The following is a 144,179-nucleotide window of genomic DNA, read 5'->3' as shown; positions in this document are numbered from 1 at the left end:
ACAAGTATTTATTGTGCACATTACATGTGCAGCGCAGTATATAAAAGGCGAAAGCATAAAAGTCCTTCCCAGTCAATATGTAGGCACGGTGGAAAACACACTGAACTGGGAATCAGAAAAATCAGAATGTCCTGACTCCTCCTCGTAGGAACCGAGTGTCCCTGGGTTACATATTTAAACCCTCTACCTAAATTCAATCATCTGTGTTACAAGAATGGGAATAATACCTACCTCTGGGTGGATGATGGAACTAAGTAAAATAAGCTCCATGAAAGTGCCAGACATGTAACAGACATGTAATAAACAGTGGTGTCTGTACGGATATTAGAGTTCAATTGGGAGCTCAACCAAGACAATGAAAGTATAATATCAGTATGGGTCGTGTCTTGTGAATCTTAATTTCACAGTGCATAACGCAATGGATGCCACATAGTAGGTGGTTGATAAAGCTACTAAATGAGTACTTGCAGAGGGGAAAGGAAGAAAGGGAGGGAGGGAGAGAGGGAAAGAGGGAGGAATGGAGAAAGGGAGAAAGAAACAGAGGAAGGAAGGGAGGAGGGGGAGGGGGAGAAAGAAAAGAAAGGGAAAGAAAAGAAAAAGAAATGAAAAGAAGCAATCCCATTCCAGTAAATGGCACAGCGACTTCTATTTTTGGTAAAACCAGTGAATGGTATAAATACCCCACAGAGGGGCTCAAGCAGAACAGAAAACCCTTCTGGCACTCTTCTGCCTGCGTCATAAGAATCACTTTAAACCAAAACTTACAATCCTCAGGCTGTTTTCACTGCAGTGACAGAACTTGAGAAAAAGAGACCAGAAGATGCCTGAACGTGTAACAAGAGAGGCTGAAGCTCCCCAGCCGAGGTCTGCCGGCAGAGACATGGGAGTGAAACAAGACAAATGCAGAGACAGAAATGTATCTCAGCAAAAATTCACATCCCCGGCGCCAGAATATAATGGAACCTGCTGAAAATTAGGCTCCCATCTTTGTGTTCAGACTAGGTGACTTGTTAAGTCTGAAAAGTTTCTATTTGTTTTGAGCTCTTTGATGTGACCTCCCTCTTGGAAAAAATTGGATGGGATTTTAATCAGCTATTGATTTCCTGCTTTCCCTTAGTGTTTGAACTGCTGTGGGTCTTCATTTTCTAAATCTCTTTTTGGGGTACACTTCCCAAGAAAAGCTCATTCTACTGCGAATTTTAAACGCTGGCACCTTGGAGAAGATCTACTGAAGGTGCTTATTAAACTGAAGTTCTCTGGGTTTTACCTCATTGTCTTGGATTGTTCCTTCTTTTACTTTTGGCTCGTTTAATTCACTTGCAGCCTTTGTTCCCTCAAGATCTCTGCTATTTACTAGGCACTATGTTTTAAGATTTATCTTTTCTTAAGGCATGGAAACATATATCTGATTTTGCTCTTGCTATAACTGTCCTAATAAGTCACTTGCTCTGGTTCATTACATTGAAAAAAAAATTATAACATTACAAGTATATTATAAACTCATCCTAGAAAACTTGGAAAATAGAGAAAATACAAAGAAATTTTCCATAAGCTCACAACCTCCCCCAAACCACTGTTTACACATATACAACACACACATACACACACAATACATATATACATATATGGATTTACTTCCAGTGATATAAAGTGTGTGTATGTGTGTGTGTACCTTAAAGTTGACTTTTATTAACTACTTAACATGTACCGAACACTAGGCTTTACCTACATTATCTAATTTAATCTTTATAACAGTCCTATGAAGTTGCTTCTATTATTTGCTCTCTTTGAAGGTGAGGAAACCAGTGTCCAGAGAGGTTGTGTCACTGTCTCAAGGGCACACAGCTGTATGAGGCCGAGGAAATATTCACAGCCGGCTGATACCTAGGCCCCCTCCACTTACCTTCCACACCATACACTGTGTAGTTAAGAGTCTACACTGCACTCTGTGTCAGAGCTGGTATTCAAACACCATGATCACTCCACAAAACAGCACCCTAAATGCCAAGCGATTTAAATAATTCAATAGTTGGTATTGTCAAGACATTGGTTATGTAAGATATGAACATATATATGAGCAATATGAGTTAGATTCTACATGACTTGACTTATTAAAAATTCTGAACATGTGGTCATTGAAAACTCAGATATGCCCTGTCTTCTTGGGGTTTTGTATGAAAACTGCTTTACTGTGATTACAATTGTTATTAGTGCCAGACAGTATCAGTCTGTTTTTAAAATTAGGAGCTCATCAATAAGCTCAGTGTTTGGGGGTCTGCTCAGGGCAGAGAAGTGCCGAGCTGGAGGTGGGAAAGTAAATTCAAGACTTACTTTTCCCATTTAAAGATCAATAGAAGCTCATATGTCCGTTTGCACTTGGCTCACAAAGCGTTCAAATTTAAATCTCTTTTAAGTCATGGTAACCTCTTCACTCCTTCCCTCCCTAGCTTAAAAGGTTGGATCACCTGGAATAGGATTTCTCATTCCTTTTTATAAGAAAGACAAAAAATGTAAACTGTGGGCCCCTCGCTGCTTATGTCAGAGTAATACATGTGTGCTTTATATAAACTAACCATTTGTCTATTAATGTTTGTAAAGCTTCATAGACATAAGGTATTTGGGACACACTCTCTAGAGAAATGTGGTGCCTTTGGAAAAAGGATCAGAGAAGGAAGAAACCAATGGGAAGAGAAAGTCCTTTATCCTCACATCCAGAATGTGAAAGGACATCTCCAAGATGAGCATCAAACTGCCTTTCCCCCTATATTGAAGGCCATGGCAGGAGGAGGAAACTTCCAAGGAGACTAGGCAGCCTGGCCTGTAATGTTGGTTTCTAGATTCCATGTTACTTGTCTGTGTGATAAGAAAAAGAAAAATACAGAGGACATACTTTGGACTGGACAACATGGCAGTGTGTCCCCAGATACTGGCTTTCAGATGATCTCCCAGAGGTTTCCTGGTGACTGGATACCCCATCAGCCTGAGTGGTGAGGGGATCTCAGGATCTCCCAGGGGCATGTGTCTACCTGCCCACAGGCCCGCCATGTTGTAGGGAAGTGCAGGGCTGAGCACAGGCTCTTAAAGACTATAAACCATGGACAAAACAACGTAGTGAATATAACAGAAAAGAAGCAGACTCACAGATATAGAGAATAAACTAGTGGTTACCAGCGGGGAGAGGAAAAGGGGGAGGGGCAATATAGGGATAGGGGAGTAAGAGGCACAAACTATTAGGTATAAAATAAGATACAAGGATGTATTGTACAACACAGGGAATATAGCCAGTATTTTATAATAACTATAAATGGAGTATAACCTTTAAAAATTATGAATCACTATATTCTACACTTGTAACATATAATAATGTACAGCAACTATACTTCAATAAAAAATACTGTCAAGCATGGTTCTTAGTCACTGTTGCATAGAGCTAAAAAAGAAAAACTTTCTGAAAATAAACCATGATTCCTGCTGCAGCTACTCTGCTAGCCAGAGAGATCCATGAGGCTGTGGACAGATTAGGAAGTACTTTCCCTTGACACATCTCTGTGGCCACCTCTCAACACCAGCAGCCTCAAAAAGCCTGCCTAACCAAAACCTCACGACACTAGCCTGAGCCCTTGTTAGGTTGCCTATATTCTTGAAAGGATGGAAGGGTGAGAGGGAAGGAGAGAAGGAGAGAAGAGATCACACCTTTTAAATAAGAAAGACATTATTTCAGAAAACAACAGCTTCCCTTATTTGGTACCTAAACTTTGGCTCTGTCATTCTAAGTGTCTGTATTAATAGCAGTGATTGCTATGTGAGCTCTGTGCTGTCAATCTAGGGAAAAGAATCTTGCCCTAGGAAGAGGAATTTCAGAGTTAGAGTTTGCTTTTGATACAAACATTTGATACAAAGTTGCACAAATACAGCAGAGGAGGATGGGAAAGGAGCTGCCAGTGTCTGCTGCTGCCCCAGGGATGCTCTCAGGCTCATTTTCTGCAAATCCAACACTTGAGCCAAACTGGACCAAGGGCTGGTCCCCAAATACATACCCAGATCCCCACTTCCGGGCTTTTGCTCCTGCTGCACCTTCCACTTAGAATTTCCCATCCTCACATCTTTCTTTTAAATTCCTACTTCTACTTCAAGGCTCCTTTTCAGACGCTTTTAGCATTTTCTGTGATTCTAGTCACATTTCTACTTTGTTTTAGTTGCATGTTTATTTGACATATTTTGTCCATGGAACACAGACTCCCTGAGGTCTGGCATCATTTCTTTCCTCATCCTTGAGTTCGCTGTGGGCCTAGGGCTGTGTGCTGAGCAAAGAAGTTGTTCACTCAGTAGATGTTCGTTGAACTGGAAGCCAGGATTTCACTTAAAATAAAGGAGGCTGAGTTGAATAGTAACAAAAGTGCCCCAAATCTCCCTATTGTTTCAGTCTTCTGTTTTATCCCATCACCTGTGGGAACTCTTGTCAGAAGTACTAAGCGCTAGCGTTCATCCACCAGCTAGTTGCTGGTGGTGGCCGTTAAGGTGCTGAGTTTGAGCCCAACCCATCTCTTTGCTTCCAGCACCCCAGTCCAGGTCATGGACATTTCTCTTCTGGACAGATGCAGTGTCTTCTTTACTGACTCCTCTCCTCACTTCCACCAACACTGACACAGAACTGTTGGAGTCAACTTCTTAAATCACATACCAGAGCATGTCGTTCCCCAGCCTAAAAGCTTTCTTCCTAGCTCTTACTGAACTTGCAAATTATTCAGTTTGTTAACTTACCTCATTTTTGTCTGTCTCCTCCACAAGCTGTGTGAGACACGAACCATCTCTGGTTCCCTGTCTGCCTGGGCCCTAGCATGGTGCTTGGAATATAGTAGATGCTCACAGACATTTGTTGAATGAATAGATAAAAAGCGCAGAGTTATTATCATTCTCCTTCACTTTAGAAACCTTGTGCTACCTCGCATTTTCCTGGTTTCTGCACTTTGCCTGGATCTCACTGGACAAATGAGCGTGCTATGGCTCTGGATCTGAGTCTTCCAGTGGAACCTCAGTTTTTAGTTTTGTTTTGGAATCAGAGATCACATCCCTGTGCTCTGTGTGTGCCCCACCCATTGAGGACCAGCCAGCAATGATGGCACAGACTCACTCTGGGAACTTCAACTGCATCCTAACATCCCTTGTAAAACCAATCATGGGACAACATTCCAAGACCCCAGAGACGTGAAGAAGTTTCATCGCCTGCCAGATAGGATAACATCCACTCCACTAAAAATATCATGGTAAAATTTTGTGAGAATTAATAATACACTGTTCCTCTTGTGTTTGGTGGAGGCCTTAAAGATTTGCTGTAGGCAGATGTTTTTGTTTTCTTAGCCTGATGAAATAGGGCACAAAAGAAGAAAGTGATATTGAATGAGAGAAGGAACATTTGTGTATGTGGCCAGGAATGATGCACATTTTGCCACTGATTTTATATTTTACTCTTTGTTTTGAAGCACGGTCTAGTAAGTACACTTTCAGGGCATCCATATTTCCAAATGCCTCTTCCTTTACTCTTTTTTTTTTTTTTTTTTTTTGGCTGCATTGGGTCTTTGTTGCTGCATGCGGGCTTCCTTTAGTTGTGGAGAGCGGGGGCTGCTCTTCGTTGTGGTACGTGGGCTTCTCATTGCAGTGGCTACTCCTGTTGCGGAGCACGGGCCCTAGGTCGCACGGGCTTCAGTCATTGTGGCGCATGGGCTCGGTATTTGTGGCAAAATAATCAGTGGCTCAGTAGTTATGGCATACGGGCTTAGTTGCTCCACGGCGCATGGGATCTTCCTGGACCAGGGCTCGAACCCGTGTCCCCTGCACTGGCAGGTGGATTCTTAACCACTGCACCACCAGGGAAGCCCCCTAATTCATCTTGAGGAGACAGGATATAGTGACAGCATTTTATCATGGTGGTTGTGGCTTCTGAAAGCACATTTCCAAACCACAGGAGTATCCAATTGCCATTTGGAAGGAAGTGGGCTAGTTAGAAAGGTCTGGCGTCTCAGAAATAAATTCAGGTGATGCTAAGGCATATTTTTCAGATCTGGTAGAATTTTGTGAGACTGACTGTGGTTGGGTGTAGTTTTGCCCACTGCTCACACAGCAGTGGAGTGCCTATATTCCACCCCCTCCTCTCCTGGCCTCTTCAACCATTCTCACACTATGTCTGGTCATAATTGTGGGCATTGTTTCCCCAAATGGACCATGCAGCAGAGTCATTGGAGGAACTTACTTTTTTTTTTTTTTTTTTTGATTCTCAGAGCTTGCTCTAGACTATTGAATCAAAATTTCCTGGGCTAAGGCCCAAGAATCTGTTTTGTTTTTTGGTTTTCTTTTTTTGCGGTACGCGGGCCTCTCATTGTTGCGGCCTCTCCCACTGCGGAGCACAGGCTCCGGACGCACAGGCTCAGTGGCCATGGCTCACGGGCCCAGCCGCTCCGCGGCATGTGGGATCTTCCCGGAACGGGGCACGAACCCGTGTCCCCTGCATCGACAGGCGGCCTCTCAACCACTGCGCCACCAGGGAAGCCCAAGAATCTGTATTTTTTTTTTCTTTTGCCGTACGTGGGCCTCTCACTCTTGTGGCCTCTCCCGTTGCGGAGTACAGGCTCCGGACGCGCAGGCTCAGCGGTCATGGCTCACGGGCCCAGCCGTTCCGTGGCATGTGGGATCTTCCCGGACCGGGGCACGAACCCGTGTCTCCTGCATCAGCAGACGGACTCTCAACCACTGCGCCACCAGGGAAGCCCAAGAATCTGTGTTTTTACAACACTCTTCAATGATTCTGACAAGTAACCTGGATTGGAAATCACTGGTGTGGCAGAAAGAATTCTATTTGTCCCTAAACTCAACCACCAACTGCCTAACCAACTTCAGACAAGTCACCTCTAGGACTATCATGAAAACAGAAGAAATGACACCTGCATAACAAGGATGCACAGAATTAAAGGAAATTACATACAGGATCAATCCTCATGGGTATTTAATAGGCCAAGTTAGTTAATACTCTGCTGGTGACCTAGAGGCTTCCCAGAATCTTTTTCTGAAATAGTGTTTAGCTTCCTCTTCTGTGTTTAATTCCTTATGGAACTTCATTTCTCCCTTTGTCAGTCACTAAGAATAAGGCCATATGTAGATGAATCATAAGACCATTATGCCATGTGTTCTGAGAGCCTTCCAATTTCATTGATGCAAGAAATGCTCAACATTTAATGCGTATTGCTTCTCGCTATCTCTTTCCAAATTGCCAGTACAGTTTCCATTTCTGGGAAATTACATAGACATGTCTGGATCCAACTCTTTTATCTTTGCATTTCCAACTGCTCTGTTTTCCTTCTTTCTTCCCATCAAATTCTCATATTTTGACAGTTTTAAGACCAGCTCTTCCTTGATCTTTTCCTTTCTATAATATATTGAATTGAAATGAGCCCATTCTCCTTGGTGTGCATTCTCTCCAAACACAAAATATTCTGAAGCTCAGATTCTCTGTCCGTGAGTGGGTTAACATCACAAAAAGTGTGGTTTCCTCCATCATAAACAAGAATGTTTTAAATGAACTCTGTTTCTTTCCTTCCAAACATCACAAAAAGGTTGGGACAAAATGAAATGAAGTTTCAGTAAGAAATGTTACGTGTTAAAAATAGTGACAAGAAAAGTATGTAAATTGATTCAGGAGAAAGAATTTGTAAAATGCTTTAACTTAAAAGGAAATACTCTGGTAGACATTCACAATGAATCAGGAGGAAAACACTCTAGCCTCTTGAAAAAAGCTGTTACACTGTTTAGTATTGACAAAATGTATCCCCCCAAAAAAGCCCTTTCCTCTAATGATGTGAGGGAAGGAGACAAACTGCATGTGAGAGCATCTGATCATACATACTTCATTTGGGAATGTGTACACACTTGATCTGAGCATATTAACAAGCATAGTATTAGCTGCTGACAGTGTTTTGTATTGAACACACCCATTTGTAAAAATAAAAGAAATACTCTATTCACATTTTCAATCCTCCTATTTAAAAAAAAACTGCAATGTGGTTTGAGTTGTGAATCTATTGAAGACAGCTTTGATGAATCAACAGTCAAGGCATATGTAAAAAGTGATTTGGAAATTTTCTTCTGGGTTATGGGGGGATGGATAAGACATTGGGGCATCTCTCCACACTCTTTCTGGCTTTTCCATTGGCCCCTTTCACTCTCTAAGTTCATCTGCTGTTACAATAAAAATAACTCCCTCCCTCTGATGCTAAACTCAGAGTTTTCTGGGGGTATGATTGACTAATGGAAAAGTAATCTGACCATTTTGGATAATGGGTGCCACCTGGATATGATAACAATTCCCCATCAGGCACTCTAAAATAGCATCATCCAATTTGAAAGCTTCCCAAAGCTGTGGAGGACAAATAAGGTAACAGCCCAATCCAAACCTCAATCAAAAAAAGGACAAAGTATAGTGAAAAATGAAAAAGAAAACTCTCCATTTTCACTTTTTTTCATTCATACCATTGTACAAATGGGGGAGATGGCTCTTACATCAATACCAATGATAAAGCTTGAGTCTGATTACATCTTTGCTGCAATTACTCATTTTCTTTAGAATACATTTTTAAATTTTATCAAACAAGAATGTTGTTTAAAAAAAAAGTAGGGCTTCCCTGGTGGCACAGTGGTTGAGGGTCTGCGTGCCAATGCAGGGGACACGGGTTTGCGCCCCGGTCCGGGAAGATCCCACATGCCACAGAGCGGCTAGGCCCGTGAGCCATGGCCGCTGAGCCTGCGTGTCTGGAGCCTGTGCTCTGCAACGGGAGAGGCCACAACAGTGAGAGGCCAGCGTACCGAAAAAAAAAAAAAAAAAAAAAAGTAGTTGAAAATTCCACAGTCTAGTGTTTGGCCAGACTTTCTCCTATGGAGTTATTATAAAATGATGAACTGATGGCTAAACTGAGGTCAGGTCCACAGGCTCTACTTGGACCTTTGACAGAGCATTCAACAGACCTGTGCTTCAGCCACTCCTAGATGGACAATATATATTTCCTGATGATTTACTTGACAGAGTGGAGCAAGGAAATGTGATGTGGACTACCTTCACTTCTAAGAATAATAGCTTATGAATGCTGGCCTAAATTTGTATATCTATTAATCATGATGATTAACATTTAAGATCTCTTATGTCAACACTGTGCTAAGTAGTTGAAACATTGGATGTGGTCAACTGGCACACGGTATTTAGTCCCATCACCTTCCATGCACCTTCTTGTATAGCAGGCACTGGAAAACTCAAAACTGCATTTGCTAACTTGTGGGCAGTGAGGATTCTGGAAGCAAAACAGAACACCAGGTAGATGCACTCCCACAAGTTTTGGAAGAGGAGAGAGAACAACTATTTTTCTGCTGCTGTTCTGCTATGAGAGACAGTAGCTGAAGGCAAACTCGGCACACTTGTGTCAAGACAGTTGCTTTGGGGGTGTCATAGCAGGGTGGTGTCGGCAGTTACAACAGTCACCATTCCTGACCTCTGGATCCTGGTTATGCTGTTAACCTTGAACTGGCTAAGCCCAGCCATGGGTTCCTGCCTGCTCCTCCATATCTTCAAATAATTTTGTAAGCACCTAATTCTTTTCATTAAATTGCTTTCATCTGGAAATATCCAGAGTAAGGAATTCCCTGGTGGTCCAGTGGTTAGGACTCCATGCTCTCACTGCTGAGGGCCTGGGTTTAATCCCTGGTCAGGGAACAAAGATCCCACAAGCTGCATGGCATGGCCAAAAATTTAAAAAAAAGAAAATTAAAAAAATGGAAACATCCAGAGTAAAGACTTTGTTTCTCATAGTTTAATCTGACTAATTCTGAATTTGGCACCCAAATAAAGGTTTAATACAGGTGTGGTATCACAAGGAATTTGTCCTCACATCAGTTTAATGATCTAAGTATTATATTTCCCATTTGACAGATGAAAGAATTAAAATTCGGTGAGATAAAATAACTTGGTCAAGATTGGTTCAAGATGGCAGAGTAGAAGGACGTGCTCTCACTCCCTCTTGTGAGAACACCAGAATCACAACTAGCTGCTGAACATTCATCAACAGGAAGACACTGGAACTCACCAAAAAAGATACCCCATATCCAAAGACAAAGGAGAAGCCACAATGAGACGGTAGGATGGGCACAATCGCAGTAAAATCAAATTCCATAACTGCTGGGGGGGGGCACTCACAAAATGGAGAACATTTACACCACAGAAGTCCACCCATGGGAGTGGAGTGAAAGTTCTGAGCCCCACGTCCGGCTTCCCAACCTGGGAGTCCGGCAACATGAGGAGGAATTCCTAGAGAATCAGACTTTGAAGGCTAGTGGGATTTGATTGCAGGACTTTGACAGGACTGGGGGAAACAGAGACTCCACTCTTAGAGGGCACATACAATGTAATGTGTGCATCGGGACCCAGGGGGAGGAGCAGTGACTCCATAGGAGACTGAACCAGACCTACGTGCTAGTGTCAGAGGGTCTCCTGCAGAGGCGGGGGTGGGTGGCTGTGGCTCACCATGAGGACAAGGACACTGGCAGCAGAAGTTCTGGGAAGTACTCCTTGGCGTGAGCTCTCCCAGAGTCTGCCATTAGCCCCACCAAAGAGCCTGGGTAGGCTCCAGTGTTGGGTCACCTCAGGCCAAACAACCAACGGGGAGGGAACCCAGCCCCACCCATCAGCAGGCAAGCAGATTAAATTTTTACTGAGCTCTGCCCACCAGACCCTCCTATCAGGAAGCTAGCACAAGTCTCTTAGGTGGCCTCATCCACCAGAGGGCAGACAGCAGAAGCAAGAAGAACTATAATCCTGCAGCCTGTGGAACAAAAACTACATTCACAGAAAGATAGACAAGATGAAAAGGCAGAGGGCTACCAGATGAAGGAACAAGATAAAACCCCAGAAAAACAACTAAATGAAATGGAGATAGGCAACCTTCCAGAAAAAGAATTCATAATAATGATAGTGAAGGTGATCCAGGACCTTGGAAAAAGAATGGAAGCAAAGATCGAGAAGATGCAAGAAATGTTTAACACAGACCTAGAAGAATGAAAGAACAAACACCTAGAAGAATTAAAGAAAAAACACCTAGAAGAATTAAAGAACAAGCAAACAGAGATGAACAACACAATAACTGAAATGAAAAATACACTATAAGGAATCAATAGCAGAATAACTGAGGCAGAAGAATGGATAAGTGACCTGGAAGACAGAATGGTGGAATTCACTGCCACTGAACAGAATAAAGAAAAAAGAATGAAAAGAAATGAAGACAGCCTAAGAGACCACTGGGACAACATTAACTGCAACAACATTTGCATTATAGGGGTCCCAGAAGGAGAAGAGAGAGAGAAAGGACCCAAGAAAATATTTGAGGAGATTATAGTCAAAAACTTCCCTAACATGGGAAAGGAAAGAGTCACCCAAGTCCAGGAAGTGCAGAGAGTCCCAGGCAGGATACACCCAAGGAGAAACACGGTGAGACACATAGTAATCAAATTGACAAAAATTAAAGACAAGCAAAAATATTGAAAGCAACAAGGGAAAAATGACAACATACAAGAGAACTCCCATAAGGTTAACAGCTGATTTCTCAGCAGAAACTCTACAGGCCAGAAAGGTGTGGCAGGACATATTTAAAGTGATGAAAGGGAAGAACCTACAAACAAGGTTACTCTACCTGGCAAGGATCTCATTCAGATTCAACGGAGAAATCAAACGCTTTACAGACAAGCAAAAGCTAAGAGAATTCAACACCACCAAACCAGCTCTACAACAAATGCTAAAGGAACTTCTCTAGGCAGGAAATACAAGAGAAGAAAAGGACCTACAAAAGCAAACCCATAACAATTAAGAAAATGGCAATAGGAACATACATATAGATAATTACCTTAAGTGTGAATGCATTAAATGTTCCAACCAAAAGACCCAAGCTCACTGAATGTATACAAAAACAGGACCCATATATATGCTGTCTACAAGAGACCCACTTCAGACCTAGGGACACATACAGACTGAAAGTGAGGGGTTGGAAAAAGATATTCCATGCAAATGGAAATCAAAAGAAAGCTGGAGTAGCAATACTCATATCAGGTAAAATAGACTTTAAAATAAAGAATTTTACAAGAGAAAAGGAAGGACACTACATAATGATCAAGGGATCAATCCAATAAGAAGATATAACAACTGGAAATATATATGCACCCAACATAGGAGCACCTCAATACATAAGGCAACTGCTAACAGCTATAAAAGAAGAAATTGACAGTAACACAATAATAGTGGGGGACTTTAACACCTCACTTACACCAATGGACAAATCATCCAGAGAGAAAATTAATAAGGAAACAGAAGCTTTAAATGACACAATAGAACAGATAGATTTAATTGATATTTACAGGACATTCCATCCAAAAATAGCAGATTACACTTTCTTCCCAAGTGCACACGGAACATTCTCCAGGATAGATCACATCCTGGGTCACAAATCAAGCCTCAGTAAATTTAAGAAAATTGAAATCATATCAAGCATCTTTTCTGACCACAACGCTATGAGATTAGAAATCAACTAGAGGGAAAAAAACGTAAGAAACACAAACACATGGAGGCTAAACAATACGTTAATAAATAACCAAGAGATCACTGAAGAAATCAAAGGAGAAATCAAAAAATACCTAGAGACAAATGACAATGAAAACATGATGATCCAAAACCTATGGGATACAGCAAAAGGAGTTCTAAGAGGGAAGTTTGTAGCTATACAAGCCTACCTCAAGAAACAAGAAAAATCTCAAATAAACAATCTAACCTTACACCTAAAGGAACTAGAGAAAGAAGAACAAACAAAGCCCAAAGTTAGCAAAAGGAAAGAAATCATAAAGATCAGAGCAGAAATAAATGAAACAGAAACAAAGAAAACAATAGCAAAGATCAATAAAACTAAATGCTGGTTCTTTGAGAATATAAACAAAATTGATAAACCATTAACCAGACTCATCAAGAAAAAAAGGGTCAAGACTCAAATCAATAGAATTAGAAATGAAAAAGAAGTAACAACTGACACTGCAGAAATACAAAGGATCATGAGAGATTACTACAAGCAACTATATGCCAATAAAATGGACAACCTGGAAGAAATGGACAAATTCTTAGAAAAGCACAACCTTCCAAGACTGAACCAGGAAGAAATAGAAAATATAAACAGACCAATCACAAGCACTGAAATTGAGACTGCGATTAAAAATCTTCCAACAGGGCTTCCCTGGTGGCACAGTGGTTGAGAGTCCGCCTGCTGATTCAGGGGACGCGGGTTCGTGCCCCGGTCTGGGAGGATCCCACGTGCCATGGAGCAGGTGGGCCCGTGAGCCATGACCGCTGGACCTGCACGTCCGGAGCCTGTGCTCCACAATGGGAGAGGCCACAACAGTGAGAGGCCCGTGTACCGCAAAAAAAAAAAATCTTCCAACAAGCAAAAGCCCAGGACTAGCTGGCTTCACAGGCGAATTCTATCAAACATTTAGAGAAGAGCTAACACCTATCCTTCTCAAACTCTTCCAAAATATAGCAGAGGGAGGAACACTCCCAAACTCATTCTATGACACCATCATCACTCTGATAAAAAAAAAAGACAAAGATGCCACAAAAAAAGAAAACTACAGGCCAATATCACTGATGAACATAGATGGAAAAATTCTCAACAAAATACTAGCAAACAGAATCCAACAACACATTAAAAGGATCATACACCATGATCAAATGGGATTTATACCAGGGATGCAAGGATTCTTCAGTATACACAAATCAATCAATGGGATACACCATATTAAAAAACTGAAGAATAAAAACTATATGAGTGGGCTTCCCTGGTGGCGCGGTGGTTAGGAGTCCGCCTGCCGATGCAGGGGACGCGGGTTCGTGCCCCGGTCTGGGAGGATCCCACATGCCGCGGAGCGGCTGGGCCTGTGAGCCATGGCCGTTGGGCCTGCGCGTCCGGAGCCTGTGCTCCGCAGCGGGAGAGGCCACAACAGTGAGAGGCCCACATACCACAAAAAAAAAAAAAAAACATATGAGTATCTTAATAGATGCAGAAAAAGCTTCTGAAACGTTCAACACTGATTTATGATAAAAACTCTCGGGAAAGTAGGCACAGAGGGAAACTACCTCAACATAGTAAAGGCCATATATGACAAACCCACAGCAAACATCATTCTCAATGGAGAAAAACTGAAAGCATTTCCTCTAAGATCAGGAACAAGACAAGGATGTCCACTGTCACCACTATTATTCAACATAGTTTTGGAAGTCCTAGCCATAACAATCAGAGAAGAAAAAGGAATAAAGGGAATACAAATTGGAAAAGAAGAAGTAAAACTGTCACTGTTTGCAGATGACATGATACTATACATAGAGAATCCTAAAGATGCCACCAGAAAACTTGTAGAGCTAATCAATGAATCTGGTAAAGTTGCAGCATACAAAATTAATGCACAGAAATCTCTTGCCTTCCTATACACTAATGTTGAAAAATCTGAAAGAGAAATTAAGGAAACACTCCCATTTACCATTGCAACAAAAAGAATAAAATACCTAGGAATAAACCTACTTAAGGAGACAAAAGACCTGTATGCAGAAAACTATAAGACACTGATGAAAGAAATTAAAGATGATACAAACAGATGGAGAGATATACCATGTTTTTGGACTGGAAGAATCAATATTGTGAAAATGACTATACTACCCAAAGCAATCTACAGATTCAATGTAATCCCTATCAAATTACCAATGGCATTTTTTACAGAACTAGACAAAAAAATCTTAAAATTTGTATGGTGACACAAAAAACCCTGAATAGCCAAAGCAGTCTTGAGGGGAAAAAACGGAGCTGTAGGAATCAGACTCCCTGACTTCAGACTATACTACAAAGCTACAGTAATCAAGACAGTATGGTACTGGCACAAAAACAGAAATATAGATCAATGGAACAGGATAGAAAGCCCAGAGATAAACCCATGCACTTTTGGTCAACTAATCTATGACAAAGGAGGCAAGGATATATATAATGGAGAAAAGACAGCCTCTTCAATAAGTGGTGCTGGGAAAACTGGACAGCTATATGTAAAAGAATGAAATTAGAACACTCCCTAACACCATACACAAAAATAAACTCAAAATGGATTAGAGACCTAAATGTAAGACTGGATACTATAAAACTCTTAGAGGAAGCATAGGCAGAACACTCTTTGACATAAATCACAGAAAGATCTTTTTTGATCCACCTCCCAGAGTAAAAAATAAACAAATGGGACCTAATGAAACTTAAAAGCTTTTGCAAAGCAAAGGAAACTACCAACAAGACAAAAAGACAACCCTCAGAATGGGAGAAAATATTTGCAAACAAATCAACGGACAAAGGATTAATCTCCAAGATAAATAAACAGCTCATGCAGCTCAATATCCAAAAAACAAACAACCCAATCCAAAAATGGGCAGAAAACCTAAATAGACAACTCTCCAAAGAAGACATACAGATGGCCACAAAGCATATGAAAACCTGCTCAACATCACTAATTATTAGAGAAATGCAAATCAAAACTACAGTGAGGTATCACCTCACACCAGTTAGAATGGGCATCATCAGAAAATCTACAAACAACAAATGCTGGAGAGGGTGTGGAGAAAAGGGAACCCTCCTACACTGTTGGTGGGAATGTAAATTGTTACAGCCACTATGGAGAACAGTATGGAAGCTCCTTAAAAAACTAAAAATATAATTACCATATGACTCAGCAATCCCACTACTGGGCATATACCCAGAGAAAACCATAATTCAAAATGACACATGCACCCCAATGTTCATTGCAGCACTAGTTACAATAGCCAGGTCATGGAAGCAACCTAAATGCCCACTGACAGATGAATGGATAAAGAAGATGTGGTACATATATACAATGGAATATTACTCAGCCATAAAAAGGAATGAAATTGGGTCATTTGTAGAGATGTGGATGCATCTAGAGACTGTCATACAGAGTGAAGTAAGTCAGAAAGAGAAAAACAAATATCGTATATTTACGCATATATGTGGAACCTAGCAAAATGGTACAGATGAACCAGTTTGCAGGGCAGAAATAGAGACACAGATGTAGAGAACAAACGTATGGACACCAAGGGGGGAAAGCGGTGGGGGGTGGGGGTAGTGTGATGAATTGGGAGATTGGGATTGACATGTATACACTGATGTGTATAAAATGGATGACTAATAAGAACCTGCTGTATAAAAAAGTAAATAAAATTCAAAAATTCAAAAAAAATAACTTGGTCAAGGTCACTCAATATGGAAGTAGCAGAACCCAAGGTCAAATGTAAATTTAATTACAAAATTTTTGTGCCTAACTACTCTGATGAACTCTGATGGTACAGGGTCAAATACATAATAATACTGTACAAATAGCTGAAGATTTTTTATTATTTATTTGTTTATTTTGCTACAAAGTACATGAGGGAAGAGTCTACATCTTATACATCTTTGTATAAGAAGACTCCCAAATCCCAGAGCATGGCTCAGTATTTGGCACCTAGAATAGTTCCTTCCTAAGTTACTGCTGAAAGAATAAATGAATTAATAAATGAATGGTATTGTGATGAATACTACCAAGGAAAGTGACACCAAAAGATGACAATTCATATGATGGCCTGCTTGTGGTTTTATTAAGTTGTCAGAGTGGTTTTATTAAGATGTTTCTCACTCCTCATGTGTTCAATTGCCTCTACTAAGAGCTATTACAAATATTTTTCTCTTTCCTGTGTGTATATTTTTAGTTTCTATTGGGAGGAATAGCTAATCGACAAGCTCTCCTGCCTCATCAAAGGGATCAAACAATACAACATTCAGTCTGTTAGGATGGACTTCCAGGTCTATTTATCTCATCCCATCCTGTAGCAGTTCTTTCTTAAAAAACCTCTTTTCAAGGACCTGTTTCTACTAGAACCTTTGCAAACACCTTGCCTTTGCTTCTGAAGCCAAAGTGTGATATCCACAAATCTCTTTCTAGTTTTCTCCAGTGTTTCCTCCGTGCCCATTAGCAATCCAGTTTTCTTTCACTAGTTATGATAGTTTTCAGTGGCCCCTGCCTTCTTTTAGGGCTGAGAGCTCCCAGATCTGCTATCTTCTATACATTTTCTTTTCATTGCCAAACCCATGTGTATCGTGGGAGGAAATTTGATCCATCTCTTTCTGATTCATCTACAACTCAGTCACCAAACTGGGGAGAGCAGCCTGACAGCCACAAAGTCCTGGTAGAGTCTCTTTTTCCCTTTAGAAACAGGAAGTTATGGATGTGAAGAGTGAGCACTCTGAATCCTACCAGGCTCAGGCTGTTGGTAAAACCAAGGTTTCGGGAGGCTTCAGGGAATGATACTTTCTCAAAATATATGCCTCTTTAAGTAGGGCTGGCTTTCATTATTTTTTGTGATGAATGTCCTGGGAGTTGCTTTTGAGGGGTGATGGAACTGACCTACCCTCCTGACTTCACCTTGGGGCTCCTCTGTGTGCTAAGCAAGCTTCCATGGATTGGCCAATGTTTCCCAAGGTCTCACTGTTCTAATTCCAAAAGCAGTTACCGTAGCACTTGATATAGTTAAAGGCTGACATATGCTCTGAGTGCTGCCCACATGGCTACTGGATATTTCCCTGGTCAGAGGAGCACTGGCGGTTGAAAGGCCATGGTATAACCTGAAGCTGAGGCTGCCCAGAGATCTGCCCTTGTGGTAAGCAGGACCACTACACTGGTCTGGTCTATTTCCCTGATGATTAAGTCATGCACAGCCATCGTTTGAGTACAGCAAATAGAGGTGCCTGACACTCCCCAGCTGTCGACATTTGGGCGGTGACTCAGGGAGCAGTCGTATCAGATGATTTTTAAAAGGACCTGACAATCGTATACACAGCTATTGTCAATCTGTCAACCAATGCAAAGTGAGAGGTAATGCCAGTAATACCTTTCCTTCTTTTTTTTTTGGCCACACCGAGCAGCTTGCAGGATCTTAGTTCCCCAACCAGGGATTGAACCCGGGCCCCAGCAGTAAAAGTACTGAGTCCCAATGACTGGACCACCAGGGAATTCCCCCACCCTTCCTTCTTTATACATAGTCTAAGATATTCAACCTTATATGACTTTTAAAAACATTCCATAATATCCATTCATTCAGCAGTTATTGCATTTGTCAACACCTAGGTAAGTACCATGATAGAATGAAAAATAAGACATAGTCCATGGCCTCAAGGAGTTTATGACCATGTAGAGTGAGGCTGACACATAGTAAGCAAACAAGTATTGGGTAGCCGTGTGGTACAAGGAAAAGAGTATTAACTGCGGAGATCAAGAGACTAAAATTCAATTTCCAACTCTGCCACATACTAGTTGTAGAGTTTTGGCTAAGTTATGTAACCTCTCTGCCTCAACTGCTTCATCTAGAAAATGTAAAGAGGGAGAATTAAATGAACCACGTATACATAAACTGCTCTACATATATAGTAACTCATTATTATTATGCCCTGTTCTAGGGACTGAGTGGAAGTATATGTGAGGTCTCCTAGGAACACAAAGGGTTATAAAAGGGTCAACACTACTTGATGTTGGGGGGAAGAGTTACCTCTGACCTGACTGTATTTCCAGGTGAAAGTTGCTGGGAAGAATATCTACCCAGTATGTTGGAGTTCATATCCTTTTAGAATGAGCCTTAACTATTCTGACATAGTGAGGTGGAGATGGTACACTAGCCCAGCCCTGAGTCCACTTAGCTTTACAAATAGCTCCCAGGCATCACAAAACCTGGAATTTCTATTTGCCCTGACATTTCAGTATTTCTAGTGCCCTTACCCCCTTCTCCTGTTTTTTTCTTGTCTAGATTATAAACTTGAACAGCCTTTGGCCTGGTCCATACACTATCACCAGCGATCTTTCTAAAACATGAACTTGGTAATGTCCCTACCGCTTATGAGACCCTCCTGGGACTTTTCATCCTTCGGGATGAAATCCATACTCTTTAGTGTGGCCCATATGGCTCTTCATGACTGTCTCTTCCTCCTCACTAGACTCCTCTCTTAGATTTCCCCTCCGTGTTACCCTTAAAACTATCACCAGACTGGGCTCCCTCCACACGTTACTGCCTCTCTCTCCTCTGGAGTTTTGAACATGTGCTCCCTTGCCTGAAATATTCTGCCTTCCATCTCCTTCCTGGCTTTGAAGAACTCTTTTGAGACTCAGCTCGGGTGTGACCTTCCTGGCTTCCTTTCCTAATCCTTTCCCTTGATAGACCCCAGAGGTGAGGTAAAGACCCTTCCAGCATCCACTCTGAGTCAGCTGCCCCACTTCTGGGTCCTCGTGATACCTGCATGGATTCTGCCATGACTCCTGTCACCCTATCAGTCTCTCTACATGGGGAGTTCCTCGGGCTTATAAATCATTTCTGTCTCCCCACCTGGCTCAGTCCTGACTCATAAAATACTTGTAATTGTATCACAGAACCTGAGAGAACCTCAGCCCTCATCCTACATGGAGGTGCAGGAATGCCCTCTCCAGAGATTAAACTGAGTGCCTAACCAAAGGGCTCCTTCAAATGTCAGCCTCTTCTGTGTTTAGGGGGAGAGTTTGAAGACTGTCTGGAACAGAGACCAAAGATGAGAACCATTATGGGGTGAAAGGCCATTGGCTCTTCTTGAGTATCTAAGTGTCCTAGGAAAGGGTGTAACTGGACCTGATCTTTGTTAGTGTGGTCCTTGGAGATCGGGCGGGGGAGAGGGTGATGGGGTGGCGTGTGTTGGAGCAGCTCCACATGCTCCTGGACTGTGCTCTAGAGAGCAGCTGTGACTGTGAATTGAGAATATTTAACTCCACAGCCCAATCGCGGAGCCACATATCAGCCATCCTGTGGCCTGAGACTGGCATCCCACTAGGCAAGTGTCTATACATTAGGCAAGACCAAAGATTTACCAACAAGGCTGTGTGGTAGCAGGATGCCTGCAGTAGCGGACAAGGATCCAGAAATCCCACCCCACCCTACTGCAGACTGATGAAGCACCCTGGGGTCCTTAAACTGTTGTTTGGAGGGGCGCAGAGGAAGGAGATTCTGGACATACCTGCTAGGTATGTGCTTGAATGGTTACTGAACATATAAAAGAACTCCGGAGTTGATGGAGGGTTCATGTCGATTGCACAGTGGTGAGGAACCCAGTAGCCCACCAGGTGCCCCTTGCAGTTCTGATGCTCTGATGGAGCATCTTTCCCTCTGAAATAGGTGTTCACTGACTCCCAAAGGGCTCCAGATGAGGTCTGGCTAAACAGGATATAGCTAAACTTAGAGTTCTTAGGTGTCAGAGGAAGCACAGTATCTATTTTCTTTTGGTTTGCTTTAATTTTGTGGGAATCATGAGATTACTAGAGTCTAGAAGTGAGGGCTTCTGCAGATATGGAATGAACTAGGCTCTGAACTGCAGCTGCTACAACATCCTGCCCAATCCCCCCCTCTATCCCCAGCCCCAGCTCGGCTCCAAGACTCCATCATCTTTATTCATTATTCCACTTGACTCTGCAATGTCACCCCGATAGGTGGGTGTAGGCTTATCTGAACCCTCACGTGCCTTTGCACTCTGCATTGGCTTTATTGCTTTAGTTTTACTGCTGCTACCTTCCCATCTTTTAGTAATGTTCCTCTCCACCCCACACACGTTATATCTAGATTGGTATTTTCTGTAAGTCATTTAATGGAGAATCCCCAGAAACAGGGCTTCTCAATCTTTTTCAACCCACACCCACTCCTATGTTTTCTCACTCTCTCTTCTGTGCATGCCCGCCTGCCAAGTAGTAGGTATCTTGTTCTCCTTGTGAGTGTGTTGGGGGAGAGGGTGGGGATCTACAACCATCTCCCCCTTTTTTTTTTAAAGATCCTTGGCTGAAGCATTGTGGAAAAATTGATAGACCCCAGAGGTGAGGTAAAGACCCTTCCAGCACCCAGAAAATTTAGTATTTCTGCTGTAGATGCAGCCCAAACTCCACCAGAAGGAAATGGCCTTTCTGAGTCTGTCTTTCTGATGGAAGGTCCCTTTCTTTCCTGCCTCAAGTCGTCATCCTCTTTCCAGGAGGATCTCTTCTCCTCCCAGGGACTCTGAGCCCTCACCATCCAGCTCACCGCCACCACCAGATTCTGTCTCCTAGGAAACCCCCTGCTACTTCCTTCCCCAGCACCCCAGAGAAACATCAGTCTCCGTTTTTGCTTCCTCACATTTTCTACAGCCTTACCCAGTAAAACTTTATACCTTGTCCGACATTGCTATTTTACCATTACTTGTGGTTTTATTGTGGAAAATTTCAAATACACCCAAATGTAGAGAAAGAGATTCAATGAACCGCCATGTGCCCATGACCCAGCTTCAACAATTACCAATTTATGGCCAATCTTGATTTATCTATACCTCCAATTCCCTCCTTCACTATCACTATTATTGGATTATTTTAAAGCAACTCCAAGATATCTTATCATTTTATCTGTAAATAATTCAAAATTTATCCCTAAGAGAATTGTTTTTTAAAAATATAGCCATATACAGAAGCAGGCACACGGAGCAATGGAACAGAGTAGAGAGCCTAGAAAAAACCCCACCCACCTACAGTCAATTAATCTATGACAAAGGTGGCAAGAATATACAAGGGAGAAAAGACAGCCTCTCTAACAAGTGGTGTTGGAAAAACTGGACAGTCACATGTAAATTAATGAAGTTAGAACACTCCTTCTCACTATACACAAAAATAAACTCAAAGTGGCTTAAAGATATGACATGATACCATAAAACTTCTAGAAGAGAACATAGGCAAAACATACTATGACATAAATCATAGTAATGTTTTCTTAGGTCAGTCTCCCAAGGCAAAAGAAATAAAAGCAAAAATAAATTAATGGGACCTAATCAAACTTAAAAGCTTTTTTACAGCAAAGGAAACCATAAACAAAATGAAAAGACAACCTACAAAATGGGAGAAAATATTTGCAAATGATGTGACCGACAAGGGCTTAATTTCCCAAATATACAAACAGCTCATACAGCTCAATATCAAAAAAACAAACAACCCAATCAAAAAATGGGCAAAAGGCCTAAACAGACATTTCACCAAAGGAGACATACAGATGGCCAACAGGCACATGAAAAAGTGCTCAACATTTCTAATTATGTGAGAAATGCAAATCAAAACTACAATGAAGTATGATATCACCTCACACTAGTCAGAAGGGCTATCATCATAAATCTACAAACTGGGCTTTCTTGGTGGCGCAGTGGTTGAGAATCTGCCTGCCAATGCAGGGGACACGGGTTCGAGCCCTGGTCTGGGAAGTTCCCACATGCCACGGAGCAACTGGGCCCGTGAGCCACAACTACTGAGCCTGCGCGTCTGGAGCCTGTGCTCCACAACAAGAGAGGACACAACAGTGGGAGGCCCGCACACCCAATTAAGAGTGGCCCCCCCTCGCTGCAACTAGAGAAAGCCCTTGCACAGAAACGATGGCCCAACACAGCCAAAAATAAAAATAAATTAATTAACTAAAAAAAATCTACAAACAATAAATGCTGGACAGGGTTTGGAGAAAAGGGAACCCTCCTACACTGTTGGTGGGAATGTAAATTTGTACAGCCACTATGGAGAACAATATGGACGTTCTTTAAAAAACTAAAAATAGAGCTATCATGTGATCCAGCAATCCCACTATTGGGCATATATCCAGAGAAACCATACTTCGAAAGGATATATGCACCCCAGTGTTCATTGCAGAACTACTTATTATACAATAGTCAAGACATGGAAGCAACCTAAATGTTCATTGACAGACAAATGGATAAAGAAGATGTGGTACACATATACAATGAAATATTATTCAGCCATAAAAAAGAATGCAATAATGTCATTTGCAGCAACACGAATGGACCTAGAGATTATCATACTAAGTGAAGTAAGTCAGACAGAGAAAGACAAATGTCATATGATTTCACTTATATGTGGAAACTAAAAAAAAATGATACAAGTGAACTTATTTGCAAAACAGAAACAGACTCACAGACATAGAAAACAAACTTATGGTTTCCAAAGTGGGAAAATTAGGGATAATTTTAGGGATAATGAGAGATAATGAAAATTAGGGATAATGAGAGGGATAAATTAGGAGTTTGGGATTAACAGATACACACTATTATATATAAAATAAATCACAAGTTCCTACTGTATAGCCCAGGGAACTATATTCAATACCTTAGAATAACTTATAATGGAAAAGAATCTGAGAAAGAATATATATATATGTATAACCAAATCACTTTGCTGTATACCAGAAAGTAACACAACATTGTAAATCAACCGTACTTCAATAAAATAAATAATAAAAAATTAAAATCTCATAATATCTCATAATACCTAAATACCACCAGTCATTACACAAATTTCCCCAGTTGTCTGATCAGTGTCTTTTTCATTTGAGTCAGGATACAATTAAGACTCACACATTGTATTTGGATTGTAGGTCTCTTAAGTCTTTCTAAATCTATAATAGTAGTTCCCCATCTATTTTTTTATTCCTGCCATTTATTTGTTGAAAAATGCTGGGTCGCTGGTCCTGTCGAGTCTCCCCCATTCTGGATTTTGGTGATTGCTTCCTAGTGGTGTGTTTAACCTGTTTCTAGTAGCAGGGAGTTAAACCCAGTGGTTCAGGTAAGATTGTTTGGGCAAGAGCATTTCATTGACAGTGCTTCATATTAATCACACCAGGAGGCACATAATATCTATCTCTTGTTTGATCTGATTGACTAGTGGGTTCAGGTGCTGCTGGCCTGGTTGATCTATTAGCAATTAACTCTTCAGTCTTTCACCTGGTGGTTAGAAGCCATTGATGATTATTGGCCATGACAATTTTCTTTTGAAATCCACATAGGAGAAGTTACTCTACCCTCTTCTTTCTTTCTCAAGGGCCCCTCACGACAAACTTGACTGTTCCTCAGTGAAGACCAACGTGGCTCACACTACTCCTCTCAGCAGTGATTTCTAAACTTTTGTGAGGTCACAGATCCCTTTAAGAATCTAGAACTTCTAAAGAAAAAAAAACCTACCAGGTATGCATGGGTATGCATAGGCACACAGAATGCCAGTGTCAGAGGCTCTTGGACCTCAGATTCAGCCTGCACTCTATAAGCTTGTGTGCAGCTTTGACCTCATACGGAATCTTACTCCCCTGACCTCCCCCTCTAACTCGAGGACTTTACCTCTCGCATTAGTGATCCTGTCTTTTGTTCTCCGACTTTACAGTTTTTCTACTTCCTCAAGCCCATTGATCTTCAGCTCCACTCAACTCTATTTCCTGTAGTTGCCAGAACGGAGATGTGATTCATTGTCCCTCGAAATTTTTCCTTTGCCGAGAATCCAAACTCAGCTTCCCTCAGGTAACCAACTCTTTACCTTTCCCTCTTGTTTTCTTTTGTACCTACTGAAGCTTATTTCAAGCCACCTCATTTCCACTAATCTTTTGACCTTTCTCAGATCATTGATCCAACCTGACCCATTACAGAGCCTCATGTCTATAATGGGGCATCTCAGAGTTGCTTTCCCTCATGTTGTAGAATCTTGACTCCTTGGTGCTCTACCGTGTGCCAGTCTGTGGGGTTCACTCTCACGTCTGCCCTACCTGCCCTTCCTCCCAAGATGCTGACAGTGGCTGGAGAAGGTTACTAAACAATGTTGGCAGGGTCCTTACGAATTCAGACTAAGTTATTAACTGGGCTCTCAGAGGAGTTCTTGCATTTTCATTCATCCTCTCCTAATTTCCTATTTCTGTGCAACTCAAGATGTTGCCCATGGACCAGCAGCACCAGCATCACCTATGAACTTATAAGAAATGCAAAATCTAAGGCCCTTCCTGGAACTACTGGGTCAGAGTGTGCATTTTTAACAATATCCCCATGTGAATCATATTACATTAATGATTGAGGTGCACTGTCCTCTGTGTTCTCCACAATGCTTGTTCTAAATTTTTCTCAGAATACTTTAACTTATTCTTGATTTCCCCTATGGATGACTGCATCAGTCAGGGACCAACCAGGAAAACAGAAAACACTCTAAAGATTCCAAACAGAAATAATTCAATGTGGAAAATGGGTTATACAGGTGATAGAAAGGCCAGGAAGCCAAACAGGAGTTGGTGAAATAACCCAGAGATTAACAATATGGCAGAAGCCATGGCCTCCTTAGGCTGCAGGGACCAGTGGAAGAGGTGACATGACTGGGGCCCAGGGGCCAGGCTTACCTGGCAGGAGATGGAGCCTCAGAGAAGATGCAGCTACCGGGAGCAAAAATGAATTACCTTAGGCTTCCCTGGTGGCGCAGTGGTTGAGAGTCCGCCTGCCGATGCAGGGGACACGGGTTTGTGCCCCGGTCCGGGAAGATCCCACATGCCGCGGAGCAGCTGGGCCCGTGAGCCATGGCTGCTGAGTCTGCGCGTCCGGAGCCTGTGCTCCGCAGCAGGAGAGGCCACAACAGTGAGAGGCCCGCGTATCGCAAAAAAAAAAAAAAAAAAAAGAATTACCTTGTTTTCTCCCATTTTCTCACCTTCTACTCCGCCCACAGTGACCTCACATTAAACCCAGCCAGAAGTCAGCTGACAAGGCAGCCTGTGAAACAGGGGAGGGCAGAAAAGGCATTGGAAGGCGAACAAGCCTAACCCAGGCACAATGACCTCCCCTTCTCCTGCTTCACTTCTACTTCCTTCCTCATGACCTCAAAGCATGTCTTTAGCCATTTTCCTTCTTTCTGTCCAATCTTGGAGAAAGAGATGTCCTTTGTCCTTTTTCTAAGAGGACTGGAACTGGTATAAAATGTAATTTAAATGCCTACAAAACACAGAATCCATAAAGGAGACCCTCCCAGCTCTATACGTCTCTAGGACATGAGGGAACTCTCTCTTAAAATCAGGTGATAATGATGCTTCTGAAATGACACTATGGGTTGTGGAGAAATTGCCTGGTGAAGCACTCTAGGAAAAATGCCTCCTGCCGTAAAACAGGGGCCAATACCTTTCTTGATTTGTATAAGTAATAACAGACTCACATGCTAACTAAATATGGACAAGCTATTTCCATTAGACAAGTCACTGACATTTGGATTTAATATGCAGTTATTAAAATTAAAATCAAGAATGATCTTTCTCCCTGAGTCCTTTCTCACTGCTGTCTCCCTCTTATAGACAACGAAATTGAGGCCGATGATATCAAAGCCTGAAACCATCATCTCTTTTACAGTGAGGTATAAAGAGCACAAAAATAATCTTACCAGTGAACCGATTCCTGCCAGCCTTTCACTGATTTTTCTGACTTGGGAAGACTCGGCTGAAAGAAAATTGCCTGCCTCTTCAGAAGCATGCAGGAGAGCACGTCTGCATCTGCCATTCCAAGCTTTGAAAGCAGCATGGAGCTGACTGACCTACTCAGAGCTCATGGATTGGATGCTTTTCTGCCTGAGGACCTGGCTGGTGTCAGTGTGAGTCCCCAGTGAGCCCCCCAGAGCCCAGCCCTGTGCCTGGCACATGGTAGAAACAATGTTGGCTGAATAAAAAGTCAGAGTCAGCAGACCTTAGTCCCCGAGTACTGACTGTGTCACTTTCAGCTTTTCGTGGAAGCTGAGTCTCAGTCCCACCATCTGTAAAATGGGAATAATAATACTCCCCCCTTTTACTTCACCGTATTTTTGTTAAGATCAGATAAGATCATACTTGTGAATTTGTTCTAGTAAGCAAAGAGTTTTTATAATGCTCTAAATTAAAAAGAAATTCACATATTCATTCTTGCATACACATTTATTAAGATGCAGCCAAGTGAAATGTGTCAGCTCCTCCTGGGTACAATCTTCTTTATTGGTGTGTAATAATGCCCAAGGGCTGGATTAACTACATAATCAAAATCAAATGCCAGCCTTTTACAGACTTGGCCAAAACAGTGCCACCCGAAACACCATTTTAAACTGTAAGAAATCGGAGGACATTTCATTCATTTGCTTTTTATTGTTATTGACACATACATTTTAATTTTAATGCTCACTGCAGCTCCACATTTAAAGAAAAAAAGCTCTAATTTAGCAGTAGGCAGAGCTATCAGTGTGAAGGACAATAGGATATCAAAATACAGCTGCTTTTCATCCATACTTGTCTAAATTAGAAACATGCTGCCATTCACAAGGGCTCTAACAATGCGTGCACATAAGCAACACCAAGGAGGTCTAACAGGTCGTGTGGGTTTCCACTCAGCATCTTCACTTTACTCTGGGTCCTTATCCTCATCTGAAAAATGAGGGACTGACTTCTTCGCCACAACATTGTCCAGCCTCTGTCCTTGCAGATATGGATTGACACTCTGAAAAATATACATGGTTGGAGTCATACGTGAACACCGGATACAGACATCGCACAGAAGAAGTGAACGAGAATCGTTTCTGGCCTACTGGGTTAACAAGGTAACAGTGGTGCCTACTACCTACCAGATGATTACTCCGGTGCACTAATCAATACCTCAGTGGCCAGAGAAACATTGACTGACAGATGTGTCTGTCTTTCACACAACTATTTCACACAGCTAGGTATCAGATACAATTTGGCTCCATCCCCTTTTTTGGCATAAAGATTTGAAGTGAACCAGCTAAGAAACCCTCACTATTAGCTTAGATACAAAGCCTCACATGAAACAGAATTATTATCCTATGGCCTTATTTTAGGGGAGAGAGAATGTGAACTGCATTAAATCATTTTACAAGAAGAATGTCCTAAAGACAATGACAGAGCAGGGCCAGATGGGAATTAGTATCTGCAGAGTGGTCACAGATCACCTGTTGCTGTGATTGATTCTTTCAAAGCAGTATTCTACTTAAACAGGATGCATCAGGGGCTCTAGCAATCATTTTCACCTTCCCTCAGTCAAATTCAAAACACGAAGAAAAGAAGGAAGTTATACAGAGAGTTCCTTTATTTTTGACTCAAGACTCCACCATCTGAAATCCTTTTCAGCTGTTGGTATTCTGAATAAGTCAAGGTTTTTCCATTCCTTCTCTAATCCATATCTATTTTTTGAGGTTTGGATTTGAACTAGTAACTGGAGCTTTACAACATAGTATTTAGCAAGCAGAAAAAATTCAGAAGTTTTGGAAGATACTTGTTTATTGAAGTTGCCTGCCAATAAGTGAACAAAAACATAAGAAAGAAGCTGTAGTTACAAATAATCAGCAATCCCATCACACCTCTAGTCCCCATGGATGAATGGAGGCATTTTGCAGGGGGTCTGTCTTGCCCACGGGACGTTGTCTGCCATAACTTTTGAAGGGTGAGCAGACATTCTCCAAAAGAGAAGGCCTGGAATCTGAGTTTAGTATTTATGAATGTCCTTCCACATTCTGACAGGTAAAAGCATGAATGATGAAATGTCCCACACATTCTGCAAAAATGCATTCACGAGAATTGCAAGCAGAGAATTACAAAGTATGCAATGTCCTCATATATCTGAAAAGTGATATGTCACCAAATAACAGTACTTTGCTGGGAAGCATCTTTAAAATATTTTAAATAACTAAAATACCTTTTTATATCAGGAATTGTCAACTGGAATGGCCTGGCCTATCCCAGGGAATCGTATCAGAATCTCTGGCTAGGTGGAGCATGTGTGGACTGAAAAAGCATATTTACTATTATAAATATTTTGATTGTTTTTTAGTAAAAATATATTTTACTAAAAATTCTAATATATTTTAAAAGGATATGAGATATTCATGTTATCAAATATGGGAATAAAGGGTTGATAAACTCTTTAAATAATAGTAGATCTCAAATAGCAACAAGATACATCTTAAGAGTTAAACAGTTTGCGAAGTCATTTAAAAGGTGAATTGACCCTTTACTCTTGAAGCAACTAGGAATTCAACCAGATTTGAGCAAGTATAGAAATTTGCATAAAACCACCTGAGGCTCTGTTGTAACTCTGGGGAGAATCCCTCCTGGTAAGGGACTGTCATGGCAGCAAGTCCTTTGGCCCAGACCCAGAACATGCCAAATGATAGAGGGCAGGGGAAGTGAAGTAATGAGGAAGTAACAGGAGCAATCACTTGTTTTTTTTTTTTAAATTTAAACTACAATAGTATTTTTTTTTAATATTTATGTATTTATTTATTTATTTGGCTGCACTGGGTCTTAGTTGCGGCATGCGGGGCTTGAACTTTCTTGATAAATGTCTATGAGTATTGAATCCTACACATAAGAGTAATAATAATGATGATACTTGGTTTTAATTATCCTCTGAAGAACTCAAGGCATTTAGATATTTACCTTCTCCCTTGGGTGAGAGACTGGCTAGGTTACACAGAGAACATTATTGCCACTTCACAACCGGCAGAACCACTGGGATGGGATCCCTGCTTTTAGTGACCTCTGGAAACCACAGCAGATGCTGAGCTTCACTGGAGAAAGCCTTGATTTTTCACAAAAGCCCATAATTTCTTTATATTGATTCGCACACTTGAGGGAGTTGTTTAAAGTCTTCAGTCAAGGTGGGAACACCACCTGAGGCCTGATGACAGGGGAGGCAAGCTCTGTTTCTCCACCAGACCTGAAAGGCCCCTGGTTTACGGCATGAGCATGGATCTTTGTATCAATAGATGCCTGAGAGTAGGAAGAACTTGATACCTCTGGGTCAAAGTGATCGTTATTTTCATAAACTCTAAGCGTTTCCTATGTGGAGGAAGTTGAAGCCAAAGTAAAATCCTTTATCACATGTTCTAGCCAGAATCCTGAGCTTTGGTAATCACTGGTCTCATGGAAAAATGACCTAAATCATGACCCACAGTCATTAACTGAGTCAGGGCAGAAGGAATAGTGAGGCAGGAAGTAGAGGCGATTAAAGCTTCATGCTAAGTAACTCATTTTGGTACGGTCATTGGTCTGATTTGGAAATGTCCTTGTTGTGCCATGGGGAGATGCTCAAGCCATCTTACTGGTAAATTAAGGGTATTCTGAGCTCTTGGAATAGAATTTCTTGATGTCCTCTCAAGACCGCATTATACCCTTCGGACAGTTCCTGGCATCATCTGCCACTAGAAACTGTAATCACCCAAGAAAAACCCCTAATAACACCATTAAGTCTCTGAAGATCTGTTTACTAGCAAAACTTTGCTTCTCAAATAGAAAACTGGCCACGGGTCTTGTGTATTTTCTCAGGCAGCACAGGGGCTTGGAACTTTCTGTTTCAGGGACCTGAGGAATTAATGTTGAGTCCAGGAAATCCACACCTCTCAAAGCATTCTCTGCCTGGATTCGGCAAAACTATTCAGAATGGCCACAATTACCACTGTCCAGATTCCCAAATTTTGCCAGGATCCAGGCACTTGCTATTCTAAATAAACAGTCAGTAGCCTTGGGTATACAGTTTGGTTTGTATATTTTAACTAAAACAGTTACTCCCTGGCAGCACTTGGCTATGTAATAAGCAGGACTTTAACTTTTTCTTCCATCTGATCCAAAACAAATGGCAGGTGGTTTTGTCTAGTAAGGCACCAACCACTGACCACTTGTTCAGTCTCAACACCATAAAATGCATTGTAAACCCAAAGCAAATTGACATCAGCTTCACAAGAGGCGTCACTGTAGTGGGTAAATGCACAGCACCTTGGGCAGCTCAGAGATGGTTAATAACTAAGCCTGCAGTAAATTCACCAGTCAGCGAACAAACATAATGGATCTAGTGAATCTTTACATCAACCTGGCTAGAGCAAGGGAAAAAAGTATGTAGAAGGAATGAGGTTTGTTCATCTCCTCTTCTGCCCCTACATTCCTTCAAAATTATTGCCTGGAGCAGGCAGTTCAACACTTCCTGGCTCCTGTCTCGAGTTTTTATATAATTGATGCAGAGGTGTGAGCAGTTTCCCCCAGCGGCCTACAGACCCTTTGAGGAAAGACATACCCTCCTGTACTCCCCGCATCCCTACACCCATGGTAGGGATGCAATTGACATTGTGTGAGTGCAGTGGAGCTGGCGGAATTGCCACAAAACTTAGCATGCCACTAAAAATCACATGCTAAAGCTTGGGGAAGACATCGCAGAAACCAAGGGCAGACTTGTTAGGCATGGCCCTTGTCACTCGGGACCACTGTTCAGCACATGAAAGGATTATGTTACTTTCCAACCACTGAGGCTAACGGCCTGTCAACTGCCCCCGCTCAGAAAGCTCCAGGCATCCCCACAGCCCGCCAGCCAGCCAGGCGTTACCCTCCGCTTGCGTGTCTGTCCTCCCTTCATCTTCTCATAAAGGAGCTTCTTGTTCTAGAGTGGGGAGAAAAGAAAACACAAATGCAGAAGTATGCATCACATTTGGTCAACGTCTATTTTACACCTGGTGTGTCCCCCTGGATATTTGCATACACATATTTTGGAAACGAAGCCAGATGAAAGGAATGCCATGGCAGAAAGATAGACCACGAGAGAAAAGCCGGTGGTTGTACCGATTTTAATAAAGTACTCTGCAATGCCCCGAGGCACACCAGTGTCATCAACAATCACAGAAACAAGAAAATACGACATTCTAACACACAAGGGGCACTGGAGACCCATCTCCTCACTTTGAACAGGCTTTGTTTAAAACAAACAACTTTATCTTATTTTACTTTGGTATCTAACTCCCTTTTTATGAGCTGTACACATAAATCGTTCTCTAGAGTAGGGTCTGACTATTAGTAACAATCCTCTGTGTAAGCAAATGAGACACCTGACTTCTGTGACCCTTCCTCTTGTGGCTTGAGTCAGTGCCCCCAGTCAAGGCAATGGGAAAACCATTCGGTCTATAACATTTTTAATAGAGTGAACCTTTTAAAAACTGCCAAAAAACTTCTTGGCAGAAGGAAAGTTGTGTTGGGCTGGGCGGTGGGGACAGGCTCCGTTACCAAGTTTGTGTAAGTGTTTCCTCATAGTGTTGGATTTCAAACACGTAGTGGACTTAAATGAGCTCTAGAATATCAGACGCATGCTGAATAGATTTCAATTCTGTTGGGATTGCAAGAGACAGAACACTTAACCTGAGGGAGAACGGGAGAAGGGGAATTGGGGGCTTTCTTAGGTTGTTGTTCTATTTGATTTTTTAATCAGAAGGGAGATAATGTATAAAACAGGTGATTCATCTTACTCTAAATAAAATACCCTGACATTGATTGAAAAAAAAAAAGGGAGACAACAGAGTTCTGGTAAGGAACAAGTTTCTACAATCCTAGTATCTCCTGAGCTGTCTGGATATCAAATTTTTTTCACGATAGGCTTGCAAATGAAAATGACAAATGCCAAGAATGAGCTTCATAGTTTTCATGTTCATTAAAATCTACTCCACCCACAATTTACAATGTGCATCTCTTGCTCAACCTCAGCTATGCACGGAGGCCGTGTCAGGGCGTCAAGGAGCCTCCACAGCCCCAAAGGCCGGTCCTGGCCACAGCTTCCATCTCATGCTCATTTGGAGAACTGATCAGTTTAATCTCAGAAGGGAGAAAGGACGGACTTGCATATCATTCACTCCAGGAATGAGGATATTGCTGTGAAGCTCATTCCCATTGTCTGTACTTGCCTTTCTGTGGATGAAACAATTCCTGATGCAAAAGAATGTCCTGGGAGTTCGTGCTAAAGCTGGGGAAGGGGGTTGGGAGATAGGGGGCCAGGAAAGAGGCTTCTTCATGTGCATCACCGGGATCAGCGCCTGAGCGGGAGGGAGGGCACAGGGGCCCACGAGCTGGTACCATGGGGTGGGACAGACAATCAGCCATGGCAGAGGTCCACTGTGCCACCAGCAGGGTTAAAGACAGCAGCATTTTAGTTACTCCCCTTTAGAAGGTCGTGGGACAGGTTATACTCATAAGAGCCTTCATTCAAAAAGAAATGCAAAGGTCTGTCAAGTCTTCCTCTCAAGGATGGTCCCTGTGTTTCCCTAAGAGCACAGGTTAGGATTAGCAGGATGCTTTCCAACCCCTGCCTGACAGTGGCCTTGGCATTCCCGATTAGCCCCGCTATCACATGGATTTAAAGGTAGGGACTGGCAGGGGGGTGAAAGAAGTATACAAAAACGAATGAGAAGAAACCAGCCCCTCTCCTGACACCCATTCCCTATTGGTGGGGTGGGGAGTGGGGAGCAGTGAGCCTGTTTTCCAGGTGAGTAGCAGGTTTGAGTTCATGGAGAGAGCTTTCCATGGTGCCATCAAGATTTTGGACAACTGCCCAGATCTTGGCTTCAAATTCCATTCCTAAATGGAACCAGAGAGGCTTCTTAGAGAAATGTCTGATTCTAGGGCTAGGGCAGGGAAAGTACAAGGATGAATGAAGTTGGGATATCTAATTGGGCCAGAAAGTAAGGAAGTACTCAAAAGTGATGAGACATAGTGAAAGGAAGGAAAAGCCAGCCTGCAGAAACTCCCACTGGCTAAATCTAGGACAGTTTGAACAGCAAAATAAATAATAATAGGAAACAATGAATCTATACTGATAATAAATTTTAAAACAAATAAATAAATGGGGGAGCAGGGAAAAAATCTTGTTTTCCAACCAAGAATGCCAACCAAGAAATGCCAAAAGAATAGTAGAGTTTTTTAAAAATCACCATTTTACAACTACCATAGTTATCATTGATTCTGGTGAGTGTCATCAATGGATACTAAAATTGTTAGTTGAAAGTTTAATGGGTACAGTATATTTATACAGCCTTGAAGTAAATCTCCATAGATCAATGATTAATTTCGAAGGGAAAGATACTGATTTTACACTGGAGAAACTCGGCAAACACCACGTTGCCCAAGTCACCACCAATTCTGGGACAAACTGGCTTCATGGGCCTCCCGAGGGAAACACTAAGAACACATCAGAAAGGCATAGCTCATGTCTAATGACACGGAAACATGAGAGAAACCCAAACTGAAGAGCATGCGACTCTTCAGACACATTGAGGGCATGAAAGATAAAGAAAGGCAGAGGGTCCTGTGTCTCATTTCTCCCATGGCTCAGGTTCATGGCTCCGTTCAACTGCATCTGATTAAAGACCTGAGCTGCTGATGAAAAGATGTGGAAAGCACTTGGAAAGGAGAAACATTTGCTTTCGAGACAACTTTTTCCTAAGTGAGTAACACTCAGCAATGAATGTGTGGAGGGGGAGATGGCTGACATCTATGGTAGCCAGCCTTTGGTATGGCCGCTCAATGCTGTGGATACACACATCGTCTGAAAGACAACCAGTCCTAGATAGGACTCGACAGGACCGCTGTACAGGACACACTATGAGCGATGAGCCAAGAAAAGATACGGAATTTATCCAGTTTTTACAGAACTCTCAGAGTTGAATGGTCTGGTTCAAATCCCAGCTCTGCCAATCATCAGCTCTTTGGTATTGGGCAGGCTATTCAAACTCCCTAAGCCTGTATTTTCTCATCTATAAAATGAGCATGATAGGGAAAGGCAGACTGAATGAAATAATTCATGTAAAGTATTTAGCATAGTGTCTGCCTCACAGTATGTGCTCAACAAATAGGACTATTTACTATCTTATTCTAAAATACAACGACTATTATCATCATCTTTGTATTTCCATCACCTAACACAGAGCCTGGAAGGCATATGATGTGCATTTAATAAATGTATCTTGATGTATTAACAAAGAGAGAGGAATGCAGGAAATTAGACAGACACTGATATTTATATTATGTGAATCACTGCTCAAAACCCAGCTGAGCTCCAGCTAATATCAAAGACAGGGAAACATTACTAGCAAATAAGGAATCAGGGTCTTGTGTGCAGGTCTCTTGTGAAACATAATTCTTTTGTTAACTTAAAGGGTAGTGGAGCTTAAGACAAGCTTGAGACCATCATTCTTTATAAAGACTAAGGAAAGCTTCGGGACCCCAGCTTGCAAAAGCAAGACATACTCAATTCACACTTCCATGCGAAGATCAAGCACATCATGTTTGATTGCTGGGTGGTAATGAGAAAATAAATGAAGGAAACTTAAGATTAAACAGACACATAATTACAGATGAGAAAGGTGTGTAAACATTGTTCCTGGTCATTGATCTTTACTAGTCCTGACTTCTAGTCTTTAGCTCTGATGTAGACAAAGAATGGGAGTGACTGAGAGAAAACAAATCAGTATTTAGAGAAGGAAGCAAAAAAGAATGAGAGGTGGTGGCTGGCCTTGTCCTGGAGTGCTGGGAGTGAGTGGAACTTGATGAGAGAAATCTGTAAAGGTTTTCAAGAAGAGATGAGGAAAGTTGGCAACAGAGACGTTTCCACCTCTCCCACTTCCTCAGTTGGGCTCTCTGCCCTCACTCAGACTGTTCTCCATTTCCCCCTTGCATCCTTTCCCTCATTTCCAGCCTACCAGTCATGCGAGGTAGACATGTCACCCTAGAATTCAGGGCTGCCCTTTTTAGTGTCTTTGACGTCCTCAATTGTTATCACACAATTGACCACGTGAGTCCTCAGTCCTGGGTCTTCCTCTACCCTTCTCTTCCATTTTCCCCAGTAATTTAACCTGGTGTACTCATGGTATAGCTGGATCAGGAAGCTGAACAGTTGGGTTCATTTTATTTTCATGCAATTCATCACAAGATGGCAAGCTCATTGAAGACCACTACCATGCTGATGACTACTGTGTATCAAGCACCTAGCACAGTGCCTGGAACAAAGCAGGCTCCATCCTGGCCCTTGCTTCAGTTTGGCACTACTTTTGCCCATCTCTTATGGATTGCTTCCCAGTGCTCTGCTGTGCTCTTCTACTTTTTCCTGCCCTGTCTCTGCTTCCTTCTTTCTCTGCTACCTCCCTCTCTTCTTCCTTTCTTTTTTTTTTTTAAGTCCCTCAGAGGAAATTTCTTCTATTTCTTATAAACCTGATATAGCTCTTTCCTCCTCATGCTATGTATATGCCATACACCAATTCTAGTCAGTTCCCTGGCCCCCTTTGAAATGTCTTGGATTCTCATTGTGTTGGTGAGATTCACTTAAATTCTCTATGTTCACAGCCTTCATAACTAGAATTACCTTCTCTATTTTTTCCTGCCTTTAGTCTCTTCTCTACATATTTCATCATTCCCTATGCCACCTTAATAACTTTTATAGAAGACTTTCATGATTTCAGTCTCCTATTCAAGAACCTATAGATGATTGCCTATGTAATTCAACATATTTAAACACTGCTAGTAGGCTTCAGGATGGCTCTACAAATTCTCCCTAACAGAACTGCTTATGAAAAAGAAGAGAAATAGAATAACGCATAATGGAAGAAGCAAAATTAACTTAGAGTGTATTGTTGCTTTGTTGTTTTAAGACAGGAAACATGTGCATGTTGACAGCAGAGGGAATCAAACTGCTTGGATGATGGAAAAATGAAAGTGGTTATTAATGAGGAAGGACCTCTCTCTCTGAAACAATGTAAAAGAAAGTGAGAGAATTTAGTCCTGAGATCACAGTATTCCTAGTAAAGTAGGCAGCAAGCCGGCTGCCAGTAATGAGCTGAGAAGAGACCTATAATTTTAGAGGGGCTTACGCAATTAGGAGTATCTCCTCATTCCTCATTCACTCACTCCTTCCACAGATGTATTGACCACCTATGTATATGTGAACTAACACTTCTTAGTATTTTTCCACTTTGCTCACATGGCTTCAGCATTTGATTACATCATCCAAGCCACAGGAAGATAGATCTCTCTCCACTCAGTTGTGATCTTGTTCAATTCATTGTTCCAGCTTGTTAGGATCTTCTTGAATCCCAACTCTGTCATTCAGTGCTCTCCCTTCCAACTTCGTGTCTTTCTGAAGAATCTGATAACTTCATGTTCTATAGTTTTTATTACAAATATGTATAAAAATGTGGAGTGGGATAGCACTAAGACACACAGGATACCATGTGAAATCGCTTTCCCTCTTGACATGGACTCTTTAAGAAGCTCCCTTCTGGTAATGTTCTCCTGCCTAGGTTGTATCCCTCCACTTCTTCAAACAGGAGATCATGAAAGAGATCATCAAACACTTTGCTGAAGTCCAAATGCACCATGCTCACTTCATTTCCCATATCAAGCTGGCAAGTAAACGAATAATGCTGGCAAGTAGAAGAATACAATTAGATTGACAAAATTGTTTTTTAGCAAACCTATGCCAAATGGTCATGATTTCTCTTCTAAGTGCTTATAAACAATTTCTTTAACTGGCAGTTATAGATTCTTGCCTGGTATTGACAGCAAGTTCACTGCTACACATTTTGGAATTTATCTTCTCTTTACATAGAGCAGAATTACATGTCTGTTTCTCAGCTTCTGACATGGTCTTCCCTTAGTTCTGCAGGGATCATCTCCCCTAGTCTAGAGATAAAACTTGCAAATTTTCTTAGTATCATTTTTTTTAAAAAAACAAGAATATCATATACTTCCTATAAGAGCTGCATGAAACACTGATGAGACTTTAGGACGTGCTGTGACACAGGCTATGGAGTAGACCAGAGTAGAAGCCTCTGGGACTACAGCCGATGAGACTGGTTCAGGTCCCTGACTCTTCGGATGGATTGGTGTATTGAGCCCTAGACAGTGTGTGGGGTTTGGAATTAAAGTACCTCTCAACCAGAGATTTCTGGAAAAAATCAGCTTCTAAGCAATTTTCCTTCTCTCTCCCCACCCACGTTGCTCATCTTTGCCATCAGTACCTTCAGAGTACCAGAGTATAAGACCTATTAGCAATTCAGATTGGACTTACCCACTTGCCCAAGCCTGGATAGTCATGTTCTGGATCAAAAAGGTGCTGGTGTAACTGGAATTCTCGACTGAACTCTGCTGTGTCAGGGGTGTTTTCTAGACATCCATCATCTACTGCAAACAACAAAAGGTTTTTGAGGAACAGCCATGACATCTATTGTTATTCTAAGAGTTAATTTATTAAAAACAACTAGGCACCCAAAGGTCAGAATCTATTTACATCAGTCACTCTAAGTCACTTTCCTTCTGGGATTTGCTCATCCCAGACTCCCATTCCTCTCCTACCCATGGCAGAGACTGGTCAGCTGCTCCCCAAACCCACTTCCTATTCCCCGTCAGCACATGGCTAATTTCCCAGCCTTGCCATGCAATCAGGTGGAGTCATATGCCTGGGTTTGGGCCAATGGAATGTGGGCAGAAGTGATGTACTCCACCTCCAGGCCTGGCCCATAGAAACCTTCTATATGACCCCCTCTCCTTCTCTCCCCAACCCCCTGCCTTCTGTCGGTCTGCTTGCTACATGTTGCCGACCAGGGCAGCTGTAGATGTCAAGTGCAAAGATGAAAGATGGCAGTCTGTGTTGCTGAACCATCCAGCCCTACCACACCCTCACCCACCTTTGGCAGGACTTCACACAAACGAGAAATAAATTTCTATTGTATTAAGCCACTATTATTTTTTATCTGTCATAATGGCAAGTATTTCCTTCACTGGTATACTTCCATTCCACATGACTCACTCTGTTTTCTCTTGGGTGGGCTCTTTAGAAATGATTCTGGCTTCTTGGAGAAAGTCATTATATAAGAACAGTAATTATTAGACAGTATTTGATGTTGTGTGTTGTAGTGGTAACAGGGTAAGCCTGGAGTCAGAAAGCTAGACCCAAGCTCAGGGTTCAAATCCTAACTCATGAGTGATAGATGGGTTTAGTTTCTTGGGAAAGTTAACTTAGTCTAAGTCCATTTATTCATCTATGAGATGGGAATAATCAAAGCCTTACCTTACAGAGATGATCATATATAGAGCATCTGGCACATAATAGGTTTCCTCCATGTTTTAGTTCCCTTCTCACCATCTTTCTTTAAATGACAGTTCATATTATCAATGCTCTTTGAAATAAAGCATGTCTTCCATTCAAACCCAAGAAAGGTTATCCCTCTTGGCTGCTGCTTTTACCTAAGCCCTATCATTACTAGACACAATACTCTGAAAATAAGCCATTTTTTTTCTGTCTCTAATGTGTTTTAGACAACAGCTTTAAAAAGGGGGGCTGGGGAGGGATGTGAATTTTGTGCAGGACTAGAATGAAAGAGACTTCCTTTCGAAGAGATAGTGAGGCATCAAAGTCAGTACTAAAGGGGGATCTAATACAATCAGCCAGGTAGTCTGGTCTCTTGAGACTGCTCTGACGCCTTCCAGCAGCTTTAAGCATCCAGTCTCTCAGCCCTTAACAGAATGAAGCTCCTGAGGAAGGCACTAACATTTGGAACAAATCCCTAGTGTGGCTCTGACGTGGCTCCCCACTTCTCACTGAACTATTTATCTAACTTCATCTAGAGCAATTAACACGGAGGAAAGGGATAGCAAAGCAAGAGAGGTCAGGCAGTCTGCATATGGCAGCGTATGTCAGCTTAATGAAAAGACAGGGAAGGAAATGGCAGGTAATCTCAGACAAGAAAAGTCCTGGGAGCTGGGTCCTTTTATCCAACTCTATCAGCCCGCCTTGACTGCTCCATCTCGGAGCTCCTAAGTGCTCCTAATTATTGCTTGATCACATAGATCTATATATTGCTTTTCTTTCAGGATAAGCTAGGACTACATTGAATTTTTTTTTTAAGACACTGACTATGTCTTCATTTTACAGATGAAGAAACTGAGGTCCAGGAAAGTAAACTGACATACTATGATTAGGACAAGAACTCAGATCTCCTGACTCAACCTCTGGTTCTCTTTCCATTCTCCAACAACACTTCTCAAAACTTTGGTATGCTCCAGAATCACATGAAAGGCAAGTTAGAATATGAATTTCTGGGTCCTACCCCTGGAGTTTTTGATTCAATAGGTCTGGAGTAGGGCCTGAAAATCTGCATTTCCAGTAAGTTTCAGGTAATGCTGATATTGTTGGGACTATATATTAAGAACCACTATATTATATGATATCGAATCAATTTAACCAAATCCCCATGGAGCCTGAACTGGCCTTTCTTCCTTCCCATCCAAAGTCCCACAAGCAAGTAAAAGGTGGCTGATTCAGATTTTCCTGTAGTCCTGGGCCAGCGTCCCTGCACTAGCTTGGCCACAAACAAATACTCTGGTTGTCCCAACCCAGGATGAAGCCTCTGTCCCCCATGGAAAACAGAGACCTCACCCTAAATGAAAAGAGGAATATCTTTCAGAGAGAGCCTGTATTGTGTTTCAGAAAAGCTGAGAGGCCAATACTGACAGAATTTTCAGAGCAAGGCAGCATGACATGGTGGTTGCATGCACAGTCCTGAATCAGGTAGATCCGGGTTTGAGCCTTGGCTCAACTACTTGCTACATGGAAAACCTTGGTGAAGTTACTTTCTAAGTTTCCTTATATGTAAAGTAGGGAAAATAAGTACTACCTAGTATCATTATTAGGTTGTGGGGAAAAGACTACTCTGTTGCTGGAAGAGAGTACAAGCCCAAGGAAAGAGATTCATTTCTTACTAGTGGCAAAGCTATTTATAATCAGGGTGATATTTAAGGAGTCCTTACTCTGTGCTGGGTGCTGTACCAAGTGTTTAATATGGATAATTTCATTTAATTCCCCAATAATCCCCATTTTGCAAATAAGGAAACTGAGGTGTAAGTGGTTCACTAACTTGTTCGAGGTCACATATCTTGACCTTGGGTTTGAACTCCAGTAGTCGTCAGTCTAGAGCCGCTACTCTGAACCGCCAAGGTAAGCTGCTCAAAGCCCAGCATAAGTGTAGCACACTCACCATTCATTCTCTTTGGAATTGGGTGGTAGGAAAGTGGGAGCGATACATGAGGAGCAAGGAAAGTTTCAACCTTCTCCCTTAACCAACTTCTTCCCTTCCGGGGTTCCCTCTCTCTCACGCCACCTCCCAGCCCCCAAAGAAATATTTCAGGATAGATGCTCACTGGTTACAACATAGTTGAAATATCGATTGTCAAGAGAAGGTAAGGAGAACAAATGAGCATGGACCATCCACATACTAAAAAGTTCCAAAGACACTAAAAGTGGGCAGCGATTGTATCATAGAAGAGGCAAAAAAAGAGAAAATCTTTCTCCCTTTTTATTAAAATTGGAGCAAGTGCAGAAAAGAGCATCAACTCCCAAAGAGGGAGAGAGACAGAAGATAAAACCTTGGCTAGGGGAGTCCTCTGTGGGTGTATCGGAACACCAGAACTCACCAAGGGTTCTAGAATCAACTTCCCTTTCCAACCCACATACAAATACAGAGGGGCTCATCGGAATAGAAATACTATTTCTCTGGACATGTGCAGCCAATGTTAGAATTTTTAATTTCCTCCCAAAGGCTCTACATTTCATGAGAACCCAAGGGCATGCCCACTACCTGTTTTTCCAACTGGACAGGGATTTGGAGGGTCTGGGTAGCCCTGATCTTCACTGAAGTCCTTGGGAATGTTGTCACCGGTCAACTCTGCCACAATGTTTGGGATGTTGCCAAAGGGACCCAAGTGCTGAAGACCTTCATGAGCTCCACCTGCCAGGGAATCAGAAGTAGTTCATTTCAGTACAATGACATTCATTTCAACTAATATTTATTCGGGCATACCATACAGACAAAGCACTGTGCCCTACGCTGTGGAGAGAAAAAAGGAAATCCAACAGTTCCTACCCTCTAGGGAGTTAAAATTTTAGTTGTGGAAACAGACACATACTGCACATATATCATTTCCACACAGGGCACACTGTATATGTGCTATAATAGACATGTTAAAATATAGCATTGGGAGCAGAATAAAGGGAGAGTTTCATTTGGCTGATAGGATGGGGAGGGCTTCTTGAATGAGTTGGAGCTTGAGTGGCACTGACACAGATGGGCTGGGGTTTGGAAGCTGGGCATGGAGCTCAGGGAAGAGAAGAGGATGCAACTGGCATCCAGGTAAAAGAACAGGCTGAATGACAATCAATTACCACAAAAAAGGGAGATGAAGAAAAAGGTCTTTGTCCTCTTGCCATTCTAGATCAACCACTTAAAACTGGGTGCATTTACTTCAATTTTCTTCTCTGCACATCTTTTTTTTTTTTTTTTTTTTTTTTGCGGTACGCGGGCCTCTCACTGCTGTGGCCTCTCCCGTTGCAGAGCACAGGCTCCGGACGCGCAGGCCCAGCGGCCATGGCTCACGGGCCCAGCCGCTCCGCGGCACGTGGGATCCTCCCAGACCGGGGCACGAACCCGCGTCCCCTGCATCGGCAGGCGGACTCCCAACCACTGCGCCACCAGGGAAGCCCTCTGCACATCTTTTTATATCTAAGTGTTTATTGGTTTTCCACTTACTATTAAAGCATGTGGCTGCATGGTCTCTATCCCCTTGATTATAAATGAATATGTAGTCTTCTATCCAGTGGCTCTACCACATTTTAATCATTCCCACTTTGTGGGATGTTTAGTGTTTCCCAATTTACTCTTGGGCATTTAATTTTTTCCATATTTTAGATTAGTTTTCCTTAGGAGAGACTCCCAGAAGTCAAATTACTGGGTCAAAGGCTATAAATATTTTATGGCTCTTTATATTGCCAAACTGTTTTCCAAAAAGGAGGTATCAATTAATAAAATATCATCAACAAAATCTGAGAATACCATTTTTATAACATCTTAACCAGCATTGGGGTCTACAAAAATAAAGTTTTATGTTGCCTTTGCTAATTTAAAATCTTTTAGAAGAATTACTGTTTTATTTTGAATGTCTTTGATTACTAGCTCAAATATTTTTCCATGTGTTTATTTACTAGCTTTAATTTCTTTTCTGTGAGTTGTCTGTTTATGCTCTTGGGATTTTAGTGTTTCTCTTATCAATTTGCATGAACATTTTACATAATAAAGATATCAGGCCTTTGGCCATTACATTTCCTGCAAACACTTCCCCATGTTGTCTGACTGAATTCTGGTTATTAAATTTGTAATATCGATAGTTTATTCACTCAGACTTGTTGTTATCCTTTGTGATTTCTTCTCACCTTCTAAACTTACAAAACTATTGCCACTTCAAAAGTACTATCAACATTTAGATATTTCTTTCAGTTTTTCTATTTTTAAAATTAACTCTTTGGTACAGCCACTATGAAAACAGGGTGGAGGTTCCTCAAAAAATGAAAAATAGAACTATCATATGATCCAGCAATTCCACTCCTGGGTATTTATCCAAAGAAACTGAAAACACTAATTCAAAAATATATATGCAGCCCAATATTAATTGCAGCATTATTTACAACAGCCAAGATATGAAAGCAACCTAAGTGTCCATCAATAGATGAATGGATAAAGAAGATATCTATATATCTATATCTATATGTATCTATCTATCTATTGAGAGAGTCAGTGGAATATTACTCAGCCATAAAAAGGAACGAAATCTTGCCACTTATGACAACATGGATGGACCTGGAGGGTAGTAAGCGAAGCGAAATACTGTATGTTTTCACTTATATATGGCATCTGGAAAACAAAACAAATGAACAAATATAACAAAACAGAAACAGATTTGCAGATACAGAGAACAAACTAGTAGTTGCCAGAGAGGAATGGGGGTGGCAGGGGGTTGGGTGAAATAAATGAAGGGGATTAAGAGGCACAAGCTTGAGGTTATAAAATAAAAAAGTCACAGCAAGGTAACGGGCAGCACAGGGAATACACTCAATGATATTATAATAACTTTGTACATTGCATAATCTATAAAAATATTGAATCACTGGGACTCCCCTGGTGGCCCAGTGGTAAAGAATCTGCCTTCCAATGCAGGGGATGCAGTTTCGATCCCTGGTCAGGGAACTAAGATCCCACATGCTGCAGGGCAACTAAGCCCATGTGCAAACTACAGAGCCCATGCATTCTGGAGCCTGTGCCACAACTAGAGAGAAACTCAAGCAGGCTGCACGCTGTAACGAAAAAGATCCTACGTGCCTCAACAAAGATTCCATGTGCCACAACTTAGACCCGACGCAGCCAAAAAAAAAAGGAAAATAAATAAATATTTTTAAAAAACATCGAATCACTATGCTGTGCACCTGAAACTAATATAATATTGCAAGTCAACTATATTTCAAAAAAAAAGAAAAGAAAGAATTAACTCTGTAATCTATACGCTATGTGTTTTAGTGCATGTAAAATAATTAACCATTTTCCCATTTGTTAAGTGATTCTGTTCTTCCCCACATATTTCATTCCTTCAACAAATATTTAGGTGCCCCATAGATACCAAAACCTGCTCTAAATACCAAGGCACAGTAGTGAATAAGAGCAACTTATGTTGTGTAACTTACTTTACTTAAATATAATGCATGTCAACTTCCGGACTCTTCTCTTGTAGCCTTAATATCCTATAAGGTTCAGGAACCTTACTTTTCCAACCCTAGAGCAGCCATTTCAGGAATGAATTCCTATTTATTAACCTTATTGTGACACAGCTCCCTTGATGCACAATCACCCTGTACATAGACCTATACACAAAGGGCCAAATCAAAAGGTGCTTGCTTGATGTGCATGAAATTAGAACAAACTCAGGCTAAGGTAACCATACTTCCACCTTCATGAGAAGAATGGTCTTGCCAATAGTTTATATTACTTAAGTCTAGCTGGGTGAGGCTCTATTTTCCCCTGGATGAGCTGAGCCAAGGTGTGCCCTCTGAAACTTGCTTTATATTTTTCTCTTTTTTGGTTGACCTAGCTCCCCTTTGGATCAACACAATTTTTCTTTGGAAATATTAATATATTCAGTAGGATCATGGCTAGCTCTTAGTGTCCTGGGAATCATATTGTCTCTCTGAAGTGACATTGCATTTTTTTGTCTTAATTTATTATGTTTGATTAACATTTATTCTTTTTTGTTTGTTTCTTTGTTTTTTTGACCTCACAGCATGGCATGTGGGATCTTAGCTCCCCAACCAGGGATCGAACCTGCGTCCCCTGCAGTGGAAGCACGGAGTCTTAACCACTGGATCACCAGGGAAGTCCCGATTAACACTTATTCTTAAAAGGATAATTGTACCTCCTTTAATTCCAAATTCCTCTATCTTCCAAATATAGACACTGTAAAGCAACTGGGTTGTTTTGTCTACATTTATACAATATTTCACTGCTTTGTGAGCAAACCTGCAAAATTTCTACATTTAAAGATATTATTTTTATAAATTTTCCTTGTGAGTATTTAAGATGTATTTTTATATAATCCACAAACATCTAAATATAGCCAAGGGCTTCCCTGGTGGTGCAGTAGTTAAGAATCTGTCTGCCAATGCAGGGGACACAGGTTCAAGCCCTAGTCTGGGAAGATCCCACATGCTGTGGAGCAACTAAACCTGTGCGCCACAACTGCTGAGCCTGTGAGCCACAACTACTGAAGCCCGTGCACCTAGAGCCCGTGCTCTGCAAGAGAGAAGCCACCGCAATGAGAAGCCTGCGCACTGCAATGAAGAGTAGCCCGCACTCGTTGCAACTACAGAAAGCCCGCACACAGCAACGAAGACCCAACACAGCCAAGAATAAATACATAAAATAAGTTAAAAAATATATATAGCCAATTATTCAACATTCTTAATCATATTCTTTTATGTCCTTATTCATATTTTATCTCTTTATCATAATCTGATGGCTATGTGTTAAAATCTATTACTACCAATAAGTGTCTGTCAGTATCTTTTATTTCTCAGTTTTTGCTTTAGCATTTTGATGCTATGCTAATTGGCATGTCCAAGAGTAAAAATTCTTCATTTTAATTGTGTTATGAATTGGCAAAGTAAAAAATTAATTGAAAAATCATATCTTTTTTTTAAACATCTTTATTGGAGTATAATTGGTTTACAATGGTGTGTTAGTTTCTGCTTTATAACAAAATGAATCAGCTATACATACACATATATCTCCATATCTCCTCCCTCCTGGGTCTCCCTCCCACCCTCCCTATCCCACCTCTCTAGGTGGTCACAAAGCACCGAGCTGATCTCCCTGTGCTATGTGGCTGCTTTCCACTAGCTATCTATTTTACATTTGGTAGTGTATATATGTCCATGCCACTCTCTCACTTCATCCCAGCTTACCCTTTCCCCTCCTTGTGTCTTCAAGTCCATTCTTTACATCTGTGTCTTTATTCCTGTCCTGCCCCTAGGTTCTTCAGAACCTTTTTTTTTTTTTTAGATTTAATGCATATGTGTTAGCATATGGTATTTGTTTTTCTATTTCTGACTTACTTCACTCTGTATGACATACTCTAAGTCCATCCACGTCTCTACAAATGACCCAATTTCATTCCTTTTTATGGCTGAGTAATATTCCATTGTATATATGTACCACATCTTCTTTATCCATTTGTCTGTCAATGGACACTTAGGTTGCTTCCATGTCCTGGCTATTGTAAATAGTGCTACAATGAACATTGGGATGCACGTGTCTTTTTCAATTACGGTTTTCTCTAGGTATATGCCCAGTCGTGGGATTGCTGGGTCATATGGTAGTTCTATTTTTAGTTTCTTAAGGAACCTCCATACTGTTCTCCATAGTGGCTGTATCAATTTACATTCCCACCAACAGTGCAAGAGGGTTCCCTTTTCTCCACACCCTCTCCAGCATTTATTGTTTGTAGATTTTTTGATGATGGCCATTCTGACTGGTGTGAGGTGATACCTCATTGTAGTCTTGATTTGCATTTCTCTAATGATTAGTGATGTTGAGCATCCTTTCACGTGTTTGTTGGCAATCTGTATATCTTCTTTGGAGAAATGTCTACTTAGGTCTTCTGACCATTTCTGGATTGGGTTGTTTGCTTTTTTGATATTGAGCTGCATGAGCTGCTTGTAAATTTTGGAGATTAATCCTTTGTCAGTTACTTCATTTGCAAATATTTTCTCCCATTCTGAGGGTTGTCTTTTCGCCTTATGGTTTCCTTTGCTGTGCAAAACTTTTAAGTTTCATTAGGTCCCATTTGTTTATTTTTGTTTTTATTTCCATTTCTCTAGGAGGTGGGTCAAAAAGATCTTGCTGTGATTTATGTCATAGAGTATTCTGCCTATGTTTTCCTCTGAGAGTTTTATAGTGTCTGGCCTTACATTTAGGTCTTTAATCCATTTTGAGTTTATTTTTGTGTATGGTGTTAGGGAGTGTTCTAATTTCATTCTTTTACATGTAGCTGTCCAGTTTTCCCAGCACCACTTATTGAAGAGGCTGTCTTTTCTCCATTTATATTCTTGTCTCCTCTATCAAAAGTAAGGTGACCATATGTGCATGGGTTTACCTCTGGGCTTTCTATCCTGTTCCATTGATCTATATTTCTGTTTTTGTGTCAGTACCATACTGTCCTGATTACTGTAGCTTTGTAGTAGAATCTGAAGTCTGGGAGCCTGATTCCTCCAGCTCTGTGACAAATCATATCTTTATACATATTTCTTCTATTAGCTTTGCCACTCTCATTCTGTTGTTTTGTCTGGTGAATCTTTGATCATTCTTTTATTTTTAAACTTTCTGTATCTCTCTGATGATTTTTCCAATTTATACTGAGGTGCCTGCCTTCAGAGACATTCTAGAAATTCACATTTATTAACTCACATTAACTCAAGAACTGCAAAAAGTGAGAGAGACAGATCAGTACACTTAGTATTGATATATTCAAAGTTCTGTACAATCTTGGCATTAGAGCCACCACTGTGCTTGCTATAGGGCATGCCTTCTGGTGTGTCAATACATGTCTTAACTTTTGAAAGCACCCTAGCCTTAAGTGCCAGGAATTATCCAACTTGGCTTCAGGGAGAGTGCATGTCTTAATGCTGCATTAGTAATTAATGAAAGAAGCAAACACAGTTTCCTTTATGGAAGACCTGCCAAGGCTCTGTTTACCTCTGTGTACCAGTGCCATTAGAATGAATGGCACTCTTGTTAGGAAGCAACAGATGTTTAGCACCAGGCAGATACATTATAACACAGGCTCTTTTAAAACTATATTTAATGACATCAAATCAAGAAATACTGAGGAACTATGGGAGATAGATGGAAGTAAAAAAAAAAAAAAAAAGCTATCCTTTGCTCTCCAAGAGCTTGAATTTTATAGACAAGTAACCACACATAGAAAATAATTAGAAAAAGATATAATTGAGTATACAATCAAATGCTATTTATCTGGTTCAGTATAATGTTTAGATTATGCTGATCTATTGCACCTGAAACCAAGTCAACCAAACTGTTAGGATGCCATGGATGCTATTTGGTCCATTCGTCTCATACTCAACCAAACATATTTTAAAATCATTATTCAGGCAGCTTAAAAAAATATGTACTGAGTACATACTACACATCAAGACGTGGACTAGAGGGTCAGTGATGAACCAGGTAAATATAGGCCCTACTCTCACAGAGCTTACAGTCTGTAAGAGATACATAATGAAACACATATTTAATGATACAGATGAACTTATTTACAAAACAGAAATAGACTCACAGACATAGAAAACAAACTTATAGTTACCAAAGGGGAAAGGGTTAAAGGTGGGAGGGATAAATTAGGAGTTGGGGATTAACATATACACACTAGTGTATATAAAATAGGCTACTCTAGGGCTTCCCTGGTGGTGCAGTGATTGAGAGTCCACCTGCCAATGCAGGGGACACGGGTTCGTGCCCCGGTCCGGGAAGATCCCACATGCCGCGGAGCAGCTGGGCCCGTGAGCCGTGGCCACTGAGCCTGCTCGTCCAGAGCCTGTGCTCCGCAATGGGAGAGGCCACAACAGTGAGAGGCCCGTGTACCGCAAAAAAAAAAAAAAAGAAAAAAAAAGAAAATAGGCTACTCTATAGCCCAGGGAACTATACTCGATATTTTGTAATAACCTATAATGGAAAAGAATCAGAAAAAGAATATATCTGAAAGAATATATCTGAAAATAATCTGAAAAAGAATATATATATTATATATATATATTGGTATATAACTGAGTCACTTTGCTATATACTTGAAATTAACACAACATTGTAAATTAACTATAACTCAATAAAAAAAAGAAGCGCAGATTTAAGATGCAGAGTTGTGATGCACTTATAGTGTAACTGGGATACAGTGAGATGTCACAGGTGTGTAGAGAAGAAACATCTAACCCAGATCTAGGATGTGGAGGACTGCCTGCAGGAAGCAATGTACCAATGATTATGTGCAGTGCTGTAGAAGACACGAACGTAAAAGACACGATTCCTGCTCTCTACTTGGTTCTTCATTCTAGTTGGTTGTTTAGCACCAACACAATAAGCCAGTGGTACGTGATAAGATACATTCCCTGATATAATTCATTATGTCATAGACTATAAATGATGTAGAAATTCAGGAAATAGGGAACCTTCCAGGAAAACTTCCATGGAAGAGGTGACACTTGAGTTGAATCATGAAAGGCAGGATCCATCCTTATAGGTGGCAATGAAAAAACCACACGCGAGGGCACAGAGGTAGGTGTGAGCATGGGATATTTGAGCACCAGTGATGAGCACTGCTGGGGAAGGGAGAAGCTGGATGGGAGAGGAGAAGGCCAATGCCAAGCTGAAAAGTTTGAATTGATATAATAAGAAATAGCAACCAAAGCTTTCTGGGCAGGAGAGTGATATAATAACTGGATGTTGTATAGAACATTAATTTATCAACAGTTTAAAGCCCCCTTTCCTACCTTGGGGTGCACGTCAGTATCACTTGTGGAGTTTTTCAAAATTCCAATGCCCTCTACTCCAGATCCACTCTACCCAAGCACCCTTCTGAAGACCACTGTACATAGGTAAATTAGAATGAAGTTAAGAAGACCTAATAAAAGGCTATTGCTAAAACTCAGGGGAGAAGCAATAAGGATTGGGGTTGGGGTGGCCACAGCATGAGAAATTTCAAACAGTGCACAAGGGAGAGATGAGTCAAGAGTCCATGAGGTTTCCAAAGTCTAGAGCCCCCTTGATTTGGGAAAATAATGCCATTGGCAAAGAGGGGATCTTTCACTACAGCTTTTAAATTATTTCAGGCAATTAATTATTTCTATCCTGTGATGATGCTTTATTTGTTTCCGTCACAGCCACACATTTCTAGAATAGATAGAAAATATTTAATTCTTGCCAAGTAATTTATAAGCCCTTTTGCTTATATAAACCTTGCTTTATACAATAAAACTGGTACCACCCAGCTGTTTATTTTCAAATTCTAGATATCAAATCATTGGTAGGTTTTCTCTGCATTGTTATGGCAGTAAAGTGCCAGTCAGTTGTGATGTTCAGAGGCCAGGGAGAGCAGGGAAGGGGAAGAAGGGAAAGAGACCTGGGTTGGTCTGACCTAGGCCAAGGCCCTTAAATCTCCTTCTTGGCCTGCACTGGAGCCCTCCATAAAAATCTGCCAAGGCTTTTTCCACATCTTGGGGAATTTCTCCAACATCTCTCAGCTCTCTCCTGCACTCCCATCCCTGCTTTGTGCTGGGATTCTTCCTCCTCTGCGTGTCCTTTTAGTTTGGCAGTTCTAATGGGTGGTTGATCTTGTTGGTTTCAGACAGCTATCTGGTCAGCTTCAGCTGCATGTTTTGCCACCTGTAGCCTTGGCGGTTCTCAACATGGCAGCTCCCAGCAAGACTCCAGAGGACCACCAGCCGGGAAGCAGCACCACCAATAATCACTTATCCAGAAAAAGGTACTCACTTTTCTGGTTAATTAAAAACTCCATTCAGTTTCAAATCCATTTTCCTGCCTTAGTGATTCTGAAGATCAGTTGCCATTATCTAGTAAATGAAAATATGAAAACTGAATACTACTTACTGACCCTTAAAATTTTACCCGGCTCTGGACAGTCATGGGTTTTTTTTGTTATAACAGTTGAATTTTTTAGCTGTTTAGTTATGCAGTAAATCTTCTGTATCGCACCTTATCTTGATGTCATCTAACTCTCCTAAATGTAGTGCATAAAAAACATAATCTTTTTTTTTTTTTTTTTGCGGCACGCGGGCCTCTCACTGTTGTGGCCTCCCCGCTGCGGAGCACAGGCTCCGGACGCGCAGGCTCAGCGGCCATGGCTCACGGGCCCAGCCGCTCTGCGGCATGTGGGATCTTCCCGGACCAGGGCACGAACCCGTGTCCCCTGCAGCAGCAGGCGGACTCTCAACCACTGTGCCACCAGGGAAGCAAAATCTGAATAAGAACCTGCTGTATAAAAAAATAAATAAAATTATAAAATTCAAAACAAAAACAATAAAATCTGAGCGAACTGGGGTTTCCAATTATAGTAACATCTCACTTATCTCTTTACTGGAGAATATGGTTTTCCACATAGTATCCAGATCACTGAAACATCCCCATTAACATCAATATTCATTTATTTAACCACTTTAAGGGAAAATTTTCACCATGAACTTTAGGTAAATACTCTAAACAGCAGCTTTGAAATATGGCTTTACCTCTTCTTGATAACTTGGGCCTAGTATTGGGAATATCCGTGACTATATAGTTTTGTAGCAGTGTGTTCTCAGAGCATTAAAATGTATACAGCAATACAACTGTATTAAGCGGTCCCAGCTGCTAGGGCTTTTAAAGTTCTTTGTCTCCTCCCTCTTTGTAAGCTATTAATCCCAGTCATCCCCAGTGCTTTTCATAATAAAGCTCAGTGCATAAATAAATAAACTGAGAGTGGGTCAAGGCCCTGTAAGTCCTGTCTTCAAATTTGCTTTACCACACACATATGCTTCACACGAGGATCTCGTCAAAATGCAGTCTGATCAAAAGATGGGGTGGACCTGCCTCTGCATTTCTTACGAGCCCCCAGGTGATGCTGATGCTATTGCTCCATTAACCACACTTTCAGCAGCAAGGGCTCGAAAACCAGAGGGCCAGACTTATTCGAATTATATGCAAAATAAGAGTCAGCACTGAGAGAGACCTTGGAGTGACCATCTTGGTTCATGGAGTTTGTGACATTCAGCATGGCTGCTGAGAGGCTTTTTAAAACTCACTTGAGGTTTCAGATAAGGGAGCTCTAGGTACAGCTGAAGTCCCTTTATTTAAGGTTGTATTTTAATTATAGAGGCGCTCGCACACATTTCACAAGAAAAGGAGCCCACTGCACCCTTTCCCATTCTAATGAATTCTGTGGGCACTGGAAGTAAAGACGTGCTCATGAAGCACGAAGGTACGTTCTCAGGGAATAAGCGACGTCCTCCGCAGAGCCCGTTGGGTCGCGCCACGATGCAAGAGCCCGGGGCTGAGGGGGATGGTTTTGGTAGAAGTCAAGGTTGGTCAGAAAAGAAGAAAATGAACAGGGGCTGCACCACTCCCCCGCCTTTTTGTAACGCTCTGATTTCAACACTTTCAAAGTACTTCCATCTCCTTATTAAAACCATTTTAGTGAGGTCATTGGGACGAGAGTTACTACTCAGAACTGTGAGAAAGGGAGTCCTAGGAGATCGTTACTTGCCTAAAGCCGCTCAGCAAGTCAGTGCTATTGGGAGCCTGGGATCCCAGCGCTGTTTCCAGGCACCGGGAGAGCCCCCCGGGGCCTCCTGCCGTCCATCACCTAAAGATCAGCTCGTGCTCCCGAGCAATAGTTGGTAGCATGGCCTATCAGCATAAAAGGGGCCTCTCTCGTATTTTCTAGCTCACCCTGAGGCTCCAGAGTGTCAGCGACCCCGGCGGGGTCGACGGCCCCCCTCGAGCCAGGCACCAGCGGGGTGACTCTAAGACAGGGCTCCAGCCATGGGCCTCAACACCGTGGGTCCCGCGTGTCTGAGCGCCAGCCTCACGCCAGAAGGCTGAGAGCGGCCAGGCACAGCCCCTGCCCTGCACACTCGGCTTCACAATCCGGCAACACCCTGCCAAGCTCGCAGCCAGAAGTCTCACCCGCAGCCCCGCGCTGGGGCCGCCGGGGGGACCGTGCGATGGGGCAGCCTGGTGCCAGGGAGCCGGTCACCTACCTGCTAAAGACGGAGTTCCGTGAGGAGAGTTTGGCAGGCAGCGGGCACACTCGCCTGAATACCAGCCATTCAGCTGAAGGGAACGGATCCAGCAGTTTTCACTTATGTTACCACAAACAGCAGATGCTAAAAATACACTGCGGTCTGGGCCTTCATTCCAACCGCGTGTCTCCATACATCATTTATAAAGCGATGTCCAGCTTTCCTTTTGTTCACGGTCTGGGAGACTGAAGCAGTCGGAGAGGTGATTCCAACTAATGCTGCCCTCTTTTGGTTTGTCCCTTTGAAGGGGCAAAGGAGGGGGCAGCTGAGAAAGAGGAAAGAAAGCGAAAGACAGCAAAGGCCCCTGGCCGGGGCTGAGGAGAAAAGAAAAGTGAGGCAGGCGGGGCCCCTGATATTGGTTTCCGAGGCCACAGGGCAGGTGTGGGTGCTGTGATCAGGCAGCCCCGGCTGGACATGAGGGGACAGAGGGGGCCTTAAGGAGGAAGGGCTGGCTGGCCCCAAAAGCTTGCGGGTTTTTTCCCACAACCTAGAAATACATACACTTTTACAAAAAGTGCTGTGTCACTTCTCAGCTTGGAGGACAACAAGCGGGCCTTGGGGATGTGGCAGGTTCAGTTCCAGACCACCACAACCAAGCAAATATCACAATAAAGCCAGTCACACAAATGTGTGGGTTTCCCAGCGCATATGAAAATTATGTTCCCACTATACTGTAGTCTGTTAGGTGTGCAATAGCATCATGCCTAAAAGAAAATGCACATACCTTCAGTAAAAAATACCGTCTTGCTAGAAAGTGCTAACCATCCTCCAAGGCTTCAGCAAGTCGTAGTAGTAACATCAAAGATCACTGATCACAGACCACCATAACAAATACAATAATAATGAAAAAGTTTGACTTATTGCGAGAATTACCAAAATGTGACACAGACACAAAGTGAGCACGTGCTGTTGGGAAAATGGCACCGATAGACTTGCTCGTCACAGGGTTGCCACAGACCTTCAATCTGTCAAAAACGCAACATCTGTGCAGTGCAATAAAATGAGATATGCCTGTAACCTGTCACCTCCTGTACAGCCATGGGTTTCTCCTTAGTGCAGCATTCAGGCAAGTTTCAGGCAAGCACACGACTGTCTGCACTGGAGCAAAGACAGAAGCAAGGAGAAAGGGCTGGAAAGAGACAAACAACTTAGCCCTTATTAATGGGGGAAAAACACCTGAAAGAAATAGCCAACTTAAGGAGTGAGATCTTTAAATTTTTGATGTCTGACATCTGTTTCTTCTTCCTTCAAGCCCAATAATTTAAGTGGGCTAAAAGGAAGAAATGAAAACAATTAAGAGTAGTTTCTGCAGATTCACAGACATAGAGAACAGACTTGTGGTTGCCAAGGAGGAGGTGGGGTGGGGGAAGGAAGGATTGGGAGTTTGGGGTTAGCAGATGCAAACTATTCTACATAGGATGGATAAACAACAAGGTCCTACTGTATAGCACAGGGAACCATATTCAATATCCTGTGATAAACCATAATGGAAAAGAATAGGAAAAAGAATATATATGTATATGTATAACTGAATCACTTTGCTGTACAGCAGAAATTAACACAACATAGTAAATCAACTATACTTCAATAAAATTTTTTTTTAAAGGAGCTTTCTGTACATGTCCATTCTCAAAACTAACTCTGTGCATTAAGGCCTTTTTTGCTTTGATTCCTGGTGAGAAATGAGAGTCCTAAAATTCAAACATAGTTATGAGGGCTTCCCTGGTGGTGCAGTGGTTGAGGGTTTGCCTGCCGATGCAGGGGACACGGGTTCGTGCCCCGGTCCGGGAAGATCCCACATGCCGTGGAGTGGCTAGGCCCGTGAGCCATGGCCGCTGAGCCTGCGCATCCGGAGCCTGTGCTCCGCAACGGGAGAGGCCACAAGAGTGAGAGGCCCGCGTACCGCAAAAAAAAAAAACAAAAAAAAAACAGTTATGAAAAGCAACTAATTTTCATTTACTGAAGCCCCACAGACAAGAGAGCACCTTTTATATAAAGAACCTTTATAGCCTCCCTTTGTTCGGGCCCTGGGTTCAAATCCACATGCTGTTGCACATCTGATGACATCCCAAACCCTTTTTCACTTGTGCATAATTTGCTACATGCATAGCTAGGCGCCTGGAATGTAGTAAGAACTCAATAAATGTTAACTGCTTTCATTATCCAATCAATGTTTCCTAACAGCACAATTAACAGAGCCCAAATTCACGATCCTACATATTTTTCATTCTGATGCCCACAGTTCTGTATTTGGGGCAGTGAGAAACAGGGGCTCAAAAATAGTTGAACTTTTTATTTACAGCAGTGCCTCCTCATCCACTTAAAGCTAAAAAATTAATGCTTGAACTCATTCTACTCATGTTTTTCAGGGCAAGCACCCCCCTGCCTCAACCAGGCAGCATAATCTCTTTCTCAAGGCTTTGTCATCCACTTACAGGGGACAAAACACATCCACATAAACACATATAAGTGCCAATTTCATGGAACAGACCATGAGCACAGTGGGGGAAAAGAAATATGTATCCTAGAATGAGAAAATGAGCACCTGATCACGTACAATTAGAGATGGATGTTATGTCCTCAAATCTCCTCCCTAGTAACAGAATGTAGTTTAGGCTGTTTAGAACGGTGAGGACTTATGTTGCAACATTCACATTCTCTAAACTCATGACAAGTGACCCTAAAGCACACAACATTTGGTAATTGAGAAAAACAAAGGAATGATTCTATCTATGCTGAACTGGCTTATTCATCGATTTGCCCCAGGGCAGGGGGCTGGTCCAGGCAGCTTGCTAAAGCTATCCTAATGCTCTGAGTGCGAGCCTGGTCCCTCAACAGGGACTTACCCACGTAGCCTGCATCACTGGCAAATGCACCCTATTTCAGCGGCATCATCCTATACATGCCGGACAGATCTGAACTGAGTTGCGCCTGTTGGCAAGTAAGCAAAAATGAAACTCGCTGTGCAGATATTTTGTCTTGAAAGGCATTTGTTTTCATGACTTTTCTTTCTTCTTTTGCTTCCTCCCTCATCCTAGGATCTAAAAGACTCAGGCTCCTTTGGGACCAAAGGCAACATTATCAGCTTCTACTTGGAGGCACGGAAACAGTGAAGGCAGAAAGTCGGAGTTGAAGTGTACTGCGTTTGTAGCTTTCACATCTCCATATGGTCCCAATTTAGGATCACAAGCAGAGTTGTTTATTTTAGAAAAGCTTTTTAGTTCACTTTTAAGGTATTTTGCTTAGGCATTGCTTGCTTTTCAAAAGGAGAAAATGTGTATTTTTTTCCAAAGTGGTGTTTGTTTTGGCTGTTTACTCATTTGCAAAAGTTCAGATTCTATTCTGTGAATTTAACTCATTTTCCTGCAGCCACAAGCCCCGCCCCTGCCCAACACATACACCCAAAACTCCAAATTAAAGCAAAATACATTAATTTGAAAATGAGGCATTTTTAGGGTAGCTGTGAATTTTGAAAAAATCATTTTAACAGGTAATTTACAGTAGCATCTTCAGTCCCCTCATGAAATAAAATGAAGTCTGCCTGAAATGAAGTCTCTATTTGGCAATTTGTATGGAGGCCAGGTACGTTTTTGTACTGAGGTTAAAACCCATTTAGGGTCCTTTAAAACCTGTAGTCTATGATTCTTGCTGAAATGATATGACTTAACTGGGAGGCAGTGGAGCTTAAGTTGAGGTATCAACTAATGTTGAAAAAATGGAACATACAGACAAAATTGTGGGGGGATGGTATTAGGTGAGAATATTGGTAAAAAAGTCAAACTATGAACTTGGACCCTCTAGCACCTGGTTCCATGCAGGAATCCTGCTGTCTCCAACGATTCAAAGCCCCCAACTGCATCTTCCTTTCTGAAACTTCACTTACTGATGACAGCCTCTGTCCAGAGCCTGGCTGTCATTCCTGACACAAATCCTGGGTGTCACTCCTCTACTAAGAAGTATGAATTAACATGTGGTACTCTGGTCCTGTATAATATATTTGCACCTTAGAGAATTCTTGGGATAATTATTTTAACTTAAAGTCATGACTTTACTAACAGGAGTTCCAGGCCCCCTGGTGTACCAGCTACAGAGACAAGCAGGCTATGTCAGGTTCTCAGGTCAGGAGAAAGGACAGTGGCGGTGACGATCCTGATAGGCAGGCAGAAATCAACGTAAGGAGGACATCAGAGGCCAAACCGGAGCCAAGGAAATGGCTGCAAGGTTCATGATTAGTGATCAAGCATCCAAGGAAATAGCTTCCAACACAAAGGAGAAAAAAGGAGGTCTGCAGAAGTATAGAAAATAGGGAAGCAATGACTGGGTGAGCTGACAGGTGACGTCAGCAACAAGCCATTTGGGATCATGGAGGTGGTCCTCTGCTCCAGACTTAAAGCTCTTTGATAATTTCTTTCCCACCAGCTTGAGTGTTACAGGGGCAGCAGGTCACTAGGAACACAGGGCTGAGAAGGAGGCGTGAATAAGGGGTAGCAGAGGCCATGGCGGGTCCATTCTGGATGGGATGGAGATGGGAGGTGACAGGGCTTGGCAGTCCTGTGCTTGGTGTCAAGAGTCTCCTTTCTGAGGTTCTGTATTGGCCAGAGGAACAGCAACCTAGCCCAGAAGGTACATGCCCAGGAATGCAATCATTTCCTATGGCAGTCCCCTTGTCTGTATATTAAGACAAAGGGACTCAATTCCGGTCAGGGAAGGCCTCTGGGCCATGACAAAGAACGATCCCACCTGGTCTTACCAACTGGTATCTGCATTATCGATCCCCTATTTCCCTTTCTCCATCCAGAGCTGCTGTAAGTAACTAAGCATCTTATAAAGAGCTAGCATAAACATTTGTTTTGGACAAACAGTGATCTCCTTATAGGACACTCTTTTCTGAGTTTCTAGCAGTTATTACCTTTTTTCTTTCTTTCTTTTTTGTTTTTGAATTGCAGCCTCAGGAGGAGAGGGCAGGTGGTGTGTGTGTTGGAGGGTTGGTGGGCAGGGGGGACACTGGGACGAAATCCTCCGCAAACATTTGGTATAGTTTTTCTGGCCTGTAGTTTTCCCATCTCACACACATATTCCCAACTTCTTCCTTTTGTAGCCATGTAATCTCTGCCTGGCAACATTATTAAGAATAAAACAACATCCTCACACTGTGGATGGGAACGTACTAGGATACAGCTGCTTTGGGAAACAATCTGGCAGCTCTACAAACGGTTCAACAGAGCTATCATATGACCCAGCAATTCCAGGTCTAGGTATATACCCAAGAGATATTAAAACATACACCCACACAAAATTCATACTCAATGTTCATAGCAACATTATCCATAATAGCCCCAAAATGGAAATAAACGAAGTGTCCATCAATTTTAAAAAGGAATAAGACAACGTCAAAACCAACAAAAAAATGCTTAGCTACTTACTGAGTATAAACTAAGTGCCAGGCACCATACCTGGAGCTAGGGGCCCATGGCATGCTGGAGGAGACACAAAGTTGGTTGTCACAAAGCTGTGTGGAAAGTGGAAGCAGCTCCCACCAGGGAGGACAGAAGAAGGGCATATGCCATGCAACACTGAAGTCATAACTCACGCGTTTCTTCTGAACCTTAAAAATGGCAATCTTTCTTACCCGCAAATAGTAATGGGAGTGAAGAAAGCATAATTCAAATTCATTCATAAATCCAGACTTACATTTTAAAATAGCCTTAAAAAATAATTAAAAAAATTTTTAAATGGCTTCAGCCTCCCCACCCACCTTACCAACCAAAATTTTAACTAGAACTACTGATGAGAAACAATTAAATTTCATAGTCTCTCTTTACTTGCAATAGTAGATAGCAGCTCTGTCCTACAGGAATATAATGAAAGCTACATAGGTAATTTTAAATTGTCTAGTAGTCTCATTTCAAAAAAATAAAGCGAGGGCTTCCCTGGTGGCGCAGTGGTTGAGAGTCCGCCTGCCGATGCAGGGGACACGGGTTTGTGCCCCGGTCTGGGGAGATCCCACATGCCGCAGAGTGGCTGGGCCCGTGAGCCATGGCCGCTGAGCCTGTGCGTCCGGAGCCTGTGCTCCGCAATGGGAGGGGCCACAACAGTGAGAGGCCTGCGTACCGGAAAAAAAAATTAAAAAAAATAATAATAAAATAAAATAAAAAATAAAGAGGAACAGATGAAGTTAAATTTAATAACTAGAAAAATTTATCCCAAACTATGCAAATTGCTATATGAACATGTAATCAATATAAAAAATGACTGATGAGATATTTTGCATTCTTTCTTTCTTTCTTTTTTTTTTTTTTTGGTACTGCCTTCCAAATCTGGTGTGTAGTTTATATTTAGAGTACATTGCAATTCCGACCAGCCATATGTCAAGTGTGTAGTAGTCACCCATGGCTGGGGTCTGTGTGGACAGCTCAAGCTCACAGAGGAGGTGAGGCATGGTGTGCAAAAGTGGAGGCTCTGCAGTCTGAATGCTTGAGTTTGAATCTTGGCTCCATCACACTACTGTATAACCTCATCTGTAAAATGAGAATACAAATAATGCCAATTTGAAGGGGTTGGTATGAGGATAAAATAAAAATAAAATAAATAATATAAATAAATCAATAAAATAAATTTTAAAATAATTTAACAAATTTAAGTTAAAAATAAAAAATTAAAAATAAAACAAATAATTGGGCCTCCCTGGTGGCGCAGTGGTTGAGAGTCCGCCTGCCGATGCAGGGGATACGGGTTCGTGCCCCGGTCTGGGAGGATCCCATATGCCGCGGAGCGGCTGGGCCCGTGAGCTATGGCCGCTGGGCCTGCGCGTCCGGAGCCTGTGCTCCGCAACGGGAGAGGCCACAAGAGTGAGAGGCCCGCATACCGCAGAAAGAAAAAAAAAAAAAAAAAAAAAAAAAAAAAAAAAAATAAAACAAATAATAAAATAAAAATATAAAAACTAAAAAACTAAACTAAAATAAAATAGACCTTGTGAGTTTTTTTGCATGGATCTTGGCAAATATTAAGTTGTTGTAATTTTACAATACATGTGCTCCATACTTAAAAACTTAATGTGATCCTGGACAAGTTATCTTACCCCTTTAAATATTCATTTTCCTTTTCTGTAAAACAGGGGTGATAATAATACTTCATTAAGAAGATTAACTTGTACAAACATAGCACTTAATAAATGTTCGTTTCTTTCCCCTTGGATTCAGGTGTCAACAAACAGAGAAATAGCCGAAGGGCCAGCAGAGTTGGAACAGAGGTAAATGGGCCTGGGTAATTGGCAAACTGGATCGTCACAAGGTAACTGTGCGACAGGCAAGCATCTAGATGGTTCCAACCTACCTCGGGCAGTTTGAGAGTGCCCACGGAATGTGCCTCTTTTGTAGTCCCTGTACTAGAAGCCATCTAACAACAAGCAGGCTCACTGTTTCATAGGCTGATGGAGGATGGATTTACATCTTATATGATACGTCCCTATGTATGCCCAATTCAATAGACAGCCGTTCGGTATTTTAAAGCTACAGCCATGACTTGATTCTCTTGGTGTTAATAAGTAGAAAAACAAATAAACTATTCATTTACTATATAATTCAAAATCTCTAATGGTAATGGCCTTGACTGCTTTCCTACTCCGAGGCTTGTTTTTTTCATATTTAAGGTCTTATACAAGATTTTGAGAAGGAAAACTTAAAAATTTTAATTAGAACCATATCCTAAATATCCTTCTGCTCCACTGCATATTTGTTTATTTTTTCTTAGGATTGATTTGTTAAGAGTTTTGGAATTACCGGAGAAGAGCTTTTGAGGATGTTTGAAATCCATGATTCAAAACAGGGAAGGTCACAAGAGTGATGGGATTGGTTATGACACTAGAAGGATCCAGCCATTCCTCAAACCAGGGGCTCAGAACACTCCACCCTGCACTTCAAGGAGATGTTGTAAACCCTCCCAAGGTTTTAATGCCCTTTCGTGCTTTAACGTTCCAGAAGGCTCATTTCTGAATAATAATAAAACTGCCACGAAAAAACAAAGTGAGCTTTAGATGATACCAAGGGCTCAGCGATTCCTCCCACCAATGGAAAGGGAAATTTCGATAAGACACGAACAGTACTTGATTTTACCTAAAGGGACTCACAGCTCTGACTCCTCACTTCTCCAAGGAATTCAATAAAACTAAGTGTAACAATAAAAAATGAAATAAAACAAACATCACGAAAACACCCTCCACTAAACTAGGTCCCCTCTTGACCCTAGATTTATCTCTGTAGCCATGTTATATCTTTCAGAAAGTGGCAAAAACCACTCTTTTTTTTTAAATATAGGAGTTAATGCTGATATGATCAACTAAATAAAACAGAATTGGGCACAGACAGATGCCTTACCAAAATGGAAATAAATATCCTGAGAATCTGCATAGAGATTATTCAGGATACTCATGTTATTCTAACTAATTCAGTGGCATCAGGCACAGTTTTAGGGAAAAGGGGCCCTGATGAATAAATGTACTTTTAATTCATTTAAAGGCAGTGATTTGAAATTTAAGGGACTTTGGGGTGAGTTGGGGAGGGGTGTGCAACCACAGAAATGTCATTTAAACCATGAAAAGTTTTTCATCCAGAAATCCCAAGGGTTTTACTTATGTTGATGTCTATTCCCCACCTGATAGAGGGAGAAGAATGATTATGAGAGGAAGAAGGGTCTCTGAGACCAAAATTGGAGGCACAGATAGAGGTTGGGTTTCCTTAGGCATCCCTGGCCCAGCCCACAGTTGTGAAGAAATTATTATGGATTTATTATTATGCTTTGGAGCCTCATCTCCTAAGTGAGACTGTAGCCTCTTTACCTCTCTCTGTCCCCTTCAGTATATATATATATATTTTTTGGCCGCACAGCTTGTGGGATCTCAGTTCCCTGACCAGGGGTTGAACCCAGGCCATGGCAGTGAAAGCCCAGAATCCTAACCACTAAGCCACCAGGGAACTCCCCCCTCAGTATTCTTTACATACAGCAGCTATTCAAGACATATTCATTGATGGAATGGCCTCCATTCTGTGAGACTGGAGGTAACTAAACGGTTCTCAGCAGGTTATGTGTTATTTATACAAACAAAAAATTCTAGCAGAACACACATGACTAGCTGCTATAACTGCTCCTAGAGGTGGATTTACAGTGAAGTGAATGAAGCTGAAGATCAAAACCTCTCATTTTCATAGACTGCTTCCAAGGCCCTGGACCTAATTTTGTAATTTGGTGTTATTTGCCTTAAAGAGGGTTTCCAAATTACATAAGCTTCAAGCCTCACAAAGCTTGGATCTGCTCTGGGCTGTTCTTAAAAGCCATCCATGAATGCCATCGTGGAGTTTTTATCTGCCATTATTTTAACTCCTACTTATCCAAAGCAAATATAAATCAATTAGCTCTGGAACCATGGACAAATTAGGCCTGGGTTTCCTCGTTTCTGAAAATGACAAGCAACTGCATAGGATTCCTCAAGTCCCAAAAGAGAGAGATGCGGAGACGATACAGTGGGAAAAGAAGGCAGCAAAGGACCTGAGCCCCCAGCCCCAGTCCTGGCTGCACTGCTAACAGCTGGTATGTGACCTTCAGTGAGGAACTTCGCCTCTCCAGACCACAATTTTCTCTACTGTGAAATGAGGCAGGTGGACAAGATGCTCTCTGAAGCCCCATCTCGTCCTGTGCTTCCAATACCCTAATTTATGCCATAGGCCACACCTCTCACCTACTCTCACCAGATGCTCACAAGAGCCCCAGGGAGTATTCAGTGGGGTATTCTGGTGAGCTTCTGGTTTCTAATTCAGTGTTCTTTCTGCAGTACGCCACTGCAGACACTTGCCAGCCGAACAGTAAATAAGGCTGATGTCACTGGCTTTGATGGCCTTCAAAAAATGCGCTGTTGTCATGCCGAGTCAAAGATGATGCTCTGACATGAACCAGCCTTGTAGCGTGTGGACGTGGTGATCACAAGCATGCAGCTCCCTTCCCACGAGAGGCAGTGGATTTGAAGCCGCAGCTGGTACAGCTGGTCTGCAGGGAAACGTCATTTTTTTCTCATGCCTCCATTCTAAACCAGGTTTCCTTTTCTCCATTACTTGACTGTCCATTGCTGACAGCTAGACAATCATTGGAATCACCTGGGGCACCAAAAAAAAAAAATCCTCAGCAGCCGCAACTCCCCAGAACTACCAAATTTACATTCCTGGAGATATTGGGGGCCAGGGATCTTTAATTCTAAAAGCTTCCCAGCTGATTCTGATTACCCAGCGGGTGAGAATATCGCTGTTCTCGGTAGTTTTCTCTATCTTAACAGGCCTGGAAATGCCACAGCACTTGAAACAGTCTATCCCGCTACTCTGATGCCTCTTGTTACAAAGTCAGCTGGGGCAGTGTTGGCTGGGACAAGTAATAACAGCCAGAGAACACCACCCCTATCACAAAAGACCGCGCATTGTACGATCCCGTTATATGAAGTGTCCAGAGTAGACAAATCCATAGAGTAGATGAGTGGTTGCCAGGGGTTGGGAAAGGGGCATAGGAAGTAAAGGGAGGGGATGAGGGGGCAGAGATGGAAGGAGTGGTGATGGCTAAGGGGAATGGGGTTTCTTCTGGGGATGATAAAAGAGGTCTAAAGTTGACTGGTGATGTGAATATGCTGAAAACCATTAAAATGTATGCCATAAATGGGTGAATTGTATGGTATGTGAATTATATCTCAATAAATATATAAGTAAATAACCAGCCCTAACCTTCCCTTCCTCCTCTGCACACACACATAAACACACACCCACACACGTACCATGCCAATTTGTGATCACTGGCAGGTTAATCACAAACACCCAACAAGTGAATGTCCTCCGTGTTTGGCATTCAGCCTCCTTATCACCTCACTCACCTGGGACCACTTGTTATGACCCTCCTCCCACCCTCCCAGACCAGATCCCAAATTGTCCCAGGCCAATGGCACCACCTGGTGGCCAACCAGGGAAATCTCTGACTAGGTATTTCTGCGCTACCTCCTCTCTCACTGTCTGAGGACCTCAGGCATAAGCCATTCTCTCCTGTTTTCTTCTGCCAACTTCAGGGTTCTGTTAATTCTCATTTAGGTAATCTCCAATTTATACACAAGCATTCCCTTCCATCTCCTCTCCCAACCCCTTCCCAGACTCCCCTTCAACTGCTGCTAAAAAGCTTAAGGAACTTCAGTTATAAGCCTGCACTGTGAAGAAGGCAAAATCTGAAAGTGGTCAGTCACAATCCGATCTACTAAAGAACAACACACCTTATTAACAAATATTTTGGAGAATATGAAAAGCAAATAGCTACATGATAGATGGAAAGATGGTCAGTTTTGCTGGTAATCAAATAAATACAAGCTGAAACAATGAGTGTCATTTTTGCCTGTCAAAAGATTTAAAAAGGTAATACTAATAGTTAACAAGGGAGACAAGATTCCCACAAACAGAGGAAGAGAGAGCAGCCCTATTACTCCAACATTTACAGAAATCAATCTGACAGTAGGTAGGAAATGGAACCTAAAAATATGCATGGAGCTTGACCCAATTTTTCTTTTCATAGAAATATATACCCTAGAGAATTTATCAGGAGTCTACACAAAGATTCATATGCAAATATGATCACTGAAGCAATGTTTTTGATGGGGACAAACTGGAACAACTCTAAATGTCCTGTATTTGGGGAATACTTAACTGAACGTGGGATAAACATATAATAGAATATAAGTCAGTTACTAAGAATAATTACAGTGATTTTTAAAAATGATAAACAAAAAGGCTCTTGATATCATATTAAGTATAAAAATCCAGATTAAAATATTTACAGTATGGGGGGAGGGATAAATTAGGAGGTTAGAATTAATGCATACACACTATTACGTATTAAATAGATAACCAACAAGTGCCTGCTGTATAGCACAGGGAACTATACTCAGTATTTTGTAATAACCTATAAGGGAAAAGAATCTGAAAAAAAAAATATATGTATGTATAACTGAGTTGCTGTGCTGTACACCTGAAATTAACATGACATTGTAAATCAACTATACTTCAATAAAAAATATCTACAGTATGATTTTTTTAAATTACATATATATGCATAGAAAAAGAGACTGGAAAGAAGCACAATAAATGTTGAAAGTAGGTATCTCTCCGTGGTAAGACTGTAAATAATTTATTTTCCAAATCATCCACAGTAGCCTTTATTACTTTTATAATAAGAAAAATTACTATAAATATAAGTAGTCCATACCACCTAGAGAGTCTTTAAAAGTACCCCAAATTTCCTTCTGAAATGTGCTGCACCAGGAAAAATAAAGCCTGCAGAGAAGTGGTTCTCCACAGGGGGCGATGTTGACCCACAGATGACATTAGTTCTGGTTGTCACAAGTCAGGGAGTTCTGCTGGCATGCAGAGGGCGGGTGCCAGAGATGGAGCCCTCACAGCAGAGAAGTCTCTGGCCCAATGTCACGGGTGCTGAGAGTGAAAACCCTGCTCTCAAGTCAAACTCACACGATTTGAATCCAGACCTGTATCTGTATCCCCCTTAGCTGGTCAGTCCTGGCCAATTACTCACCGACTCTGCACATCAGCTTGCCTTTGTGAGAGAGAAGCATCTGCATAGGATTCCTGAGGGCAAAAGTAACTATATATATATATACATATACATATATATATATATATATATATATATATATATATATATATATATATATGTATAGATATGTATATATATATATATATAGTGTCTGGCACATAGTAGATGCAAAATAAACATTAGTTCTCTTCCCCTAGAACCACATTTAAAGGAAAAATACTATTACATATTCAATTTTGTGTTTCCTTTTGTTAGGTATTATAAAAAAAGAGCTTCTTAACCTTTTAACTAACCTCAATTACCCTTTTCAAACGTACATTTGGAGTCAAGTCAGCTTTGATGTGCTCTCCCCAGATTCTAGAGCTTTAATATCAGGTTGATAGGATGAAAAAAAGTGAATTCTTGAATCTACTAAAAACTCACGGAGGCAAATGTTCTAAGTACTGGGGCTAATGTAGGTGAAAAGCTGATCTTCTGTCCTGACACTGCCCACTGGGTCCACCCTGGGGTCTGGAGGGGGACACAGGGCACCAAAGGACACACAGGTGTTGTGTGTGCATCTCTGCTTAAATCGGAGGGAGGCTGACGGTCATCACGTGCTCTCCTCGGTGCTGTAACTGGGGGTGAGGGATGAGATCTGACTCGTCTTGGACCACAGATGAAGGCACTGAAGCAGGGTGGGGAGGCCTGGGTGGGTAGGCGGGCCGCAGAGAGAGTTGCGTGGGTACCAGGTACCGATCACTTACTCTGCTCAAGGCCTGGATCTGGAGAGCTGGGAGGAGCTGACCACTCCCTGCCTGCAGGCATGTCTTGCACAGCCCAGACCCCTAGGCTCCACAACTCTGCCTGTAAAAAAAAAGCCAGAGGCGCTGACCTGGCTCCAGCGTGCTGTATACAGACCCAGTTCAATGAGAACCAACTGCCAAAAATCCTCTTCACTGACCCCATGCGAAAAAAAAGAATCCTTCTGATATTAGTATAATGCATCATTTACCGTCAGAAGAACTGCTCTTTTACCCATCCCTTCGGAAATATTTTCAGGCAATAGCACCTGCACTGTTGCCATATTTTTGCACACTCCAGTGACCAAGGACTATTCAGAGTCTGGACAAACTCTACAAGTGGTCCTTCCCATCATCTGCTGAAGGATTAAAAAAAGAAGAAGGCAGGCAAGCAAGAGACAGGAGAAGCTACCCACTGGTTCAGTTCAGGAGACGGGTGTCTCCAGTAGTTTACAGCAAAGGGACTCCTCCCAGCAGGCCCATCCACTCTTGCTGCTCAGGTGGAAAATGTGAGTCACCCACATCTCGTCCAAACCGTGCTGGGCTTGTTGACACAGGCCTGCTGAGCTCTTGGACCAGAAAGGTCCCCTGGGCCTCTACAGGGCAGGCCACTCTACTGGACTGACCATCTCCTCAGCCACAATCTGTCTTATGCAAAGATAAACTCGGACAGGCCACCAGGGGAGATGGCCAGTAGTGCCCCGAGCCTGTCACGGATCCCTGCTGGAAGGGCCCGTCACTTTGGTTGTTTCCAGCCCTGAGGGGAGTATCACTCTGCCTTACTCGGGCCAAACACCATGCCACACCCACTGGGCACCAGCGTCCTCTGAAGTGCTGGGAGGGGTCAGTCTCTGGCCCCCTGAGAGCTTATGATCCAGTGTGTCCAACACAGAACAGGTGGAGCAGCTAGAGGAAGGAGCTGGTCCACAGACCATCCAGCCCGTGCTGAGCATGGTGGGGGGCACACTCCCTCGATTCTCTCTCTGACGTCCACACGCGCTGAGTGACTGAAGCAACACCTACCTCCGTCCCCCAAGATCCCAATGGTGTTGATGCCTAATGCGTACGTATCTGACTAAGACACAAAGAAATACCCCACCCACCTCCCACCTAAAACCACCACCGCTGCCGCTGCCAGCCAGGCTCGGGGCAGCCTTTTTTTTTTTTTCGCGGTACGCGGGCCTCTCACTGTTGTGGCATCTCCCGTCGCGGAGCACAGGCTCCGGACGCGCAGGCTCAGCGGCCATGGCTCACGGGCCCAGCCGCTCTGCGGCATGTGGGATCTTCCCGGACCGGGGCACGAACCCATGTCCCCTGCATCGGCAGGCGGACTCTCAACCACTGCGCCACCAGGGAAGCCCAGTCTTCTTGACTTTTAAGATGTTTCTATAACCCATGTCATGGCCAAACACAGGACATATAGTCATAAGGATAAGAAATAGAACAGAGCATGGTTGGGTATGTAAAAATAGCTATTTACTCGTTTTCAGGAAGCATCTGTCTTCACTAGAGTCACATGTTCCTAACTCCTAAGGTCAATACTAGCTAGAGCACTTCATAAGACTGGGTGTGGGGGGATTGGGGGGGATGGGTACGGTACTGGTTCCTCCAAAGTCTAACACGCAACTATGGTGGGCAGTTTCCCCAGGCCAAGCCTAGGAGGACGCAGGGAACATAGGATATGACCATAGACATGACCATCTTCCAGCCCTGAAGCCATTTATACCTAGAAATATATATGGTAGAATGAAACAGGTAATGACCATGACAACAATACTTCCCATATGAGTAACATCTCATATTGTCCCAAACACTTTTATATGTATGATTTAACTTGACCGCTATATCAACCCTGTGAGATGGCCTGGGTAGCTGACCTCCATCTTCAGACTGGGAAACTAAACTTCATAGAGTTTAAGGGACTTGCTTAGTGCCACAATGGCGGGTCTGAGCCAGGACTCAAACCCCTGGGCTTCAAGCTTCGGTGCTTTTCCTGCTATGCCACATGATGATCACCTCCCCCACCATCCACACCACGTGCCCCTTCTGCCACTCCAGTCCCATGGTACACCACGGGTAAAAGTCACACTTAGTTTTAATCGTGGTGCCAAGCTGTGGTCTGCTAAACCCTCCCAGCCGGCTTCCACAGCTTTCTTTACAAACCGTGGTGCCCAAGGTATTTGCACCAATTTGTTCCAAGAGGGCAGTTTGTCAGAAAATTTGCTTTCTGAAGCTTCATGTCCCTGAAACACCATCTGCCCCAATCCGCCTGTGGTTTACCACGACTCCCAGCATCATTACAGCTTCTCAGCTAAATATCACAGGATTAGCCAAGTCTACGGGGATGGAAGACAGCTGGTTGGAGAAATTCAGTCCAACCTAACACAGCTGGCTCGCCAACTAGATCGAAAAGCTCAAGCTGTGTGATTGTGGGCAACTTGACACTTTTTTTTCATTGTCAGAAAGGTTATATCAAACGAGACAGGGTTTGGGAAAGTAGTTTTGCAAACCATAAAGCATTATATAAGATTTTGTTTCCACTATTCCATTTCCCATATGTGTGTGATCTGCTTTGTCCATTATCTGTGGAAATCGTGTCCTGTGGTGACTCAGAACGCTGCTATTGCCATGCCCTGTCTCCAGATGGCAAGTCTCAGGTGACGAGGTCCCAGCTTGAACCTGCTCTGGGCTTCAGATAGGACAGCTGTGTCTAGGAGGACACCAGCCAGAAGCTATTTGCACGAGGAACTGAGATGCCTCCTGGGGAAAAGCTCAAACCAAAGCAAGGAGGAGTGTGGTCAGCAGACCCCGAGGCAGGGATAAGTCCTGCCTTTCTGGTTAGTGGGCGGGGTGGGGGAGGGATTGTTAACCCCTATGGTGCCTGATGCCTAGTTAGGTTTCTCTACCTGTGCAACCTCTCCTGTGATCTATGGAGAGCAAGGTGGGGGGCTGGGTGTTGCTGGGAACAGTGTGAAATAAAATGGAAAGCTCTGTTTTCCTAAAACTCTCTAGGGTTTAGGGGCACAAGGTACACTGACGGGGCTCCCCCTGCCCTCGCCACCCAACACTTTATGACAGGCTCCCTGAGGTTGAACAGCTCAGTGGCTGGAGTCTGGAGGATGAGGTGTGGTGCACAGCTGAAGGGGACAAGGAGAGAAAGAAGGGAAACATGGGTAAGTGCTCCATGGTAGGGGCCAATGCACTGTGTTCAGACTCATACGTGGATTTAGGGCACTTTGCAGGAGCTGAGGTCCTAAGTGAGTAGGTGGGAGAAGAGCCACTGAATTTTGAATTATTAGGGTTAAAATGCTCGGAATAGGGAGTTCCTGGCGGTCCCGTGCATCCACTGCAGAGGGCAGGGGTTCAATCTCTGGCTGGGGAACTAAGATCCCACAAGCCGCGTGGTGCGGCTAAAGAAATAAAAAATAAAAATAAAATAAAATGCTCGAAATATAGTTACAGGCTGGATGATCTTGACTGATCTAACACTAGTTTCACCTGCTGGCATCTCAGAGGTCAATGTTGTTTCCAAAGAGCAAATACAGTGAGAGGTTCTTTCAAAAGATATTTCGTGAGCATCTATTATGTGCCTGGCCCTGTCTAGGCCCTGCAGATACAAAAAGCAGGGCAGACATTGTGTCTGCTCCTGCAGATCTTACAGTCTGGCGAAGAAGGCAAGCAGCAACCTCATCATAAATGCCAATTCACAGGCAGTCTATATAGAGCAGCAAATTCCAGAAAGATCAATAACGAGCCCAGGAACAGGGATCATCCTTAAAGATAAACCTATTTCCCCAGTTTGGTCCAAGATCAAGCCTGTCCTCAACCACACCATTAATCAACTAGCGTAAGCAGCAGCATGCTCTGTTGGACAGAACAGAAGAAGGGTACACAAGGGTCCAGCTCAGGCTCTGAAACACATTCAAATACCAGCTGCATCCCTGGACAAGTCTCTTCTCTGACCTTCTGCTTCCACATGTGTCAAATGTGGCAAAGAATACCTGCCCTCCTTGCCTGAATCAAGGAAGCAAGTGTGAGGGGCGAGCATGAACCTCACAGCATCCCGACATACTTCTGCCTCTTCCCTTTTTTCCCAGCTGAGGAAAGACCTAAATCCAGGCCTCCATCTGAGCTCCCGGTTTCATCTCCTCCCACCTCCCCAGGAATGTTCACCACTCAGTCATCTGCTCTTCATCCCACATCTTTAACTCTCTATTGGGTCTTGCCAATTAGCACTTCAACAAGTGCAAATCTCTAAAACAACCACCTACACGAAAACCTTCCTCATCTCTACATCACCAGCCCCCCATCCTTCCACAACTGTTACTCAGTCTTCTCCCCACTACCCGACACTCTGGAACAGATGTTTACATCGTGTCTTCTCTCCTGTTTCCTGCACTGTGGTTTCTGGCCCCACTACTCCGCAGAACCTGTTCTGCCCAAAGACCCCCGGGAACTTCAGTGTTGCTGCACTCAGTGTCCACTCTACACCCAATGGTCCTTATTTCACACAACCTCTCTGCTGATTTTGACAAAGGTGACCACTGCCCCTTCCTGAAACACTCTTTCCTTGTTTACACTGCACCTCTGGTTTCCTTAATGCCCAATCTTTCTTGGTTTCCTTCACAGATCCTTCTACCTGGCCCTGCAGACTGAGTTGTCCGGGCCTTTTCTCAGGTGTCTGCTCTTCTTTTTTTTTTTTTTGTGGTACGCAGGCCTCTCACTGTCGTGGCCTCTCCCGTTGCGGAGCACAGGCTCTGGACGCGCAGGCTCAGCGGCCATGGCTCACGGGCCCAGCCGCTCCGCGGCATGTGGGATCTTCCCGGACCGGGGCACAAACCCGTGTCCCCTGCATCGGCAGGCAGACTCTCAACCACTGCGCCACCAGGGAAGCCCCTGCTCTTCTTACTTGATACCCACCCAGGTAATCTCATCCATTTCTATGGCATCAGCTGCCACTAATATGGGGTTGACTCCCAAACCCCTTCCTTTACCCAGACAGCTCTCCTGTGTCAGATACACCTGAGTGCCTTCTGAACACCTGCACCTGGATGTCCCAGGGCACCTTAAACACAACAAAGTCATCATTTTCATCTTATCCTCCCCCCACACCAGAAAAAAAAAGCAGACCTCTCCCTATTCCTTTTCAATTTCTTATCACTATCCATGCAATTGCCTAAGACAAAAAACTGGAAATCATCCAGGGAAATTTTAAGGATTTGAGTTCAGTGTGGTCTCAACGGATCCCCAAAGGACATGGGCCAAACTGGAGGCCCTGGTCCACTCAAAGACAACCCTTCAAGCCCATTGCTCTCATTGGCTCTCCCAGGATGAGGATAACCTAGAAAGAGATTTTAGTCAGGATACCTGGGTCAAGAGTCAGCCCCACCCCTTCCTCCAAATGGCCCAGGTTGGTTGTTCAATGTTAACAACTCTTCCCTCCAACCTTCAAATGGGAAGCAACCATTGCCACCCTGTGGCCAAGTGGAGGCACTGCGGCTCCTTTACGAGGCCAAAGATTGGCCAAGTAGAGACTCCTTAGGATCTGCCCCTTCAAATAGACCTTACCTTACAAAGACTCTCCCCCTGATATTTATTAAGAAAATAATCTTGGTTCTCTTTATTTTAAAATAAGAAAGATGAAGCCCAAAATTTAGTGTTATAAAAAGGAATTTTGGTATTTTTAGGTTTGGCAATGCTGGTTTAAATTTAATCGGGATCCATCAAGTGCCAGTATTTATAAATGTCCCAGTGGCTTGGTATCTGGGGTTATCATGTGGTCTAGAATGGTGGAGAAAATGAACCAGTGGTATTGAGGAGACTCTTTTACCTGAGGCTGTTATTCTGAAGACTGAAGCACGTTTTCTGGTTGGATTCATCAAAAGCTAACATTAGTGTCAGCTGGCAGAGCCACTTCTGATTCCCACGCATCTCTATCCCATAGCTAATGGCTCTCTGAATCAATCCCTTGGACAGCTGGTGGCTATATTTGTTTCTAGGGATAATATAACAGCAGTAGCCATTTAGCTATGTCATAGGGACAAATGAGCCACTTTGAGCTTGGAGGGAGGTGGGCACTGCTGAGATACAAGGTGCACTGAAACACAGCTGAACTGTACTGCTTGCTAACTGGGTGAGTCATCCAAAATAATATCAGGGAAAGCCATTAAAGACTGGAAGCGTGTTCCTGATATCCACAAAGTGAGAGGAGGCAGGCCTACATTCAGTTACTAACAGAACCCACTTGTGAGAGCGGACTGAAGCCCCACTATGAGAAAACCAGGTTTCAGAACAGTTGCTGAGATCACACACAGCTAATACATAGTATGGTTAAAACTCAACCCGTGACCACTTAGGGGGTGGGGTAGGGAGGGTGGGAGGGAGACGCAAGAGGGAGGAGATATGGGGATATATGTATAGCTGATTCACTTTGTTATAAAGCAGAAACTAACACACCATTGTAAAGCAATTATACTCCAATAAAGATGTATTTTTTAAAAAAAAGGACTCAACCCAGCTTTTCCTTACCATCAAAGCATGTTTTCTTCTCTATAAAACAAGTTGGTGCCTGTTTGTCTTTACTTTGTATTTTTGTTTTGCTTTGGGTTAAGAATTTACACATTTGATGGCCATCCTTTAATAATATAGTCCTTTTTTTTTTTTTTTTTTTTTTTGTGGTACGCGGGCCTCTCTCTGCTGTGGCCTCTCCCGTTGCGGAGCACAGGCTCCGGACACGCAGGCTCAGCGGCCATGGCTCATGGGCCAGCCGCTCCGCAGCTTGTGGGATCTTCCCGGACCAGGGCACGAACGCGTGTCCCCTGCATCAGCAGGCAGACTCTCAACCACTGCACCACCAGGGAAGCCCTATAGTCTCTCTTTTTCCCCAGACAGAAGATGAGCACAAACCACAACTCTTCATTAATTACTTAATGGTTAGCAATTCTCATGCTAGAAGATGTTTCTCATACAAATTTTTAAACCCCATGATTATTTTCTCTACACTATATGCAAGGCTATGTAAAATCAGTTAATTTGGGGGCAAAGTATGATTAATCCTCACAATGTTTATAACATCATAAAAAATCTTTACAATTGTAATTAAAGGAATACATTTATTTATGAAGTTTCAAAACAAGAAAAAAAGAATTTACACATTTGAAAGATGCTCCTTACTGAGTCATGTTTAAGGTACCTACAGAGAAGTGAAAAATAACCTCCAACCTCTTAGGATGTTTTGGGCAAATGCTTCCTCCCCAGGGACCACTTAGAGCAGGTCAACCAGAAGGCTGGCTTAACAACAGGTGACTTAACAACCAGGAGGCTGGGTACCAGGTTTCAGGAATCCTCTATCTATTGCCTCAAGTCTAGTTGGCCCCCTGCTGGTTTCATTCTATAACTGCAAAAAGCCTTTCCCATTTCTCAATAGGCCCCTGTACAGAAGATTCAAACCTTGCACCCTGGTGATCAGTCATAGTCAAAGTAAATAGACCTTTTGCCAAGCACATTATCACTGAGTTCCTGGCAAAAACCTCTAGGTAGATTTTTTAAAACACAGAACAGAAATGGAATATTTTCCTTGAATTGAAAGGAATAGTCTCAAAAGATCCAGAAGTCAAATAGAATTTATATAATTATTGCTGCCAGATATACTTATTTTTAAAGTATTTATTCAAATATACATTCATTCTTCAAATATTTACCAAGTGCCTACTATGTGTCTGGGTATAAAGCAGTAAATAAAATAGATATTGCCTCATGGAACTGCCGTTCCAGTGGGGAGACAGATAATACATAAGCAAGGAAACAAACATTCATTATAAACTTTTTAAATGCTATAGAGTTTTAAAAAAACAAAAGGGAGGGCTTCCCTGGTGGCGCAGTGGTTGAGAGTCCGCCTGCCGATGCAGGGGACACGGGTTCGTGCCCCGGTCCGGGAAGATCCCACATGCCGCGGAGCGGCTGGGCCCGTGAGCCATGGCCGCTGGGCCTGCGCATCCGGAGCCTGTGCTCCGCAACGGGAGAGGCTGCAACAGTGAGAGGCCCGCGTACCGCAAAAAAAAAAAAAGGGCACTGTGGCAGAGAAGGGGGTCACTCAGAGAAGCCGGGTAGGCCTCTCTGAGCGGATGACTTTGAAGCTGAGCCCTGCAGAGGAGGACAGGTATACGCAGAGTGGAAAGAACAGGTGAGAGCCTGGAGGAGGGAAGACACTGGTGTGGGTGTGGGGCTGCAGGGAGGTTGGCAGGGATGAAGGCAGAGTGCAGGTGAAATGGGCAAGGAAGTTGTTGGCCTTCACAAGCACAGCCTAAAAGGCACCTCAACATTAACACGTGCAGGGCTTCCCTGGTGGTGCAGTGGTTAAGAATCGACCTGCCAATGCAGGGAACACGGGTTCAACCCCTGGGCCGGGAAGATCCCACATGCCGTGGAGCAACTAAGCCCATGCGCCACAACTACTGAGCCTGTGCTCTAGAGCCCACGAGCCACAACTACTGAGCCCATGTGCCACAACTACTGAAGCCCACACGCCTAGAGCCCGTGCTCCACAAGAGAAGCCACCGCAATGAGAAGCCCGTGCACCGCAATTAAGAGTAGCCCCCGCTCGCCGCAACTAGAGAAAGCCCGAGCACAGCAACAAAGACCCAACGCAGCCAAAAATAAGAAACAAAAAAAAACAAAGAAAGTTCCTTTCCAGGATATCATGCCAATATCCTGGTGTCACCCCTGGCTCCTCTCTGTTTTTCAGTTCCTACCTCTAACCCACCAGCAAATCCTATTGGCTCCAACTTCAAATATACCCATCCTCTGACCATGCCTCACCACTTCTCTAGCTGCCATGCTAGTATACCCCTCACCTGGATTATTACCTTAGTCTCCTAACTCATCTCCATTTCAGTGCTCCCTCCCTACAGAGTATTTTCAAGACAGCAGTTGGAGTGGTCCTTTTCGAAGGAAGGCTGAACACATCACTGTCCAAAGTCTCCAGTGGCTTCAGATACACGCTCAATGGAAAAGCCAAAGTCGCTGTAGGACTGTAAGACCCTATGACACGATCTGTTCCCACACACCACCTCCCACCTCCCCTTCCTGCCCTTACCCCAGTCTCATCTCTTCCTGCGCTCCTGAGTCCTGGGCTACAGCCACACTAGCCTCCTCACTCTAACCTTATGGCTTTCGCATTTGCAGCCCTCTCCATCTGGAAGGTCGTGGATCACACAGCTGACTCTCTCAACTCTTATTTTTGCCTGTCTTCCCAGTGAGGAGTCCCTTGCTCCTATTTTGTTTTCTCCATCCCCCTCTTCTGCTTTATACTTTTATAGCACTTATGACCATTTGACTTATTACATATTTTACTTATTTCTTTATGTAATGACTCTATCTACCCTGTCCTGCCAACCTTTCAGGTTCATGTTCATTTCTTCAGTACATAAAACAGTGCCTTGGCATTCAAAAAATGCTTGTTGACTTGACAAATGAGTGGTGAGAACAGTGGACTACAATGGACTAGGAGAGGACAGGAGGTGAGGAAGTACATTAGCATGTGTGGAAAGGTTGCTGTGGAAGAAAAATGGTAGAGTAACTCAAAGGGATACGGGATCAAAGGAGGAAATAATTTTTTAGTGGGATATATGACCCCAGTGACCTAATAGTAATTTACACTGATACTACATCCTATTTTAAAAGGACAGTTTATAATGCTATGTTTGAGAGCTTATATACATCTTCAATAGTGAGATTAATCTAAGGATTATACAATTAATTAATCAGAGTAGACACAATAAGAGGAAATTGGCTTCTATGTGCCACTTATTAGACAATGAACAGCCCTACATGCAAAGAATTGAAGAGTCCAGTAATTGTCACGTAATATGACAATGATGATTCATTTAGAAATGATTTCATGGTAGAATAGTTGGAGTATGCTAAAACTTTATTTTTGTTTCTCTGAACTGGAATATTACCTGCTTGCAGGTGAATAAATTTAAATCCTACCCCCAAGCTAAACGGAAGCTTCAAGAAGTAATTCACTCAAGGTCACGTTACTGATAAATGATGGAGTTGCCGGTTAAATCCAGATATCTTTGGGAACAGTTTATGTTAAATGTGCATTAAAATTCACACCAGAATATATGTATGTATGTGTGTATATATATATATATATATATATATATATATATAGCATATTCTTTCTATAAAAATTAGAAAAACTTTCTAACTTGGTCCTTCATAACAAAATACTAAAATAAATGTTGAAGGGATATGGAAGATACCCCATGTATCTGTCAGACGCCTGGGAATTAGCATGAATGAATGTCAGCAGAGACAACGCAAATAAACGGATGAGTTGAAACAATCCCACACTCACATGAGAAAATATTAGACCACCCAATAAATTAAATGCCAAAGTCCAGGACAGGGAAAAATCCCAGGCTGCTTATTTTGTTTCCCTGTTAGCTTGCACCCAAGCTGTCATAGGCAGAATTCTAAGATGACCCCCAAGATTCCCACCTACCGGCGTACACGCCCTGCATAATCCTCTGCCTTTGAGTGTGCGTAGGACCTGTGGACTATCACTCCCTTGATAAATGACAAAAGTAATGAGATAGTCACTCCTATGATTATATTGTATTATGATTAGCAGACTAAAGGGATATTCTCCCTCTGGATTTGAGGAAGTAAGCTGCCATGTTGTGAGAGGGTCAGATGGCTTACAACCAACCTGAGAGTGGCCTCTGAGAGCTGAAAGGGACCCTGTTGACAGCCAGCAAGAGAAAGGGGACCTTGATCCCACAACAGCAAAAAACTGAATTCTGCCAACAACCTAGATGAGTTTGGAAGAGGACCCCAAGCTCCAGCCAAGACTGCATCTCCTGTCAACACTGTGATTTCAGCCTGACGAGACTGAGCAGAGGGCCCAGCTAACCCATGCCTGACTCCCGACCAAAGGAAACTGTGAGCTGATCAGTGGGTATTGTGTTAAGCTGCTAAATGTGTGGTAACAGAAAACCAAAACACAAGCCGATATTCATCCCTTCCACAGACACTGTTAGAGAAGACCCAGCATGGCTATGACGTCACATTACCCCAAGGGTAATAATGAAAGCAGAGTTTTTAATTCTGAATTGTTCTAATCCATGCTCTTTCACACCTCCAATACCTTTTCACTTGACATTCCCTGATGAATTCAAACTTCAAAACCCAGGTCAAATGTTGCTTCTTCAAAACAGCATTTCCTTACAGACACCCCCATCCACTCCCAAGCAGAATAAATGACCATGTTCTTTATTTCCATGGCAGCAGCTTGCCTGTCCATCTATCAAAGCACTGGCCATGATGCACTGTAATAACCTCTCCCGGCTCCCACCCCGCAGACTGAGAATCTTTTAGGGCAGAGCTGCCTCAGCCTCCTGCACGGTGGCCAGCACAGAGCGGGTACTGAATAGCTGGCTACTGAGTGAAGGAAAGGAGGCTCTGGATATACATAGGCTGTTGATGCCCAGGGAGTTGCTGTTTCTTTTCCACACAGATGATCAGGCCTCCAGTATTAATGGAAACCTAGAAAGCCATCTCCATGACAACAGCTGGGTGACTAATCAAGCACTTTTACTGGTTAAAAGGGCAGATATTTACTGTCTTGAAAGAGCTGGTCTGAAATGGGTAGGTGTACTTGAAGCCAGAGTTGGCAGCAGATGCTGAAAAGGATTTAGATTCACCCCAGAAGGGGTGGTGTGAAGCTCTGTCTGATTTGTTCTGCCTCAAGCCCTGTGCTAGATTTGCATGCTTCTGATTCAAATCATTTGTGTTAATCCATTCCTGAAATCAAATGTCAGCCTAAATAGACAACAACTCCACAGAGTTAGTTTTACTCAATGGTTTAAAACTATGGGTAACAAGACAGAAATGAGAATCATATATCAACAATATCCATGGCAATCCCAGGACCCCCAAAGCAGATAGCTGTTTTAGGAAATTATAGACTCAGGCAAAATTATACAAAATCAATGCACAGGAAATAGTATTTGCTGGGTGTGTGTTTTGACGAAACTCAGAGAAAGAATTCATGTTTTTTCTTAGGACCCACTCCTGTGGGCAAACACTTGAAGTGCTCTTTTGTGTTCAGACTAAATTAACCATGCTACTGCTTTAGGGCTCCACCTTGGTGGAGAAAAAGAGCATTCAGAATCAGGGATACAAAGCAAGGCATGGAAATAAGGCACCTGCTCTTAAGAGCTGCTCATCACCACCTCATAAGAGCGAGATTCCAATTCTCTCTATAAGTAAATCACTAAACAAAAAAAGTATCACTTTCTAATAAAAGTATTACAATCGTATTGCCAGAAACTTAGAATTAAGGTGGGAAATGGTCTTATCACCCTAAAACAGTTAAATTAACATCTGTTATATTAAAAAAAATTTTTTTTCAGTTATTGACATAAACTCTTAACATCAGTACCTCTTTTGGCTCCCTTGGGTTTATCTGACATCATCCCTAAGAATCAAATCAGATCCTTTAGGTCTTATATATATATATATATATACATATATATATATATATATATATATTTTTTTTTTTTGCAGTACGCGGGCCTACCACTGTTGTGGCCTCTCGCGTTGTGGAGCACAGGCTCCGGACGCGCAGGCTCAGCGGCCATGGCTCACGGGCCCAGCCGCTCCGCGGCACGTGGGATCCTCCTGGACTGGGGCACGAACCCGTGTCCCCTGAATCAGCAGGCAGACTCTCAACCACTGCGCCACCAGGGAAGCCCTAGGTCCTATATTTTGAAGATCTTTTACAAACACTGGCTGGCAGTGGCTCAGAGGCAGCCAACTGGGACACAATTTCCCAAAGATCAGTTTGGGAGAAGACAAGGGGGCTGGGTTCTAATCTTTTTTTAGTGATAACGCTAGATGCTCCTTCATTCACTTACTAAATATTAATGTACCAGATTTTGTGCTAGATGCTAGGGCTACAGCTGTGAATTAGATAAGGTCCCTGCCCTCACAGGACTTATATTCTCATGTGTATGTATGTATCTATAAACTGTGTAGTATAAGAAGAAAGGGAAAACAGAAGGAGGAAGTAGAGTTTCTTCAATATGCATTAATTATTTTACTGCTAATGGAAACTGCAAACTGGCAGAACACAGTAAATACCTTCGATGCTCTGTGGGCCCACAAGGTTCATGGCCTGGTGAGCTGGATACTCTACCCGTGGCCTGGCAATGCCCAGCTGCTCCATCACACCATGGAGCAGCCTCTGGATATCTGTTTCTGAGACCCGGTCAGGGGTTCTTGGGCTATAAGCAGCTGTTGCAGTCCATCCAAAAGTCAGCCAAAATACTAGGCCAGAGAGCATGGTAGAAACCATCCTGGCAGCAATTTTTAACCTGCAGAAAAAAGACCAAACATATATCGATTGGCCACAGCTGGCAATTGTGATGATGCAATCATGTAATCACTCCAGGGAGTGATTCAAGGACCACCCAGGAAGGGACTGCAATGAAAAATTCTTAAGGATTTGCTTAGGCCTTATGTGTCCACCCTAGCCAGGACATCAGCTGTGAGAAGGTATTAAAGAAACAGAACAGTCTGTCTGAGATAGCCAATTCCCTCTGTCCTCACATTCTTGGGAAGACTAGACTATAATGGCACTTCTCACTCATTTCTTATTGTCCTTACAGCTCCCTGGAAGCTCTGCATTACGCCTACCCCACCATTCTCTCCCTCCCTTAAACAAAGAAAAACAAACAACAACAAAAATTTGCCTCACTTTTGAGAAAGGGAGAGGGAGAGTGACATCTTGACTTTTCTAGTCCTCATGAAGAAAAGGCTCAGGGGAAGGAGTTGGAAGACACAAATGGTAAAGAAGCATAGAAAGCTTAGGAGTGGTACAAGGGAACATCAATACACACAGCTCAGGCCTGCCCTCTAATCTGGGAAGGAAGATGAAGGATGCTTGCTGCACCACATGCTGGCAGGGCGAACTTGGACGAATGTCTCAACTTCCTTCTCTGCAAAAAGGGATGAGAAAAGCATCCGTCTTATAGGGTTACTGTGAGGTAAGTGTGAGGGCACACGTAAGAGGACTGAAAACAATGCCAGACACAGAGCCCCCTAGATTGCTATTATTATGTTGGCAATACTGCCTTACTGTTCCGGAGGTTCGAATTTGGGGAATCGAAGGGTGATGAGAGAGAAAACAGAACAGGTGAAGGAGGCTGGAGAAACCTTGTCTGGGGAGTCAACCTGTCCTGAATGTTGGCTTCCACGCAACCAGAAGCCTGCAGAACAAGAGAACAAATATTCACGCAAATTCCCTCTGCAGCTGCTGAACCTTAGGGCGGAGACTGCAGGCAGCGGCCATGCAAACCCTTTTGACCATCCTTCTATGGCAACGCGCGGGGGGGAGGGCGGGGGGAGAAGGTGGTGGCGGCATGCATTTCTTCCCTGAAACTGAAATATTCATAATCCCCAATATCTACTTCTGTAAAGGAAAGGCTTTTTAAAAAGCCACTCAGATGTAAAACCCTATACTACAAAGAGCTGAGACAGCAAAGCCTGCAAAATCTGACGAAAAAGGCCAGAGGCAGACACCAGCCTCTCCGGCCATCTTCATCTTTCCCTCCTCCGCTCTGAATGCAGGATGTCTTTGTTTCATTTACACTCCCAGCCAAGTGTTCGGATTTGATCTCCTTCCTCGGTACTCCTTCCCTCTTATTCAGAGCCGAACCGCCGGTTCCCACACCCATCCTTTGTCTGCCCCCCGCCTCCAGCTCAAGGATTTCAGCACGGCGCCCTCCCCCACTCCCGATCGTGAAGAGCCCGTTGGTCTGGGTGGGCGTCAGGAGGTCGAGCCGGCCTCAGCGCAGCACTCACCGAGCGGCAGCCGGAGGAGCCTGCTGCGGTCTGGGCCTCGGTGGGGGTCGGGCGCGAAGCGGGGAGATCTGGGTCGCTGGTGCGTCACCTCCCTCCTCATCTTAGCCCCGCCCCGTCCCTCCTCCAGCAGGTGGAAGTCGCCTGGCCAGGACTCCCCACCCAGAACTCAACTCAGATGCTGGGGCCTTCCGCCCACGCATTCCACATGCACATCTCACAGAGACCCTCTTCCTCTATCGACCCCTGTGTAAGTAATTAACCTTTTCTCAAGCAATTATCCAAACAATATGCCAGATCGCCTCGCCATTTTTGTCTTTCGTTCTCAATAGCACACCTTCCAGCTTTTAAGAAGTCTTTTAGCTTGAAGAGAAAAGAAGCACTGGGACAATAGAAGAGACAAACAAAAGTTGAAGAGGCCTTAAGAGCTTTTAATGATGGCAATGATTAGGTAAATCATGAGTGCCTTCAGAAGCCTTTTCATTGAGCAGGAAACCTATGGGGTATTTAATACAAGATGATAGAAATTGCTGTTACAGTGATAAACCAAAACCACGTGAAAACCATTAGGAATATTAGTTCTGAGAGCTACTTCTAAACTTCCATACCAACTATCAAGTAAGATTTCTTTTGCTGGAAGAGAAACCATACTCCCTACACATTGTGGAAATGTACCCAGGTAGATCCAGAATACCTTCTGTAAAAGATTTATAGGGGAACTTTGAACATTTGAATTTTGTTCAAACACAAGAATTGAAATGGAAAACCATACAATGAATATAAATATTTAAATTTCTTTCGTCAAGACTGGGGATTGAAGGAATTCCCTGGCGGTCCAGCGGTTAAGACTCCCCCTTCCAATGCAGGGGGTGCGGGTTCAATCCCTGGTTGGGGAGCTAAGATCCCACACGTCTCTGTGGCCAAAAAACCAAAACATAAAACAGAAGCAATATTGTAACAAATTCAATAAAGATTTTAAAAATGGTCCACATCAAAGAAATAATCTTAAAAAAAAAAAAAAAAAGACTGGGGATGAGTAAAGTACCTGGAGGTCCAAGAATAAGTACCTTGAGGAGGTTAGAATCCAGAACTCTGTACATACCCTAGCTCTGTTCCCCAAATCCATTATCATCTACAGCAATTTTATGCAATGAAGAGGGGGCCTGCCAAATTCATCCATGGTCTTTTGGCTTGAAGCCAACCTCCTTCCTAGCACCTTTTCTTCCACGGATGATCTTCGGTTTCCAGCTTTTTGTTTCAGTGCATGCTAAATCAACTGGACAAATACTGTCTATTGGTTCTAGGCTCAAAAGACCATGCTGGGGTTTAATATTTATTATTCACACATACTGAGGTTTTATTCAATTCTGAATTTTACATTAATGTTGTTTCACTGTTGTCTTCATTTTGTGCTTGGAAAGATGGAGAAGCCATTACAATTTACTGCCTTTGTGATGAATGGAAATTTGACTGAAATAGACTAAATTGTTTATGCTTCATATGAAATTTGATTTTCTAAAAACAAAACATCTATTATATGTCCTGAGCTTGATGATTTTCAAAATCCTATATCAAATTTTTAATGATTTTAGAATATTGCCAAGCAGTCTATTAAGTTCTATGTATAACTGTATTGTTTGTTGCTCATAATAATCAAATTAATATTATTAATTTATTTACTTGTAAGAACAAAGTGAAAATAGTTCTTGGAGTTACTACACATGTCCAGACACTTTAACTTTGTTAAGTATGTTTGTATACCATTTGATCAAATATCCCCATGAGATTGGTAACATGTCTATTTTTTTATAAGAAAAAATGAAAGCAGGAATATTAAATCAAGTCTAAAACTCAGCTTTCCCGACTCTCCAATTACTGCATCTCCAAGGTTTGCACCTTCATAATCCTTTAATCTGTATTGCAGCTTTCAGCTAACAAAAAATGGGAGTGACGTGGGTAGTTTTCTTTTCTAAATAAATATCTTTCATTATTGATTAATGATTAATCTCTCAGAATATCCACTAATTCAGGTGATTTGTACAGTTAATTTCCTATGACTTCTTACTGAATTAGTCTTCCAATTCAACATTTCACCTACCCCCGTGGATATAAAAGGACATTGATGTATTTTTAAAAGTGTAAAAGTAAAGTTTAAAACAACTGCTTTGAACCAGACAAGAAACATCTCAGAATTTATAACTATTTTCTATATCCACTTACTCTTAGAAATACCATAAACATCTGAAATGCATACCCAGTCTATATTAAAAACCTGTTTTGATGTTAGATAAACACGATGTTTATATCTACAGATTTTTAGTCTTTATATAAGTAAATACTTACTAATTCTGAGAAAGGGTCGATTCCTAGGTAGTGAATATAGAAACAGGAAATAGCTTTGAAATAAAACAGATGTACTGCTATTAGGGAGAACTTGGTAAAGCAAACCTCTGGTGACTTTAAATTTCTCACACAAATTCATGCTGCCTGGTTGCTCGGAATGGTGTGCAGTGTGGTTCTATTCTGCCCCAAGCTTGAATGTGGCACCCTAACAACTGACCTGCAAAACTGTCTTTAGTGGTTGAGTCTGCATGCATATTCCTTCCTCCAAAACTCAGAGAATACCCTCTACTGTTGATATTATTCTTTCCTTAAAGATTTGTTATTTCTAATCATTTAAAATATAAATTTAGATAGATTTGCTTGACAATTTGGGTCAAATTCTAAAAGGTTATTTTGAATTTCATTAGAGTCTCAGGCAAGTCATTTTCCAGAAAGTTATCTTTAATGTCTTTGCTAAATAAATAACATTTACACGCACGACAAAACCATCACAGGCTCCTGTAGGAATCCAAAGTGTAAAAATCCAAGGTAAATGTACAGAGGTGCATCAACTATTTCAAAGTCTAAAATCAAGCATCTGAATATAAGCAATCACTTTGATTAAACTCTTCCAAGCTTAATTACTCCCCCTTAAAACATTTTAAATTCTATATTGGACAAAACAGATATAAATGTACTTGTGCAAATTAACTTTAAAAAACATAGTATGGCTTTAAAGTCACAGTTACTTCTGCAGCATCATACTGTAGGAGCACACTTGAGTCGTCATTCTGCATTAGCCATTATTCCTAGTTCAAGTGAACACACTGTCACATCTATAGACCATATATGTCTAATTACTCTGCACCCAAAAGGCATAAAGGATTAAGATGCTATTGAAACAAATTAATTTCTAGGGACTTTGATATAGACAATAAACATTAATGGAATTTGGGAAATAAGATTTGCAGGGCTTCTCTCTCTCTCTCTCTCTCTCTGTGTTAGACATTTCTTAGAGAAACCTCATCTGACTTAGGAGTAACAGGAAATAGGCACAACTCATTCCATTCTTCCTATCGCACGTTAAAAAATAAAATTCATGCAGTTTTCAAAAATTAATTTCTTATAAACCCAGTCAACAATTTCTTTAAAAAAGTAAAGTGTAACCTCTGCTTTGAGAGATGACAATAAAATTAAGAAGTTTAAATATTGCCATAATTAAGAAAAACAAAGTCATCATTTATACAAGCTTAAGAATTCAAGTTGCTTGTGCAATGAAATTAAAATTGATCACATACCAATCATTCTGAGCCACAAACTAACATGTAGATTACCTTGCAAGTCATATCACCAACTGCTAATTTTATTTACATTAATGACAAGTAGTATAACACTTACCAATTACAAGTCTACAGGTCTACTTGTTGGTAGTAGTTGAGCTTTTCCAATAGGATTTTTTGGAGAACCTTTATACCAGACCCTCTCTTTTTCTGAAGGTCTTCTAAGGACCCTGTTATTTATGCCACGAGAAAAGCCCATATCATTACTTACAACAGATTTTACTATATCATGATTTGTCAGATCATCCAAGGGAACCTTAATTTGGCCACTAGATATCACTTCCTGCTTACAAACTCTGGTGGACCCAAGAGAAGCATTTCCAGAGTTTGGGTGCCTCTTCATTTGTGAGAAAGATGTAGAAGTTACCTCCATGCTTGATTTTGAAATCGTATCAACATTCGACTGTTTGCATGATGTAGACTTCTGTTCTTTAGGACTTGATCTGGTACATGGAATAGAGGAATCTTTTGACGTACATTCTCCACGAGAGGGAAGAGCACTATCACAGCTCACTGATTTAACCAGAGGAGAAGCAGCATCACCAAGACTTGCTAATTTATGCCTTGGAGGTTGTCCACCATACAACAACAAAGAATTAATTCTTCTGACAGACTGACGGACAGGCATACGCTGAAACTTAAGAGGTGACTTAACTTTTGTCCTATTTGGTTCATGTAAAGAAAGACTGTTAAACCACTGTATGTGGTCTGAAACCTTTCCATGCTCTGTCATTTGTAAATGTTCAGAAACCGTTTTATCACATGTTTCCACCAGTGACTGCTGTTTAACAATTCTCACAGGCCTAGGTTTTGACAGGTTTGCGCTATTACACGTAATCTGCTCTGAGGAAGAGGCGCTAGCCACGTCCTCTCTAGAAGCTGCACATTTCAGTAAGTTCTCTTCAATCATATTTTCATTCTCCTTTAATTTAGTATTTAGTATATCCCTTGGGGACTCTTGTTTCTTTATTTGTTCACCACTGGGCAATTCCTGCTTGCTTAAATAATCTTTTGGTATATTCGAATGAATGTTGTCTTCTAGTTCTATCTTCATCTGAGTTGAGTAACATTTTATAGTGGCTTTTCTACCCAATTTTTGAGTTTGATGTAGTGAGAAGTCTCTTTCTGAAAAACTATTTTCATCTTTACTAGTGTGGTGTTCATTGGATTCTATCACAGTGAAATTATTAATTTCAAATAGATTTTTTTCTGGGCTACATTTGATAGAAGATGTTTCATTAAATTTTACTTTCCCTACATTAGTTAATGATGACCGCCTGTGATTTATCAATGCATGAAGATTACTTCCAGATTCAGAAAATGCTTTCTGAATTTTCACCACAGTCTCTGTGGTCAGGTTATTTTCATCCCCACTAAGAGAGCTGCCAGTTACGTTGTTATTACGCCTACTGTGTACATTAGAAGGGGTAAGCTCATATGACCTAACAAGTGACTTTTCAACCATCATATCGGGCTCTAAGGAAGAGTTTTCCACCTCAAGAATTGCATCTATTGGAGAAGCTTCATTTCCATCTATTTCTTGAAAACTTGAATTACTAGGTCCTGTCCAAGACATCCGGTAATTTCTTCCACCTAGTCGCTCTGGAGTTAATAAGTTTTCCTCAGACTTACTGATCTTTTTTGAACCTAAAATAAAGCAGTTCAGTGTTTTTAATCATTTATATCTGATCTAGTTTTGAAATATTATTCAAATACATGACAAATTAAATACTAAGCATTTAATTCCAATAAACTAGATTTGTGTTGAGATAATTTTTATCTATAAATATGTCAAACATCTTTATACTTACATTTGTAAAGATCGTCCAATTATTCATAGAAAAATACATTGCAATTCCAATATTTTCACTATTCAAACATGAATTTTCAATTTCTAGAACAGTAAATTACTTAATATATTTTATCATTAAAAACAACTAAAGGTTATGTCAATTATATCTCACTAAAATGGGAAGAAAATTTTTTAAAAAACAACTAAAGTAGGCTTTTGGGGTAAAACTCTAACAATATCATGTAAATGTACCTTTTTTTGTTAATCTTTCATCAACATATGGGCTAAAAAGCAGACCTGTTTTTACAGATTCAATCCTATTTTTTAAACTTTGTTGATTTGCAAGTCGTCGACCAACATTTTCAGATCTATCGACACCAGAACACACATTCTGTACAGAACAAATTGAAAAAGTTTTGGTTAAGAAATAAAGCTAGTTAATTCAAAACATTACTTTGTAGTTATCAAAATCCTCTACAGCTGATTCTAAAAGGCGTGTATATAATTGAGGAACAATATTATAGCAAACACAATATACTTGCATGCATACTGATGAAAATTATAAGCATTTGACTTGGCTATTAGTGGATATTTTATGATCTAAAAAATAAAAACAGCCTCACACATTAACTTAAAAAAATTTTTTTGTGTGTGATGACTGCCAGTGCCTGTTCACAAGAGTGAAAGAAAACAGAAAACAAAAAAACAGAACAAAATCTTACCTCATGGAATTTACATTCTTGATGGGCAGATTTAGACCAGAAGAAGACAGACAATAAACTATAAAGTATAATATACAATACATAAGGTGAAAAGTGCTAAGGACAAAGCAAAGCAGGGTAAGGAGGATATGGAGTGGTGAAGGGTGGGGTATAATTTTAAACACAGAACAGATTTGTGAGTAAAGAAAAATGAGAGCGACAGTCATGAAGGTATGAGGGGGAAGAACATTCCAGGAGAGGAAAATGCCAGTGCAGTCTCTAAGGCTGAAGCAAGGTCTGGCACATTTGAGAAACTGCAGGAGGCAAAAGTGAATGAAGCCAAGAGAGCAAGGGAGGGTGGCAGGAGGAGAGCTCCAAGAGGGAGGCCAGGAACAGATCATGCGGGGCACTGCAGATCAGTGTAAGAACTTTGGCTTTTCTTTTTTTCCCCTCAGAGTGAAGCAAGGAGTCACTGAAGAATTCTGAGCAGAGGAGTGACATGAGTGGCATGATTTAACTCTGGTTTTTAGAGGATAATTTTGGCTCTAGTACTGCAGCAAGGTAGAAGCAGGTAGACCTACTAGTAGGAACTTGTAGTAATCCATGTTCCAGATGACATAACTTAGAGAAGGTTAGAAATGTAGTACTGGTGAGAAATGGTCAGCCGGGATAGACTGAAAGCAGAAGTTAGACAGGATTCCCTAATGGTTTCGACAGTACATATGAGAGAAAGTGAGGGGTCAAGAATGTCTGCATGCTGTTGGTGGGAATGTAAATTGATACAGCCACTATGGATAACAGTATGGAGGTTCCTTAAAACACTAAAAATAGAACTACCATACGACCCAGCAATCCCACTACTGGGCATATACCCTGAGAAAACCATAATTCAAAAAGAGACAGGTACCACAATGTTCATTGGAGCACGATTTACAACAGCCAGGACATGGAAGCAACCTAAGTGTCCATCGACAGATGAATGGATAAAGAAGATGTAGCACATATATACGATGGAGTATTACTCAGCCATAAAAAGAAACGAAATTGAGTTATTCGTAGTGAGGTGGATGAACCTAGAGTCTGTCATACAGAGTGAAGTAAGTCAGAAAGAGAAAAACAAATACCATATGCTAACACATACATATGGAATCTAAAAAAAAAATTGTTCTGAAGAACCTAGGGGCAAGGCAGGAATAAAGACGCAGATGTAGAGAATGGACTTGAGGACATGGGGAGGGGGAAGGGTAAGATGGGATGAAGTGAGGGAGTGGCACTGACATATATACACTACCAAATATAAAACAGATGGTTAGTGGGAAGCAGCCGCATAGCACAAGGAGATCAGCTCGGTGCTTTGTGACCACCTAGAGGGGTGGGATAGGGAGGGTGGGAGGGAGATGCAAGAGGGAGGGGATATGGGGATATATGTATACATACAGCTGATTCACTTGGTTATATAGCAGCAACTAATACAACAATGTAAAGCAATTATACTCCAATAAAGATATTAAAAAAAAAAAAAAGAATGCCTGCATGGCTTTTGGCCTAAGTGATTAGAAGAATGAGTTGCCATAAGAGAGATGGTGAAGACTGCAGGTAGAATAGAAGTGTGGGTGGAGGAGACGGGGAGGAGTGGAGAAATAGCAACAGTGGAGAAATGCATCTTGGGAGCTCTATTTGGGGCAGGTTACACTTGAGATGTCAACACCTCCCTACTTGGGATCAACACCCAAGTAGGGAGGTCAAGTAGGTAGGTGTTAAGCAGTCAAGTTGTTCAGGAGAGCATTTTGGGCTAGAGATATAAACTTGAAGTCATAAGTATATACATGATGTTTAGGGCTGATGATCACCCTAAGTGAGTGGAGTGAGAAAAGAGAAACCCAAGGGCAAAGCTTTGGGCACTCCAATGTAAAGGAATTAGAAAATTAACTGACAAAGAAGGAAGAATATCATGAGACTATATGTCCCTGAAGCAAGGAAAGAAAGTATGCCAGAGAGGAGCAAGTCATCAGCCAGGTTTACATGCTGCTGACATATCAAGGCTAATAAGGACTTGTCTGAGCAATGCTGAATTCATGAGTGATCTTATGACAGCTGTTTCAGTGAGTGTTGGGGATGAAAGCTTCACTGGAATTGATTTCAGCAGAATAGAAAAGGAGGAACTGGAGATAACAACTCAAGTGTAAGGGCTGCTATAAAGAAGAGCAGAGAATGGGACAGTAGATGGAAGAGAGGCAGGGTTGAGTCTTTTAGCATCAAGTCTTCAGCTTTATCCTAATATAAACTTCAATGAAATGGTGAAAGACACTTACTCCATCTTTGCTACTTTTCCCTAGATTAAATTTCAAACGAAGAGATCTTCGAACCTTTTCTTTACGGCTGATTTTAGGAGAGAAGCAGTCTGCTTTTCCTGATTCCACCCTAGAAAGAGTCAAATTAAAAACGTCAGTTTATAGCATAAGAACTGGAATTCCTACAAAATAAAGTTTGAAAGTCCAGAGCAAATCACATTGTTAGTAATTGAATAGAGTAATAATTTTTTAGGTTTAAGATACCATATATGAACCCATTGTATTTGCATAAAAATACAAATATTTTATAAAATAAACTTTCCTGTTTATCACAAGAGTTTAGTCACTTATAAATCAGAATCATTAGGGTAGACTAGCTTTTTATATTAACAGGAAATTTAAAAATTACACACATCAACATAAAATAGGATTTTAAGCAAGCAAAATGGATTCAAATTAGGAATCTTTCTCTAGAGGATATGCACTTGATTAATAAGACTATAAAGGCAAAGGGGATTTTAAAAAATTATGATTCAATTAAGATTCTCAGTAGAAAGACACAAAATATTTTATTAACTGTATATACCAAATTTTTATCCAACCTGGATAAATTACCTGCCAACTTTTTTGCTTGCAAGCCTTTTACTTCGCCTTAGCACACCTGAACTGATCAAATGGTTTCCATTCACGGTGACAGGAGAGAGTGAACTCTGAGATGACCCTTCTGGGCTTGTATCAAAGTGAACTATAAAAATAACCACACGTGATAGACCACACATACTCATTTTCTTTTCAAAGTATAAAATATTAATAGCAATTAGATTTAAAGTCTTAATTTCCACCCCTAAACAACCACAAAATCACATACTTTCTGGTTAGAATCTTCAGGGGTCAAATAACCCAAGTCAACTGAAAAAAAAAATCTATTTCTTACTTTTTAGTTACCAATTAAAGGTCAGATTAAACATTATTTTTATATTAGAGTTTTGCTTTAAACTCTTTTAATACTACAAGGGAGGGGTGGGCACTGTTGCAGATTGGAGAAAGAGCAAGCTTTCGAGACAGACTTGAGTTTGTCCACCACTTACTAAATGGCTTTAGGCTCTAAAACTGGACTTCTGTGGTGAATATAAATATTATTGTAACATATATAAGATGTCTAGCACAGTACCTGGTACATAAGATTAATTAATGCTGTTATCAAAAATAAACTACTGAAAAACAATTTAGTATCTGAGTATCCAGTATGCACCTGCTAGCCAACTTGCTGTCTACCTGACTCTGGAGTGCAATTTGTCCAAAATTTTTGGCAAACAAAAACTGATGATCTATAACATACACCTAACCACTTGGCTACTGCCATGTTCCATGATAACAACTGGAGGTTACAACAGCTCATTTTGATTAAGTTATTTAACACTATACCATGAAATCAACTATAATAAAAAATTAGGGAAAAGTATAATAGTTATAAGCAAAGGCTCCATATACATTTGATTTGTATTTGAATATTGCCCAGGATACACTCAACAAACATGAACCCTCTCAACTTATCATTGGTATTGATAAAGAATTCACACAGGTCCCCGAACAGAAATATCCATGTTTTTTCAATTACAAAAACAGAAAATAATACAACCATTACAGTGACTTTTTGGGTGCATTTGGCTAAAAAGAAAGCTTGGAGGCAATATGATATATCCAATGTGACATAGGTAGCTTTATTCTAGGGCTGCAGTCTAGTTATCTTGAAAATGTATCAGTGGTGACAAGGAGGCACAGTCAGAATAGATGGAATAACACACAGTTACAACACATATTAGAAAAAAGTTAAAAGTAAGTACACTATGGATTGTAGATTAATATCGTTGGTTACATATATTAACGAAAAGCATCATATCTGTTATAATCTAAACTTAGAAACCAACTCATTTTCAATTTTGCAGACGCAATTTATTGAATTGTGGCTGAGAAAGTGGGGTCAAAGAAAAATGCTGAGTTAAAATAATAGAATTACTGATGTTGAACTTGTTAATTTTTTTATAAAAGAAGTTTTGCTGGTTAAGCAGGCTCATACTAATGTTACAGTAACATAATGTTTAATCTGTTTTTTGGGAGCTTGGAGAGAAGGAATCTGCAGGTTCATTTCTTGGGGAAGATGATGTACTGATAATAAACAAAGGCAGGTAGAACTACGATTCACATCTGTCATTTGGAAGTAGTCCTCCAAAGCAGAAAGCCTTTAAATACTAAAAACACACTAAGTTACTTTAAAGGAGTTTAAGTCTCCAGCCTGTGAATACAGATAGAACTACAGACATAGCTTCAGAGTTCTTATCATTACACTTTAATGAACCACAGAGAACCTGAAGGACCATAGAGAACAAGTTGCTATTCTGTTCACCTTTTTAATAAAACAAACAAGGAAAATGTAAACCTTTCAGATAACAAAAGCGAAAAAGAGGCTTTTGGGAAGAAAACCTCATAACCCAGCTAACAAATTCAAATTGAAACTCTTAACGTTGCCTGAAACCAAAGAAAATCTAAAAGAATCAGAGGCTACTCACATTTTGTCTAAATGTGACACAAATATGAGATGGAAGACTCTGGGCTTAGAGTTTCAATTCATTTTGGGTTGACCATAGGTTAATACGAGCCAACTTGTATTCTACACATGCTAAAGGAGCCAACTCAATCCAAGATCACACTAACAAAAATTAGGTATTCAAATTAGCATGATTATATTTTTCTCTGGAGGCTCTGGTTGGCCACATTAGGAACTTGTACTTCATTTGGAATAAAATGGCTGCGCTGGTAAGGGATGTGGAAACCATGCCATAAGGATGGCTTTTTATAAAAGCCACTTGAGTATAAAACTTTAAAAATACTGCCCCCCAGATTAACCCACAATGGTACTTCAATGGTAACACCCTTACTCTGCATTCAGAGATGCTCAAACGCTGGTGACCTCAACTCAACAAAAGACAGCAATCCAGCCACAGCTACAGATCCAGAAGTAACTAAAGTAGAATTTAGGATGTTCAATCACGTAAAACCTGAGCACAAGTGCTATCCTATCCACAGTGACCCATAACTTTCAATAGGCATGGCAGTAAAACACACACACACACACACACACACACACACACACACACACTAATTATACTGAACCACTGTCTATTTTAAAAGTTAGGGGACTTTATAAAATTCAGAGATTTGATAAAACAGAATAACACTCTGGCTCCTAAAGGGTCATATTAATATGAAATAGCACTTTGCCCAGAATAGGCACTCATGTTAATGTTTATAACCCAATTATATAAATTCCATTTGTTACCTGATACTGGTGTAGAACTGCTACTGAAGAGATTACCTGGCAACAACTCAAAGTTAAAATTGTGCTTGATGGACTTCCTTTTCTTACTTGAGAAACCATGGGAATCTACCGGCAGTTTACGCTTAGCATTTGGTGTAAGAATCATTGGTGAAATGGATAGCTGGGCTGAAAAAAAGAAAACTTTTTATTCTCCCACAAAGTTGATAAAATACAAACACTTTATATAATTTCTTCTTATAAAGCTATTTCTTAGAACCAAAAATGGGGGGGGGGATACATTTACATTAACATTATCAAATATATATTATAAAACTAAATTAACACTATGCAATTACTTAAAATAAAAACAGTGAAGTTGCAAAGAGGCCAGATTCTTAGTAACTTCAACACCAAACAGAATAAAAGATGCATATAATTCACATTAAAGAGTATTAAATAGGCAAGAAAAATTATAATCAAGGTGTTGAAACAAAAACTGATCTAAATATTTTTGATTTTCATCATAACTAAGTATTAACCAGTTAATGTCTTCAATCTAGAAAACAAAACAAGTAATCAAATTTTCTATTACTGGGTTGAATAATTTCAGCCACAAGCAAAACAAAAAACAAAGATTGGAACAAATACTAATAAACTTCTGGTTCTAAAATAAAAATGAGATTATTTTCACATATTCAATATCATCCAACTTACAAATGGAAGAATGTGATTCAGAAGGTCAAAAATATAACAACAGACTAAAATAAATTCATACCTACAATTTTAGGTTCACTATATCCAACATAATTATATATTATGCATTACATATATATATATCCAATGTCATAATATTATAGTAAAATATCTCCACTGAAAATTACATTTGGAATTGATTAAACAAAATAAGTTAGGTAATCATTATCATAATTAATTTTTGTATAATATATATAAACATCCACTTAAATAAATATATATAATACCTACCAGTTCTTTCCTGTTGAGGTGTAATAGAAGGTGTCCTGTTAGATTTAAGTTTATTTAATGCTCCACTAACAAAATCTGAAATGCAAGGCATATTTATAATCATATAATCAATTATAACAACATTTACCTAACTTTTATCAATAATTCATATTGCTATTTGTGGTCTTTTAGCATCTAAGTTTGTATCAGCTTATATGTTTTAAAGTCACTTAAGGTCATTTAAAAGGAATTATTTCAAAATAGGGGAAAAAAAACTAAAGGATATATTTGTATTCCATTCCCCTCTTATACACCCATATCTCTCAATAAACAAACAAATAAATAAATAGGAAGACATTAAATACAGAATGAGGGACTTCCCTGGTGGTCCAGTGGTTAAGACTTTGCCTTCCAATGCAGGGGGTGTGGGTTTGATCCCAGGTCGGGGAGCTAAGATCCCACATGTCTTGCAGTCAAAAAACTAAAACATAACTTTAAAAATGGTCTACATCAAAAAAAACAAAAACAAAAACAAAAACAAAAAACATACAAATAAATAAATACAGAATGAATTGTAAGACAAGTATCTATAATGTATAGAAAGAGTATGGAAGAGGAAATCATTACCTTTTGAGGAAGGAAAGAAATGGCATTAAGAGAGGAAGCTTTGCAAGGGAAATAAAACCTGGACAGTGTTCTGAAGGATTTGTAGGTGTTGATTAGGGTGGAAGGTAGAATTCAGGCAAGGTGACTAGTATATGCAAAGGTATGTAAGAAAAAACAGAATTTACGTATACTAGAAACCAGGAGTTTGATACTGCTAGAGCAAATAATGAACAGTGGATATGGTAAGAGATAAGTCTTGTGTATTAGGCAGAACAGGGCTGTGTATCATTTTGAAGAACTTGAACTTCTCCAAAGGCAAAAAGGAACAAAGTCATCATTTCTGCACTTTAGGAAAATCACTACATCTGCAGCAGTATGACAGATTTATTGGGGGGTAAGCCTCCTTGGATGGAGACAGGCAAACTAGCTAAAGGTTCTTCTAAGTATGCTATTCAGTCATTCAACAAATATCTATTTTGTACCTATTATGTGTCAGGCACAATGAAGATACAACAGTGGCCAAAATATGAAACAGTGACCTTTACAAAACTTATTCTATTGGAGGAAACAAACATTAAATATACTAAGGAAATAAATACCTATTGACAAATGGGTAAATAGTGTGAAGTACAAATATAACAATGGATTTAGATTGTGGAGTTAGAGGAGGTATCCTTGAGGAACTGGTATTTAAGCTGAGACCTGAAGGAAGAGTGGGAATTAGCCAGGCAAGAGAAGAAGGTCTGAACTGAGGTAGCAGCTGTGGAAATGGAGGCAGTATTAAAGGTATTTAAGAGATCAAAGTGATAAGACTTGGTAGACAGTGGGATTTGCGAATGAGGAAAGAGCAGATAAGGACATCTAGAATTCTGACTTTGATGACTGAGTAGACAATGGCACCATCCAAAGAAACTCAACAGGCCAAGAAAGAATGGAATGACATACTCAAAATATTTAAAGATAAAAACTGTCAGCAGTATCATTCAGATATGAAGGAGAAATAAAGGGTTTCCCAGATGAACAGAAGCTGAGAGACTTCATCAGTGCTAGACCTGCCTTACAAGAAATGCTGTAAGGAGCTCTTCTACCAGAAATAAAAAGGCAAAAGTAAACAAAATTTTGAGTAAGATGATAAACAGAATCAGAAAATTGCAACTCTATATCAAAATAAGTTGTCAAACAATTCTATAATAAAGGTTAAAGGAAAAAGAGCAGTAAAACTATAGCTACTTCAATTTGGTAGAGAACACAAAACATAAAGAGACTATTTGAGACAACAGAAACATAAAAGGTAAAAGGAAAAGGATGAAACTCGTATAGGCAAATGAAGGTAGTAAGATGCTATTGGCAGAAAAAGGACTTTTATCTGTAAGACAATTTACACAAACCTCATAGTAATCAGAAAATATAAATCTAGAGGGACTTCCCTGGTGGTGCAGTGGTTAAGAATCCGCCTGCCAATGAAGGGGACGTGGGGTCGAGCCCTGGGCTGGGAAGATCCCACATACTGCGGAGTAACTAAGCCTGTGCGCCACAACTACTGAGGCTGCACTCTAGAGCCCACATGCCACACTACTGAAGCCCGCATGCCTAGAGCCTGTGCTCCGCAACAAGAGAAGCTACCACAATGAGCAGCCCGTGCACCACAACGAAGAGTAGCCCCTGCTTGCTGCAACTAGAGAAAGCCCTCGTGCAACAATGAAGGCCCAATGCAGCCAAAAATAAACAAACAAAATAAATTTATTAAAAAAAAAATATATATATATATCTAGAGCAGAGCCACATAATATAAAAGAGAAAACTGAGAAAAACATCACAGAAAACCACCCAACCAAAATGGCAGACAGAAACACAAAGAAAAAGAAACAATGGAGATACAGAACAAACAAAAGATAAAATGGCAGTACTAAGTCTTCATCTATCAATAATCATCCTAAATGTAAACGGACTGAATTCACTAATCGAAAGACAGAGTGGCTAGATGGATTAAAAAACAAGACCCGGGCTTCCCTGGTGGCGCAGTGGTTGAGAGTCCGCCTGCCGATGCAGGGGACATGGATTCGTGCCCCGGTCCGGGAAGATCCCACATGCCGCAGAGCGGCTGGGCCCGTGAGCCATGGCCGCTGAGCCTGCGCGTCCGGAGCCTGTGCTCCGCAACGGGAGAGGCCACAACAGTGAGAGGCCCGCGTACCGCAAAAAAAAAAAAAAAAAAAAAAGACCCAACTATATGCTGCCTCCAGGAGACTTACTTCAGCTCTAAAGATAAACATAGGCTCAAAGTGAAGGGATGGAAGATGATACTCCAGGCAAATGGCAGCCAAACGAAAGTGGGTATAGCAATACTCATATTAGACAAAAATGACTTCAAGCTAAAAAAGTTAACAAGAGACAAAGGTGGACATTATATAATGATAAAGGGGATAATTCACCAAGAAGAAACAACAGTTAATATATATGCACCTAACATGTAAGTGCCCAAATATATAAAGCAAGTATTAACAGACCTAAAGGGAGAAACTGACAACACAGTAACAGTAGGGACTTTAACACCCCACTTACATCAATGGATAGTTCATTCAGAAAGAAAGTCAACAAGGAAGTAGCAGTTTTAAATGAAATATCAGACCAGATGAACTCAATAGATTTATACAGAACATCCCACCCAAATACAGCAGCACACACATTCTTCTCAAGAGCACACGGAACATTCTCGTGGATGGACCATAACTTGCGACACAAGTCTCAATAAGTTTAAGAAGACTGTTATGTCAAGCATCTTTTCCGATCATAATGGTATGAAACTAGAAATCAACTACAAGAAGAAAGCTTGAAAAATCAGAAATATGCGAAGACTAAACAACATGCTACTGAACTACTGGGTCAATCAAGAAATCAAAGGCGAAAAACAAAACAAAACAGGTGAATCCTACCAAACATTCAAAACAGATTTAATACCTATCCCTCTCGAATGCTTCCAAAAGACTGAAGAGGAGGGAGAACGTGCTAACTCATTTTATGAGGCCAAATTTCCCTGACACCAAAACCAGGCAAGACAATGCAAAAAAAGAAAATTATAGGCCAGTATCTCTGATGAACATAGATGCAAAAATCCTCAACAAAATATTGGCAAACTGAATACAACATTACATTAAAAGGATCAAACACCCGCAAATCAATCAACATGATACACCGCATTCATTAATAAAATGAAAGATAAAAATCGTATGATCATCTCAATAGATGTAAAAAGCATTTGACAAGATTCAACATCCACCTGTGACAAAAACTTTCAATAAAATGGGTATAAAAGGGAAGTACCTCAACATAATAAAGGCCATATATGATAAACCCACAATCAACCTTATACTCAATAGCAAAAAGGTGAAAGCTTTCCCTCTAATATCAGGAAGAAGATAAGGATGCCCACTCTCACCCCTCTTATTCAATATAGTATGGAAAGTCCTAACCAGAGCAAATAGGAAAGGAAAAAATAAATAAATAAAAGATATCCAAATTGAAAGGAAGAAGTAAAACTGTCACTATTTGCAGAGGACATATTATATATATATATATATATATATATATATATATATATATATATATATATATATAACCCAAAGACTCCACTAAAAACCTATTTGAAATAATAAGAAAACAATCCCATTTTACAATCACAACAAAAGGAATAAAGTACCTAGAAGCAAATTTAACCGAGGAAGTAAAAGACCTGTACATTGAAAACGCTAAGACACTGTTGAAAGAAACTGAAGAAGACACAAAGAAATGGAAAGATACTCTGTGTTCATACATTAGAAGAATTAATACTATTAAAATGTCCATAGTACCTAAAGCAACCTAAAGACTCAATGCAATCCCTGTCAAAATCCCAATGACATTTTTCATGTCAACAGAATTAAAAATCCTAAACTTTATATGGAAACACAAATTCCTGAAAAGCCAAAGCAATCCTGAGAAAAAAGAACAAAGCTGAAGGTATCACACTCCCAGATTTCAAATTATATTACAAAGCTATATAGTATTCAAAACAGCCTGGTATTGGCAGAAAAACCGACACATATCAATGGAACAAAATTCAAAGCCCAGAAATAAATCCATACATATATGGACAATTAATTTATGACAAGGATGGCCAACAGGCACATGAAAAGATGTCCAACATTACTAATTATTAGGGAAATGCAAATCCAAACCACAATGAGATACCATCTTACACCTGTTAGAATGGCTATTATCAAAAAGGCAAGAAATAACAAGTGTTGGAGAGGGTGTGGAGAAAAGGGAACCCTCCATACACTGTTCGTGGGAATGTAAATTGGTGCAGCCGCTGTGGAAAACATGGAGATTCCTCGAAAAATTAAGACTAGAACCACCTTATGATCCAACCATTCCATATGAGGGTATTTATCCAAAGAATATGGAAACACTAATTCAAGGAGACACATGCACCCCTATGTTCATCGCAGAATTATTTTCAATAGCCACGATAAGGAAACAACCTAAGTGCCCATCAATGGATGAATAGATAAAGAAGATGTGGTATATATAATACACAATGAATACTACTCAGCCATAAAAAAGGACAAAATCTTGCCATTTGTGACAATATGGGTGGACCTTGAGGGTGTTATGCTAAGTGAAATAAGCCAGACAAAGACAGACAAACACCGTATGCTTCCACCGTATGCTTTCCAGATAAAAATCCCAAACAAACGAAAACAACCAAAATAAATAAATAAACCAAAACAAACACATAGATACAGAGAACTGAGTTATGGTTACCAGAGGGAAAGAGAGGTGTGGGAAGGGCGAAATGGTAAAGGGGGTCAACTATATGGTGATGGATAGAAATGAAACTTTTGGTGGTGAGCCCACCATAGTGTATATGTAAGTCGAAATTTAATGTCCACATGAAACTTACAATAATATTATAGACCAACGTCAGATCAATAAAAATACATAAACAGCAAATTTTTAAAGGGAGGGGGGAAGCTTGCTGGATAAGACATTTAGGCTGGGTTTTGACAAGCGGATATTATTTGAACAGCAGAGGTAGATGGAAGTAAATTACATCAATAAAAAGTATAAGCAGGGCTTCCCTGGTGGCGCGGTGGTTGAGAGCCCGCCTGCTGATGCAGGGGACACTGGTTGGTGCCCAGGTCCGGGAAGATCCCACATGCCGCGGAGCGGCTGGGCCCGTGAGCCATGGCTGCTGAGCCTGCGCGTCCGGAGCCTGTGCTCTGCAACGGGAGAGGCCACAACAGTGCGAGGCCCACATACCGAAAAAAAAAAAAAAAAGTATAAGCAAAAGAACAAAGCGTCTAAAAAACAATGAATAAAGAAAGCAGTTTGACTAAGGTATAGACTGCATAAAGGAGAGACAGGATACAGTAGAAAGGCATGGTAAAGCAATCCTATGAAAGATCTTTAATGTCAGGCTCCAAATATCAGTATTAATGAAAGTTTCTGAAGGGTATGCATGTGAGATATGTGATTAGAGTTATATATTATCAGCCTTGCCAGCAATAAGCAGGGCAGATTCAAGGAGGAGGCACAAAGACCAAGAAGGAAATTCTTACAGTAAACATGCAGTAAACACTGCAGATAGAATCTTACAGAACCTGAAAACTGTATGAATATAGATGGTAAAGTAAGAGTTAGGCACCTATGGCTTAAAGCTGTGACTAGAGAATGGTGGTACCATTAATAGAAAAAAGAATTCGAGAAGAACCAGTTTAAAGAAGGTGAAGACGATCATTTCAAAATGCTGAGCCCAAGCACCAAGGAAAAGCAGAAGTGTGGTGTCTGCCTAGTAGAGACTTTTACTAAAGTGGTTTGACATTTGTGAGATAACAGTGGTAGAGATTTAAGTGTTCATCTATTTAGATGCAATAAGTGAAACTTACAGGAGTGAATGAAATCACAAAGGGAAAAGGGTAATGAAGATGATCTGTATCCAAGAATATCTGAATTTGGGGTAGGAAGTTTTATGGGTTGAATTGTTGTGTGCTCCAAAAAGATATGTTTAAGTCCTAACTCCCAGCACTTGTGAATGTGACCTCATTTAGAATTAGGGTCTATGCAGATGAACTCAAGTTAAGATGAGGTCATTAGTACACCCACTGGTGCCATGACAGTTCAGAGGCCGATCATAACAGGCCAAAAAGTGGGTGGTACTCCAACTCCTGGAAATCCCCACCCCTCCTCCAAGATAGTTAGAATATTCCTCCCACTTGTTAGCCTATGAAATTACCCAGCCCATAAAAACTAACGACCCTCACACCTCAGGGCCACGCTTGCCCTTCGAGACAGTCTACCTATTGCTTTCTGAGATGGCCCACACTCTGTCTGTGGAGTGTGTATCTCTAAAATAAACCTGCTTTCACTTAAAAAAAAAAAAAAAAGATGACGTCATTAGGGTAGGCCCTAATTCAATGTGCTTGGTGTCACTACAGGAAAAGTTGGACAGAGAGACACCTAGGAAGTTCGCCATATGACAAGACAGGCAGAGATTGGAGTGATGCAGCTGCAAATCAAAGAATGGCAAGAATCGATAGCCACCACCAGAAGCCCAAAGAGGCATGAAAAGATTCTCCCTTAAAGGTTTCAGAGGGAGCATGGCCCAGGCAACACCTTGATTCTAGCTTCCAGAACTGTGAGACAATAAATTTTGGTTGTTTTAAGCCACCCAGTTTGTGGTACTTTGTTACAGTACTGTACTGTACAGTACAGTACTTTGTTACAGAACAAAGAAGGCATAAGGGAAATCTACAAAGGAGGCAAAAAAAAAAAACAGGAGGAGGCAAAACCATACCAGCCAAAAGATTCAAAAAGGCATTGGACAGTTAATAGAAATTGGTTCTGATACTCAAAAGATAAGAAATTTCCTAAGGCAACTGGAGGAATAGCCTGTCTTCTGGATCAAGAAGATTAAGAAGTCTCAGGATTGATTCCACCATGAGGAAACTTTGGTTCTTTTTGATTCTTCCTTGGTAATGTTTCCTTCATTATTTAGTTCATACTGCTAATTCATATTATTGTTTCAAGTCATGATCTCACACATGGACTATTACCACACATTTCTGACTATTCTCCCTACCTCCAAGTCTCAATTCTCCAAAGCAGATGATTTTCTAAGATAGTGTAATCATGTTATGCCTCTCTCCAAACCTTCAATGGTTCTCCAATACCCAGTTTAATGTTCTAATTCTTTAGTGTGAATTCAAGCTTATCATAATACCATCCTAATCCCTAGGATGAGCCACTCAAGTCATGCAGACATAGATTACTTCTACCTTACAGACACAGACATAGATTACTTCTAGCTTACACAAATCTTTCTTCATAGCATTCTCTAATAGGATACAAATATTCCGACCCTCCACCCAATTCTCCTAGATTCTACCCATTCTTCAAAAAGGTTCAGTTTAACTTTCTTTTTATAGTGTCCCTGGTCATTACAACCAGGGAACTTTTCTCCCTGGAATGCAGTTTATGTTTGTGCTAAATATCTAGCACATAATATTAGATTATATTGTCATTTTTATTTTTCACAAGCATGTCATACCTCCCCAACTATGCTGTAAGCACCAAAAAGGCGTACACCATAGCTTATGCTTTTTTATGTTCAAATACATTTCAGGCAAAAGCAAACTGCTGTACGTCCACAAACAGGACTGCCACGACCGCTTACCTCCTACACTTTGTCTTCGCTTTCTCTTATAGTCACCAGGAGTTTCATAATCACCTTCTTCAAAGCCTTCTAGTGATGGAGTAGCAGAGAGATCATCAATACCCAACATAGCTGGTATCTTTTCTAGGATAAAATCTGGAACATGCCCTAAACGAAAATGTTCACAATTAAGATTTTTCCTCTACTCCCCCTCAAAACATTTTAATAGTGCATAGCCACTTTCTAACAGTTGTCTTCATAGTTCACTTAGAAAAAGCTGGGATCTCCCTCATTTAAACAAATCCCATTATTTAATAATGCAACTACATCTTACCAATATCTGAGGCATAATCAATAAGAGTTTGTACTACTGCAGCCTGTAATCGTAGCTTTTTTTCTGTGTTAGCAGACATCTTCTCATGCCCTTCACTTGTCTGAAGAAGATTTGGTGCAAATATCACAGCAAGATTGCTGCTATCCATCTTATTCTCACGGCACCTTAAAGGAAAAAAGGTTTTATGAGATAGAGCTAAAGATAAAAATACAGCGTTAAAATAACATATTGGGCACATTTTGAAGACCTCTTATTTTATCAGTTAAACACAAATCAAGATATAGTTACCCTTCATCTACCCATCTACATGACTGGCTTGAAATAAGACAGAACCAGAAATACACAGCCTCTCTGTGCTTAAATATATGTCATAAAAACATTGCTACCCATAGAGTTCACGCTTTGTTTTTCCACACAAATTGAACACATTTCTTTGATTTTTCAAACCCACACACAGAAAACTCAAAGTACTGAAGGCAGCAAGTATGTCTAAAACAAGCAGGCTCAATGACAGCAGGGAGAAGGGACAAATTTGAAAAGCAAATCGCAAATATTTTAGAAACACAATAATCTGAAGCCATTCGACAGACTAAGAAGCCTATAAACACCAATAAGCCATTAAGACATTCACCATGACAACCCTAAGACAGCAAGGAAATATTATATTTGGTATATTGTTTTTTTTAAATTATACAGGGTATATCTCTTATAGTAAGGAAAAATATAATATTTTTAAGAAAAATTTCCATGCCAAGTCAAATTTAATTTCTTATCATAAGGGTAAATCTAGCTAGTTGAGAAATTAAACTACCATCTCCCAAAACTTTTAATTACTACTCACCTGAGAGAAACTTTCCTGAGAAAGTTAAAGAAGTATCTTAATGTATCAATTGTGTGGTCAGCCATAAGACAGGAAAGCAACAATGTAGCTTTATTCTTCTCCTCAGTTCTTAATTGTTGAGCTTTGAAAAGTGCTTCATGCAAATCAGCTGGGAGAATGGGCTCTGGCAATTCCCTAAAAAACTGCTTAAGAAGCCCTGCAATATCACAAGGAGGTGCAGAAGACAGGCATCTTTCACCATGATCCAGTTTATTCTGAAAAAAATACAACAATCTTGAGCGTTCGGGGGCTTAAGGGTTTAATGCAAATAAAGTATCCTTTCTTATACTCTAAAGAGCTTTCTTTAATAAATTTCTCTTAACTCTTGTTTCAGTATTTATCACTTCTCTTTAGAAGCGATAAAACAAAATTTAAAAAAAATTTTATTTCATATAGTACATTATAGGAACAAGTACCATGAATTTGAAAGTACTCTGTAAACTTTTAAGGCATTATATAAATAGCTTGATCGTGACAATCATTTCACAACATATACATATATCAAAACATCAGGTTGTACACCTTAAATGTATTTGTCAATTATACCTCCATTAAAAAAACATTATATAAATGATATACGTTTTGGAAAAAAGAAAAAGGGTTCTGCCATGAAAAAAAGCTGTCTGCAAACTCACTTTCTGTCCATAATTCATGTCATAGTTCTAAATATTTCAATCCTAAAAACCAAATTAAAAAGTGGTACAAATGAAACATTATAGTTCAAGAATATGCTTACCTTTAGTGCTTTTAGACGAATAACAGATCCTGATTTCCTAAAAAGCCCTTCTGTATGAATATGTTCTTCTAAAGATGTGCAAGCATCAACAAGAAAACTGAAAGAGAGAACTCTTTTTAGGTGGTAAGACACACATCTCACTAAATCCTATTCTCCTGCCAGAGACTACACCCCTTTCAGCTCTGATGCTACAAATCCCTTTAATCTCTGTGATAGAAGGTTACTTTTAGTTTTCCTTCTTGCTTCCTAAACTCTTCTCTAAGGCCCATCTTTTTACCCATGACAACTTCAGTGAGCCTGCTCAATCCTTGATCCTTGCCAATCTTAATCCATTTCTCTGCTTCTGCTCAGAGCACAAGATCTGTCTTTTTTTTTACTGCCTTCACTTCTTCATATCCCAGTCTTTGCTCAACCCTCTGCAATCAGACTCATCCCCATTACTCCATCAAGATCACTAATGGCCTCTGCCTTGCCAAATCCATGGTCAACTCACTGTCTTTATCTTGCTTGTCCTACCAGCAGTTGATACACTCGACCACTCCGGGATGATCTTGAAAATACTCTTCACTACACTTTTGGAATTTCTGCTGTCGCCCTGACTGCTCTTTCTCAAACTTCTTTTCTGGCTCCTCTTTTTCTGCCAGACTTCTCCATCCTAGGATCACCCAGGGCTCTAAGGCCTTCTCCACTTCTTTACCTATTCTCTCTCCACAGGTGATCTTGCACAGCACACATAGCTTAAAAAATCTACCATCAACTACATTTGCCCAAAAATAAGGCAAGGCTTTTTTTTTTTTCTCACCAACATTACCTGTCAGAAAGTCAGATATATCCATCCCAGTCCTTACAATCCTTCTCACATTTAGAGGTGTGTGCTCAATTTCTTTATACTGAATAATTTTTAACAATCAATATTGGCTTTAGATGCTTAGGTAACAGCTGGTAACAAAAAATTTGAATGGATGTCAGCTGCAAGCAAATGAAAGCATTGAACTGGTGCATAGTGGCTGAATGTTGCAGAGTAACTGACAAACTTTCTTTTTAAAAAAGCAGACAAAGAAACTATAACAAAGATTTAGGGCTTCCCCAGTGGCGCAGTGGTTGAGAGTCTGCCTGCCGATGCAGGGGACACGGGTTCGTGCCCCGGTCCGGGAAGATCCCACGTGCCGCGGAGCGGCTGGGCCCGTGAGCCATGGCCGCTGAGCCTGCGCGTCCGGAGCCTGTGCTCCGCAACGGGAGAGGCCACAACAGTGAGAGGCCCGCGTACCACACACACACACACACAAAAAGATTTAGTCATTATTACTAGAGATATGACCGCAATTCTAAACGTTGAAAATCATCATTAAAAAGAAACCTTTCATAGGCCATTTAAAAAGCAAAATAGTAAGTGGTTACCTCATGAAGATCGTGAATCTGTATCTATAGGGTGAGTGAGGGAAAATTGTTCTAAGGCAGCAAGGTGTTCAACAAATACTTTTAGACAATGCACCAATTAAAAACCTAAGTTATTAGACTAGAGTAGCCAGAATGAACCTTACTTTGGATAGAGGGGAAATGAATTAGTAAGAGCTAAGGTAGTATCTTTCTACTACGCATTTTTAAACTATTTTCTTAAGCTGTAAACTTCCCTAGCAACTTCTGATGCAGTTAGTCCTAAAGGTTATTTACAAATAGTGACACAGAAAAGCTCAAGTGTTAAATAATTTATATTCACAAATACTCCAATAGTTAAATATTCTTTTGTCCAACATTTCTAAGACAAAAAATATTTAAATTATAAATGAATTGGTAGTTCAGTATATTACTGAGTATCATCAAAACAGCAATGAGGGCCTCCCTGGTGGCACAGTGGTTGAGAGTCCGCCTGCCGATACAGGCGACACAGGTTCGTGCCCCGGTCCGGGAAGATCCCACATGCTGCGGAGCGGCTAGGCCCATGAGCCGTGGCTGCTGAGCCTGCGTGTCCGGAGCCTGTGCTCCGCAACAGGAGAGGCCACAACAGTGAGAGGCCCGCGTAACACACACACACACACACACACACACAAACAGCAATGAAAAAATCGGTACAGAACGGAAAACTCTGCCTTAATAGAACAAAAATAATTTGCTTTCTAACATTTATTCATCACTAAACCTTAAAATTCAATCCTGAAAATGAGTACAAATTAAAAAGTTAAAATATGCAAAAGTTTAAAAAACAACTTCTAACATTAGTTAATGAGAAATAAAATCATTTGCTAGTTCCAACTAATTGTGTGCATGATTCAACTATTTATTGTTCAACATTCCAATACCAGTTTGAAACATTTACTCTTCACTTCAAAGTTTGCTCACCTTGGAATATGTCCATATTCTGGAACAACAGACTGGGGCAATGCATTAAAAGGTACTCCAAATATTTTACCCTAAAATGACAAAGTCAGTTACTCTAACACAAATATTAGGCTCAATATAAGTTTTCTTAAACATTAGGCAAATTAAAAACATCACAAAATAAAACAAGATAGCAGAAATAAACTACTGGTCAAGACACAGAAAACAATTACATCAAGTATATTTGTTAAAAAATAACTACTTTATACTAGATTTTATGCTAGGTGCTGAGAGTACAAAAATGGTCAAGATAGAGTCATTGCCCTTAAGCAACGCAGCAAATTCCCTCAGTTTCCAGTCCCACAACAGAAAATCAATCCATTTAGTGTTCAGTAAGGAAATTCTTAAACAGAATTTGGCCCAATATGCTAACATTTCTGGAAAATACTACAAGCTCCTTTAGTAAGTATATAAATACTGACCTTAAACTTTCTGTTGGTCACCTTATAAATACTAACTTGAACAAAAGGCCAAATTGGCCTATAATAGTAATTCCTGTCACTCAGTGAGTACTTCCTAAAATTATATCAGGGTGGTTCCTTTTAGACCTGATTATCTTTTCCACGCTCTATGGGAGAGTATACTAATTAAACTGTTCTGAGGTATCCAAGGAAGGGACTCTGCAAACAATTTAAATTTCACGTCGTACTTTCAAAACCAATTTTAAAAAGTCAGAGTTGAATGTATTACTCGCACTCAAATTTTAATACATTTGAAGATCCCAAGAGCACATTTGTATGTTGGTTAACTTGAGTGTTTGTGCACACCTCTGAATAAAGAATCTGCCACTATCTTTGGGCATATATTCAAACTTCTTAAAAACGAGTCACTGATTAAGAAGGTTGTAGCTTTGTCTTGGACTTAAAAGTAAATTCAAGTGATTTCCCTGGTGGCTCAGTGGTTAAGAATCCGCCTGCCAATGCAGGGGACATGGGCTCGGGCCCTGGTCCGGGAAGATCCCACATGTCCGCGAGTGGAGCAACTAAGCCTGTGCGCCACAGCTACTGAGCCTGTGCTCTAGAGCCCACGAGCCACAACTACTGAGCCCGTGTGCCACAACTACTGAAGCCCGAGCGCCTAGAGCCCGTGCTCTGCAACAAGAGAAGCCACCGCAATGAGAAGCCTGTGCACCGCAGCGAAGAGGAGCCCCTTCTTGCCACAACTAGAGAAAGCCCGCATCCAGCAACAAAGACCCAACACAGCCAAAAATAAATTAATTAATTAAAAAAAAATTTCAAGGCTGTATATGTCTGCTTATATGAAATTAGATTAAGTGGGCATACCTAATCACTCATGTTAATTTAGTTTAGATACATCTGCTCTCCATGAATGCTCTTGAAGCACTTGTGTTTTAAGAGCACCTTATTTAACCTGTTATTTATAAGAAATCATTCAGGGAATTCCCTGGCATTCCACTGGTTAGGACTCCACGCTTTCACTGCTGTGAGCCTGGGTTCCATCCCTGGTCGGGGAACTAAGATCCCGCAAACCATGGTGCGGCCAAAATCATTCAGCATTCTTAATGATTTGACAAAATCTTACTAGTCCTTTTTCAAGTAGCTGGCTCAATTTAATTGACGAATATAGAAAAGACTGTGTAGCATGGTGCTTAAGTGAGCAGGCTCCTAGAGGCAGGACTGCCAAGTTTTAAAGCCTGGCTCTTCCACTTATTAGCTGAGTGACCTGGATTAAATGATCATTCTCTGTGCCTCAGTATCCTTATATAGGTCCTAAGTCATAGAGTTGCAGAGAGAATTAAATGAATTAAAAGATGTAAAACATCAGTGTATGACAAAGCAAACATTCAAAGAATATTTGTTGCTGTTACAATTATCATTTCAAGGTGAGCTATTTAAAAAAAAAAAGTTAGGGGGACTTCCCTGGTGGTCCAGTAGTTAAGACTCCGTGCTTCCACTGCAGGGGGCAAGGTTCCATCCCAGGTTGGGGAACCAAGATCCCACATGCCGCATGGTGCAGCCAAAAAAAAAAAAATTAAATTAAAAAAAAAACGTTAGTATGGGCAACCCCTTATTTGGGTAAATCAGAATTTTCTTGATACTGTGCAACCAAACAAAATGCAAAAATAAATCAGATGCTGAAGCTGATTGTAAGTTTACAAATGTCTTACATAACCAGAATTCAGGGTTTTTTTTTTTCAAGTCTCATTATGCTCAATAACTGGCTTCACAAGTAAGTGCTATAATTTAATCTCATAAAATAAAACTAATAACATGCTTTTAAAATTTTATGTATTAGAACATCACTTACATCGTCATCTTTAAAAAGATGTCTAGCACGTTTCTTAAAGAGCTCAAAACTATCATTAGATAACATAACAAACACCAAAGAGCCAAAGAAATCTAGTATTCAAATAATTACCTAACATGTTAGATCTCGTTCGTGTTAACACAATGATCTTCTGTGTTTCTCTATTAGAGTATTTTTATTAGGGTTTCTAGCATGACTACCAATTAGGATGAGGACCTCTGATTATCATAACAACTAGCTGAATACGTGGCACGTGACAGGCATTGTGTGCTAGCCTCATCGACAGATCTTATAATTTTTTTAAATCCCCTAAACAACTCAACGAGAGATACCATTCCCATTTTATAGAGTAGGAAACTAAAGCTTAGGACAAGCAGCCCAAGATCACACCCCGGGTAGGGGTAGAGCAGGAATCAAACTCAGGTCTATCTGACTCTAAAGGCCAAGTGTCAGTTTTTCTTGAGGGGTGAGAAAAAAATCTGCATACAAATTCTTTCACATACGTACAAAACCTACTATATTTGAGATCTTGGAAAGCCAGTTTTACAATCAGAAGAAACCACTTTGTTTTTAAATATAAACAAATATGTTGCCAATAAGTTGCAAACAACAAAAATAATTTCTCCAGAATTTATAAGCTGTTAAGAGGAATATAAATTATTTGTCAGTTTTCTTCTCCAAGTACTTATTTTCTTTCAGAAACTATAAACTGTTAAGAGTTTTGAAAATTAATTTTTAGTTTTCATCTGTAAGTATTTAGAAAGCACCATATAATTAGGCAAGTAAATCTAAAACAAAATGCTTTATATTCAACTTATTTTTCACAATGAAATTCTTGATGATTCTGTAGATATTAAAATCTCATTCGAAATCCCCTAACCTCAACCAACCAAAAATCAACAGCTTCTGAATCATTCCACTGTGGTTTCTCAATTTACTCATTAAAAAAAAAAAACCTTTATGTCTCAAAAATATGATATAGCCAAGCAGCAAGCATGTTCTTTTCAAATAGGTGAATATAAAGTTATTATCTAAAGCCTATTCCTAATACTGTCACACCTCATCTACTGATTCATTTAAAAAAGGTACTGGTACCCCTTGTTCCTCTCCAAATATTACTTAAACAGTGGTGGTGGGGTAGTGTTTGTCTCCCTTCCCACGTGCAACATGTTCAAAATACTTACAATAACTTAGCAGTATCTGGAGACATTTTTGTCACAACTGGGACACGCTACGCGCATCTAGAGCATAGAAGCCAGAGATGCTGCTAAACATCCTATAATGCACAGAACAGCTAACCCCAATGCCCCCCAAAGAATTATCTAGATCAAAATGTCAGTGTTGCTGAAGTTGACACACTTAAACATATTCTCTTTTGGATCCATACAGAATGAACATTTTAGCATGACCTGGTAATAACTGATGGTAGGGAATACGCCCCCCTCCTCCTTTCTTAACCTAAACCTCTTTCCCCAGAACTTACCACGATTTCCGTGGCTGCTGTCTCCTGTCTCCTGCGATCGCACTGCCCACGGCCACCCTTGACCTTAATGCCATAAACAGCCCGAAGCTGTTGTACAACGGCCAACCGCACCAGCCTCTGATCCCACATCCCGGACACGTCGCCCACTCTCCGAGGTGGGATCTGAGTCCTGACCCTCTTTCGCCACCAAGTCTTCCAATTTCCGAACACTCTCAGTTTTGCGCTCAGCTCCGCTGCCTTCCGGCCACGTCTGGCACTCTTCCGGCCCCGGACCCCAGCCACTTCCACGGCTTTTTCCTTGCTCCACCGACCGTCTTTTCTTAGCCCTTTGACCTAGCCACACCTCACGTTTCCTTCACTTACACTGGCATTCCTTCTAGTCACTTAATCCTTTCAACTACTTACACAGACCTCCCTTCTTTCTTCCAGATCCTTTCGGTTCCTTGTACCACGCCCGTTACCAGCTTCTCATTATTTCAGGCCACCTTCCTCCAAACCTCCCTTTGCCCTCGTCTCTCTCCGAACTGTAAAGACAACCCTTCTCTTCACCCCTCCTGCCCCCTCCCCCCCCGCAGACTCAGCTGGGCGTTAGTCCCTGAGGCCCCGAGTCCCCCACCCTAGCCCAGTCGCCGGACCAGCCGGCTGTTCAGGGGCCTCCTCCAGTCCCGGTCCCCGCCCGGGCTGGTGGCCGCCGTCACGCCGTTTCACAGGCTGCTCCCTCCCTCCTCCATCAACCAGCCTGCCGCCCCCGGCCAGCACATCCGGGTGTGCTCACTGAAGTCAAGTGTCCCTCCTCATGCCTCCGCCCCACCGCCTCGACAGACAACCGGAGCCACCGCAACCGACCCACCTTCTGTTCCAGTCCAGCCTCAAACGGCAGCGCCAAAAAACGTTCCACACTCTGATTGGCCCGCTCCTCTTTTCAAAATCAGGACCCCGGAAGGTGGCCAGGAACTGCCTGTCTAGTGAGTTACGGGCAAAGGGGCGGGACCACGAAAGGTGTGGCGGGTAAAACTACGAAACAAGAAAAGACAGTTACATTTGCTCCTTCTTAGCCATATTTTGGAGGAAAATACTTTTTATCGTGTATTTTAAAACACCCGGCCTGCGCCTGAGACAATATATTCGGGGATATGTAATAGACACCTCATTCTCATTTTTTTCAGAACTTGGCCGAGGCTGAAGGCCCTTTTACAGAGAAACCTGTTCTACGGAACCGGAGGGGAGACAATTTGGGTCAGAATTCACAAACGCTGATTTTAGTAACCCTCAGCTGGGGCGTTTGGTGGGAACTTCGGCTATGGGAACTGGTCCATACTTGGCGGGGGGGGGACTGATGGTGACGCCCAAATCTTAGCTCTTAGGTAGTTAAATACAACAAAGAAAACCCGTCATGAGAGAGTATAGAGTGCGGGAGGAATGCGAAGTCCGCGGAAGGCGGCAGCTGCAGAAGCTTCCTTTGGTGGGGTATGGATTTAGGACACTAGGGAGGAGCCTGGCTCCGGGCCCACACAGTGCAGAAACCTTGCTTATCTTGTAGACAGACAAGATTGCACGTACTAGGCCCTAGTTCCCGGGCTGCTTTTCCATTCTCAAACATCAGCAGTCCCATCAAGTTGTTTTGTTTTGGGGCGATGTAATTTGTTTAGGGCTGGAGACGGACTCAAATACTACAGACAATACAGCATACATTTACTACCACCCTTGCCTCACTCCCATGTAAACTTGGTAAGAGTATCAACAGAACTTTATCTGCATTATCCACTTGTGTGCCTATTACCTAACTGTGCCAGGGGCCAAATGCATATTTGTGGACATGAACGGATTTAAGTGGGAAACAGTTTTCTTAGAACCATCTTGCTCCTTTTGGAGTTCAGGTCCTTAGGTGTGCTACCCTTCCCAATCTAAAGAGGATTCTCTGAAGAAATGGGAACAAAATGGAAGTTAAACATTTTGCTTTAACAGTTGTTTATTGAGCCCCTATTATGCAGTTTGGTATAAGATGATGAACAAAACCAGACACAATTTTGGCCCTCGAAGGGAGCAGGGAAGAATATCAACCAAGTAACTATATGAATGGGGGCATAATTATTAACCGAGAGGCGTGCACTAGGAAAGGAATATTATTCCACGACAGGGTACAATGAAAGATCCTTGATGGGGGAGGGGCAGTGTACCAATTGACTGATCTGAAGAATCAGGAGAAATTAACTTAGTAAAATGTGAAGGTGGGGTGGTGGACTGGGACCAGCATTTAGGAGACAAAGGCACTGCAGAAAAAGCCATCAGTTTTAACAGGAACCAGTACATCAGAGGCTATGCTGAACCCATTTCTCCTCTTTTCTTCTTGCTTCAGACATAACTATAAAAAATTACTTATGTTATCTTTAGCCTCCTCCCGTCCCCAAACTTCACATTGTTCTGGGCTTTAGGACCCCCTTTGTCTCTTAATATTAATTTTTCTAACTATGTCTTAATGCTTTTTTAAAACTGAGCTCTTTGATTTTGTGTTTTGTCCTTTCTCTTAAGATGAAAATACTAGTTCTTAATGATATTAACATAATGATTTGCTTTATCCATGTATATAAATATATACACACATATACATATATATATATATATAAAACAGAATAGGAATAGCAATATTCCTAATGTAAGACTGCTGAATGAAGTTTAAATTTGTGTTTTTTTTTCCTTCACATTATATCCCATTGGAAATGTACAGACAAAATATTGTGTTTTAAGTGAACTGGACATACATCTTCTCTTTGGTTATTATGGATGTACCATAGTTTAATCAACCAGACCTATACTGATGGATACATGGGCTATTTCCAGTCTTTGCTATCACAAAAAGTTACTTGCTAGTGGATCTTTGGCATAGATTGGGACAAATGGGATTACTAGGTTAGAAAGTAAAAGAATGTTATTTTCTTTATTATTCCCAAATTCACCTTCATAGAAGTGGTGTGATTTTGTATTCATGCTAGTAATATGTGAGTTCCTATTTCCCCACATCCTCTCCCATAGAATGGATTGTCAAACTCCTAGATTTTTGCTAATATGATAGGTGAGAAATGGTATCTTAGTATAGTTTTGCATTTATCTTTTTATGAATGAGATGGAGCATCTTTTTGAATGGTGCATGAATAAAATGAATGCATATAATGAAGTGCGAGGATGAATCTGTTAAGGAATATGGAAGATATAGAGCTATGAAGTGGAAAAAGCAAGGCACGGAAGACCATGTGCAGTATGTATGTAAGAAGGGGTAGAAATACATACACAAATGTAAACTTGCTTACATTTTAAAAAATAAACAATGGAGGGGACTTCCCCGGCAGTCCAGTGATTAAGACTCCACGCTTCCACTGCAGGGGCCACAGGTTTGATCCCTGGTCAGGGAACTAAGATCCCACGTGATCCCACATGCTGCATGGTGCAGCCAAAAAAAAAAAAAGGAAACGTAAATCAAAATCTACTAAAAATGAGAACCAATAGGGGAAGAGCAAGTGGAGGGAGAGAGCAGGAATGGAAGCTAGATTTCTGAATATATCTTGTTTTATAGTTTGACCTTGGAGTCATGTAAATGGTTAACATGTTTAAAATACAAAATAAAGTGTAAAAGCAACCACTGAGTGGAATACAAACTGAAATAAGTGAATCAACCTTTTCATCTGTTTCTTTTTATCTGAATTTTCTTTTTATTTGACTTGTCTATCCATTACCTATTTTCCATCAAGATGGCCTTTTTTTAAAAAAAAATTTAGAAACTTTTTATATATTAGCCCTATGTGATATGGGTTGCACTTTTAAAAACCTTTATTGGACTTTCTGCTTTACTTGTTTGTTTAAATTATAGTTAAAATGATCAGCCTCGTCCCTCACTGAGATTCTGAATGATAGGAATGTTTTCTCCACTTCCAAGTTACAAAATAATTCATTTATTCTTTTTTTTAAAAATGCCAGTTTTTAAATGCCAGGTTTGTTTCTTTCTTTTAAAATATGTAGATCTCTGATCCATTTGGAATTTATCCAGTGTAGAATAAAGAATGGATCAAATTTTATCATTTTCCATATGGCTACCCAGTCCTAGACATTTTAATTTTATCTCACTTCAGCAATCCCCACCCCCCGCAACCTGCCTCTGAAAGTAGAAGAACACTACTACTGAATGCCCATAGAGTACCTTGACTGGGTAAGGGGAAATCGCTTTTATTTGAACATTAGATTATGCTTTTATTATTTTATTTTCATTTTTATTTTTGGCTGTGCTGCGTGGCTTACGGGATCTTAGTTCCCCCACCAGGGATCGAACCTGGTCCCCCAGCAGTGGCAGCATGGAGGCGTAACTACTGGACCATCAGGGAATTACCTAGACTTTGCTTTTAGTTAGTGCCACTAGATGGCACACATCTTTTTCTTTAGATATCTCACTTAGCTCTCTTTACCGTGACAAAAATCACGTATCTGCCAAAGGGCTTCCCTAAATTTTCTTCTTGCACCCGCTTGGGAAAAGGTGACTCGGGTAGCTTTTCAAGTCAGATACAGAGCGTTTCTCTGTAAATCTAAAGTGATTGTCCTTGAAATCACTGCCTCCAAGGCCTGGCACATCGCACAGACACAATTTCAAAAACCAAAACATTTGGGGAAATGTCTAAAATTCAGACTTGACTAAAATAGAAAATAATACAATGATTTTCTCAGGTCACTGGAGCTCTCACAGGAATAATGGACACAGCAATGCTTCACCTAGATCCCCCTTCAGGGCTGAGGTGCTTGCTTTCCCTGCTCGCAGGAATGTTGGCTACAGATGGCTCACAGCCAAGTCCCCAGTGAGAAGTGAGAACTGCTCTCACAGAAAGGAGCTGCCCCACCCCAGATGATGCCTCCTGCGGGCGGTCTGCAGTGTGCTTACCACGTCTGGTTTATATGGGGGTCCATAGGCCTGGCCCCTTGCCTCAATTCAGGACAACTCAAGGGCCTCCCGGCTCCAGAACTTCCTGTGGGATGGGCTGAGGCCTATGTGGCAACCGTATCACAGCTCAGCCTTCCCATCTGTCCAATCCTACTTTCTTCACTTCTTTACTCTCGTTATTCCAGGAGTCTGACCCAGTAAGACTCCTGCTCACAAATCTCCACCTCAGTGTCTGTTATTTAGGCAGCCCAACTTAAGATACAGGGTTGATGGTTTTCCCTAACCAGTGCTCTCAACTATAGAGTCTTGCTACCAAAATGTGGTCCATGGACCAGCAGCATTGTTGTCAACACGGAGAAGTTAGAAAAGGAGTAACTCAGGTCTCACTCAGACCTACTGAATCAGAATCTGCCTTTTTATAAGGTTCCCAGATGATTTGTCTGTACACTAGAGTTTAAGAACCTGTGGACTAGGTTCAAAGGACAATGGTCTAAGTTCAAATATGTTTCTTACTCTGGGCTGTTAGATGGGAAAACCAAACAAAATGTTTTGTTGTATTTTATATTACACAAATTAAACACATAAAAGTGGAGGGCATCCAGAGAGCAAATGTCATCATCTGACTAGTCAATTTTAGGTCTTTTAGTCTCAGGTCACAGGGTTTTCTCTTGCCTTTACGGTTGCCTTGTATGGTATTCCAATATCCAAAAGAATAGTCCAGGACTTGTGCCAACTCTGAAACAACTGGCAAAAAATGTCAAACAGCGAATAATAGCCTTCTGAGACTTGTGAGTGGAAGAGACACATACAAATTTCTGTTCTGTTCTAGAGCAAGAAATTCAAGCTGCTTTTTTTGGGGGAGAAGGGAGAGCATGGGGGAAGGTAGGAAAAATGAGATGGAAAAAGATAATGATAGATAAGACAAAATGATTAAATAAAAACTGTAAGTACAGAAAAGCTTAAGAATTTTTCTGTCTTTGACAAAACTACGAAATGGACAGTTTAATAGTGCCATCAACCACAGTACAGGCTTGATTAGATACGTTATTGTGCACCAATTACATAGATGATATATTTACATTTATTGATTTGGAGGGTGTCCAGGATATAATTTGAGAAAAGGAAGTAACAAAGTTGTGTGTATAATATGATTGCTGTGCTTTATATGTGTACATGCAAAGAAAAATGGAAAGATATTAACAGTAGTTATGTCTGAGTGGTAACTTTGCAAGTGACTTTTTTTTTTTTGCAAGTGACTTTTGCATTCTTCTTTGTGCTTTTCTGCTATTATCATTTGAATATTTCATAATGGGTTTATTGTTAGGGGTTGAATTGTGTCCCCCCCAAAAGATATGTTGAATTTCTTAACCCCCAGTATCTCAAAATGTGACCTTATTAGCAGATGTACTTAGTTAAGATGAGGTCATACCAAAGTAGGGTGGCCCCTTAATCCAATATAACTAATATCCTTATAAGAAGAGAAGAGACACAGCCATGTGAGGTGAAAATGCATTTGATGATGGAGAGACTAAAGTGCTGCATCTGCACACCAAGAAACACCAAAGATTGGTGGCCACCGCCAGAAGCTAGGAGGAGGCGAAGAAGGGTTCTCCCCTACGAGTTTCACAGGGAGCACTGCCCTACCAACCTTCACTTCTAGTTTCCAGAATTGTGAGAAAATAAATTTCTGTTGCTTGAAGGCACCCAGCTTGTGGTACCTTGTTAAGGTAGCCCTAAGTGACTAATACACATGTTACTTGATAATCATTAAAAAGTAAAGTCACTGTCATTTTGAAAATTAAATGGAGCTATAACTGACGTGAAGGAAGATGACACTTGTCAGCCAGCACAAAGGTGACTTCTCTCACAAAACCTTCCCTGACAGTTCAGAGGGCGACACTAGAGTCCTTGTCGAGAGCAACTATTTGCACGCCTTACATGTTCTCCTCCAGGTCTAAGTCCCACAAGTGGGCAGGGGCCAGGTTCATGTTCACTTCCCATGAAGTGTAGCCCTGAATTTTGAATAAAGATCTCAATGAATGCTTTTTAAATTATTGAATGAGGAATTCCTATTAGCAAGAAAAGCTTTCCCTCCCACTCTTACAGAGTAGGATAAACAAACAAAAGCAACAAAACACCTAAAGGATGAAAATTGAAAAACTCTAGATCTGGGAAGAGAGGAAGGCAGGGGAACCAACATGTCTATGGGCACAGACTCCAGATTCCTAGTTGTGTGGAATGTTAAAAAGATCTGTCAAATAAATGTGGGGATTTAAACCAGTTTCCTTACCATAGGGTCTCTAGGGGCCTTTAATACACCATTGTGCATTGGGACTTTCCAATAAGAGGAGGGAGTTGGACTGCACTTCCTAGTACTTTACTGTTAAATTATTCTTTTTCTCATTATTTCAAAGCACTTGGTGGTTAGTGTTTGAGGAGTGTGCTTTGGTGCCCTGTGCACTGTGTTCATGTAAACCCACTGAGACACCCTTCAGCAATGCTCTTCTCATTATTGGTGGGCTTTCCTATCTCTATACCCACACTGGGTCTGCAAGCTTTAGTCAAATGTTTATGTGGTCTCTCAGATCTAAGAAGTTTGGACGTAGTTGTAGATCATATACGTTTCCCATTCAAGGAAGGAGAAAATAGAGTGGGTATGAGGAAAGTAACAGTTTGAAATCATCAAAAGCCTTTCAAAGACAGACGTTCCATCAATCTAAATATCCCTGGCAATTCTTTTTTTATCCCTGGAAATTCTTTTTTTTTTTTTTTTTTTTTTTTTTATGCGGGCCTCTCACTGTTGTGGCCTCTCCCGTTGCGGAGCACAGGCTCCGGACGCGCAGGCTCAGCGGCCAAGGCTCACTGCCCCAGCCACTCCGCGGCATGTGGGATCTTCCCAGACCGGGGCACGAACCCGTGTCCCCTGCATCGGCAGGCGGACTCTCAACCACTGCGCCACCAGGGAAGCCCTCCCTGGCTATTCTTGCTTGACCCTTGGAGTAAGCAGACAGGGATAGGGAGGTTGATGCTACTCTTCAGAATAAGACCCGGGTAATGTATTCTTTGGGTCCTCTAAGAAACTGATGCCAAGACATGATTAGATGTGCAAGAGAATTATTGGGGGAAGTGCTTGTGAAGGATAAAGGAGAGGAAGCAGGAGTAGACAGGGAGAGCCTTTAGATCCTGAGGCAGTTCTGACACCCGTGAATGTGGAGGAGGAAGGAAGGAGGATTGGGTAAGAAGAACCTCCAACCACAGCACAGTTCTAAGAAATTTTAGCCATGCTGATGGGGAGTTCCTCCCTTAAAGTCACATGTTAGAGGAGTCCTGTGTCCCACAGGAATGGGCCAGCACTTGTAACCCTCAGTCATTGGCTGGGAGCACCCCGTGGTGCTAATGCTGTGGTGGATCCAGAGGGCCCAGGGCAGGGGCTGTCCCTCAGCTATCATCCTCCCAGCAGGAAATCTGAGTGTTGAATTTTTATGGCCACCAGGGAGAGTGAAGTCAGATGACAAGAGTTTGAATTCCAGCTCTACCACTTAATTATGGGAAAATTACCTAACTTGTCTGAACTCCATATTCCTCATCTGTAAAATGGAAATTATTAGAGTATCCATCATTGGGTTCTTATGAGACATTTACATGACTCAGGAAATTCTTAGTATTTTGCCCAGTGCATTGAAGACCTCAATAAATGTTAACTATTATTATTACAGGTACTTGTAGCTGATACAAACTCAGAACTCTCAGCCCTCAGGGAATTCTGACAGCTGAAGGAAACGTTGAAAGGTAGGAGAAGTCTCTCCCCTGCGTGCCATACTGTGGCACTCTTCTCCAGGATCTTTCGAATGTGATCCTTTCTCTCTGCTCCTTAGAACAAAGGCATTCACTTCCAAATACTTAAAATAAGGGAGAAGGACAGCATCCCCATTTCCCTGCTAGACTGACATGGCTGGTGTGAGGCTCCCCCTTTGCAAGATTCCCTTGAAGGGTTTAGTGTGTTTGTCTATTTATTCTGTCTGCCTCATGCAGAGGTCAATAATGCTATAAACAGAGAAGAGCTCCAGGTTCAGTTAAGCAAATTACAGAATATTGAAAAAGTCATGGCAGTAAAGTACATTGCTATAATCCACAGAATATATGAGGCATTAAAATCCTAATGCCTTGACTCTTGATCAGAATTTATTGGAGATGGGAAGAACAAACTACCTCAGTGCATTTTTATGGCCAAAATTAAAACAGGGGTGGATTCACTTAACCCCTGCCACCAGTCTTAAATTCATTGAACCACCTTCTGTGTTCATAGAATTCTGTCTCTATGGAACTTGGTGTGATGGGGGAACTGTTATTGCTTTGGAACTTTCCCTGAGGTGAAAGGTGAGAAAAGTGATAGGACCAGCTGGTGAGACATGTTCACACATTTGAAACCAGGATGATGGTTAAGGGGATGCTGATGGTTTCTCAAGGGTGCTGGGCACCTGACCCCCCTGTGTCTATGATGCTGACGGGCCTAAATTCATGACCGATTCTTCCACTGACCAGGCAGCAGGGTCAGCTCTGCATGGATGCTGCCCCTCTGCACCACACCAAGCAGAAGTGGTTGATAACTAAAGACAGTGGTTTCGCAGACCAGAAAGAATGTACAGAAAGAAACAGGAAGCTTGTGGATATCTCACATCCAGAAGACAGTCCTTGATACTTATAGAAATTCTGGGTGAAGCAGCTATGGGGCCTGACTAGTGAATATTTCTAGGAAATATTTCCTGTTAAAAGTTCCTGGGAAAGAGCTTATCCACCTGCACAACCTCATAACTGAAATCGTTAGTGGTGTTACTGTCTAACCTTGTGCAAAACTTAAATTACTCTGCCATCTGAGAAGCTCCACCAAGGGAAGAGGCAGAAGGAACTAGCATTTATTGTCTACAACACGCCAGGCGTTAATCCTCAGGGCCACCCTAAGAAGTAGGTATTATCCCTGTTTTACGAATGAGAAAAATGAGGCTTAGAAAGGTTAAGAAAATTGTACGAGGTCCTAAACTATTAAATGGCAGAGCTGAGATTCCAATCTGGATCTGCCTGGCTCCAAAATCCATGCTGAGTCTAATACACACACAACTCGATTGCAACACCTTTCCTGTGGGGAACGCCGGTGAACTTGGGAGCAGCCTTGATTCAAAAACCACCACACAGTTGACTTGAGCAGCAACTGAAAACCTTTCTGTTGGGTTGGTCAAAAAGTGCCTATGGGTTTTTTTTTTTAAATAAATTTATTTATTTATTTTTGGCTGCGTTGGGTCTTCACTGCTGTGTGTTGGCTTTCCCTAGTTGGGCAAGTGGGGGCTACCCTTTGTTGTGGTGCACAGTCTTCTCATGGCCGTGGCTTCTCTTGTTGCGGAGCACAGGCTCTAGGCACGCGGGCTTCAGTAGTTGTGGCTCACAGGCTCAGTAGTTGTGGCGCATGGGTTTAGTTGCTCCGCGGCATGTGGGATTTTCCTGGACCAGGGCTCAAACCCACGTCCCCTGCATCGGCAGGTGGATTCCTAACCACTGTACCACCAGGGAAGCCAGTGGCTTTGGTTTTTAAATAAAAATGAAAGACACATTTTAAATTTTCACCAAGAACTTTATTGAACAACGTATTCATCCTTTTGTTCCACTACCTTCTGCCATTTTTCAGGCAACTTCATAATTCTGTCTTCCCAAAACTTTTTATCTTTTTGAGCAAAGAACTGTTCCAGGTGCCTTTTACAGTCTTCCAGGGAATTGAAATTTTTTCCATTAAGAAACTTTTTTCCATTAAAGACTGAAATAAATGGAAATCCAAAGGTGCAATGTCTGGTGAATACGGCGGATGAATCAGAACTTCCCAGCTAAGCTGTTAACAGTTTTTGCCTGGTCATCAAAGAAACATGCAGTCTTGCGTTTTCCTGATGGAAGATTATGCGTTTTCTGTTGACTAATTCTGGATGCTTTTCATTGATCGCTGCTTTCAGTTGGTCTAATTGGGAGCAGTACTTGTTGGAATTAACCGTTTGGTTTTACAAAAGGACCTCATAATAGAGAACTTCCTTCTAATCCCACCATATACACAACATCACCTTCTATGGATGAAGACCGGCCTTTGGTGTGGTTGGTGGTGGTTCATTTCACTTGCCCCACGACCTCTTCCATTCTACACTGTTGTACAGTATCCACTTTTCATCGCCCATCACAATTTGTTTTAAAAACGGAACATTTTCTTTATGTTTAAGTAGAGAATTGCATGTTGAAATACGGTCAAGAAGGTTTTTTTTACTTAACTTATGTGGGACCCAAACATCAAAGCGATTTTCATAACCAAGCTGGTGCAAATGATTTTCAATGCTTGATTTGGATATTTTCAGTATGTTGGCTATCTCCCGCGTGGTATAACATTGATTGTTCTCAATTAATGTCTCAATTTGATCGCTATGAACTTCAACTAGTCTACCCGACTGTGGAGCATCATCCAGAGAGAAATCTCCAGGATGAAACTTCACAAACCACTTTTGACATGTGCGATCAGTCACAGGACCTTCTCCATACACTGCACAAATCTTTTTTTGCGTTTCAGTTTTGTTTTTACCTTTCTTGAAATAATAAAGCATAATATACTGAAAACGTTGCTTTTCCTTCCATCTTCAATATTAAAATGGCTACACAAAAATTCACCAATTTTGATAAGCCTTTTTTAAATGCATGCTGATACGACAGCTGTCACATACAATCTAACAAAATTGTTTTGAATGAAGTTAAAGATAACAGTGCTACTAGAGCCATCTTACGGAAAAAATTGAACAAAACGTTTGGCCAACCCAGTATCTGTAATTTCCTGTTAGTGGCTAGTTGATTTGGCTTTCCTTCTGACTTTCTTTTAAACCTCAAATTATGCTGAGAGACAAGACACTTTACTGTGAATAAATGTTTCAGATACTTTATTTCCTAAAAGAAGACCTTGATAGTATTAGACCATGGGTCACCTGGGGAAGAAACAGAGGGCTTTATAAAGGAAATGGCCAAAAAGGGAGAAGTTGGAGGTGCCAAGTACCTGAGTCTACTTCAGAAGTTTATCTGTGGCCGACCCCAGTGATCCTCTTTGCTTTTTAGGAAAAGTAAGTTCTGTATTTTAGAATGTGCATATCTATCTCATGCCATTGTGAGAAATAAATGAGACAGACACGAGAATGTTTTGTAAAGTAAATGGCTTATACAAACAAGGTGTGGTACTATTTCAACTTGTGAATGAACTCAGTCTTATGGCTAAATGCCCTCTTCCTGTTCCATGTGGTCCATTCTCTTGACCATGCATCAAATATAAGTGGGGGGAAAAACGGTATGTGGACACTAGAAACCAATGATATAGACCAATGATTTATTCTAGAAAATAATGTTTAATAATTCAAACGGAAAGAATTGTATTGTAGAAAATCTTTTCATGATTTTCAACATTATTTTCTCTTACAATTTAAAAACACAATGTTTCTATCAACTTTTAAAAGATTAAGCACTATATTAGAACTTACCAGCAGAGGGGAGTAAAGGAACACAAAACACCTTTCAGTTTTAGGCTAATTTTTGTGCGTAAACAGGGCAGAAAAGTCCTTAAATCCATGCTTTTCTTTTATTAGCCAGTGGATCCACATGAACACATTAAATTTTATGAACAGCCCAGTCTTTGACAGACAAACAAACAGATCTGTAGGCCACAAAGGCATTGACTTTTGATCAAAAGTTATGGTTGATGAGAAGAATGAGCTACCTTAGTGCATTTTTATGGCCAAGTTTGCCAAGTGTGAAGTTTTATTTTCCAAGTTTCTTAGAACTATGGTGAAATCGATTTTACTGTATTAAAATCAATTTCTTTTCTTAATTTTGCATGCCTAGTTTTGAATACTCATTTAGAATGAAATTCCAGTGAAATGCACTTTTCAAGGTAGCTCTGTGTTATTGTGGGTGGAAATCTGACTCTCACAGACTGTATCTCAGACATATACAGTCTTTATTCAGATGAAGAGGGGATGTGGGAACACAATCTGATGCCTGTTCAAAATGTACCAGAAGCACATACGTAGACACACCTTTGAGAAGCCAGTTATTTACCTCTAGATGGATGGTAGTTAATGTTCCAAAATCTCTTTCTCTAGATCTTGAAGGAAGGTGACTATAGATTAGAAGGTCTGAACCCTTCCTAGAGGGAAAAGGTCTCCGGGATCATTGTCAGCAACCCAACATATACACTGAGCGATTCCCGTGCTAGGCATTAGAGACACAGCAATATTGAAGAGGCCATCATTACCTTGAGAGGGAACATCTAGTTGAGGAGGCAGACCAGAGTATATTTTGCAGTGAGATAGATATCCCTTGAAGGAAAGAGAAGACCAATCACCAATAGGTGAGAACTGCAAAAGCAAACCAAGGTATTATTCACCAAGTTTTCCCCTCACATTCATTCAGTCCATAGTTTTCATAGAGTGGTGTTAACAGATAAACTGAGGCGTATTAAAAAAAACTTAAGAGTTTATCTGAGCAAAAATATATTTGAATCAGACAGTGCCAAACCAGAAGTGGTTAGGAGTGCTCTGCTAACAGGAGCTCAGGGAAAGACTTTTATAGAGAAAGGGCGGAGCAAAGCAAGGAAATTATTGATCAGGTATAGTTGAAGCCTAGCTGGCTGTCTGTGATTAGCTGTGCTTTGGCTTCAATTTTGTAACCTGGAGGCATTTATAGGCTAAGACTCTAGTTTGCTTATGTGGGTCACAACAGCAGTAGAGCCACCTTGGCCTCATGGTCTCCTTGTTCAATTAATTTAACAGTGGTAACCAGAGTTTTGTGCTCTTACCAGAGAGTTCTAATCTGGTAGGTGAGAGAAGGAAAGTGATAGCTTTAGATTTCATCTCAAGAAGTGTCCACTCATCAGTTTCATCTTCACTGGTTATTTTTTTATACAGGACCTAGAAGTAATACCATCCTCTTTCCTTTAATGAGTATACGGTACACATTGTTATTTACCTGTTTAGCAGCTTTGAAGTTCTATTCATATTGATATTTTCCAGTCCCAGAACATCAAGTATTGATAGAGGTCTTGACAGAAGACTTGATATCTAATGATCCATCATAGTTCCAGCATGTGTTGTCAGTTGATAAGATAGGCTTGTTAGTGGCCTTAGTGAGGGCCTTAGTCAGCACACCAGACAATCAAAGAATTCTGGGACTGTTGGGGAGGTCCTGATAAGAAAATGGAATGATAGCAGGCTTCAAAGATAAGGTAAGAATAAGAGCATTAAAGGGGGGTAAAAAACTCAGTCCAGGGAGGGGAGTGCTTGGTAAGTAAGAAAGCAGTTATATATCAGGTGAGTTATAAAAAATGATGAGTATGAGAGGGTTCAAGTAGTAGAGATCACTTAGTCTTCTGGAGTTTAAGAGATGCCCTACCTGGAAAAAAGAGAGGAGACTGTCCTGGATCTAACACATACACCTGGGAGCAACTCCAGTAGGTTAAGTAGATAAGGATAATAACTATTTCACAGGTTTGGGAGATAAATGAGATTACGTGCCCAAGGTTCCCAGCCTACTGAGTGGGACCTAATCAATATTAGCTCCCTTTCCATTCTCCCAGTCATCATAATTCATCTTAGAAATACAATTCTCCTCAAAAAATGACAGTTGGTAAGCATTAAATATTATCTCAGTATCACACAAAATACATTATTATCAAGAATTTTAATAATAAATATAAGCATAAATAAGCAATACTGTATTTCTCTACCACTTTCTTGTGCTCTATGCTCAAGAAAATAGTACCTTGAAGCTCATAAAAAATGTTCATACTTAAATCCTATCTATAATTCCTTATGGCAGATCTTTTCTATTTTTTCCTAGCAGCAAACATGATGCAACTGTACAATGGATGGGAGTGTTTCTAAATGAAGTCACTAACAACTCTTAAGGATTTCCCTGGTTTCTGTTCTGGAATGGACATAGGCACTATTTTTGCATCGTGGGCTAAATGAATGCTGAAATTCCAGTTAAAGAAACAAATACCCTTTGTGTTTTATGGCAAATATTCCCTTTCAATAAAGACCACCAAATTTATGGGGGAGGGGGAGAGAGCAAAATGAAGTAGGGAGTTGCGTTCACACTTAAAGTCAGGTTATTTTCTGTGTCAGGCCATTGTGGTAGATATTAGATAGTGACATGGTTGCTTAGCAACCTTGACATCAATGAACTTGGGATCCATCTTTGCTGGGAATTCCTAAAGAGTAATGCCTAGGAGAGTCCTTCTATTGTTTTTGGATCACTCAAACCAAAGGTGATTTTTACAAAAGATTTAACTGTAGTTCAAATGACTAAGAGAGGAGTAGAAATTTAGATAGTAGGATTTGTATTTCTGTTGTTGCTTTAATAATGGAGAAAGATATTGATCCATTTTCCATCTTTGCTGAGAATTAAGAGACTTGCTGTAAAGAATAAGGAATGATCTCACTTACATATAGAGGTGTGTACCCCAGAACATCTTTTTTCATTTTCTTGTGAAGAAGGGACCCTTCTTTTGTCCAATGCTAATGTCTTCACTTGCCCTTTTGAGCCCATCCAACTTTTCACTTTAGCATCTTGTTCCATCAGTTTTCCCCCTTCTCTTCCATTGCCAATTTTTCTTTCTCCACTGGTTCCTTTCTCCCAGCCTAAAAACATATTCATCTCAGAAAAACAACAAAAAAAGTGAAAAATAAAAACTTTCTTTCAGTTCTCCAGCTATGCCTCCTACCCTCTCCTCTTCCTTTTACAAAAACCTTGAAAGAGTATTCTACATTTATGGTTTTCAGTCCTCACCTCCCTCAGGTCACTGTAATCTGAGTTCTATGGCTATTAATCCACTGAAAATGCTCTTGCCAAGGGGACAATAACCTGGTTGCCAAATTCACTGGACAATTTTCAGTCATTATGTCACTCCTCTGGCCAACCAGAGAACCCTTTTCTTCTGGCTCTTCTAAAGTCCTCCCATGTCTCTCACCCTGTGAAGTCTGGGCTCCCCGGAGTTTTGTACTCAACCTTCTCCTGTTCTGCATGGTCTGCCTGAGTAATGGCATCCCTTCCCATGGCTTTACTAATTTATCAGTGGTGACTTCCAAATCTATGCTATTCTGGCTCAGACCTCATTCTGGGACTCCAGGCTCATTTTTCCAATTACCCCTTTAAACATCTCTCTACCTGTATCCTACAGGTGTTTCTTACCTCTCTATCTCCTTGTCATCCTCCTAGAGTCCCACCCCAACAAACACCAAACAGCCTGCTTGGCCTTCTTCCTATATTCTCATCTCAGTTAATGCCATCACCAACCACCCAAATCAGAAATATGAGCCATCCTGGATTCCTCACCTTCCATTATGTACCACATCAAGAGACTCATCAGAGTCCATATATTCAACCAATAAGTATCTTTTGAATCTGGTCCAACATTAACATCTCTACTTAAGTTAACCTGTATAGGACAACTGAAGTTTCTAAATTGTCTTCCTTATCTTCAGTCTTATCCTCCCCACTGGTCCTCCAACCCCATTACATTTTGCATCCATGTCACTTCCCTGCTCATGGTAGTGACATCCTCTTCTAGAGCATGACACACAAGACTCTTCACATCTGGCTCTTGCCTACAATTTAGCATCAACTCTGCCATTTCCTTTGTCACACTCCTTTGTGCCTTTGTCACATTCCACAACATATCCTATGCTCTGACCATATCCAGAGAAACCACCTAAACTTGAATATTCTTCCATTCCTTTGTACCTCTGCAAATGCAAACTCCCTAAGCCTTTCCTTTCTCCTTCTCTGTCTAATGCTTCAAGAATCAGCTCGACCATCATTTCCTTGGGGTTCTCTTCCCAAGTAGTTAAGTACTCACTCCTTAGTACTGTCTTGAAACATTGTACCTGAGTGTATTTTGACACCACATTGCTCATGTGATATAAATGTAACATGTTGTATCACGTGTAAATCTATGATTATCTACAGGCCTGTCCCTGAGGAGACTGTCAGCTCTCTGATGGCATGCAAAATGTCTTTTTAAAAAGTCTTTGTTGGGCTTCCCTGGTGGCGCAGTGGTTGAGAGTCCGCCTGCCGATGCAGGGGACGAGGGTTCGTGCCCGGTCTGGGAGGATCCCACATGCCGCGGAGCGGCTGGGCCCGTGAGCCATGGCCACTGAGCCTGCGCGTCCGGAACCTGTGCTCCGCAACGGGAGAGGCCACAGCAGTGAGAGGCCCGCGTACAGCAAAAAAAAAAAAAAAAAAAAAAAAGTCTTTGTATCCCCTATCCCTACCACAAAGTAGGCACTAAATAAAGGCTGAGTGAACAACTGTAAACCAAGGTATTTCAATAGTGAAGATTACAGGACACTGAAATAGACCCTAATAGAAGTTATGGAACCTGTTAGTCGAAAGTCAGTAAGACTCATACCCATTAGGATGGCTACTATCAGGAAAACAGGAAATAACGAGTGTTGATGAGGATGTGGAGAAACTGGAACCCCTTTGCACTGTTGGGTAGTACTGTAAAAAGGTTCAGTCACTACGGAAAACAGTATGGTGGTTCCTCAAAAAATTAAAAATACAACTACAGTATGATCCAGCATTCTCACTTCTAGGTATGTATCCAAAAGAATTGCTAGCAGGATCTCAACGAGATATCTGCACGCTTATGTTCATGGCAGTGCTCTTTACAACAGCCAAGAGTAGAAGCATTCAAATGTCCATGATGAATGAATGGATAAACAAAATGTGATATATACACTCAATGGAATATTATTCAGCCTTTAAAAAGGAAGGAAATCCTGTCAGATGCTATGACATTTGAGAACATCATGCTAAATGAAATAAGCCAGCCACAGAAAAGACAAATATTGTATTATTCCACTTATATGAGATATCTAAAGTAGTCAAATTCTTAGAAATAGAAAGTAGAATGGTAGTTACCAGGGGCTGAGGAAAAGGGGAAAGGGGGATTGTTGTTTAATGGGTACAGAGTTTCAATTCTACAAGATGAAAAAGTTCTTCAGATCCTTTTCACAACAATGGGAATATACTTAACCCAACTAAACTGTACACTTAAAAATGGTTAACATGGTAAATTTTATGTTTTGTGGTTTTTGCCACAATAAAACAAATCAATAAAAACACAATAGACAGTGCATTTGACATGAAATAGATGCTGCCTGGAGGCCAAGTGTTTGATAGGAAGACCAAACATTCATGACTTCTGTTTTTATAGGTCACATCAGGCTGACTGTCTTTATCTCATCTATCCTGAATGCATTTTTTTTGGCAAAAAAGGCAATACTAAAAAAACCATAATATTTTAATATAATAAAATATGACAATGTGCATTGATAATATGAATTATAATATGATATGAATAACCAAAAAATTCCAATTCCCTTTTCAGGAAAAGTCCTCTGTCTTACACTATCTCTATTATGCTTATGTTTTAAGCACCATATAATAATATAATTCAATACTCACAGACCTAGGAGTAGTCCTCTTAGAGCTTATGATTCAAAGAATATGACCCCAATGAAGACAATTATCTAGAAAACTTGAGAGTTGTCCAAAGAGAGGACATGAAAATATACACAGGTGCATGTGAGCACGCATGCACGCACGCACACACACACACACACCCCCCACACCACTTGCTGGCTGTAGTTCATGAAGCATTCATGAGTCAGGTTTTTGAATAATTAATGTTGAGAAAATAATTAAATAATTCCATAAAAGGCAGATGTTGAGAAAATGTTTCTAAAGAAGAAAGTGGAGCTGGAACTTCAAAATGTCTCTACCAATCTTCATTGACTTAAACAGGTTACATAAAGTCTCTAAGTAGCAATCACCAGTCATCCAAAAAGTGGACCTCAGTTTGAGCTGATTCTTTAGTCTTTAACAATCCATTAGCAGCATCTAATGGATTAGATGCTGCTAATGGATTGTTAAACATCTCAAACTTTCCCGTTAGGGTTTCAGAAATTTCCTTTTCCTGAACATACACACTTTTCTCTCTCCCATGGAAAACATAAACACCAGGGGTGCAATGGAGTTTAGGATTCTTAAATGATCCTCTACTCTAATATGGCTCATCTTCCATCACTGAACCTCTCGGGTTACTTTAATGAAAAAGCCTGTCAGCCACTGAAATTGGGTAGCTGATTCAAACTGGTTAAACTGACAAGGAGAAGACCTGTGAAAATTGCCATGTGTCTAGGGTGCAGTAGAAAATCCCTAATACTACTTTCCTCTATATCTACTGACTGGAGACTCAGCACAACCCCCAGGCCTGGCTTCTCACCCCTTCCAAATCTGCATGAAGTGCATCTCTGCTAGTCTGAGCCCTGCCATTTCTGAGTTGCCTGGGAGCTATAGGAAAACATCATTAACTCAATCTGTGTTAACCTGAAATGCTGAAAATAAAAATAGCATCTAGGAGGCCACTTCCCTAGATTCCTGTTATTTCATATAAAGATTTTATTTTTCCTTAAGCTACTATTGCTTGCTAGCTATCTTCCTCATTATAGGTGCTCTTTTTATTTTTCCAGCTTTATTGAGATATAATTGACATATAACATTGTGTAAATTTAAGATGTACAAGGGGATGATTTGATAAAAGTATATATTATGAAATGATTACCACACCAAGGTTAATTAACACATCCATCACATCACATAATTACAATTGTGTGTGTGTGTGTGCACTGAGAACATTTACGATCTACTTTCTTTGCAGCTACTCTTTTAAAATTTCATTTGCATCCAATTCTGCCTGTAAGTAAGTTTACTTGGGAGAAGGGGAAGTATCCTTCCTCTCTCTGTGCAGAGGCAGGAAGTGGAGGGGGATGCTGGTCCACTACACTGTGGGATCTCCTCTATAGGCTCACATATATTTATGCAGACGGAGCAAGTAAAATTCAATTCCTTTAAAAAGTAGGCTTAATGGGAGAAATCACCAAAGCTAAAATCCTTTAGAAATCCTTTGAAAGAACATGGAGGAAGAGAGGTCAGGTGTGATACAACCCCAAGCACTTGGACCCAGGGATGGTGGACGTTTTCTAGGCTGATGTTGTCTGTGTGTTTGCGTGTGGTACAGAGACCTATAACAGTGTACTAAATCTTGCTTTTTATTTGTTAGCGTGCTCATTTGTTTTGTGGTATGCGCTTGCCACACTGCCGCTGACGCCTGGCTCCTTTTCTCCTTCAGCAAATCATCCAGGGAAACTGTTGCTTGATTTTCTGATCCCAGCTCAAAGAGTTTTCTTGTAGAGATGCACGTTACCCCAACTTACCTATAAAGATGACTATATCACTTCTCATATAAGTCAGGACACATTTCAAAGTCAAAGTGGGCACTAAGAAGAATTAAAAGACAGTAACTGATCTACAATAGGTGAAAACGTATGGTCAGTAGTTTACCACTAGGTGCCTGGGTAGTGGCAGTAATCCAGATCCAGAATCAGCCCAATTCAGTCTCTCAGAGGGCTTATGGGTGATACTGTTTTCCTCCAAACACCCTAAAACAAGGGTGAAACTGTAGGATCATTGGGTCATTTTATTTCTGCTTCACCCTGTAGCCTCAAAAAGAAGTCTCTTATTTTATTTGTTTAAATGCTTATTAACAATTGTCTATTAATATATGTATTAATTTGCTAGGGCTGTATTGGGGTGCACCCCACAGGCCTTTAAGCCTTCCAGTTGCCCAACTGCAAGAAACAAAGAGCGAGCCCAGAGAATCTTGTAGGGAGTCTTACAAGTCTGAAGCAAAAGGTCCTAGAGCAACACCCCACTGTGAACAGCAGACAGCAGGCAGGACAGTCAGCAATCTTCACTACTCAGGGGAGAAGGAGGCTCCCATTTACATGGGGAATTAATGTCAGGTAGGCTTATCAGTTACCAGGGAAACCAGTGGCTGGGGCAGGGAGCAAGCACATAGGCAGTTACTGATTAAGCTGCATAATTAAGAGGATTGGATAGTCATGTGAGTGAAGGGACTAGTCTAGCAGGGGATGCACAGAGAGCAAGAGAACAGCCATCTTGAATGGCCTGACCATACAGGCTGCCATAACAAAATACCACAGACTGGGTGGCTTAAAACACAGAAATTAATTTCCTCATATCTCTGGAAGCTAGAAGTCCAAAATCAAGATGTTGGCAGGATTAGCTTCTTCTGAGGCCTGTTTATTTGCAGATGGCTACCTTCTCTCTGTGTCCTCACACAGTCATTCCATGTACATCCCTAGTGTCTCTCTATGTGTCGTAATCTCCTCTTCTCATAAGGACATCAATCAGATTGGATTAGGGCTGACCCTAAAGTCCTCAACTTAATCACTCTTTAAAGACCCTATCTCCAAACACAGTCATTCTGAGGTATGGGGGCAGGGGGGTAAGGGCTTCAGCATATGAATCTGGGGGGGACACAATTCAGTCCATAATACTGTCTCTTCTCAATCTAGCTCTCCAACACGTGAGGACACAGCAGTAAGGCATTCATTTACAAACCACGAAGAGGACGCACCAGTCCCCAAATCTGCTGGCACCCTGGTCTTGGACTTCTCAGCCTCCAGACTGTGAGAAATAAATGTTGGTTGTTTAGGTCCCCCAAGTCTGTAGTATTTCTGTTATAGTAGTCCAAACAGCTAAGACACAATCTGATCATTTTGCAAACTGCAAATACGTGGATTTACCGAGAAATATGGATGAGGTGCCAAGGTGTTGTGACAGGCCTCCAGTGACAGTGGTGACACCATCAAAACTAAGCCAGGTGCTGCAATATGATAAAATGTGAACTGGGGGACTAAAACCATCTCAAAATACTACAGTCAAGTTTCTTGGATGTCAGGTGCCTACTGAAATCAGAAAGTCTGTCTGTTTTCATTATAACCCAGAATGAGGGAGCCCCATGCAAGCATTCCAGGCTGATGATGCCTTGATACTAGTCAGTGTAACAGCATTTATTATCCTCAGGGGGTGGCAGCAGGGGAGCTCCTGGTGACACTTCATTCTTTCTATGAGAGAGATTGTCAACATAGTTTCCTTTGACACAGAAAAGTGATTCTATGGGGATCAGAAATTTGAAAAGAAATCATTCAAAAAGTACTGTTTAGCTTTCATTGTTGGCATTTATGGGCTATAAATAATTAAATCTAGGGATAAAACCATGAAGTCATGAGAACTGGAAGAACTTTGATAGATTCCAAATTTGTTTTCCTGTCTTCAAGAAGGACTGTACCAAACCATGACTGATGAAGGATGGGGGAATGGCTGATAATGAGACCTTTTGGCCTAAATGGCCAAATGTGACTGATTAGTGGGTTTGATGTATGCTTTCTAACATCACCAAGCAATTCTCCAATTCTCAGTGGACACTGACTGGGTGTCCTGAAAATTTAACTCAACTTTGACACTATGTACCTGGAGATCATCAGATCCCATAGGCTGAGGTCTCAGTCCTATAAGACTGTCCCACTTCAGACGGCATTCACAAGGGCAAGTTGTTACCTGTGCTTCTGACCTACCGGCTATAAACTGGTGGTTCCTGTGATCCCTCCTCAGATTCAAGTATTTTACTAGAGCAGCTTACAGAAGTCAAACATTTACTTTTATCAGTTTTTTTTTTTTTTTTCGGTACGCGGGCCTCTCACTGTTGTGGCCTCTCCCGTTGCGGAGCACAGGCTCCGGACACGCAGTCTCAGCGGCCATGGCTAACGGGCCCAGCCGCTCTGCGGCATGTGGGATCCTCCTGTACCGGGGCAGGAAGAGGACGCACCAGTCCCCAAATCTGTTGCTTTGTCGAACCCATGTCCCCAGCATCGGCAGGCGGACTCTCAACCACTGTGCCACCAGGGAAGCCCTATCAGTTTATTATAAAGGATATGACAGAAGATAAAGATGAACAGCCAGATGAAGAGGTATATAGGGTAAAGCTCAGAAGGACCCTGAGAGCACAGGAGTTTCTGTCCCCATGAAATTGCGGTACATCACCCTACCAGCACGTGGATACATTCACCAACGTGGAGGCCCATCAACTGTTGTGGTTCAAGAGTTTTTATAGGGCTTAATCTGCAGCCACCCCCTTCTACTTCCCAGAGGTCAGTGGGTGGGGCTAAAAATTCCAGTCCTCTAAACGCTTAGGCTTTCCGGTGACCAGTCCCTTCCTGAGGCTCCCTATGGGCCTCTAAGTCACCTCATTAACATAAAATCAGGTGGGCTCAAAAGGGGCTCGTTATGAGTGACAAAAGACACTCCTGTCATTTAGGAAATCCCGAGGGTTTTGGCACCTTTGTGCCAGGAACTGGGGACAAAGACCAAATATATTTCTTTGTACCGCAGTGGGGAAAGGATGGCACGTAGTTTTTCAGTCAATTGTGTTTTAAGACACAACAAAGCAAAACAAAAAAAAATCTTTTATTCAAATAGGTAAGCAAAGGCATTTGTAGTTTGTGTCATGGGCTGAAAAGAATGTCCAAAATAAAAGCTTGGTTGGAGAAGTGGATATGAAAGGTACAGACATGAGGTATGCACAAAAGGAATCATCTGAAAATCTCCATTTTAAGGAGGGATCTGGATGTGCCTTTTAGCTGAAAAGAAGCAGATTCAGAGTTGGCAAGCTGGAAACAAAGCCTAAAGTGTCTGCCAAAAAGGCGGTAACAGGCAGACTGGGGTGGGGGTGGGGTGGGGAATGGACCAAAGTTTGAATCCAGTGAGTCTAAACAAATTGGCTTAGGTTAGCTCCAGAGGACCAGGGAACCCAAGGAGACGGCCAGGGAACAGACAGGCCAAGCCTCATAACAGAAGGGTAAGCTCCATGCTGCCAGGTTAATAGTTATCTGATCAATGATCAGACTAGCTGCCTTCTCATGTGTCATGTTTTGCCCAAGTATGGGTAGACAAGGCATCTGTGAGCTGGTCTGCAGCCACTCATCCAGCCTCATCTCCCAGCCTGCAGTCTCTGCTTTAGCAGGATCTAGCTTCTTTTTCCTCAGGGCCTCTCTACTGCCGAAGTGCTGTTTATTCTGATTAAAACGTCCTCACCCTTCTTATCCACCTGGAACACTCATCCCTCAAGACTCAGCTCAGGAGTTACCTTCTGAGTGAAGCCTTCACACACACATGCACATACACACCACACACGTCACACCTACCACACACGTGAACACTTACACATACCACACACTCATGCACCAATCACACACTCAAACACACACACACACACACACACACCTCACACAGCCCCGCCACCATCGCAAAGCCAGACGCCCTTTCTTCAGTGCTAGCAGTGCAAGTTGACATACCCCTATTGTTACACATACCATACATTTTAAACAATAATTTCCTTATAATTATATTTAAAAACTATTAGAACATTTCAAGTGTTGAATTCCAAAGTGGTTTGCAACCACTGCTTAATCCTACCCCACCCCCCCACCCCACCCCACCCCCGACTACCCTAGAACTGTAATAGTTTTAGGACCCTAAGCCGATGTCAGTTCAAAATATGTTATAGGTGGGTAGAAGGAAGCCACAAACTACTGACAGCTCATGATTTAATCAGAAAAATTTGCTTTCAGATTCCCTTGGTTCAAGTAAAAAGAGAAAGATCTCAAGCACATGAAAAAAGCATATCGTTTTCTTATTAGAGAAGGAAAATGCCATGATTTCACTTTCCTATTAGAGAAGAGGTATTTGGCTTCTCTTCACCTTAGCTCTTTACCCCCTGAAGCTTTGTTATTTTCAACATGACACCAAGTATCTCCTTAGCACTATCTCAAATAGGATCAGATATACCTCTTGTCTGATGAAGATTATTTCTTTCTTTAAAAAAGAAGAAAGCATTCCTTTTATAGTTTAAAACCCAAGCCTAATGGAACATGCTTTTTAAAAAGCAAACAAAAGTAAAATGTAGTTTTATAACAGAAGCCCCTGCAAGCAGAGGGCTAATTATACCATACAAGATATAATTAGCCTAGGGATGAAGTCAGCTATGAAATAGCCGTGAAAGGGCCAAAAAGCAGACCGCGAGGAGGAGTAGACAACGAAAGAAAAGCAAGAAGTCTTGGTAATTGGTCCATGAATCATCGAAAAAGCTGAGCCTTGTCATTAATGTGGAATTTTAGTGTTTCTGCTGGGAGGAAAATGAAGATATTACATCCTCTAATTCCATTTAGCGTCGCGCTGAATACAAGCTCTTTCTAAGGGCTGATGTTACACACCTTAAAGGGCAGAACAAGGTTTTACGGCTGTGGGTTTGGAGAAGGGCTGGGCGTTCCATCTTCCAATTCATTACCACACATTATCTATGGCTTTTGGGTAATTGAGCAAATAATGCCCTTGACAACAATTGTCCCTCTTTAACTCCAAAGCAAGGTAATTAATTAAGGCCAGAAGGGGATTGTTAATGGTCGTTAATGAACCACAGCTGAGGGAATTACTTAGGAGAGCACTCTTAGAGGCTATAAAAGTACATGGACAAGAGAAGCTTGGGTGTCTAATGTTCTCTGTCCTTCCCATCACTGTTCAGTCATGGAAGGACATATTAAATGTGAAACAACTGGGGAATTTCCACAACATAGCCTGGTCTGATTGTGCCTGTACAATTCTGAGTGGCTATTTATTTTCAAACCCCATGATAATTTCTGAATAAACTTTTCTAGGACACACACGTCATGTGTAGCACACACCAAAACATAATGACACAGACAATTAACTGATTAACCTGTACTGATTCACTGCTGTGTGATATGATTTGAGCATCACACACACATATTAAAAAGGATGTGAGGGGAGGACCTTCAAGATGGCGGAGGAGTAAAACGTGGAGATGACCTTCCTCCCCACAGATACATCAGAAATACATCTACATGTGGAACAACTCCTACAGAACACCTACTGAACGCTGGCAGAAGACCGCAGACCTCCCAAAAGGCAAGAAGCTCCCCACGTACCTGCAGGGTAGGGCAAAAGAAAAAAGAATAAACAGAGACAAAGAATAGGGATGGGACCTGCACCAGTGGGAGGGAGCCGTACACACACACACACACACACACACAGACACACACACACACACACACGATTCTTTCTCCATTAATTTGTTGACAGACACTTAGGTTGTTTCCATATCTTGGCTATTATCAGTAATTCTGCAGTGAACATGAGGGTGCAGATATCTCTTTGAGATAGTGATTTTGTTTCCTTCAGATATATACCCAGAAGTAGAATTGCTGGATCATTTGGCAGTTCTACTTTTAATTTTTTGAGGAAACTCCATACTGTTTTCCACAGTAACTATACAAATTTACATTCCAACCAACTGTCCACGAGGGTTCCCTTTTCTCCACATCCTTACCAACACTTGTTATCTACTGTCTTTTTAAAAAATTTTTTAAATTTAATTTTTTTATTTCTTTATACAGCAGGTTTTTATTAGTCATCAATTTTATACACATCACTGTATACATGTCAATCCTAATCTCCCAATTCATCACACCACGACCACCACCCCCTGCCACTTACCCCCTATAGTGTCCATACATTTGTTCTCTACATCTGCATCTCTATTTCTGTCCTGCAAACCGGTTCATCTGTATCATTTTTCTAGGTTCCACATATATGCGTTAATATATGGTATTTGTTTTTCTTTTCTGGACTTACTTCACTCTGTATGACAGTCTCTAGGTCTATCCACGTCTCTACAAATGCACCAATTTTGTTTCTTTTTATGGCTGAGTAATATTCCATTGTATATATGTGCCACATCTTCTTTATCCATTCATCTGTTGATGGACACTTAGGTTGCTTCCATGTCCTGACTATTGTAAATAAGAGTTGCAAAGAACATGTGGTACATGACCCTTTCTGAAGTACGGTTTTCTCAGGGTATATGTCCAGTAGTGGTATTGCTGGGTCATATGGTACTTCTATTTTTAGTTTTATAAGGAACCTCCATACTGTTCTCCATAGTGGCTGTATCAATTTACATTCCCACCAACAAGGCAAGAGGGTTCCCTCTTCTCCAGCACCCTCTCTAGCATTTATTGTTTGTAGATGTTTTGATGATGGCCATTCTGACTGGTGTGAGGTGATATCTCATTGTAGTTCTGATTTGCATTTCGCTAATGATTAGTGACATTGAGCATCCTTTCATGTGTTTGCTGGCAATCTGTATATCTTCTTTGGAGAAATGTCTATGTAGGTCTTCTGCCCATTTTTGGATTGGGTTGTTTGTTTTTTTGATATTGAGCTGCATCAGCTGCTTGTAAATTTTGGAGATTAATCCTTTGTCAGTTGCTTTGTTTGCAAATATTTTCTCCCATTCTGAGGGTTGTCTTTTGGTCTTGTTTATGGTTTCCTTTGCTGTGCAAAAGCTTTTAAGTTTCATTAGGTCCCATTTGTTTATTTTTATTTTTATTTTCATTTCTCTAGGAGGTGGGTCAAAAAGGATCTTGCTGTGATTTATGTCATAGAGTGTTCTGCCTATGTTTTCCTCTAAGAATTTTATAGTGTCTGGCCTTACATTTAGGTCTTTAATCCATTCTGAGTTTATTTTTGTGTATGGTGTTAGGGAGTGTTCTAATTTCATTCTTTTACATGTAGCTGTCCAGTTTCCCCAGCACCACTTATTGAAGAGGCTGTATTTTCTCCATTGTATATTCTTGCCTCCTTTATCAAAATAAGGTGACCATATGTGCATGGTTCATCTCTGTGCTTTCTATCCTGTTCCATTGATCTATATTTCTGTTTTTCTGCCGGTACCATACTGTCTTGATTACTGTAGCTTTGTAGTAGAATCTGAAGTCTGGGAGCGTGATTCCTCCAGTTCCGTTTTTCTTTCTTAAGATTGCTCTGGCGATTCAGGGTCTTTTGTGTTTCCATACAAATTGTGAAATTTTTTGCTCTAGTTCTGTGAAAAATGCCATTGGTAGTTTGATAGGGATTGCACTGAACCTGTACATTGCTTTGGGTAGTATAGTCATTTGCACAATGTTGATTCTTCCAATCCAAGAACATGGTGTATCTCTCCATCTGTTTGTATCACCTTTAAGTTCTTTCATCAGTGTCTTATAGTTTTCTGCATACAGGTCTTCTGTCTCCTTAGGTAGGTTTATTCCTAGGTATTTTATTCTTTTTTTTGCAATGGTAAATGGGAGTGTTTCCTTCATTTCTCTTTCAGACTTTTCATCATTAGTGTATAGGAATGCAAGAGATTTCTGTGCATTCTGTATCCTGCTACTTTACCAAATTCACTAATTTGCTCTAGTAGTTTTCTGGTAGCATCTTTAGCATTCTGTATGTATAGTATCATGTCATCTGCAAAGAGAGTAAACTTTACTTCTTTCATGATTTAGATTCCTTTTATTTCTTTTTCTTCTCTGATTTCTGTGGCTAAAAATTCCAAAATTATGTTGAATAATAGTGGTGAGAGTGGGCAACCTTGTCTTGTTCCTGATCTTAGAGGAAATGGTTTCAGTTTTTCACCACTGAGAACGATGTTGGCTGTGGGTTTGTCATATATAGACTTTATTATGTTGAGGTAAGTTCCCTCTATGCCTACTTTCTGGAGGGTTTTTATCATAAATGGGTGCTGAATTTTGTCAAACGCTTTTTCTGCATCAATTGAGATGATCATATGGTTTTTATCCTTCAGTTTGTTAATATGGTGTATCACATTGATTGATCTGCGTATACTGAGGAATCCTTGCATTCCCTGGATAAACCTCACTTGATCATGGTGTATAATCCTTTTAATGTGTTGTTGGATTCTGTTTGCTAGTATTTTGTTGAGGATTGTTCCATCTATGTTCATCAGTGATTCTGGCTTGTAGTTTTCTTTCTTTGTGACATCTTTGTCTGGTTTTGGTATGAGGCTGATGGTGGCCTTGTAGAATGAGTTTGGGAGTGTTCCTCCCTCTGCTATATTTTGGAAGAGTTTGAGAAGCATAGGTGTTAGCTCTTCTCTAAATGTTTGATAGAATTCGCCTGTGAAGCCATCTGGTCCTGGGCTTTTGTTTGTTGGAAGATTTTAAATCACAGTCTCAATTTCAGTGCTGGAAACACAAGCTTTAAATGACACATTAAACAAGATGGACTTAATTGATATTTATAGGACATTCCATCCAAAAACAACAGAATACACTTTCTTCTCAAGTGCTCATGGAACATTCTCCAGGATAGATCACACCTTGGGTCACAAATCAAGCCTTGGTACATTTAAGAACATTGAAACCGTATCAAGTATCTTTTCCGAACACAACGCTATGAGACTAGATATCAGTTACAGGAAAAAAACTAAAAAATACAAACACATGGAGGCTAAACAATAAATAACAAACTGATAAATAACCAAGGGATCACTGAAGGACTGAAAGAGGAAACAAAAAAATATCTAGAACCAAATGACAATTAAAACACAACGACCCGGGCTTCCCTGGTGGCGCAGTGGTTGAGAGTCTGCCTGCCGATGCAGGGGACACGGGTTCGTGCCCCGGTCTGGGAGGATCCCACATGCCGCGGAGCGGTTGGGCCTGTGAGCCATGGCCGTTGGGCCTGCGCGTCCGGAGCCTGTGCTCCGCAACGGGAGAGGCCACAACAGTGAGAGGCCCGCATACAGCAAAAAAAAAAAAAAAAAAAAAAACACAACGACCCAAAACATATGGGATACCCCAAATGCAGTTCTAAGAGGGAAGTTTATAGCAATACAATCCTACCTCAAGAAACAAGAAAAAGCTCAAATAAACAAGCTAACCTTACACCTAAAGCAATTAGAGAAAGAAGAAAAAAAAAACCCTAAAGTTAGCACAAGGAAAGGAATCATAAAGTTCAGATCAGAAATAAATGAAAAAGAAATGAAGGAAATGATAGCAAAGATCAATAAAACTAAAAGCTGGTTCTTTGAGAAGATAAACAAAATTGATAAACCATTAGCCAGACTCATCAAAAGAAAAAAGGGAGAAGACTCAAACCAACAGAATTAGAAAAGAAAAAGGAGAAGTAACAACTGACACTAGAAATACAAAGGATCATGAGAGATTACTACAAGCAACTATATGCCAATAAAATGGACAACCTGGAAGAAATGGACAAATTCTTAGAAAAGCAAAACCTTCTGAGACTGAACCAGGAAAAAAATAGAAAATATAAACAGACCAGTCACAAGCACTGAAATTGAAACTGTGATAAAAAATCTTCCAAGCGGGGCTTCCTTAGTGGCGCAGTGGTTAAGAATTCGCCTGCCAGTGCAGTGGACATGGGTTCGAGACCTGGTCCGGGATGATCCCACTTGCCACGAAACAACTAAGCCCATGTACCACAACTACTGAGCCTGTGCTCTAGAGCTTATGAGCCACAACGACTGAGCTTGCATGCCGCAACTGTTGAAGCCTGAGCACCTAGAGTCTGTGCTCCACAACAAGAGAAGCCACCCACAATGAGAAGCCCATGAACCACAATGAAGAGTAGCCCCCACTCGCTGCAACTAGAGAAAGCCTGTGCACAGCAACGAAGACCCAATGCAGCCAAAAATAAAGAAGTAAATAAATAAATAAATTTATTTAAAAAAATCTTCCTACAAATAAAGGCCCAGGACCAGAAGGCTTCACAGGCGAATTCTATCAAACATTTAGAGAAGAGCTAACACCTATGCTTCTCAAACTCTTCCAAAATATAGCAGAGGGAGGAACACTCCCAAACTCATTCTACAAGGCCACCATCACCCTGATACCAAAACCAGACAAAGATGTCATAAAGAAAGAAAACTACAAGCCAATATCACTGATGAACATAGATGCAAAAATCCTCAACAAAATACTAGCAAACAGAATCCAACAACACATTAAAAGGATCATACACCATGATCAAGTGAGGTTTATCCAGGGAATGCAAGGATTCTTCAATATATGCAGATCAATCAATGTGATACACCATATTAACAAACTGAAGGATAAAACCATATGATCATCTCAACAGATGCAGAAAAAGCTTTTGACAAAATTCAACACCCATTTATGATAAAAATCCTCCAGAAAGTAGGCACAGAGGGAACTTACCTCAACATAATAAAGTCCATATATGACAAACCCACAGCCAACATCGTTCTCAATGGTGAAAAACTGAAACCATTTCCTCTAAGATCAGGAACAAGACAAGGTTGCCCACTCTCACCACTATTATTCAACATAGTGTTGGAAGTTTTAGCCACAGAAAGAGAGAAGAAAAAGAAGTAAAAGGAGTACAAATCTGAAAAGAAAGGGTAAAACTGTTACTCTAAGATCAGGAACAAGACAAGGTCGTTCACTCTCACCACTAATATTCAACATAGTGTTGGAAGTTTTAGCCACAGAAATCAGAGAAGAAAAAGAAATAAAAGGAAGCCAAATTGGAAAAGAAGTAAAACTGTCAATGTTTGCAGATGACATGATACTATACGTACAGAATCCTAAAGATGCTACAAGAAAACTACTGGAGCTAATCAATGAATTCGGTAGAGTAGCAGGATACAAAATTAATGCACAGAAACCTCTTGCATTCCTATACACTAATGATGAAAAATTAAGGAAACACTCTCATTTATCATTGCAAAAAAAAGAATAAAATACCTAGGAATAAACCTACCTAAGGAGACAAAAGACCTGTATACAGAAAACTATAAGACGTTGATGAAAAAAATTAAAGATGATGGAAACAGATGGAGAGATACACCATGTTCTTGGATTGGAAGAATCAACACTGTGCAAATGACTGTACTACCCAAAGCAATCTACAGATTCAGTACAATCCCTATTAAACTACCAATGGCATTTTTCACAGAACTAGAACAAAAAACTTCACAATTTGTATGGAAACACAAAAGACCCTGAATCGCCAAAGCAATCTTGAGAAAGAAAAATGAAGCTGGAGGAATCAGGCTTCCTGACTTCAGACTATACTAGAAATCTACAGTAATCAAGACAGTATGGTACTGGCAGAAAAACAGAAATACAGATTAATGGAACAGGATAGAAAGCACAGAGATAAACCCACACACATATATGGTCACCTTATCTTTGATAAAGGAGGCAAGAATATACAATGGAGAAAATACAGCCTCTTCAATAAGTGGTGCTGGGGAAACTGGACAGCTACATGTAAAAGAATGAAATTAGAACACTCCCTAAAGCATACACTAAAATAAACTCAAAATGGATTAAAGACCTAAATGTAAGGCCACACACTATAAGATTCTTTGAGTAAGACATAGGTAGAACACTCTGACATAAATCACAGCAAGATCCTTTTTGACCCACCTCCTAGAGAAATGAAAATAAAAATAAAAATAAACAAATGGGACCTAATGAAACTTAAAAGCTTTTGCACAGCAAAGGAAACCATAAACAAGACCAAAAGACAACCCTCAGAATGGGAGAATATATTTGCAAACAAAGCAACTGACAAAGGATTAATCTCCAAAATTTACAAGCAGCTCATGCAGCTCAGTATCAAAAAAACAAACAACCCAATCCAAAAATGGGCAGAAGACCTAAATAGACATTTCTCCAAAGAAGGTATACAGATTGCCAGCAAACACATGAAAGAATGCTCAACGTCACTAATCATTAGAGAAATGCAAGTCAGAACTACAATGAGATATCACCTCACACCAGTCAGACTGGCCATCATCAAAAAATCTACAAACAATAAATGCTGGAGAGGGTATGGAGAAAAGGGAACCCTCTTGCCCTGTTGGTGAGAATGTAAATTGATACAGCCACTATGGAGAACAGTATGGAGGTTCCTTATAAAACTAAAAATAGAAGTACCATACAACCCAGCAATCCCACTACTGGGCATATAGCCTGAGAAAACCATAATTCAAAAACAGGTACACAATGTTCATTGCAGCACTATTTACAATAGCCAGGACATGGAAGCAACGTAAGTGTCCATCAACAAACTAATGGATAAAGATATGGCACATATATACAATGGAATATTAGTCAGCCATAAAAAGAAACGAAATTGAGTTATTTGTAGTGAGGTGGATGGACTTAGAGTCTGTCATACAGAGTGAAGTAAGTCAGAAAGAGAAAAACAAATACCGTATGCTAACACATATATACGGAATCTAAAAAAAAAAAAGTTTCTGAAGAACGTAGGGGCAGGACAGGAATAAAGACGCAGACGTAGAGAATGGACTTGAGGACACGGGGAGGGGGAAGCGTAAGCTGGGACGAAGTGAGAGAGTGGCATGGACATATATACACTACCAAATGTAAAATAGATAGCTAGTGGGAAGCAGCCGCATAGCACAGGGAGATCAGCTCGGTGCTTTGTGACCATCTAGAGGGGTGGGATAGGGAGGGTGGGAGGGAGATGCAAGGGGGGGGGGCTTCCCTAGTGGCACAGTGGTTAAGAATCTGCCTGCTAATGCATGAGACACGGGTTCGAGCCCTGGTCTGGGAGGATCCCACATGCCCCGGAGCAACTAGGCCCGTGAGTCACAACTACTGAGCCTGCGCGTCTGGAGCCTGTGCTCCGCAACAAGAGAGGCCGCGATAGTGAGAGGTCCGCGCACCGCAGTGAAGAGTGTCCCCCACTTGCCACAACTAGGGAAAGCCCTCGCACAGAAACGAAGACCCAACACAGCAAAAATAATAAATAAGTTAATAAACTCCTACCCCCAACATCTAAAAAAAGAAAAAAAAAGAGGGAGGGGATATGGGAACATATGTATATGTATAGCTGATTCACTTTGTTATAAAGCAGAAACTAACACAACATTGTAAAGCAATTATACTCCAATAAAGATGTTAAAAAAAGAAAAGATTAAAAAGGATGTGAGGCACTCTCTG

The 144,179-nt window shown here is 41.1% G+C and overlaps 2 protein-coding genes across 5 annotated transcripts; both read right to left on the bottom strand.

The window, feature by feature from the left end:
- Positions 1-26,910: 26,910 nt before the first annotated feature.
- On the bottom strand, positions 26,911-81,442 carry SCG5 (secretogranin V). Of its 3 annotated transcripts, none has more exons than XM_081227124.1 (6): positions 81,296-81,442; positions 79,574-79,806; positions 41,422-41,571; positions 37,857-37,966; positions 31,362-31,415; positions 26,911-27,470 (listed from the first exon to the last, which is right to left on the bottom strand). In XM_081227124.1, exons 2-6 carry the CDS (start codon positions 79,785-79,787, stop codon positions 27,375-27,377), a joined length of 624 nt encoding a protein of 207 aa, XP_081083250.1. In that variant the 5' UTR covers positions 79,788-79,806; positions 81,296-81,442; the 3' UTR covers positions 26,911-27,374. The 3 variants fall into 3 exon arrangements, with proteins under 3 accessions (XP_081083250.1, XP_081083249.1, XP_081083251.1); XM_081227123.1 differs by having other exon boundaries at positions 37,857-37,969; positions 81,296-81,438; XM_081227125.1 differs by lacking the exons at positions 79,574-79,806; positions 81,296-81,442 and adding an exon at positions 52,980-53,436 and having other exon boundaries at positions 37,857-37,969.
- Positions 81,443-84,055: 2,613 nt separating this feature from the next.
- On the bottom strand, positions 84,056-111,249 carry LOC308613510 (rho GTPase-activating protein 11A-like). 2 transcript variants are annotated; one of them, XM_081227122.1, is made up of 12 exons: positions 110,391-111,249; positions 106,601-106,671; positions 104,264-104,360; positions 103,489-103,742; positions 102,648-102,811; positions 102,335-102,481; positions 94,039-94,113; positions 93,112-93,240; positions 90,354-90,483; positions 89,760-89,868; positions 86,999-87,137; positions 84,056-86,601 (listed from the first exon to the last, which is right to left on the bottom strand). In XM_081227122.1, exons 1-12 carry the CDS (start codon positions 110,517-110,519, stop codon positions 85,016-85,018), a joined length of 3,030 nt encoding a protein of 1,009 aa, XP_081083248.1. In that variant the 5' UTR covers positions 110,520-111,249; the 3' UTR covers positions 84,056-85,015. The 2 variants fall into 2 exon arrangements, with proteins under 2 accessions (XP_081083248.1, XP_081083247.1); XM_081227121.1 differs by having other exon boundaries at positions 93,076-93,240; positions 110,391-111,248.
- Between the last annotated feature and the right edge of the window lie 32,930 nt (positions 111,250-144,179).

The sequence above is a fragment of the Mesoplodon bidens genome, assembly GCF_964165515.1.
Source record: "Mesoplodon bidens genome assembly, chromosome: 3".
Lineage (NCBI taxonomy): Eukaryota > Metazoa > Chordata > Mammalia > Artiodactyla > Ziphiidae > Mesoplodon > Mesoplodon bidens.
This window is presented reverse-complemented; position numbering and strand designations above follow the sequence as displayed.

Bases quoted from the DNA above. Each gene is read 5' to 3' on its own strand.
- LOC308613510 (XM_081227121.1), bottom strand. From the start codon at position 110,519: ATGTGGGATCAGAGGCTGGTGCGGTTGGCCGTTGTACAACAGCTTCGG. The intron at 106,672-110,390 runs GTAAGTTCTGGG...TTGTCATTTTAG, and splicing joins CAGCAGCCACGGAAATCGTG to GGTAAAATATTTGGAGTACC. The intron at 103,743-104,263 runs GTAAGCATATTC...TATTTTTTTCAG, and splicing joins TTCGTCTAAAAGCACTAAAG to AATAAACTGGATCATGGTGA.
- SCG5 (XM_081227123.1), bottom strand. From the start codon at position 79,787: ATGGTTTCTACCATGCTCTCTGGCCTAGTATTTTGGCTGACTTTTGGA. The intron at 37,970-41,421 runs GTAGTGGGCATG...TGTTGTTTGCAG, and splicing joins CTGTCCAGTTGGAAAAACAG to TAGATGATGGATGTCTAGAA. The intron at 31,416-37,856 runs GTAAGTCCAATC...TCCCCACTCTAG, and splicing joins ATCCAGGCTTGGGCAAGTGG to AACAAGAAGCTCCTTTATGA.